General features: G+C 36.0%; 11 protein-coding genes across 17 annotated transcripts; 3 read left to right on the top strand and 8 right to left on the bottom strand.

Annotated features, from left to right (window-relative positions):
- The first annotated feature begins 1,626 nt into the window (after positions 1-1,626).
- LOC146137854 (allene oxide synthase-lipoxygenase protein-like) lies at positions 1,627-11,910 on the top strand. Its single transcript, XM_083394454.1, has 14 exons — positions 1,627-1,707; positions 3,710-3,893; positions 5,317-5,445; positions 5,846-6,100; positions 6,470-6,563; positions 6,700-6,856; positions 7,333-7,590; positions 8,036-8,228; positions 8,929-9,009; positions 9,096-9,214; positions 9,459-9,578; positions 10,019-10,153; positions 11,042-11,140; positions 11,731-11,910. Exons 1-14 carry the CDS (start codon positions 1,627-1,629, stop codon positions 11,908-11,910), a joined length of 2,085 nt encoding a protein of 694 aa, XP_083250580.1.
- A 734-nt stretch (positions 11,911-12,644) lies between these two features.
- On the bottom strand, positions 12,645-25,825 carry LOC146137853 (uncharacterized). Of its 2 annotated transcripts, none has more exons than XM_083393408.1 (18): positions 25,642-25,825; positions 24,985-25,179; positions 24,427-24,605; positions 23,118-23,230; positions 21,308-21,447; positions 20,993-21,082; positions 20,677-20,787; positions 20,020-20,100; positions 19,832-19,948; positions 18,534-19,294; positions 18,103-18,166; positions 17,828-17,954; positions 17,499-17,641; positions 17,042-17,101; positions 16,573-16,607; positions 15,745-15,854; positions 15,207-15,304; positions 12,645-14,034 (listed from the first exon to the last, which is right to left on the bottom strand). In XM_083393408.1, the coding sequence occupies exons 1-18, from the start codon at positions 25,807-25,809 to the stop codon at positions 13,978-13,980; spliced, it is 2,649 nt and encodes an 882-aa protein (XP_083249534.1). In that variant the 5' UTR covers positions 25,810-25,825; the 3' UTR covers positions 12,645-13,977. The 2 variants fall into 2 exon arrangements, with proteins under 2 accessions (XP_083249534.1, XP_083249533.1); XM_083393407.1 differs by having other exon boundaries at positions 17,042-17,120; positions 17,524-17,641.
- A 1,835-nt stretch (positions 25,826-27,660) lies between these two features.
- LOC146137852 (uncharacterized) lies at positions 27,661-33,268 on the top strand. Its single transcript, XM_083393403.1, has 5 exons — positions 27,661-28,079; positions 28,465-28,665; positions 29,449-29,567; positions 30,159-30,413; positions 31,993-33,268. The coding sequence occupies exons 1-5, from the start codon at positions 27,916-27,918 to the stop codon at positions 32,214-32,216; spliced, it is 963 nt and encodes a 320-aa protein (XP_083249529.1). The 5' UTR covers positions 27,661-27,915; the 3' UTR covers positions 32,217-33,268.
- A 201-nt stretch (positions 33,269-33,469) lies between these two features.
- LOC146137851 (uncharacterized) lies at positions 33,470-45,752 on the bottom strand. 5 transcript variants are annotated; one of them, XM_083393401.1, is made up of 13 exons: positions 45,566-45,752; positions 44,682-44,746; positions 43,422-43,523; positions 42,852-42,963; positions 42,324-42,386; positions 42,111-42,180; positions 41,105-41,258; positions 40,134-40,242; positions 39,671-39,819; positions 39,128-39,259; positions 37,869-38,006; positions 36,796-36,818; positions 33,470-34,133 (listed from the first exon to the last, which is right to left on the bottom strand). In XM_083393401.1, the coding sequence occupies exons 1-13, from the start codon at positions 45,711-45,713 to the stop codon at positions 34,040-34,042; spliced, it is 1,359 nt and encodes a 452-aa protein (XP_083249527.1). In that variant the 5' UTR covers positions 45,714-45,752; the 3' UTR covers positions 33,470-34,039. The 5 variants fall into 5 exon arrangements, with proteins under 5 accessions (XP_083249527.1, XP_083249524.1, XP_083249526.1 ...); XM_083393398.1 differs by lacking the exon at positions 36,796-36,818 and having other exon boundaries at positions 33,470-34,152; positions 37,856-38,006; XM_083393400.1 differs by lacking the exon at positions 36,796-36,818 and having other exon boundaries at positions 33,470-34,152; positions 37,856-38,006; positions 39,671-39,807.
- A 3,012-nt stretch (positions 45,753-48,764) lies between these two features.
- LOC146137850 (uncharacterized protein C6orf118-like) lies at positions 48,765-55,653 on the bottom strand. The gene is made up of 12 exons (XM_083394031.1): positions 55,418-55,653; positions 54,825-55,047; positions 54,475-54,657; positions 54,110-54,315; positions 53,683-53,815; positions 52,270-52,523; positions 51,159-51,254; positions 50,559-50,661; positions 50,105-50,166; positions 49,759-49,873; positions 49,064-49,125; positions 48,765-48,904 (listed from the first exon to the last, which is right to left on the bottom strand). The coding sequence occupies exons 1-12, from the start codon at positions 55,546-55,548 to the stop codon at positions 48,817-48,819; spliced, it is 1,656 nt and encodes a 551-aa protein (XP_083250157.1). The 5' UTR covers positions 55,549-55,653; the 3' UTR covers positions 48,765-48,816.
- A 16,984-nt stretch (positions 55,654-72,637) lies between these two features.
- On the bottom strand, positions 72,638-84,050 carry LOC146137849 (uncharacterized). The gene is made up of 13 exons (XM_083394809.1): positions 83,737-84,050; positions 83,315-83,449; positions 82,852-82,991; positions 80,234-80,392; positions 79,958-80,075; positions 78,747-78,906; positions 78,495-78,624; positions 78,294-78,404; positions 77,573-77,695; positions 74,905-75,085; positions 74,606-74,761; positions 74,428-74,531; positions 72,638-73,714 (listed from the first exon to the last, which is right to left on the bottom strand). The coding sequence occupies exons 1-13, from the start codon at positions 83,876-83,878 to the stop codon at positions 73,490-73,492; spliced, it is 1,884 nt and encodes a 627-aa protein (XP_083250935.1). The 5' UTR covers positions 83,879-84,050; the 3' UTR covers positions 72,638-73,489.
- LOC146137848 (AKT-interacting protein homolog A-like) lies at positions 83,925-86,568 on the bottom strand. Its single transcript, XM_083394810.1, has one exon. It carries the CDS (start codon positions 85,352-85,354, stop codon positions 84,659-84,661), a length of 696 nt encoding a protein of 231 aa, XP_083250936.1. The 5' UTR covers positions 85,355-86,568; the 3' UTR covers positions 83,925-84,658.
- A 227-nt stretch (positions 86,569-86,795) lies between these two features.
- LOC146137847 (integrator complex subunit 4-like) lies at positions 86,796-102,565 on the top strand. Its single transcript, XM_083393232.1, has 23 exons — positions 86,796-87,496; positions 87,609-87,748; positions 87,885-88,069; positions 88,297-88,427; positions 88,573-88,734; positions 89,243-89,382; positions 89,559-89,652; positions 89,771-89,869; positions 90,119-90,287; positions 90,669-90,739; positions 91,099-91,188; positions 91,965-92,068; positions 92,395-92,484; positions 92,708-92,823; positions 93,302-93,438; positions 93,846-93,965; positions 94,612-94,752; positions 95,687-95,788; positions 96,235-96,356; positions 97,900-98,110; positions 99,504-99,640; positions 101,391-101,490; positions 102,081-102,565. The coding sequence occupies exons 1-23, from the start codon at positions 87,425-87,427 to the stop codon at positions 102,246-102,248; spliced, it is 2,901 nt and encodes a 966-aa protein (XP_083249358.1). The 5' UTR covers positions 86,796-87,424; the 3' UTR covers positions 102,249-102,565.
- Positions 102,566-104,824: 2,259 nt separating this feature from the next.
- LOC146137846 (uncharacterized) lies at positions 104,825-112,903 on the bottom strand. Of its 2 annotated transcripts, XM_083393306.1 has the most exons (10): positions 112,648-112,903; positions 112,237-112,277; positions 111,234-111,361; positions 111,096-111,162; positions 110,613-110,865; positions 110,415-110,516; positions 109,475-110,360; positions 109,072-109,157; positions 108,674-108,859; positions 104,825-108,458 (listed from the first exon to the last, which is right to left on the bottom strand). In XM_083393306.1, the coding sequence occupies exons 1-10, from the start codon at positions 112,786-112,788 to the stop codon at positions 108,351-108,353; spliced, it is 1,998 nt and encodes a 665-aa protein (XP_083249432.1). In that variant the 5' UTR covers positions 112,789-112,903; the 3' UTR covers positions 104,825-108,350. The 2 variants fall into 2 exon arrangements, with proteins under 2 accessions (XP_083249432.1, XP_083249433.1); XM_083393307.1 differs by lacking the exon at positions 110,415-110,516.
- A 1,611-nt stretch (positions 112,904-114,514) lies between these two features.
- On the bottom strand, positions 114,515-123,855 carry LOC146137845 (uncharacterized). Its single transcript, XM_083394453.1, has 12 exons — positions 123,374-123,855; positions 123,138-123,307; positions 122,639-122,806; positions 122,107-122,499; positions 121,511-121,643; positions 120,625-120,801; positions 120,148-120,281; positions 118,636-118,746; positions 117,501-117,736; positions 116,158-116,337; positions 115,502-115,676; positions 114,515-114,671 (listed from the first exon to the last, which is right to left on the bottom strand). The coding sequence occupies exons 1-12, from the start codon at positions 123,522-123,524 to the stop codon at positions 114,531-114,533; spliced, it is 2,169 nt and encodes a 722-aa protein (XP_083250579.1). The 5' UTR covers positions 123,525-123,855; the 3' UTR covers positions 114,515-114,530.
- Positions 123,856-123,887: 32 nt separating this feature from the next.
- On the bottom strand, positions 123,888-129,737 carry LOC146137844 (putative RNA-binding protein 18). The gene is made up of 4 exons (XM_083393603.1): positions 129,540-129,737; positions 126,808-126,934; positions 126,186-126,352; positions 123,888-124,686 (listed from the first exon to the last, which is right to left on the bottom strand). Exons 1-4 carry the CDS (start codon positions 129,668-129,670, stop codon positions 124,485-124,487), a joined length of 627 nt encoding a protein of 208 aa, XP_083249729.1. The 5' UTR covers positions 129,671-129,737; the 3' UTR covers positions 123,888-124,484.
- Positions 129,738-142,589: the final 12,852 nt, after the last annotated feature.

Raw genomic sequence — 142,589 nt, 5'->3', positions numbered from 1 at the left:
TTTAGAATTTCGTACTGCGCAAATCAGACTTGGGACCTATAGTCTAACTCAAGTCCCTTATCAGACCTTAACAAAATAAACTGACTCCAGCGGGTCTCGAGTCCGACTCCGCAGCCCTGACTTGTATTAGGTTCTGTTCAGTACTCTACTAATCTCTAACAGACGAGTATCCTAACCCGAAGAGAGCGGTTTATCACTGGCAATCGCTGGAAAAGTCGCGAATATAACAACAAATGTTTAGAAAGGTGTAGTCGACTATATAAACATGCATTTTAATGTTTGTGGCTTTTTTAATACAACACATTTTTATTGGGCCAAAGCCGCTACCTCTTTGCATTTTGCTTAAGCATTGTTAACAACAGACCATGGTTTGTGGTGAGAAGCGGATAAATTAAAAGAGGAGCGATCATAGTGAAGTTTGTACCAGGGCCCTAAATCACAAAGTAACGACCCTGCTTTGATGTCGGATGTTTTAATATGGCAAACTTCTCCTGCTGAATACATGCAACAGCTGTCTTGTCTCGACATATGTTCACTTATATTGGGCATTAAATGCATGAAGAATAATATTTTTACCAAACTGGAGAGCGTTTACAATTTTAAAACTCAACTGATCCTCTCCAAAACTCCGTGTTGAGTTACCGTACAAACATTTAGAGTCTAAATGTTCTAAATTTTAGACTATTGCCTTGTTTAAAACGCGAAATATCCCTAAGTTTAAAAAAAAATGTAAACAGCAATATTTTTAAGCTGATTTGCTTGTCGTTAATTCTGTAATTGTTTTTACTTTATCCACATTTGCTGTGTAAAAGTTTTGTGCGGTTTTTGCGGTTTTTGCGGTTTTTCATGGTTCAGCACATACAGACTCGATTTGCTGTAGTGACAAACAGCAAGATCGTTGCGGCCAACAGAAATGTCGCACAAATATCCACGGTGTCTTTTAGACGTCACAATAAAAGAAGCGCGGTGCTCCAGCGCCACTCATATCCGTCAGATGAATCAGCGCTGTTGGGTATACATAGCGAGCATTTTTTTCGCAAAGCGAGCTTTACTGTCCTTCGTACGGTATGTCGAAGAATGGTATCATATATGAGCGACTTGCTCATAAGCGATCTGTACAGTTGTTTTGTTTTTAAGTTTGGAAATTTTCTGTAGCGCGAGATGTCAACTTTGTTTACCAGGGTTTCTTTCTTATTCAAAAGAAAATTTAACCAGAGTAAAATTCGATTGCTTATGGATCAATAGTTTCCAACTGTGTAAATATATGGTTTTAGGTTTTCGTGGATAAAGTGGTAGTGTAAATTTAACAAAATGAAAGAATATGTAGCTTGATAATAAATTGCAAAGGCAAAAAGGTTGAGTCGACGTCATCTTTACTAAGACGTTTCGATACGAGTTTGTATCCTCTTCAGTTAATCTATGTAGGCTAATGATACAAGCTCGTATTGAAACTTCCTAATCAAGATGATGTGAATCTACTCGACCTTTTTGCTTTGCAATGCATTGTCAAGCTGCATTACATTCGTGCATGTTGTACGCAAAAGAAAGAATATGTTTTTAGACAAATTTTTTCTTCTTATATATATTAATTTGTAAAGACGTTTTGTGGCCGCACAAAAATTAACTATGGGTTGCGCTGGAAGCAAAGGAAGTCGTGTGGAAATGCAAGAGGTGGAGAATGAGAAGCGCTATGGAATACTAATCAAGGTACTGCAGCAACAATAAATGTACTTCTTAGAGCAGACCTGGGTAAACTACGTCCCGCGGCCTGCCAAGCAATATAATTCGGGAAAATTGTTAGCCAAAAATAAGCCTTAACATTTTAATCTTAATATGTAAGTATTATATTAAATACATTACTCTAGTAAGGCATCCTCGCAGATTCCTACTCTTACCAGCTAAAGATTCTTTTAAAAGGAATCACATGTTGTATTATGTATATTCGAGTTCCCTTTTTTGACACGGCCCACTAAGATATTTTTTGTTCTGTGAAAGGCGGCCCGCTTTTAAAAATAATTGCCTACCCCTGTCTTAGAGGCTAAAAAATAGGGCGTTGGATTGAAGTATAAATATTATAAATATTTACTCATGTGATAGGAGTAAACCGCAATAATTACCAAGGCAGTTTTGGCCGTTTGTCAAATAAATAATTCAAACTTTAATTTTTAATAGTTTGTTTACAGTTTTACTCCAACGTCAGTAAATTATTCAGGTACAGTCTATATCAACGACTCGCCTCTCTGGTTTCCTATCCCGATCGTCCAGAGACAATTTTAAAAGCTAATTTTTACGGCAAAAAACCTGACGGGTCAACCTGGCAATATATCCTATTACCGATATTTATGTACATTACTGCGACGACTCTGTGTAAACGCAAGTGTTTCGTAATGCTGCACCAATTTTATCGTGTAGCAATATTTTTAAATTCGAATATGTTCTCCAAATTAATTCTTACGAATATTTCACTACATGCAGAATCAAAAAACTGAAATAAATCGTTAAAGCAATACCGTACAATAACTGTCCTGGTGGTTTTAAAATGTGACTCAAGACGCAAGTAAGATCCTCGTAAGACTATCCTAGTCCCGAGCCCGAGTCTGACGTGCGCGTGCGAAGTTTCAAAACCGAAACCGATAAGACCAATGTTAATTGTAAAGGTGAAATAGCATACGGTGAAATAATTTACAACTTGTGACACACATGCAGAATCAAAAAACTGAAATAAATCGTTAAAGCAATACCGTACAATAACTGTCCTGGTGGTTTTAAAATGTGACTCAAGACGCAAGTAAGATCCTCGTAAGACTATCCTAGTCCCGAGCCCGAGTCTGACGTGCGCGTGCGAAGTTTCAAAACCGAAACCGATAAGACCAATGTTAATTGTAAAGGTGAAATAGCATACGGTGAAATAATTTACAACTTGTGACACCCTTCTGAGTTGATTGCCGTATATCACCCTATTTTAGTTAAGTTAGCCATTGTAAAACTTTAGTTAAGTTAACCATTGTAAAAGGTTATTGAGTCGGACCTGGAGTTGGTACTGGATAAATTGCCAAAACATTGACCGAAGTCCGACTCGGGTTGTTTTTACCGAGTGGGGATCTATGAGGCAAAAAAAAAACATCTTCTGGCATGTATACCAGAAGTATAGACGTGATTTTTGTCACACATGTTTATTTTTACGTTCTATTTTGATTTTTGACCGGACCCAACTTAATTTTGGTTTACTCCAAAAAATATCGTTCTATAATTATATTTTTTTAATTTTATGACTTATATTTTTCAGGTTATTACCTTTTGTAGCATCGATGACGTTATAGTTAAATTATTATCATTTTATGTTTATTCTTCCCAATCTTAGCTTATTTTAATAACTCTTCGAGAATTTCCAGGATTTTTTTTTAATTTTCGGCGAGTTATGACGTTATAGTGACGTCAATGTTTTTCAGAAATTTTAAATTTGATCAAAATTACAGCGTGTCGGACGTAAAAACTTTTCTCGTTCCACGATTCAACAACTTAAATAAATTTGTCTGTAAAAGAGTTGTATTTAAATGTTGTACTCCCCCCTTAAAATGTGGGAAGTATACCGACTCCATGCCCAGAGTAAACCACCTTATGTAAAAAATAAACTCCCACACCAAAACGCGATTTAATATGTTACAATGAGGAACAAAAGGATAGATTAAGCAAACAACTCTTTTTTTAGACTTCAGATGCCTACAGCAAGGCTGGAACGGACTCGACCCTGTTCATCGAGATGATTGGACCGTCCGGGACAACTGGCCCACTCAAGTTGGACAAGTTTTTCAGGGACGACTTAGAACCGGGAGAGTGCGACCACTTTCGCGTCAAGGGAAAGGACGTCGGACTGCCTTTCCTCCTGAGATTAGGTCAGCCTGTCTGGTTTATTTTGTAAACAAATTGCTGAACCTTTTTGTGTCGTATTTCATTGTTTATGGTATTAAATACAGAAGTTCTTAACTGATTCCATCCATGGGTGTAATATAAATGGGGTGTGGCAGTCACCCAACGAATTTTACCGCGTCGATATATTTTCTCTGTGTAAGCACTTCCAAACGTATAACTCTTTTAAAAATATAGATATCCTTGTCTTGAATAATAATAATCTGATTTGTCTTATTTATATCAATCAAATGACACTACTGACAAATTGTACTCAAATTTTGACAAGCTTTCGTACAAACGTGCTTCATCATGTCAGAGGTTAGATTGAAACGGTGAAACAAGCTAAGTAAAGGCACATACTGTATACGCCACGTTCACCATTTTTGTTCGGCCTGACATGTTTGTCATTTACGCATGTCCATAGCAGAAACGTTTGCTATGAACAAAGTGCAATCGTGCATGGCCAAAGTTCTTGTTTTCATTATTGATGGAGACCCAGATACTTGGTGTTCACACGTTTGCTAAGATTCTAGTGGACCGTCGTAAAAGTCGGGTTAAAAATTTATGTTGTGACATTTGTGTTACGTTACGTTTTCAGTGACGTAGGCCCTTTGGTAATGTTGGTTAAATAATTCACATCCTCGTTTTCTTGGCGGTGCAAAACTTATCGAGTTTTAGCAATATGTTCTACGTTAATTTTAAAGTAAAGATTTTAGGCAAAAACTCATAAACGCCAGTGCTGGGCAACCGATATGTTGCGAGACTTTGCCTGGTGTGTCGCGACGTTCCCGTAGGTGTTTACTTGCATTTTTTAATGGTACTTTTTACAGTAGAATTAAACGAAAATCGTATAAGGCAGGCATTTACCCTATGCAATGATCAAGGTGTACCATATAAACTTTGCTTAATATTTAAAACTAAAGCCTATGTTACGTCAGTCGCTGGAAGTCGAATTGCAAAACATTTATTTTTACCTAACTCAATAATAGGAGTATAAATATACAGCAATCATGTTCTAACCATAATATAATAAGAGCTAAAATCGTTTAAAAAAATACCTAAACCTGTCGGAATAAGTCCCTATAGATCATGGAAAAAAGGCCTATAAATGGACATAATAATGCCTAAAAAAGTAGTGAGATGCTATGGGATGATCGGGGTCAGCAATCTGGCATCGAATGTGTTTGATTGTCAATTGCCATATTATGTGACGTTGGTGTGCTGCCGAATTTTTTAGTTCTGTTGTTGTGCCGCAAGTGAAAAAAGTTGCGGAACACTCCTTTATCCCTTAATTAAGAACGCGTTTGTATAATCAGACAATAACTTCGAAGAACATCTTTCAACAAAGCAAAACTCTTCATAAAACTCACATGTGTAAAACTGGCAATAACATTTTTAATCTGACAGAACTGAAAAACAAATTCTCCGAAGACGAGTGGCTGTGCGAATCGATCAGCGTCAGCGTCGACGGTGAAAAAGCTTACTTTCCCATTTTCGATTGGATCGAAAGCTCCTTGGAAGTTACCACCGGCAAAGGTTTGTCTCTGGTCAATATTCTCGTCCAATTTTTATACATAATTTAATACAAATTGGAAAAACTTTTATTTTAACCTTTGTTATTAACAGGAACGACAAAATAAATGAGCTAATTATATCATTAAAAATAAATTGTATAGTTCTTTACAGATACAAAGAAACCTAGGTCCATAAGAAAACAGATGACATTTAAATTCCAGTTAGAGTTATCATGAAACAACAAAAATTTCCCAGTCCAAGTCTCTGATATTTTATTTATTCTCTGAAATTTTATTTATTGTTATTTTATCCTAAGAAGGGCAAAATAAATGTAAACTCACTTAAAGTTGTTTAAAAAAAATTTTAGAAGAAAAAAGAGCCAAACAGTAAAATCTATCAATGACGCATCGCTGTTTTGCAGCTATGCTTCCACAGAAGGTGAACAACAAGCTTGTGGGCTCGCAACGTCGCTTTGAGATCGAGAAACGCAAGGCGACTTTCTTGTGGAACCCGCTGCCGGCCAAGGGGGCACCAGATTATGGCACACCCAGGCACCTGGACGCGAACACCCACGACCAGCTTCCGCTCTTTTTTCAGAGAGAAGAGGTCCGTCAGCGATATCAGCTTGGTCGGGGAATTCGGGCGGAGATCACGAAGATCTATAACAGGATAAGAGGTGAGAATGATTGCCGTGTTTGGATGTGACAACTATTTTGGTTATCCTTGGGCATAAGTTGTACACATAAATTAAATTTCAAGAAAAATATTGTGTACTTTCATTTTATCGGGCCTGAGTAAAAGCGGAATAAGAGTTAGACCAGCATGTAAAATATACTTTAGGTCACTTGCGAATTAATTATCTGTAAGAAAAATAAAAGGGTAATAAGAGTTAGGCCTACATGTAAAATGTATTTTCAGGCACTTGCGTATTAATAATTCCTCGGAAAATAACAAAGCGCATTAGGAGTTAGGCCTACATGCAAAATGTTTTTTCGGGCACTTGGGTATGAAAGACTTATGGTTTCTACAAGTGTGTTTTCTTTAGGCTATGTGCGACCGATAACTGACATCACGGATTATCATCAGCTCTACAGGAATCTTTCGCTTGGAAGAGGGGGAGTCCCAAACTATGTCGATGGGTGAGTGCAGAACAATATAAAAGTACATGGAAATAATAGCGTAAAAATACTCCCAGATACCACATTAATGATTTAAAAAAAGATTTAAGAGAACATAGGGCTGTCCGAAATAAGCTTATAATCGTGTTGTGGTTAGATGGCAAACTGACGTCGCTTTCGGAAGACAAGTTCTCACCGGGATTACCCCGCTGATGTTGGAGAGATGTAGTTCTTTACCAGACCACTTCAACGTCACCAACGAAGACGTGGCGTCGTGTTTTCCGCACGGAAAAACACTAGAATGTCAAATGGAGGTAAACATAAAATTTTGTTTTGATGAAGTCAGGTGGGGTGAGGTGATGTCTACTACTGCACAATCCAATTGATGCTTAAAGCTACAGTAATATAAATGAGCGTTTGTCGAGAAATACCTACTTTTTCTTGTTGAATAAAAATATTCGTTACGAAAATAGGTTAAAAGATTCTACTCACAATACACACCTAAAGAAAAGAAAAATTCGGTTCGATGAGTCTTGTCTGTCTTTCGTTGCCTTACCTTTACCTGTAAATAAAATAACCCAATTTATATTTCACTTTTTAAACGGCGTATTTTAATATTAGTCAGTGGCACTATTATAACAGTTTGCGTTTGATCAGTACGGATGTCCAATACTTTCCCGTTTTCAAAGGCAACAATAACGGCCGATCCTATCCTGTATGACTTAATTCCTGTATAGAAGAGTTTACTTTTCCGAACTCCAAAAACTTGTTACCTTTATCACAATTAAAGGCCGGCAAAGTGTTTATCAGCGACTACAGCCAAATGCTGAAGGGCCTTGAGCGAAATACGGGTGACGGTGGTCAGCAGCTTCGTTGCGCAAACGCCGCCGGACTTTTCTACGTGAACGACAACAAGGACTTCGTTCCCATTGCAATCCAGCTGGAGCCAAACGACCGAGACTACCTGTTTACCCCTGCTTGTGAGAACAAGCACGATTGGCTTCTGGCCAAGATGTATTTCAGGTGTTCGGCAGGAGCCGCGCAGGGGGTATGTGCGTGCTAAAGATGATATATATTTCGAGCTGACTGCACATGAATGGTTTTATTATTTTTTAATAAAGATGATTTACATCCACAAGAACAAAATTTTAACATAAATAAAATTAAATATAAAAAAACATCAATACTATGCTAGTATAAGTATTTGGTGACACGTTATATTTTTAGTTGCTTTTTAAATTAGCCTACGCATAGCACGTTAAAAAAATATATTTCTGCCATTAGTACTACCATATTAGATATAGGCCTACTCAAATTTCATTTGTGATTATCTTGCAAAAACTTAATTTCCTTTTTGGTGGAACAAAGCGTGCCTAAAATATAAAAATTACGTAGCTTTTTTAGCTCTTTCTGTCTTTACAGTTGTTGCCAGAGTTCAAATATCATAACCAGGTTTTTAAGATATTTATAGAAATTCCATTTTAATTTTGCAGTGGGTCTACCACCTCCTGTACACTCACAGCTGCATGGAAATCTTCTCAGTGGCGCTGTTTCGCTGTTTGGCCATGTCACATCCGGTTTACAAGCTGCTGTGTCCACACCTCAAAACCGTCCCGGCCATAAACGCAGACGCCAGGGAGTCCCTGTTACCCCCCGGATCCAGTGCTAACCAGACTATCGCCATTTGTAAGTGAGATTTAGCACTTTAGAGTGAGTGACATTTAGGACTTTGAATAGTAAATTCACCGACAGACCTATTAAACAAATTAACAAGATTGCAGTTGTAAAGCAGGAATTCGAACCGTTTGACTTTTTTTTCGGAATTTGGTTCAGTTCGGGTTTCGGTTCGGAGCAATTTAAAAGTTCCGGTTCAGCTCCGGTTTAACCATCGTTATTCCAAAGCCGTTTCATAAAGTTCTAGTTCGGATACAATATAAGTTGCGTTAAATCTAAAAATGTGGGTCAATAAATGTAGAGAGCATACTATTGAATAGAAACTCGTCTTTAATCTAAGTTTCGTGACGTCATAAAAAAAAGCAGTTCATGATTTAAAGTTTTAAACATCTAAAAAATAATAAATAAATAAAAAATCTCTGTAAAATACAAGTTTGTGACGTCAAACGCTTTCTTGGCAGGTTCGGGTTCGGTTAGGGTTCGGAAAAACTTGGACCAAAACCGAGTCATAAAGTTCAGGTTCGGTTTTGGTTCGACTCCCTGTTTTAAAGTTTAAAACTACAAGGGTGTGTTGTATATAAAGTTACCAGGGGCGGATCCAGGGCAAAAAATAAATATTAACCCCCATATTTGAAAAGTATTTAAAGCGGGAATACAATCTCTGTAAACTGCGTAATATATAGTTATTTCATTTTTCGCTTTATGTTTTAAGCGGCGTATTCGATGACGGTGTCGGTTTTTAAATCTTTTAAAATCGATGATCTCAACATTCCCAAGGTTCTGAAAAGTCATGGTACGTCATTAATTAAGTTATATTACATTTTGGTTGTTTAATAAAGCAATAAACAAATAGACACACAACATGACCGTTTTTTCAAGGAACTTTGGATAGAGACATATTACCGGGGTATTATTACCGCGACGATGCTTTGGAACTCTGGGGTATCATAAAGAAATACGTCACTTCAGTTCTAGAGCATTACTACAAGTCGGACAAAGTAAGTAGCAGAGCTTCGCTCAACTTGATATAGCTGCAAGCTTCAAACGTGTTTGTTACTTGTTTAGGCTATACGTTTAAGTTAAAGTATTGTTTTATACTCGTTTGGGTATACACTTGAGTGTAAATAAAAAAAAATATCATTCCATTTCAATGAAGTATCCCACTAAATTGCAATGATGAACAAGAACGACACATTACATGGCAATTATGTTTGTTTTCTATATTTATCATATTTTATTTAGGACGTAGAAGAAGACTTCGAATTGCAAGATTGGGTCAATGAGGTAGCGGTTGAAGGTTTTGGCTGGTTGGGCGGAGACACGAAAGGGATGCCGAAAAAGTTGACCTGCATTGAGCAATTGGTGGGTAGTTTAATCAATATATTAATAAACAAAGAATACTCCCTCAAATTAATTAATATGAATGACCGCAAACGAAGACGTAATACATGAGAATCGCTGAATCAATTTAGCCTCTTATAAAACCAGTTAATGTTTGCTCCTACTTTTGCATATTTTCGATTTCGTTGAATTTCACGTTGTCGTTAAAACACAGAGTAAGAAATAATTTCTATAAAATTGTGTAAAATTCTGCAAGAAATCTGTTCGATAGCAAAATTATCGCTGCCCACAAAAGGGTATTACCAGTTCTAAATTTACTATTTCATATACATTTATTTTTATATCATTTTAGCGAAAAAATATCACTTTTTCATTACCATGTATTACTACTAAAGATATTACAAGATCGCGCTTACGTCGTTTATATTTGACGGTTAAACTTTTCTTTTTACTCCAAACAGGTCGAAATGTGTGTGATCGTTGTGTTTGGCAGTTCGGTCCAACACGCCGCCGTCAACTTTGGTCAGTTCGACACCTACAAGTTCGCCCCAAACGCCCCGCTCTCGATGCGCTTGGACCCCCACAAGAGGGGCGAGGTGAAATAACACTTCGGTATTTTTTTTTGTACCAGGTTCTGAAAAAGTTGTGCGAATAACTAAGTTCTTCGAAAGTCTTAAAAACCCAGTGAAAGTTTCAAGTACAACAGCTCGTCAAGTAGCAACAGGGGACGTGGCGGTTTTTTGCACAATGTGCACAAAAATGTGCACGAGGAGATGTGCGCTCATTTTGAATGCCTTAAAAAATGCCACCCTTTTTTTCACAATGTGGCCATATATTAAAATGCCTTTAAAAATGTGCGCACTTGTTTCGGAATGTGCGCACATTTTTGAATCAGAGTTAGAGTGAGAGCGAGAGTAGGTTAGAATTAAAGTTAGAGTTAAAGTCCCAAAATGTGCGCATATTTTTTCTTTAAAAATGTGCGCACATACGGTACTGAAAAAAGTGCGCACATTTCTAAAGGCCCTTTTAAACATTCTGATAAAAACTGTGTACATTTTTGAAGGCATTTTAAAATCTGCGCACATTTTTTGCACATTTTGGCGCACATTGTGCAAAAATGCTCGCATCCCCCCCGTTTCTCAAGTAGCGTTAAATCGTACCGAAATCAGTTTGCCAATCAGGACTATTTTCTAAAAGGAGACAGTCGCCGTAATAAAAGCCAGTATAGTGTTAAATCATTTAAATTAGAACATCAGTTCCAAATCAATCGAAACTAATTTACACATGTGTAAAATATTTAGTCATATGCAGTCATTTCCGAAGTTACATGTATAACGAAAACAGCAGCTCCGCATAATAACTTAAGATCGCAAAACAAGCATAATTACAAGGTGTATTAAAACGAAGTGCCATTGTAACCATAGTGAATCCACTTTATTGCACTTTGTCTGATACTTTGTAATTTTAATTTGGAACAATTTCAGGGTTCTGAGAAGCGTATTATGGAATCGTTGCCGGACGTCAACACCGCCAGTTTGCAACTTGCGCTTGGTTACACTTTGTCTTCTTTCTCACCAAACGATGTAAGTGATTTTTTTGCGTTCGTCCTTCCAAGAATCTAATATTGATTTGATTTCACCCAATTGGAATTATTTGGCAGTACTGATACCTGGGGTGATTCTAATCTAGATGGAACGCGAGTGACTGCTGACCCCAATTATGTTTTTAGCCTATTTTATAGTGAATGAAAGATTATTTTACTTCATGGAAATCATATTTGTATTTTCACTATGTTTCGCCGTCTTATTGCGGATTATTTTCAGCCTGTGGTTTCGTACCTAACATACCACCTTTTTTCACAAAAACAAAACTTTGGGCGACAATTTGTCTTTTAAAATTAACACATTTTTAGCCCTTGGCGATCAGTTTGCCCCCCTTTTATGGCGAAACGTTATGACATACCTGTATGGCATAATACAAATGTTTCATGGCCACCCAAACCACAATTTCCGTCTTGAGCCATTTGCAATGCAACGTGAATATATCGTAAAACTTGTATATTATGCGAAAAAATCGGGAATTACAACGGCGTTGTATTGCCATAACTTCCATTTATTATTATTTTCTATCAAATATTCTACGCCATTTACGCGTGGCGCTTTTCTACTTACAGGTGTTCTTGGGCAACTACCCTAAAAAGTTGTTTTGCGAAGAAGCCATTCTTAGCAGCCAGGCAACCTACAAGAAAGAGTTGGAAGCGCTTGAGGAGAGGCAGGAGGCAAGGAACATGACGCTGGAACATCCCTACATGTTTCTTCTGCCTACCAGAATACCAAACTACATTGCTGTTTAACAAGCTTCAGGATACATCGCGTTTCTAACAAAAAACACGATCTGTTCAAATTTGTATTTAGGGAAAATGATTATATCGTGATGCATTTTTAATGAAAGGTTCACCCTATCGACAGTATAGATTAAAGAATAACAAAGTTTAAATTGAAAAGTTTTTTCGTGTTATGAATGATGCGTCTAATTGATAGTCGTTAAATTGGTATCTGTTTTGTTTCTGTGCTTGGTACTTTAATGTGGTGTTGGCAAGCGACTGATTAAACATTTGTAATTCTTCAACCTTGACTTTCAAGTAATATTTTAGCTTATTTTCTGTTAACTGATATTCTCACTCCATATAACTATTGGTGAAAAGCTTGCTGTAAGTCGGTTCAGAATGCTTCTACTTTCCAAAAAATCGAGTTTTACGTCTTTAAATAAACTTTAATAATACCCTGGTTTAGTAATTCGTAATAATTTTACGTGGCCATTTTATTACAGGTTGTTTCAAACAGGCTGTGCCCATGGCTTGCAACGGAGCTTTTTTACGATACTTCTAATTGCATTAGCGTCGTTTTATCTAAAAAATTACAACATAAAAATTGAAAAAATGACCTTGTTAATTTTGCCTCGGCAGACGACAAACTATAGACAAGCTCAGAATATATCTTGAATTATAGGTCAACCAATTATTACTGAAATGTATTTTGTACTTTTTTAAAGCCAAACTCGATGAAAAACACACAACCTTGTGGATGCAAGTATTTTTTTTATCTGTGAAATAACAAAACTTATACAATATATAATAAAGGAGTAACGGCTTCACAGTAAGGAACAAATGCGATATTCTATTTACAATCTGGAAAAAAATAAAGCTTTGGTAAAATCGTGCAAAAATGCGCAAGTAACGTCAATACAGTGTAATGTTGTTGTAACTGGACAAACGGAAGACTACAAGCACAAAGGTTATCGGATTTAGCAAGGATAGAACTTTTGTTAAAGAAAAGTTTGATAGACAAAGCATCTGTTCTCAGGTAATTTGTGGGCGCAGACAATCAGCCTACTTATTTTCGTTTTTTTATTGTATTGTATTCACCATTTCGAAAATAAGGCCACTTCATTGTTATGTTTAAAAGCTAGGTCGAAAGGAATCTAAAACGGTCAAATATAGTTGTAGTATATTTTTACCCGTCGGAATAAGAACTTAATGGACAGAATAAGGCTTATATAGCCTTTTACCTAACCCCAAACACCACCTCTAAGTACAGCATTAACTCCCCTAATTTCCTAACCCATGTTTTAACCCCACCACGAACCCCTAACAGGGGCAAAAAATCTGGTGCGTTTAAACCGGGGGCTCAAGGTCGACACCGAAAAGCCCTGCGCCAGACCGATGGCCCTCGATCGTCCAATAGCCTCTTCCCACAGTGTCAGGCGTTAATTAGGCTATATAGGCCTTATTCCGTTGAATTTAGGACATATTGCGACTGGTTTAGGTCTTATTTAGACGATCTGTATTTTATTCCGTCGTGGATATTACTGATTATGCATTTTAGGTCTTATTTTGTGTTCCCGTTTGTCGGATCGTCGGACAGAACGTGCTTCAAAACAATTGATTAACGACTCGAAAAAAGGTGTGCGATTTAAATGTGATACTATTTTCGGTAAATCGCCCATCCTTGCTATACCAGGTCGTATACGTAAAGGAACGAAGAATTCAGAAAAGTCGTCTCATGCGTTACACAAAAATACATTTAACATAGGTCAATTTACGTTGCTGTATGGCGGCTTAAGGTTGAACATGCTTATTTTGCTCGTGGTCATGGCGAGATATTCTAAAAGGAAAGACACCGGAGTCGAATTTCTTCGGGCAAGAATGTGTTCTATGCATGGCTTATGGAAGAGTCTCGCGCTAAACAAAAAACAAGAACGATGGAACACCAAAAAAATAAAACGCGCTGTACGCACTTTGAACTAAAAACGCGCAGCTCGTACTACTGTCGCTGCTTATGCGGTTGTTCGCTGTCGCCAGATAAGCAATTTCTAGAAAGGGCGTTTTGGTCGTTTGTGGCGTCCGCAAAACACGATGACGTCAGTTTTTGAAGTGGACTGAAGGAAAATTCGACTCGTTGTGCGTCGGGGAAGGGCTCTGCAAGAAAACAGAAAGCGTCTTCGAAAAGTGAAAGAAAAACAAAAAATCCATTATGTAATCATGGACTCCTGTTAGTTTAGATCAGTGCTCCACAATCGGTGTGCCGCGATACCAGGCCAGGTATGAGCCGCGGTATAACCGGATATTGTTACTTGCTAGTTTTTCAAGTCTACTTTTTGGGTATTATTAATAATAATACCAACATTTTAGCACTATTAATACCAGCTTACATCGGCAGGAATTTTGGCCGTACTTTTCTAAACATTAAAAACCGTTGTTGAATCTTTGTTTTATTTAATCGTTAAAGGTTATAAATTAACTAACTCATATTTTTTTTTGATTGATAGCTAAACCACCACGCCATTAGCGCGTCCAAACTATACAACAATGGCTGTTTTTCAGTCTTTATATCAAAATCCATACGCTAAAAACCCGTGGATTATGCAAGTAAAATAATAGTTTTCTCTTTAATATCTGTATCAGGTCGCATGGTAAATTCTGTGATGTCCAATGGTGAGGGGTAGGCGGGTTTAAACGCGCTTAAGACATATTCGGACGGTTATAAAACCACTAGAAGACAGGGAATATTATATGATTTTTTATCCTATTTGTTTATAAGCAAGAGACCCTATAACCTAGTCTGTACTGATATTAGCGTGGTTTAGCTATATTTTTGTAGGTGTGCTGCTGGAAATTTGAACCCGTGTTGGTTTGCCACAGGAAGGTTACGGGGCACAGGTTAAGAGCAGTTATTGTCAACACGTCACTATTCAAACACGAAAGCTTTCCAGAAAGTACATAAGCAGCTTTCAGATCTTGTGCAGATTTTAGGAAATATCTACAATCTTGGCTAATGCTAGATTTTGAATACATTTCACAGGTTTCATCAAACAGATATAAATTTACGTAAATTTGTAGCTTTAACCAGGATGTACGTAGTGACAGTATTACACGGCCATCAGCAAAAATTGTAAACCGCTGGTTTAAATATGGTTACCAAGAAGGATCTCAGTAAAATACTGTAGCCTGTTATTCCCATGGTTGACAAAATACACAACGGCATCAAAAAACTTTTTTCTGCAACGGGAAATTTCGGTAAGAAACCCCATATTTGATGAAAAAAATATTATGTCTTATTTTTAGCGACCTATTGCGACGCGTATACTCACCCTGCTGTTCTTGTGGTGCTTGCTGCTCGACTGCTCGTGGAGGTTCGGAATCGAGCTCAGAATCGACTTGGTCTTGGATTTTTTCGCTTTCAGGACGCCTGTGCATCGGGTTATAGGTATTTAATTTTTTTTCTTCCAAAAAAGTAAAAAACTGGAGTTTCGTTTACTTATTTGCGTTTACATAAAATCCTAGTTAACAAGCGCGTTAGGGTTAACAAGGGCGTTTATATCCCAAAACAAACATAACTCAAAATCACGTATTTGGTGAGTTTGTGAGGGATTCCGCGAAAAATACATTTTAAATGGCCTCCATTACGAGAATAGAATTAAGAACAGATTTTTTACACAAAGTAAAAAAAAACGTTATGCCTGTCGGCTGCCACATGCCTTGCCAAGCAGAGCTTACGGATTTAGCAGTTGCACAGTGTTTAACAAAAAGTCTACATGTGTAAAATACTAAGCAGAGTATCAAGCTAAACTGCCGTTTTACAAGTATGCAGAACAACAGCCGAGCAGCTGTGTATAGGGGGTGACTTACTGTCGGGGTTCAGCGGTTTGAGGTCCGAGTAGTGATCCCTTTCGATTCCCATCAGATTCCTATGCCCGAGATCCGGAAGTCGCGTTACGCTCTTTTCCGCCTTCATCTCTCTGAAATTTAAATCGCACTTGTTTTACAGCTTTATAGGAAATATTTTGACTAAACTTTTACGGAAATGGTTCTCTACTTGGGATGCACCGACGACTAGGCGGTAAGAAGGCTTTTCAGGTGATGGTGCCCTATACGCAAGTAGTTTGAAGTAAAACTAACGCAAGTGTAATACTATTTAAAGCTGCCCAGCGACAGTGAAACGACTTAGTTGGTAGCTGAAGCGAGTGATTTACTGGGTCACTAGCGGAATGTATGTTTCCTGATCACCGAGACGGTTAATGAACATTATTCGTCTTTGCTTGAAAAAGTTGGAAAACGTATTCTTGTGCAATTCCTATCCAAGATTGAAAGCATGTTGCAGTTTTGGACGGTTTTAATTGACATGCAACCTATTCTGGTCTATAAAATGTTGCATTTTTTACTTTGTGTTACGCGGATATGGGGAATCGTTAAAAATGTTAGTATTCCAACTAGAGAGTCATTCAACACAGATATTTTACCTTTTTAAATATTTTGTCTCGGAACAATTACGATTAGAAGAAAAAAAAACGCGTTACTTCGAAACAAATCAAAAACAATTTTGCGATGAACAGCAATGCTATGCTTATATTACTTGAAATTTAAGGGGCCATACATTTGGTGTTGAATCTTCAAGTCAACTAAAATATGTGGACACACGCACTGGGAAGTTAATATAACATGTAAAATCTTCTTTACCTTTGCGGCCTTTCTTCCATGCCGTGGTGATAGCTCTGTCGAAAAAAAAACAAGTGAGTTAAAGTTTGACAAAGTAGAGTATTTATTCGTTTTTGGTGTCGATTCTTTTGTTAGAAAATCTATAGAATACCACGCGACTTTGCTAAATATCCTACTATAAACAACAATAACTTATCGACGTGGTTAAATGTTATACTTTCGTTATAATACGATTGTTAAGCACAGTTATTTAAAAAAAAACTTAGCTTTAAAAACAATCAGAACCAAAGTGTGTCTTGTTCTCACAAACCAAAACAAAAAAGGGCAAGACATGTGACAATTTAAAAACAGCGGATTGGCTTTGTTAAAAAACCAGCTGTAAAGTGTAAACAGTTAAAAAGCATATTTTTCAATTTAGTACCTAGCATCACCAACCGGCCAACACTACAAGATATACTTTTATATATTTATGTAAACACACATCTCCTACTTTTGCTTCTTTCCTGGTGTGCTTTGGCGATTTCTCTCGTAGTCTTTTGTCGTCTGATTGCTTTAGTTTCAGGTCACTACTGAAAAACATACGAGATTCTTACGTGAACTACGATTTTATGTACTATACGTTTTAACTTTCGTCAAAATTATTGACTTGTCCCGAGCCGTAACAGACGAGTTGCAAAAAAAGAATTTTTTTGTTAAAAAGAATTTTTTTGTTTTTTTTTTTTGTTTTTTTTTAAGAATTTTTTTTTTTTTGTTTTTTTTGTCAAATAGCAATGACTTTATAGGTAGCCTATTTCAAGATAGTATTTATATAAATTACTCAACCAAAAGACTCGGTATAGTATATTCACAAGTGCCAGTCGCGGAACATTTTTTTTAAATTGTACACTGTACAGCCGTCAGCCGTATTATGATTAAAATTAGTTTATAAACATTTTTTTCCAAAGAACATTTTTATAAGTTACTGTCACGTACCCTCTGTTTGATTCTAGCGAGGAAGTGTGATGATAGGTGCTGTCGTTATTTCCAGAAGACCAAATGGGAAGACTGCTTGGTTTCTCGTCTCTGTTACTTTTGTATTGAAACTGCATTCCTGAGCCAACAAGTCAGGTTATCAGACATCAACCGTCAGAATAAATATCACAGTCCACGAATAGGTGATTCAACGCCTTATTTTGCGTGCATTTGTGCAATGTAAAATGTGTAATCAGTAATCAGTAATCTGGTAAAGGGTAAATACATAGCGTTATCCGAATATTAGGTCAGTATACTAACGAACCTTGTAGTGAACTTTGGTTCGATTTCTTGATCGCTGGATGGCTGATGGAGGTAGCACCCGACATCGACATCATCATTTTCTCGAAGTTGGACGTCTTGTCCGGGTACATACTTCTGTCGAATGAGCCCTGAACAAATGACAATGCTCGAAGTTTAGACACATTTAGTCGTGTAGTGTCCTTACATTATGAAAACTTGTAATTCTTGAGCAAGTGAAAATCGCACTATGTTAATTGGTGCGCAGTAAGCAACGTTTGTTCATAATAAACAACAAACCTGTGAGTTCGTGTCGCTCTTTCTTAAGGTTACAGTTGAACCCTTTTTCAGCTTTTCGCTTCCTCTGTAAATTTACATATTTACGAAAGGATTAATAAATTAGTACAAAAAATGACTAAAGGTTAGCATTTTTTTATTTAAATAAAACTTTTAGACTTATAGTTATTATTCATATTAAACAATTTGCTTAAAACGCTTTCGTTATTTAATTTTACTAGGTAACAGAAAAAAAATAACAAGTTAAAACTATAGGTTAAAAGTGTATCTTTCAAAAGACTTTTTTAATTGCATAACCCGGTCAAAATGCCTGTTCCGATTAGGAACAAAGTGCAGTGTTAAACAGCTGCACATTTATAAATATATGCGGATGTAAAACTACTGTATACAGAAAAGCTACAGCAAGTGGACAAGTGAGCCAAAACGCCGCTCACCTGAACGACGGCGGCCCGGCCAGAGTTGCAAGGGGCGGCTGCTTGCCCCCGTGAGGATGGGGCGACGAGGAGGCGGTCGAACTGACCAACAGGAAGGGGTCGGGTGTGGAAGTCTTAGACGCGGCTTGCTGAAGCGGCGGTATGGCTGTCGAGCGGCTCTCGGCCTCGGGCTGCTGCTGCTGCTTTGGCGACTTTTTGCCGTACAGTTTCTGTTCGTGCCTTTGCGGCGGCGTGAGCGGCAGAGGGCGGTCGGTGGATCGCGAGCGGTCCTTGGCGACAAGCGTGTCGGACGATGAGTTCTTGGCGTTGGGTGTCTTCAAGCCGCGCCGCTTCTGTTCTTTGGCGGCAACGGCGGCCTCGCGTTCACGCCGCTCTTCCTGCAGCGACGCTTCGATCTTGCCGGCGTGTTTCGTGCCTGAAGGCGTCTTCAGGATGCCGTTTGCTACACCGACGACGTGGTGCTCCTGAGTGTTCTCCGTCAGATCGATGGTAACGCGCTTCTTCTGTATGCTTGGCATTCGGTGTTCCGACGTCGGCGTGTTGGTGAGAGACTTGTGCAAGACGCCGCTGCTGTCCTTGGCCTCGTGGCTGCGCGGCGTTATCGGCGACTTATCCGAAAAGCGCAGCTCCTTCTTGGGAACGACGGCGACGCGATCGGACGAGGAGGCATCTCGCGCCGACTTGTCCGACACGTTGCTGGCCTGGCGCGTTTTATCGACGGCCGGAAGCTGCTTCGGCGTGTTCGCCTTACTTTTGTTCTCCTGTCAAGGAAAATGAATTGACAGAGGACGGATATTTACAACACTGGGAAAATATTAGGAGTTTTAACCTAAGCGGTGTGTTTAACTTCTCCCATGGTCACTTAACATGTACTGGTGCTTGGTTTAAGTTTGGGCAACTACACGGTCACTGCTACATATTTATATAGTTATTTTTGAAGCGAAACCTTAAAATGGTCTCTTTAGCTTATCAAAATTTAATAAATGTAGCCTTATCTTAATTCTACAATTTTTTTTTTTAAGTTTAAATTCCAACATGCTACCAAATAAGCTAAGATCCTTATTTTATTTTCACGATTTAAGAAAGATCAGATTTTATTAAGCCGCCTTTTTTAAAGTAGCCTAGTTAATTCGGTGTGACCAATTTTTATAGTGGGCCTACGACCCACTTGTAAACAGACGTCAATTTTGCAATTTCTTATTTCCTATTTTATGCACGTGTAACGTACTTGTATAACATAAAACGCCAGATGTACCAAAATGTCTTCAAGATGTCAATAAACATAATGTTGGACTTACATTTTCTGTATCTTTTCGGTTTCTTTTTTCCTCCCGTGAAAGTGACATTGTTGGTGTTTTGTTAACCGTTTTGTCCTTTTTAGGCGAACCAGTTTCGCTTTTTGACGGGGAACCAGTCTAAAAAATACAAGAGTAAGTTTAAGTGTTCGTCAACGTGTAAACATTTAAATAAATATGTTAAAACACACCGTATTTTTGCCTTCGGTTTTCTTGGGTGACGGAATATTGCTAGAGTCCTTTGATTCTGTTAGTGCATTTGCAGCCAATTCCTACAATATGAACATTAAGATCAGTGATTCTCAACCTTTTTTAGAGCAAGAGCCGCATTTCAAACCTAAGGTTTGCAAGGAGCCGCATAAAAAACAACAGTAGGCATATATTTAAAAAACATTAAGAGAGCAGAGAAAACCACAATTATACATTACGCTAGCCTAGGCTAACTAATTAACACTGTTTGCCATAGCCTGTCGATCAGGACTAAATATATTGTGACGTAACAAACCACAAAATTATTTTAAAGAGCCGGATGGAAGTACCCGGTAACATTAGTACTTCGTACTCGGGATCCTTGCTGATACAATTCATTAATTCTTGATTTCTCTTAATTACTTTGTTGCAATTCTGCCACTAATTAATTTTTTACTCGGTTAGAGAGCTACAAAATGTTCAGTTGAGAGCCGCATGCGGCTCTGAGAGCCGCGGTTGAGAATCACTGATTAAGATGGTCAATGAGCATATATTGAATTCGACAAGTATACATTTATTTATTGATTATTTGCAATTGAAATTCTTTGAGTTCTAAATAAAAACTAAATCCTTTTAAATACAATGTATAAATACTTCACCTTGTTTTTCTTCTTTCGCTTTTCCTGCTCTTTCTTCTCATTTGCTTCTTTTCTTGCCAGAGCGTTATTTGCATTGTCCTTGATGATTCGGTTACGGAGCTCAGGAATCACCTAAAGTAGTAAATAATTCACAATAGGTTACCTTAATGGAATATTAAAAAAATACCCTGAAAACTTCTTGAGGAGATGCGAACTGACAAACTTTTTTTTTACAAAATTAAAGATTGAACCGAAAATGTTTATAAAAAGTTGCTGTTATTCCTTAATTAAAGTTTTTTTCTTGATAAAAGAAAACTCATGGCTGTTTCTTTTATACCTTTTCTTCAAAATTATCCTTTTTGAAAAACTCGTGGCGAAGAAGCAGAGACGAAGATGGACGATCATTGGGGTCGAGACGCAAGCATTGCTAGGAAAAATATAAATACTTGTTAAAGTGAAACTCAATTTGTCAATGAGGCCTAAACAGAGGTGTGAAGCAAATGAAAGTAGCGGTATAAAAACACTTGTCATAGGCCTACTATGAATCTTTCAGCACACAGGTAACAAATAAATTCCGTATAATATACGTAATATATTATGTTATAACTATATATATTATAAATGTATGTAGGCCTACACATAAAATATTTACCTTCATTAAATCAAGAACTTCAGAGGAAAACTTAGGAAAACGTTTCTCGAGTGGCTCCACATCCCTCACATCAGGGAGTCTCATTCCAGCGAAAAGCGGATTACGCTGGAAAATCTCTCGGTGGCGTGGACATAGGTTGCCTGCACAAAAAACTCAGGATTAAAGTAACGACAATAGACAGCTCCCCAGTATGTCTGGCCTTTGTGGACCTGTGTAAACTTTGAACAGAGCGGAAATAACACATAAGACTTGTTACAACGTAAAAAGTTTATATCAATATGCTGGTTACGCTTTAGTCTCGGACAATATTGTGCATTTCATGCTGTTGTATTTGAGAAAAACAATCACCAAAGTATCTACGTGAAATAAAAGGATTGTGAATGTGTGTTTGATAAACCTAATGATCATGATAAAATTAAAATGATTGAAGGCAAATGTTAATGTTCAAACCACAGCAAAACCAATATAAAGTGCAACTTTTATAAAAAAACAACCAATAAAGTCATGCATTGTAAACCATGCACATTCAACTGAAGATAGGCGTAAATGGGTTTCAGACCATTCTTCCCCAAAACAATTCATGGACAAAATGTTTGAAGTGTCTTGCCAACTCTGGAATCCAGTCATCATTACCAATAAACTACAATTGTGGTAGGCATTGCAATTAATTGCGTGACAGTGAAAAGTATGCAGGGCTGAAGTGTAAATAGCAGCCTTACAGGCCACAATAGGGAAAATTTTGTTGCCACGCTGACGTAGTTGTAACAGCACACACCGGTGGGTGAGCGTTCGCCACAATAACAAACGAGACAAACAGCAAGACGGGCTCCGATTACAAAGAGGTCCCGCTGGAACAAAAGCCATTATTGGATGGCGGATTGTGAGGAAAGGAAGGCTTGTTGGGCGGAAAGAGGGAATGTTAATCACGAATTATATGGTCGACAGACGTTCTCCATTCGTTACAAAGCCTTAGTGACCTGGACATCATGAACAAACATATATGGGCCAAAACTGAATGAGCCGGTTAAGACTTCTACAAACAATGATCAATCAAACATGTTAATGCAAAACCTTTTTTTTAGATTCAGTACGATAGTGATAGCGTTCATAAATATTGTAAATTATATATTTTTAAAGGTTATTTTTTAAATATTTGAAGCTGTAAGATATTATACAGACTATTCCTCGTATTTGTATTTTCAAAATTTGGTAAAACATAAAAAGAAATAAGATATTCTCTATCTGAAACACTAGGATTGACGATTTTGTGTTGGTGCCAAACTGAAAGTGTTCCAATGTATCATCACATAATAAATTAAATAGTTCATTGACACGAAGATCAGTCTATATTTAAGATGATAAACCTTGTTTCAATAGAAACCAGGTCTTGTCAAACTCGTGTGATCACTGATCATATTTGTTCAATCAAGAAAGGGACAATTGGAATGATGTGGAACATATTACCTATGGTTACAATATTCAAAATGCAATAGTTTAATTACAGGCAATAATTAACTAACCAATTGGAATAAATTTCTATTAAAGTTATTAATTTTGATGTATTTTTTGTTGTTTTAGGTGATCAATTAATCTTTTTTTCATATTATGGTTACAGCTTTGCAGTGAATATCTGTCATAATTATACAAATGTGGTGTGTAAGGTAAAATAGTACATTAGAATTGTAAAAAACAAACCGTTGCAACTCAAGTGCAGTAAACAAAGCAACTAACCAATCCATGTTAGTGCCACAGCAAGTGAAAATTCTACCTTGTGTTCCACACCGGCAACCCTTTCAGGGCAAAAACTTACCAAAGCATTTAATAATGTGATAGAGCTGATCGATGTCAGAGTCACCGGGAAAAAGCGGGTCGCCTGTGAGCATCTCAGTAATAAGGCAGCCCACCGCCCAAATGTCCACAGGCCTAGTGAAATGGTTAGTATTTTTACAGTTCTAGGAAACATGCATGAAACGCGCACTGCATAGAATGACATGAAAATGCTTGTCTTGTCACCAACCTAGCTTCACATAAAATGCATCTACATATATTTGTGGTGCTCTCGTTTTCAGAATGTGAATAAGGGTTATACGTTCGGAGAAATTGTTTCAGCTCAGTAGCATGAAATCAAAGAAGAAGCAAAATGCAATTGAACTAAAACATGATATGTTAGTAAAATGTGGCCCAAGAAAGAAGCCTTAGGAAAAAAATATACAGAACAAATATAACTTTGCGAATAGTAAAATAATAAGAGTAAAAACTAGCATTCCATGTACCAATTTACTAAATTCCCTGCGTTAAAAAAATCTGTGTTAAAAATACCTTAAAATACCTCACTTTTATTTATGCATTTATTTTCACTATTAACATATTTGTGTATCACTATTTTGGAGGAAAAAAGCTTTTCGTTAGCCCTTAATAGTCTCATCTAGTAGTTCTATTGATGTCTATGAATTATTACTTGGACAGGAATAGCTATTCTCTCATGATTAAACCTGGCAAACACTCTGATATAAACGCTCCACTAAGGCCCAAGGCTGGAAGTCCTGATTTTAAACGTTTTAATAAACTGACATTATACTTACATAAGCTTAACTTTACAGATTTGCACCTTTAAGTGTGTCAATGTACAGTACAGTATTATATTTGCCTGTGGCTTTCATTATTATAAGACTATATATTTCTTGTGCTGCTACAGTTCTTATATGTTTGATACCTTTTTAAGCTCAGCCCTTACCAACACACTTTAGAATTCTGTTTAGCTGGTCAATGTCAGATTTTCCTGGGAATATTGGATCTCCTTGTAACATCTCACCAACCAGGCAACCCACAGCCCAAATATCAACTCCCCTGCTTAAAACAAAGTCTGATTGGTTTAAAGCTACAAAAGAGGAAGAATAAATATTTGCACTTTCTATTTAAGATTAAATCTAACTGAACTGACTTAACTAAAATTAGTTTTTATTTGCGAAAATTAAATATTGGATGTAAATATTTAAACTTAAACATGTCTTGCGATTTCACATATGCATACATATATTTTATAAACTGTCCCCAATGATGAAAATGTTTACTCTTAGATAAAACTTAATTAAACAGATAGACACAAAAAACAAAACTACCTTCCATATTTGGTGTCACCAACCAACAGTTCAGGAGCCCTGTACCAACGAGTGGCAACATAGTCAGTGTAGATTTCTCCGGGTGCTGCTAGGGTCCGTGCAAAGCCAAAGTCGCAAAGTTTAATCACACCAGATCGGGAGTTCAGTATGTTTTCCGGCTTTATGTCTCTGTGGATGATCTAACAAAACAAAAGTACACACACATATGAAAGGAAAAATAACTGATTTCAAAGTCTTAAGAAATATAAATATATAGCCAATTTAAGAGACAGTTTGTAAATTAAATAGTTGTTGAATAAAACAAGCTGTTAGTTATTGTAATAAATAAATATTGAAAGGTTAGATGGTCACCTACAATGGTATGCTTCATAATTATATACTCTGTTGAATATGCTTCAAGGCAATAGCAGAGAATTTATGCTTAAGTTCCATTGCCTGTTTAATAAGTTTTAAATTAATCAAATTTTAGGGTGTGCTATAAGATTAATGTAATACAGATGTGCCAAACAATAAAAAGAAATGCAAAAAAATATGTCTTAAACAAGTGAGGATACTTACATTGTGGCTATGACAGAACTCTACCCCACGTAGAACCTGCCAGAGAATCTTGCGTACTGTCATTTCGCTCAGACCATTGGGGTACTTTTCCAGGTCATCTAGAACGGTGTGGTCTACAAATTCGAACACCAGGTAGAGGCGCTTGCGTCTCCTGAAAACTTCAATTAAGTTTACCAGATTTTCATGGCGAAGTTTCTGAAAAGATAAATATAAAGACAGGGTAAGTATGAACATTATAAGAAACTGGTTTAAGGTTGGCCATTACTTAAAACAATCATTTTTTTAATATCATTCTTAAATGCCTATTATATAACAATGTTAGTAAATAAGACATCCTGTGTTTACTTTTTCTATATAAAATGCGACGGCTGCCCTTGCTTTTTGGCCACGAGTTGTTTAACGTCTGGTAAACTAGTAGATAATGCACATGAATAACAGATTCAATGAAGTTGGATTAGCGCTTTAGTTTTGATAATAAGAATTGCAGAAGAGTCGCATTCGCATAGGTAAGTTGAAGAAAACGGAGCCATAATATTTACAGCTTAAATACCTATCCTTGGACTTACCCCCTAAAACACCATGTTAAGAAAGGCTGCTCTATATAAATATTTTATTGGCACCATTTTTAAACTCCAGAAGGTTAACTTGTAAACCAACCCGGAGCATGCGAACTTCTCTCATTGCGATCTTTTTCACCATCTTGTCATCTTCGCTCTCCAAAAACTTCTTTATAGCCACAATTTGTCCGCTCTCCTTGTGTTTGCATTTCATCACCATGCCGTATGAACCCTCCCCAACCATTCCCAAGTTGTCATACTTTTCCATCTCCGCTGCGGAGTTGTTCTCACTGGATGTCTTGTTCTATTTCACCATGTTGCCTCAGTTAACTAATGACGCTTGATATAATCCGAGAAATCTGCCTATTTAATTTACAATAACACAGAATTTGGCACAAAACGCTTGCAACCTACACTGAAAAATGGCTAAAATATAGTCCAATATAAACACATTGCTTACTTTGAAAGACCACACTTAGAAAAAATAATATATAATAAAAGCTTTTGAATATTAAATCTAATGAAACCTACTCTGATACCTAGTCTACATTTCATTTCGTTTAATTTTAAACTGGTGCAGAGCCAAATTTAAGTGGAGGTGTGCAATTTTTATGCACACTAACCAAGGTCTGCAAACAAATTGCTTTGAAAAATCTTGGGTGTACACCAACTACAGAATGCTGACTGGCCTGAACAACCCCATCCAACTTTAATAATAATGTAAATGCTAACATTTGTGCAGTATGTTAACAATTTTATGAGCACAGAACAAGCATAAGTAATGTCCAAATTTTAAGGCTATGCACATGACATTCAATAAGGGGGCATCATTTAAAATGTTTGTCTAACTGTTGTTTTTAGAATAACATGACTATACAAACTAAATGCCAAGGTTAAGCGCTGTTCTAGAATCCTACCACAACGCACATTATTTTGGACTTGGTTAGGGTGCAGGTTAGCGTTTTTTAGGGTGGATCAAGAATTATTATTAAATAATGAATATAACAATAATTAACCCACCCATACCCAAACACTAACTAGCACCCTAAATATTGTGCGTTGATTTAATAATTGTGGTAGACCAGCGCCAGCATTAGTTCTATAGTCAAGTCATTTTCACGAAAATCTCTTTATTTCATTCAATGACTTATGCCACTACAACACGACATATTGACAAGTTATTACTTATGACAACAGATAAAACGGACTAAATCAATCTTTTAGAGAAAATAAACATAGGCAGGTAATGAAAATCAACTGATGGATTTCGATAGTTGTTATGTATGGATGGCGTCTCTGGTTTCCAGAGGTTTTACCTTTGACCCCTGTAGCTACATTGTCAAGAAAGTTGTAAAAATTAAATATATTGAACTCTACCCCTATTCAGCATACAAAAAATAATATCAATAGCAAAACTAGCTTTGCGAAACTAACATATATGTTTTTTTACCATTAGTTTGAGACAAAATATAGGAAAAGTGTAGTGAATATAGGCGCCAGGTATATATAGCTTTACTTAGAAAAATCATCAACGAAACTTTGTTCATTCAAAATATGATTCAAATGATTATTGCTTTGGCATGTTTGATTTTGCAATTATAAGTTTTAAATTTCCAGTTAGATCCTTAAAATATAAAATAGTTTCGAGATTTAGCGCCACCTTTGAGATATTATTTGGCTCTCGATAAACAATAGTAAAATGTCGGAATAACGTCGTAGCAATTTCGTTGCAGGTTTTTGTGCAATAATGTTTTAACATAAACAGCTTTGTAATCATTTAATGAAATTGTTTTGCATTGCCTCACAACCATATTTAAAGTATTTAACCTTTCCAATCACATTTATGGCAACACTTTTCGGCACATATTTTTATTTGTTGTGACGGCCATTTTTATAAGGTGCTGCATTGTGGACAATAGTTGATTATTAAAGTTGGGTTGCGGGGTAGTCTCAAGTCATTAATTGTTGTCAATTAAAAAAGTGATAGGCCCTGGTCTAGAATCCTACCACAGTTATAAAATCCGAGCACAATATTTGGGTTAGTGTGTGAATTTGAGTGTTGATGGGTCAAGTATTATTATGTTTTTTCTTTAATAATATTGCCTAACCCACCCTAACTCGAACGCTAACCTGTAACTTAAACCAAATAATGTACATTGTAGTAGGATTCTAGACCAGCACCATTGTTTTAACGCTGTGGTAGGATTCTAGACCAGCCAAGTGATATGCTGAACAAATAAAACAATATTCAAGTGATTCTAGGCCTATGGCTCTTGGCTAAAATATTCCCTAAATTAACACTTTTTGTTTACAACAGTGCACCATAAATACAAAGGGCAACACAGTTGTATAAAATCTTTCTGTGGGAAGCATAATGCCATACGAGTTAATTCAATTGCCACCCAATGGGGCATCTTTTCAAGAATCTGGTTCATTGCTTGTATTTGAAATCACCGAGGGCATGCAGGGAAATATAGGAAGACATTCTTCATCAGAGTTTCGTATTAGATCAGAGGAATTAAAATGCTTTGTTTCCAGGTTTGTTTGTTTGTTTTAGTTCGACTGTCAAATCTAGTTTATTGTAAGTCCAGGTTTAAAACTTAATTCTGCAAAGTTATACTGTTAGCGACGGCCTAAATTCTGTGCATTCTGTGAAAAATCGCAGTGAATGGGCTCAGATGCAAAAGTCACTCAAATGCGCAAAACCAATGCCGCCCTTCTAGGCTTTATTACAATCACACAATTTTAATCTGTGTTTTAACCTTTCCCCCGCAATATTCAAGTTCCTAATGTGGTGTTTAGCTTCCTACTCTTTTTTCCTTCAAAGGTAAATTTTAGGACAGCTGTTTCAATGTTCTAAGTTAATTCTAAAAAGTAATAACTAACTAATATTGATTTGCTATACCATGTTAATATGTTTCAGAAAACATGCACAGCTTTCTGTGAAAGGTGGAGTCCTACTTGTGCAAGATTTGTCAAGTGCCAATGGAACTTTCATTAACAGTGTGATGCTTAAGCCATACTGCGAAACGCCGCTTAAGGCAGGTGACTGTGTTGCTTTTGGGTGCCGTAAAGAGAAAATGGTCCCTGGATGCAAAATCAACGATGGTGAAATGCCCTTCAGGTAAACTTAAGTGTTTTAGTTTACAGCTCAGCTTGCATAGCAGTTAACCGTATTTTACGGACCGTAAAGCGCACCCGATTATAAGGCGCAGTGTCAATAAATGGCTTTGATTAGTTTTTTTTTCATACATAAGGCGCACCAGGCTATAAAACACAACGTATTTTAAGGAGTATGGGTTACCGTATAAAGCTCATTAACACGTTCGCTGCGCTTCCAAATTTTCATTGTTTTCTTGTGTTGCGATTACCTTCAACTTTCTGTACCGCTAGCGGCTGCCAGAGCATGCCCGCCAAATTTTGTCGACATGTTTTCTTCTGTCTCGTCACTGTCAGAGTCTGCCTCATCAATATTATCAGTATTTAATTGTTCAGTGATTATCCCAACTTTTCTAAATGATCGCATGATAGTGGATATTGATATTTTTGCCCACGCATCTACCATCCATTGACATATAATTGTGTAATTTGGCCGTCGTTGTCTCCCTGTCTTAGTAAACATGCGTTCGTCGTCTGTCATCCAATGCGCCCACGCAACTCGCAATTTAGCCTTAAATGGTCTGTTGATAGAAATATCTAGTGGCTGAAGTTCTTTGGTTAACCCACCCGGAATAACGGCAAGCTTTGAATTTGTTTTCTTAACTTTAGCTTTAACTGCATCAGGACATTAGGTGCACCGGCTATGATCCTTAAATACGGTATATGTTTTTGCTACTATTTTTTAAGAAATTACTTAAATCCTGATAAGAGATGTACTCGATTGTCATGTTGTTTTCTTCCATTGCAGATTTAAAGTAAATGAAGTAAAAATAAAAGCTGTGAGGCCAGTGCTGGTAGGAAAATCGAAGCGGAAATCTGAGACAAAACGAAAAAGCACATCTACTGCAGGAACTTCTAAAACAACAGGTACTAGGCCCTAGTAACAGTAGAAGATTTTTAAACGTCAAAACGATGGCCATGAAGGGGTTACTAAATGCTATTTGTCATAGAATTAGCTGTGTAGGTGGTGGCTTGGTGTAATACCAGAAAAACATTTACCCAAAAATGACTATATATCAGTAGTAACCTTTGGTAATCTATTATTGTGTTAATTTGGGTAATACATAACCAGGAAACAAATAACATTACATTCTTGTTTCATCAGTCATGCCAGGAAAAGCCATACCAGATTGGGCCACTTTAGTTTCACATGTAAAACCACCGAATGTCAAAAAGAGTTTTGTTAATTTCTTTACATTGACAAACTATTTTACTACAGCCAAAATAATACATATATCTAGAAGCAAAAAAAAAAAAAAAAAAAAAAAAAAAAAGTTTTTATGCGGTGATACATACCTGTGTAATTATCCTCAATAAAGCTAAGTAATAGATGTGGCATTTCTTGTGTAATAAAATAATAAATGTATACTGCTATACAAAAAATATGTAGGATTGTTTTTTATTATAAGGTAGGATTGTATTTAATTATAATCTTATGCATTCGCTTGTCAATGATAGGGAATTCACGCAATGGACAAGCAAAGAGGAGCGATGAGCGAGACAGTGGGTTTGATGATCAAGAAGTTCCGAAGAATAAAAAACAAATTGCAGATCAGAGAGAGGTCACTGTTGTTTCCACACTTAAAGGCAGAAAGAGAAACAGAAAAACATCGTCCGACGAAGAAGACAGTGAAGACAATAATGCTGTGTTGCCGAAAAACAAGACAGCTAAGAAAGCGGGAACTAGAAAAAACACAAAATTGTACACTGAAGGTAAGATATAAGTAACCTTTGAATATACTGTTGCTGCCAGGCATTGTATTAATTATAAAGAAGGTTCTTCCGACAAACGTCGGTACAGAATAAATAATTGTCGGAAGAACCTTCTTTATAATTAATAAGTAACCTTTGTATTTAAAATTTTGGTAAATATACCTAAACTTTTATGATTTGCCTGTTGCTATTGAGTTTAGCCTGAATTTATATTATTTTCATTGATTTTTGCCTCTCGTAAAGTGTTTACTGTCCTTGTGGTAAAGTGTGGGGGAGACAACCCTATAGGACTGTTAATGAACAACGGAAAGCAAATGTTAAATAAACATAATATACATTTGTTATTTAAAGCAACACAGCATGGGGATTAGGGTTGTTCAAATAAACACTTTTTTGTCAAATTTCAGTTGGGACCCCCTTGGCTGGAATTGTTAGGTTGCGTCTTAAAACCCCACAAGACAAATCTGAGCATGTTTGTTTCAGTATTGACCGTGCTACGTCAATTTGAAAATTCAGATTTGGGCTAAAATTTTGAAAAAAATTAATTGTCCTCCCCCTAAAAATTTTTTTTTTTTGCATTGCTTTGCAATTGAATAGCCATAAATAAACCTGTTTTGCGGTAAAAAAGTGAGTAGTCATGGTACAAATATCACATTTCAACAACATTTGTTAGGCTGTTTTGTACAAAAAATGGAAAAAAATTTAACTTTAGATAATTAATTGATATAATTGTGTGAATTACTAAATGCACTATTATATTAATTTGATGTCATGTTTGCTGCATCTACTTTTTTTTTTCATGTTTGCTGCATCTACCATTTTTCGTACAAAACAGCCTAACAAATATTGTTGAAATGTGACATTTGTACCATGACTACTCACTTTTTTACCGCAAAACAGGTTTATTTATGGCTATTCAATTGCAAAGCAATGCAAAAAAAAAAAATTTTTTTAGGGGGAGGACAATTAATTTTTTTCAAAATTTTAGCCCAAATCTGAATTTTCAAATTGACGTAGCACGGTCAATACTGAAACAAACGTGCTCATATTTGGTTTGTGGGGTTTTTAGACGCAACCTATCTGAAATTTGACAAAAATGTGTTTTTTTGAACAACCCTAATGGGGATACGTCTGAGAATATATTTTAATGCCTTGTGGAGAATATTTTCTATTTTATTAGTGTATAATTTAGTTTGTAGAAATGCTATGGTGGAATACCATAACCAATCACCGATTTTTTTTTATATAACTGGGAAATGTTAAGGACTTGAATTGATTGAAAAAAATTCTAAATAACGTTTTAGTTTATATACCTTTTTTAATTATTGAACTATTATTTTGCATATTAACTTGGCGTGATGCTAAAACTCGAATTATTTTCATTAAAAAATGGGTAATTGTTTGTTGTACAGGTAAAATTATATCATATTTTCGTACTAAAATATCGGCCAAAATATCGCCCTACATTTACCGATACCGATAAGCCAAATATCGGCCGATGTTATCGGTAAACCAATATATCGGAAGACATTACAAGTTGATTTGCTTATAACACTGTTTTCACCGTAACCGCTCGCAGACAGCGATGACCAAGACGATGAAGGGGATGAGGAAGACGACGATACGACCGAGCAGTGCTCCTCGTTCGAGTGCGCCTTCCGCGACAACAAGGACAAGAAAGGCAAGGTGGTGTCGTGGGTGCAGTGCGACTCGTGCGACCGCTGGTTCCACACGGTCTGCGTCGGCTGCGATTACGACAAGGTCAAGCTCTCGTCGCACCAGTTCCACTGCGGCCTCTGCTGAGGGCCGCTGTTTTTCGCTCATCACTTGTCGTCGACCCGCCCTTTTCACTGGCTGGGTGACGGCGAAACGCGGACTTTAGCGCAACCTGTCCGGCTCGGAAAGTTTGTTTTTCAAAGTCCGTGTTCGCGCCCAAATAGTTTCACGTCTCTGTATCTGCCTTGCTGAGCCACGCGCTCGGCGCCATAAAAAAAAGCGAACATGAAAACGAAGTAAATGCGTCTTTCGTCTGTTGGATAAGCGCAATGGCAAGGCAAAGCGGTCGCGGAAACCCATCTCCAGCATTTACCGGGACCCAATTAATTATTGCGGAAAGCGCTTCATTTTTTACGGCTGTTCAGGGAAAGCTTCGTTCGCGAGAATGTTGTGTACAGAGGAGGTTTCTTATTTTTCCGAGGTTAATTAGAACTGTTTCTAATGTTTACGTTGCCACGTTCAGTTGTTGTTTTATTTTCTCGCCGATTTTTATTCGTTGTTACAAAATTGCGTTTACGGTTTGTACTTTTACTTTTTCGCGTTGTTTTTGTTGCTGTTTTCTTTACACGCCGTCACCAAGCCGCCTTTTGTAATTTAGTGTACAAATGACAATTTCATCATCATCATTACTGTCACGGCATGTCGCCAGTAAATTACACAAACGTTTTACGAGACCAGAGTCTGCTTTTTCGCGAGAACGTCAAGATGCTGATAACGAAAGTCTGTTTTCTGTGAAAACCACTTTTAGTTCCCCAATATCCTTCAAACAAATGAATTGTTTAGATAGACATTTTATTGTGTATAGTGGTAGAATTGTAGAGACTAATTATTGTATTGTAACCTAATTTCTAAAAGAGTAAGTATAGATTTCCAACTGAACCTGTGTTTGCCTGTTTTACAATGTGATCGATAATTCCTTTTTTCGTTTACCACTAAATCAAGGATACCTCCATACAACCTACTTACTGCCTCTGTCTAGGAACTTTTTCGTCGCAGTTGCAAGCTTTTTACCATTTGGCATTGCTTCAGTTTTTTATTTCAAACGCCGCTCTTTGAATTAAAAACGCCGCAGGCAAGTTTCTGTCATAAACTGGCGCCAAACCTTAATAGTATTAGTATTCACTACCAACCAACAGGAGGTTGCTACTGCATAAAAAAGACCAGGCAGCATACAGGTTTTAAAAGTGTCAATAAATACAGTTGCTCATGTCGCCTTGACCTGGTGAAAACACTTGCTACCACGGCACCAGGATTTAACGACCTTTCCTAATGCAACAGCAAAAGGTGTTATTTTATTATTTTCAGACATATGTCTGCACCACAGCTTAAGAAAACTTTTCATTGAATATTGATAATTAAAGGTATGTTGAGTGTGTAGCCCAAATTCTGCGCAAGCACTTTTGTTTAAAAATGAAAGCCACCCGAGCATAAAACATATATTACTGTGAACATTTTTACAAAAAAAATTGTCTATTGGTAAAATATCAACTTGAACTAAATACCACACGGCGAACAATTTGGTTGTTCGTACAATAAGAGGCAGACAGTTATACAATATTACTGAACATAGTCAAACAATTTCTGTTCTTTTCGTTTGTCTCTGTGATCCAAGTTAACATAAATGTAAAATAAAAAAAATTAAATTCTATCGTACAATATATACAAAAAAGAGCTCAATTGCAATTTCGCCGTTCTGAAAAACAACAGATAAAAAAACATATGCAATACATAGACGAGTAACATTTTTGTTAAAATAAAGCGGAAAAGTTTTGCTAGCACAGTATTAGCACCCGTACGGAAGTCAATTGCGAACGTTAAAAAGAAAACAAGTGACAGGGAAAAGCGGTTCTCTACGAGCCGTTTTTGATCACTTCCCGTTTCAGTCGGTCGGCCAAGGCCCTTCTCGCTTGCAAGAGTTTTTCCTTTTCTTCAGCGTCGCTGGTGCTGGCCTCGCTTAATTGCACTGCAAGGTTCAAGTGAATATCGTTTCAATGTGTTTTGCAGTTATTAGGGCATTTGGTTTTGGCACGGCCCTATGCGGCAGTCTCGCGCCCTTCTTACCCTGGGGAGGGCATTTTACACGGCCACTTTAAAAATCAGTTTATGAACGAAAAACGGGGTGGAATTTGGGATGTTATATTTTGGATAATTTAAGTATTTTTATTGGACAAAATACATAGAATGGTATACAGAGAGCAAAAAATGGTTACAAAAATAAAAAATAACAGTTCTAAACTTTTTGCAGTTATTTATTGTTAAAAGTTCTCCACAAAATATAGTTTGGCAATGGCCTGATGCTCGACAGCTCAACAACTGAGCACAACCTATATTGCTATAATTGTACTAGATTGCCATTTTGCCAACATTTTGAAATATGGGATACCGAGAACTAATAAAAACTAGTAGCCCCAAAACTCGCAATCGCAAACTCGATAACTGTATTTTTGCAGTTACTTAACACTACACATGTGTAACTTTGATGTAAGGCATATAACAGCATGAAAGCACTAAAACACCACGCGTAAGCATAAAACTATTTAAATGACTTGAACAAAAATAATTGTAGTAAGAGCTTAGCCCGAAAAACCATTGGTATATTGATTTGTAGGAAAATGCTTCTGCCTTTTGCAAAATGTCCACTATTTAGCAAAACACTTTTTATATTCGTTTCGAAACAGCTTTGCGTCCAAATTCGTAAAGTAAAAAGTCAAAAATGTCATTAACAGTCTTGATAACCTGTCAATGGCACACTTGATTGGCACAACGGGCCTTACAGATGATACCATTCCCGTAAATGGAAAGTTAGCCAAATACGGCATCAGAATGCAATGAAAAAGCTCCCCGGAACCCATAAAATAACAGCCAAACTTCGCAGCGCGACACAATTTGCACTCGGGTTGAAAAACAAAAGAACAACAGAGTGTTTAAAAAGACGTAATTATACTAGTGGTTCTTCAAGCTTGCAATTAGCACAGCTATAGTCAAGCGCAGTTTAACAACAACTTCTTGGTTTGTAAACCAACTAGTAGCTAAAACGGTCTTTTAATGTTTAGTCTGAAAATTGACCCGGAATTGGAATTGTTAGCAACTGCCAACTTGCTCATACAATACCTTGTCTACTGCAATAAGTATATGAAATAAGTATAGATCAACGATAAAAAAATGATTATATTTTAGGTTGAACCTAAGGGGTAGGACAATAGAATGCGTTTAAAGCAGCAATGCTTATTTCGTTAGTTAATAGCAGGTATAAAAAAAAAAGTAATAACAGCCAGGTTGCGTTTAAGAAACGTTAAAAAGTATTCGCAATCTAATGCTCGGAGTTCTTTTTTATCAAACTTTGGCTTCGGTGCAAAGTTCAGTGCATGCATTTAAAACAGCTTATCTTGGAATAACACACCGGTTAAAACCACATCGGATTTAACAAATGCTAGGTATCAAGTAAACACTTAGCTTCGAGGTTCCCAGCCTTGTGAAGTTATCTCTCGTAAAACAAAATTACGGATCCAAAGATTTCTAAATAGACCCAAACAGTAATTTACAAAACTATGCCAACAAGTATAGTACTAGCGAACTTTTAATGGAATATTGTAGTTCAGGTAAACAAAAAAAGCAAAAACATTAACCATTACATTAAGGAAGTCATAATTTATATTTAGAAAAATAGAGCCTTTTTATTTCGGCCAACTCAGGGTTGGGCTTATGCACTCGCCCGCTCGCCAATGCGAGTGCAAATCTCTCCGGGCGAGTGCTGATTGACACCCACTCGCCCGACTGGCGAGTGGCTTCGGTGAGAAATTTTTAACTTGTGTTAAGAAGTGAAATGTTACTTAGCGCCAGTTATTTCCTTAAACACTAAGGCGCAAATACATTCAACACTACACAAATAATAAGGTTTTAATCGAAGTCACGTTCGAAGCTCGTAATAAAGACTCTTTGTCCGGTTTTAAAAAAATCGTTTACCGGCAAACAATCAAAGACGTCATTGCTGCAGTGGCAAATAGTTATGAGGTTTATTGTTTTACTTAAACGTTGTTCATTTTTAAATGTTTAACCCGGTTCTTGACGCATTTGGAAAAGTTTACTAAACTTGCGATGCACCCAGCGATAAGAATTTTACTTTTCTGTATTTATTGAATTGATTGCATAAGAAAATTATAAGCAATTGCTGCAGTTTTTGGTAACAATAAGTTCGAATGCAAATGTCTTATATTATTTGTAAGCAGTGTTTTTTAAGACGTTTTAATAGGCCGAAACAGCCCACTGAACACTACGGTATTTTTAAAACTACAGATGAGAATTAACAATTAGTCTACGTAAGTATGTTGTTGCGATCTCTAAAGTTCATAGCGCAGCACAGAACCTTTGGTGTATATGCTTCTGTGCGAAAAGAATGGTTTAGTTGTAAATTTACAATTATTTTGTGATTATTTGCTGTTCAACCAGCACTATAACCATAGTGTTTAAAAACGCGAGCATTAAAAAAAAGAAAAACAGACAGGCCGTGGCTACTAAATTGTCAGTGTTATCACCCCATCCGTCAGAAATCAGTGCAGTTCTAAGCAAAAAGGTCTACGACAATCAGTGCATTCAAAGGATCAAAAACGTCCGACTTTTAGACTTTGAGGTCTTGGACAATGCACCAATTTGCATTAACAAATGTGCATAAGAAGATTAAGTTTAACAATACTTGACCCAACCAAACCCAAACGCTAACCAGCGCCCTAACCCCAATAATGTGCGATAATTTAATAATTATAACGCTTCAGGCCCCAATACATCAATTTGTGACGTAATAATCTTAAATACAATGGACGAGAAACCATCCGAGTTTGGGCTTTTTTCCCCAGCATTTAAAGAATTATTAAAATAACGCACATTATTTGGGTTAGGATTCGGGTTAGCGTTAGGGTTTAGGTGGGTCAAGTGTTATTAACCCTATCTCATATTTTTTGTTATCTTTTCTGAACTTTTAATGAATATTTTTAATTTATCTTCGCCGGGAGTTTACCTAAAGGTCCAAATCAGTGCATTGCCAGGACCTCAAGGTCTAAAAGTCTACACTTTTCTGCCATTGGATGCCCTGATTGTCGTAGACCTTTTTGCTTAGAAATGCACTGATTTCTAATGGATCGGGTGGTGTTATTGTAAAAAGTATTTCGGCTAAAAAAAAAAAAAAAAAAAAATGTTTTAAGCGTAAACTGCTTTATGGGTCTTTAATTTGTTCATCCATGCATGAAAATAAACGACCAGACTTTTATAAAAACTAATGTTTGCGTATAGAAACCATAAGACAGGTTAACCATAACCCAAGAAATGACCGCGCTAGGACGGAAATTTGCAGACGGCGTGCCAACAAATTTGGCGAGTGTTATTTCGGCTGGGCGAGTGGTCATTGATAGCCTGGCGAGTGTAATTTTTTTCTTAGGAACTACCCTGCAACTCCTATTGCACTGTGCCACTGTAACATGTTTAAACAATTGACTATAGGCAATGTTTGATTTGAGTTTGCAAATGGAACAGTATAGTTCTTTCATCTTTAAAATCGCTTCAAACGCCTCCATACGATAGCGGAAACACAGGTGAAAGTTAGGTTTGCCATTGCTTATGAATTTTCCGGTTTTGTCGGGAAAAAAGGAGGTATCGTTATTTATAGGTTTTCTAACCTGATTCACCAACGGTTTGCTGCGATGCTCCGTCTTTTTGGAACTGCGCGAGTTCTTCGTCTCTCTTTTTTTTCTTTATCTCCATCAGCTTTTCCCTCTGACCTTGCAGGTAAGCCTTCCTTTTCGCCAGTTCTTCTGGGTCGACGCCAGGCTGAATTGAAAAAAAAACAAAATTAGATCAAAAATGCCAATTGGCACGTAACACTAACGCTTGTCCTAAAACATTGTTTTCCAACTCTGGGCTGTGGTTTAAAAGTTGTCACATTCAGATGGCGCAGAAAAGGATTGTTTTGATCTAATTTTATGTATCAACATAGCTTTTGGTTTTGCTGAAAGCATTGCTAACATTTTACATAATTTTACCCGAATAAGTTCTAAACAGTTTGGTTTTAAATTAACGTTCATCAGTTTGGTAGAATTTGTTAAGCAGAAAAATAAGTCCGATTTCTTTACATCCATACTTACTATATAATAAAACATGAAGAAAGGTTACAGTTGGCGAACCACTGTTATATAGCAAGCATCATTATATTGCTAATTTGTAAAATTTGAGTTCTAACTGCACGACGAATTTTTTAGGCAGTATTGAACCAAATACTATCTTCCTTGTTTCATGGGGCATGACATATGTTACGCTAAACTAGATTAAACGTCTCCAACGTTAAGCAACATGGGCTGAGACCTAGGTCGTAATTTTTTTTTTTTTTTAAAGTTCCCGAACCTATCCTGGGTAATGTTTCCTCGAAAGGAATTAGGGCAAAAATACGTAAATAAAAATGTGAAGGTAAAATAAGTATAAACGCGGGAAACAGGCATTTGCATATCACCAATACAAAACGCACCTAACGCGTAATTACCCTCTATTACAGTGCTTCTCAACTTTTTTTGGCTTAAGGAACACTAAAAAATCCTAAATATTTCGCGGAACACTTTTTGCAGAACAACAATATCGTATTTTTGTTAGTGCAATTGTATAGTTAACAAACGACAAAAGATATTAAAAAGTTTCAGTGTTATCAATTCTGTTGTAGATAGTGAATATTCAAGTCTCAAATGCTTGAGTGTATGCCTGTTTGAAATACAAATAACTTATTTTCCGAATTTACAAAAAGTTTAACGGCACACAATCTGTAGAGGCACACAGTTTACGAATCACTGCTATATTGAATTTGTTTAGGGCAAATTAAGTAAACGCGAGCCGGAAGCAAAGCGGTAAGATCACCACATCTAGTCCACCCGGTTGAAAATAACGTTCCACATTAGTGTACGTACTGGCGACGACGCAACATCTCCAGGGAAAACTTTCTTGCCGCTGCCAAGTCCGGGCTGCGACTGGGTTGAGGAGGAATCTTTCTGCGCACTCGCGATCCAGTCCAAGGCCGCATCAGCACTGCTCTGGTTGGCCTTTAAACAGGTAAAGTAGGGAAATTGGAAAGCCTGACTTTAATTTTAAATGAACGGCTGGGTCACAGTCATGAGCCTTGACCACGTGGTATTATTTATTTATTTAGATATGAGAATATGATTGGACCGATTAAAAAGAAAACTTTCGTCACTTTTGAAAATGGGTTACAACAAAAAAAAAAGGTATCATCAACTTCTCAATTATTTTTTACCGAAATAAGAAAAAAAATTGCCTTATATTTTAGAAAATGTGGCTTGTACACCAAAAGTCTGTAGTAAATGATTGATTTGAAATTTGAATCAGATTATGAAATCTACGCCTCGTCAAAGAGCGTGGCAGAGGTCAAGCGAATAAATTATTCAGAGCTTCTAAATAATCTACTTCATCAAATTGTTTGTCTTGAAATGTACCTTTTGTAGCGGTGGCAGAGAATGGGGCTGAGATGCCGACTCTGACGATTTGACTTTTTGGTCTTTTTTCTTGGACTTTGATGAAGTCTTATGATTAGCGGAGGAAGTAGATAATATGGCCGTGGCAGTCGGGGTTTCTGAAGCAGAGCCTTCTTAGATTTCAATGTATAAAAACACACAAACCAAAGACACCACCATCGGCTGTTTGCGCTAATGCCAAGTACAACCATGAGGTTAGCACTTGGTGCACTGATTTATTGGGGTAAACTAAGATATATGTGGGTCAATGGTCAGAAATCAATAAAGAGAACAACCTGTGTTATACTCAAAACTGAACCGAAGATGTTAAACCGGATTTTAACAAATCAGTAACCTTCAATGCTCAAATATTTTCCATAACAAAAAACGCAAATAAACAAAGTGAAACAACATAAATTTACAATAATATCAGGAAAATGTATACCTGGCAATGGAAGCGTACTGCTAACATGCGTGTGGTTTGAAATTCCGTTTCCAAAATTCACGTGTTCATCTTTTTCCTGATTACTAGCTTCGAGGGACAGTCGAATAGCCTTAAACCATCATTTAGTTGGTATAATCAAATAAAAACTTGTATCTTAAGATGTTACATAGACTAAAAATGCACAATTATTTAAACTATATTTTAACTTGACACAATCAAAGAAAAGACTTTCCTTACAACTATTTTGATTAGATTTGTATTGGAATATCAGTTAAGATTAAATACTTGTCATAACATATCAACACTATGGCAATTTAAAAGTTTATTAAGGTAATTAAAGCTGTCAATTTGTCATATATAACCTGGATATTTTCTATGAACAAATTGTATGGAATTTTGATATGAAGTTACAATTGGCGTGATTTTGTTGAAAGAGAAAGTTGCACAAATATCAACTTTAAAAGGTTTTAGGTCAGTGGTTCTCAACCTTTATAAGCATCGGAGCAAAATTTGAGGAGATTTTAAAAACGAGCCGCAGGAATATTAACAGTTTATTAAAAATAAATTTGAATTCTTAAGAACAAACCACATCAAAAAGGCAAAATATCTCTCTTCCTATTTTCTTTGAAACGCCCTATTTTCTTGCTTACTTGTAAACGTCCTATTTTTTTCCAGAAAGCAAGTTTCTTAGGAAGTTGTTCGCGGTATGTTATGTACAGGCGTGGATCCTGTATTTTTGCTATTAGGGGGGATAAAATTTTTCAGGTATGACGTCACAAAGTTTCGTAATCAGACAATTAATTTAAAAACACTTGCGGTTGTCAATCGAACTCGTGTGCAAATATGCTTCTGATAAATCGTTTTATTTTTTGATAATGGGAGCCGCTAAAAAGATGATTAGGAGCTGCATGCGACTCTCGGAGCCACGGTTGAGAGCCATTGTTTTAGGTGATAGTAAAAAGTCTATTAACCTCTTCTAGCATCTTCCGTTCATCTTCTGCCTGTGCCTCCAGCCTTTCCATCTCCTGCTGTGAGAAGTGAATGGCTCGCTGGAGGTCACTTTCCTCTTGTTCCTCAAGCTCTTGGACTTGCTGGAGGATCGTCAAGTACTCACTCTTTGACTGGCTGAAATGGTAAGATCAACAAGAACATTTTAAACATAACAATATACAGCCTTGGAACTATAGGAACCCTATACCTCGAAGTCCAACTAAAATCAGCTGACTTACAAGGTATTAAAAGGGCTGTCTGTTTAGTTTACAATCTACCGTAAAGATATAAAATTACAACATTAGCCTCAAGTAAAAAACTAGACAAGTAATTGTTGCTTGCCATAACCCAATCATAGTTTGAATGTGAACACTTGATGAAGGGCAACTAGCCAACAATATTTATAATTCAATCAAATTACACTATGTTTATTTAACAAAAATTAGCCACATGATTAAATGTATTAATGCATTGGTAGAAATTTGGAATGTATGATTTCCTTTCCAGCTGCATGTGCACACAACAATCTGGACTTTTTTTTCTACGTTCCTCTGACAAAAAAATATTAAAATGATAAATAGATATAAGCTCTAAAATGTCCAACTATACTATAGCCATTAGTAAGCCCCGTCCTAGTATTAAGCAACATTAAGTAATTTTACTATAACATTATTTCTTTGTAATATATAGTAAACATCAGGAATCACATTTTATGAAAATTTCGTGCTTAAAATGATATTGCATTTGAGTAGTTGATTTCACAAACACAGGGTATTGCACAAACACTAGTATTGCTGTTGTATTTTTAATGTATCAACAAACACTGTAAGGTGGCTAGTATTTATTTTAAAAACGAACATTTGTCAACAACATTCAATATAAGATTTTTAAACAGCCATTTTTTAAGGATCTTACAAAAGCATTCAACTTGATTTTTTTTTTTTAATTTACATAGTACAACCAGCAAAAAAATATTTATTCTTGCACCTCATAATGTTGTGCATTCTTTCTTTGGACGTTGATGAGTCTTTGGAAGAATCATCAGAGAAGAAATCTCCTAGAATGAGTAGTTGAATAATATTCAATTGGCAAAATGTATTATTGTCAAATGTTTGCTCTATCTAAAGTTAAATACATATTTCAACTACTTTTTAGGTTTAGCATTTTGGAAATAGGATCATAATATAATTTTGGGCCCACCTTTTTTATTTTCTTGAAATTTAGGGTTGAAAGGTGGAAAGTCGCCGTAAAAATCAGCATCTTCTAAAAATTTAACTTTCAGTTTTTTTAAAATTAGTTTTCCCTCCCCAAATAAACTTAAATTTAAAAATAATGCAAAATTTAAAAAAAGTATTTGATTTTTAGTGCACGGTTGCACTATGTTTTACAATAGACAGGCCAAATTGTAAAAGATATACTTGATGGAAATTAGTTAAACAGAAAAGAACCAACTAACAAAGACATCTGAAAAAGCTAGATAGCAGTTGTACAGACACCACATATGAATATTATAAAACACAACAGGTAGCAAATTAAAATTTAACAAATGTTTAAAACCTGTGTTAAAGCATTAAATAAAATGTAATTATATTTGGTAGGGACAAAGCCTATATAGAAATAGTTAAGATTTTGTACTGCTCTGTTGCCTTTGATGTTCCTTCTGGGTCTAACTAAAACCTTCAACCATAAGGCTTAAAACGAGTATTTTGTTTGAGGTTAATTTCTCACTTTTTCCTTGGCTGAAACTGACAGCTTGCATCTCCAGTTCTAGGTTATGATTGATCATGATGCGCTTAAAAAGCAAAAAATCATCGGCAGCCCAGATGTACTCAAACATCCCCTGATATAGAGATAATTATATTAAAATAACATAACAATATATGCATATATAGAAAATATAAATTAAACATAAAGTTATGTACAATTAAACCTTTGTGGTTTATAGTCACGCTGTTGATATAATTCTTATCTCAAAACTTTTTTGTATGAGATGCCAACCATGGAAAAAGTTAAAATAGTAATCAACAAGTCTTAGCAAGTTAAAACATTTTTTTAGGCCTTATAGTTGTAATATAAATTTAAACAAAATACTTGAACTTGGTTGTATTTTGGGCAACAAAACTATGCTTATGTTGCAACCATGCAATTAAGTAATGGAAATATTTTACAAAATGCACAGTTGTTTTTGGTTCAAAACATATTTCTCTAAATGCTGCAAAAGTTAAACTCAGGGACAAGGACAAAAGTATGATTTTTCGGCATAAAGCTTCCCAATAAAGAACTACTTCCTTTCCCTACCTCAAGTCTTTCAAAACCAGCATTTCCTTTGTTGCAAGCCTGAGAAAATTCGTCAATGGAGATACTTAACTCCTTCAAGTATTCACCAAGAAGATTTTCCACCTAAATCCAACAAAAATTATACACAAAGCAGACCAGAATTTTTTTTAGTATGAAACCACAAGCAATTTGTAAAAATAATTTTTCTATAAAGTACATGAAAGCATAAAATTTCTAGTTTGGTAACACTGAGATTGCCAGAGGCAAAATGAATAGTATAATTGACTTGATATTATTAGCTACTAGGGATGTTCAAAGTAGAATCCCAAGGTATTCTAGAATAATAGGTTTCAAATCTAGAATAACGAATCCAGAATAGCGAATCCTAGTATATTTTTATTAAATTATTTAGCCTCGATTTTGTTCGGGGAAGGGATTTATCTTAATCTACCCTAAATGGCCCACAATCACAGCAATAAATCGCCCAAACAATTTGCTAACATGTGTATTGTGTACATTATAATAATAAAAAATCTCCGATATGTTTAACATTCTAACAACTGTCATTTGAAGCATTTGTGTAAACTGTAATGTGTCCACTGTCCAGGTTGTTGTAAAACTTATATTTTTGTATAGTAAGTACAATGCAACACTGCGCACAGAACCCTTCAGCAATTCGGTCCTGTTTTTTAAAGCATTGTTGGGTCCTAGTGCTTTTATTTTGACTAACATAATCTGTTATGCAGTCAAATAATGTACTGCAAAGGATACAAAGTTATTATTGACATAACGAATACTTGACAATTGCGCTGTGCATAACTGCATAACCTCGCTGAATGTTGGCCTAAAGTTGACCTTAAGTAACCCTATAGCGCAATTTGTGGACGGCCAGCACGTTTTACAATGTAATGTTACTTTTGCAACTTAACGCATTTAGGAAAATTGCGAACTCCGCACCTGGCATTACACGTTAGTCGCTCGCCCAATAACACTTGATAGACACTTAATTATTAGAAGAACGTTATCGCGAGACGCGAAGTAATTGGTCGCCCGAAAAAACGCTGACACTGCACTACGAGGTTACATTTAAAGCAAGCACTACAAATGTGTCGCCGCAGCGACAGGCCAACTTACCACACACGTTTGCAACAATCGGCGGTAAATCATTAAATTATATCGGTTTCAATTACCCGAAATAAACGGCAGAATTGGATTCAAGGATTCGATATTCTACTTTAAACATCCCTATTAGCTGCCCTATCAATCAAGTTCAAATCTTACCACTGCTTTATACTTTAAGTGCATGTCGGTATGTTCAAGTCGATTTTCTTCTTTGTTCTCAAAGCCTATCAAAAAAATTTGTCATAATAATAAAAAAACAAATTTATAAAACTTAAAATAAACTATGTAGTTTTTACTTTTTAGTTATATAGGCAGTCAAATCTGGCCATATTTTTATAGTTTTACTCATCGCATTTTTTATCAACTAAAGTAGTGGTTCTCAAAGTATGGGTCGCTGAGGGTCAAAAAATGGGTCGCTATATAGTAATTCATCCTGCGCAAACGAACTTTTTTCATTATATTTTTCAAGTATTTTTAATTCATACATGACTAAATTATTACATCATAAACATTTCATGTGGCTTCTAGCTGTAACCTAGATTATTTCATTATAATAGTTTTCTGAACGTTTTAATGGCAGCCAGCTACAGTATAACCATTGCCAACTACAGTAGCTGCTAAGACTGGCGTAAGCGGGCGCTGCAAGGTAAATTTATTACTTTTTTTTAAAAGATTATTCTGCTTGCTCGTATCACACACATATACCTCAGAATTCTGTTTAACTAGCATTTTTGTAATTCTGTCTTATTCAGTGATAAACTTTTTTGGGATTAAAATTGAGAATATTGAGTAATAATATTCCCTACTAGTGGTCCTAAGCAGAAACTCGTCCGTTTCAGTTCGAGCGATAAGTTTGTTTTTTCCAATGCGAGCTATAGGTTTTTCCTTTAAAGTAGGTCATTAGTTGCGGTTAGTATTTGTTTGATGTTTAAGGGTTGGGTTGTGAGATGTTCGTAAAACTCATATTTGGGTCTCGCTCAAAAAAGTTTGAGAACCACTGAACTAAAGCAATCAGTCATATGCTTTTCTGCCAAATAGCTTACAAGCGCAGTGTTCCTCTATAAAGTTCATTACAGGAACAGTCCACGTTGGACTTCGCAAAAATCCCACAATTCCTTCCAGAATCCAGGACATATCTTCAGAATCTTTTTTCTTCGAAAAGGATTTCTTTGTTTTTAACAATTTGGACATATTTCAAGTTGTTCTGCTATTTCAAAACTTGGTGCTATTAAAACCTGATTTTGGACGAATAGAAAACATTAATTAGCCGCTTCAGTTTTAGTTATGGTCAACTAGATTTAAATGAAAAACCAACGACTTTAACATATGAAATCCTACCTATTATGCAAGTAATCGGTAGCTAAGGAAAACAAAATCTGTTTACTTAATTCGACTTTGCAAAGAAATCGACCAAAGCCGCCACACCATTTGTTGTTGACACTACTTTGAAACTCCCATGCAAATGCCGAATGACATAGAATACTTATTAAGCTCAGTGTACTGTAAATAATGTTCTTGCTTCATTCGGAATATAATATCTTATAATCATTTGTAAACTCTAGACCAGTGGTTCTCGACCCTAATAATGCCACGCAAGAGTGGGTTACGCAACCTTCTAAAATGGGTCGCGACTGCGCCTGACTATACAACCCTTAAAATTCATACTTGTATATCTGTTATATTCGATCCTAAACGCAAGCCTTTTCTGAAGCCTACCGTTTATAGACTATAGGAAAACTGTAGGCCTATTAAAATTATTTCAAAACGCATAGTTTCAACATTAGCCTTTTGCTGAGAAATGCTGCTCCGAATTGATAGCGTTTATTCGCGAAGTTTCATTGAGTGCTTATCGCTGTGGTAAAACATTTATAATGTTGCTTGAACGCTTGAATAAACTTTCACTCAGTAATAGTTTGACTTCACAAGTTAGGGTGTTTTTAGACACTAATTTACCTGACGATTGCTTAGAGAACCGGGGACCGCGTACGCCGGAAAACATCGAACAAGGCGTTTTTTGTACGGCAATGTGATATAATTTCAAAACTTTGTTGTCTTCTTCAAAGTTTTGTTACTATATTAGTTGAGCAGATTTGGTTCGTCAAGAAAATTATAGTTGAAAATGTAAGTGCAACAATCTTTAACTATCCGTGTATGTAAGGTAAGCGTATTATTTACTGATTGCCAAAATTAATTTTTGGTGGTGGAGCTGGTAGAGGTCTTTGGTACTTGGAGGAGCATAAGTGTTTTATGCAGTGAGTTATAAGCAGACATTATCTTATATTGAAAACACGTGGTCGGTGATATGGCTGGCACCACGGCCAATAGTTAAAACTTGATTAACCACAGGCTAATTCTTACAGTAGGCTATGTTTTAAACCATGCAAAATGTAATTCGCAAAATATTGCGTTTATTGCAGCGATTTAGCAATAAACGATTTTTATTTTTTTACCGATTTTTTTCAGTGTCTACATTGGACGCAGTTTTAAATGTGGGTTATGTGCTTTCTTGTATACCACGTAAGATGAACAATTGCTGCTACCACAAGAGCCCTATCAATCAGTTTTCAGGTTTGCAAAAACAAAACCTATGACGTGCTTAGTGTTTTGTTCTGTAACATGAGGCTAGCAAACTTACATGGACATGTTCCAACATAATAAAAAGGAATAGTAATGAATGTTTTCTTTATCCACGAAAAATTTGGGAAGTTTTTTTGCAAATTATAGCTCTTATTGTAACGGTAATTAATTTTCATGGCTGGGACTGCTAGCATTCCTTAACCAATTGCAATTAAAGTGGTAAATTCTATTTTACCTGGACAACGCCGGGTTAGGATAAAACTGCTAAATCAGTGGTTCTCAACCTTTTTTTCACCGCGTACCACCTCGAGGTTCTATGATCTTGTTGCGTACCAACAAATTATCGAAAAACTCAACTTTCCTCAAAATGTATATTGGATTATTAACAGGGGCGGATTAGCTAATTAGTTAGCCCGAAAAATTTCGAAACAACTTCGGCCCACTAATCTTGAAAAAGTGTCTCTTTTTTAACTTTGCAAGATACCGGTAGTCAAGTTTTGTGATTCTTTGTTGTTTTTTCCACCCCATCCGTCAGAAATCAGTGCAGTTCTAAGCAAAAAGGTCTACGACAAATGTGCATAAGAAGATTAAGTTTAACAATACTTGACCCAACCAAACCCAAACGCTAACCAGCGCCCTAACCCAAATAATGTGCGATAATTTAATACTTATAACGCTTCAGGCCCCAATACCTCAATTTGTGACGTAATAATCTTAAATACAATGGACGAGAAACCATCTTATGACCATCCGAGTTTGGGCCTTTTTCCCCAGCATTTAAAGAATTATTAAAATAACGCACATTATTTGGGTTAGGATTCGGGTTAGCGTTAGGGTTTAGGTGCGACAAGTGTTATTAATCCTATCTCATATTTTTTGTTATCTTTTCTGAACTTTTAATGAATATTTTTAATTTATCTACGCCGGGAGTTTACCTAAAGGTCCAAATCAGTGCATTGCCAGGACCTCAAGGTCTAAAAGTCTAGACTTTTCTGCCATTGGATGCCCTAATTGTCGTAGACCTTTTTGCTTAGAAATGCACTGATTTCTAACGGATCGGGTGTTTTTTCTATGATGTCATAAAATAAAATTGCATAAATGTTCCGGAAAGATAATAATTCCTATTATTGATGAAGCATAAAATATTTTACTATACAATCATAACAATAAATGTATAGTTTATTACAAATGGAAAAAATGCTAAAACTGTAATTTTATTTATAAACATACTGCGTACCACCCAAAATTACTTCGCGTACCACTAGTGGTACGCGTACCAAAGGTTGAGAACCACTGTGCTAAATACTCTATTTAACCTGGACAACGCAGGGCACTTCGTATAGTATTTAATACAATTTCAGGCGCAGTCAGTCGAAATTATCAACGGAATTCGTTATGCCGTTTTGTTCTCGGGATTGCGGCTTTGTTTCACATTAAAAGCTATTCCATTCTGTTACTTTGTGCTGGCAATAAGTTGAGCGGCAGGATTAGCCTACATGCAAACGACAATGCTACGATATCAATAGGTTGAAGTAGGTTACCTACAATGCACTTCTGAAAATAGTTTTCCAAGCAAAATAGTATAAATAAGGTAAAAAAATCATCTTTATTCAAAAATAAGGTAAAAAAATCATCTTTATTCAACAATGTAAAATGAAACGAAATGAACAGGTAAAAATGTCTATTCGGTGCTACAGTTCTACTTCGGTGGAGATCTCTATAGCGTCTTGAAAAGTTTGGCCACATCACTTTGCGACGTTGCTTCCACTTCTTCATCGTCCTTATTGATTTCGGAATAAATAAATCTTTATAAAAAATATAAATTTTAAAAAACATAAAGAAACAAACAAAAAACTCTGTGCTGTTAGCAGCTTGTTGGTGGTAACACGAACGTTTACCAAAACATTTTAAATTGAAAAACTATACAACAGGACATTGACTGACAATTGTTTTTATATACTCACTGCGACATTTCAGCGTCCACGCCGTTTTTCTTGAACAGCATTTCCAACGTCGCCTCGCCAGCCTAATTTAAAAAATAAACGTTAAATAAAGAGAAGTGATTCACGCAACTTGCAAAACAATTTCCACGTTTCGCACCTCACTGATTCGTCTTATAACGAATTAAGCATAAAAAACATATCAAGGTTAAATTAAAACACTTCTATTGCATGTTAGTAACCGACCACCCGTAAGGCATGGCTACAAATTTCTATTCGATACATATGACAAAATGTGTCTCATATAAAAGAATTAAAAAACATATGGTGGAATAACGCGTGAAAAATGTTTACGACACGTTCGCTGCCACACTTTCTAAAAAAATAACACTTTTATAATTTGGCAATGGCACTTAAACTTAGCTAGGTAATAGGTAAAAGCTTAAAAATCGTCATTTTTGTTGAGCGGAAAGTGTGCAACTGTGCATATAAGTGTTGCACGCTTGCTTGCTTAATACAAATAGGTTCTTTTCCGAAATAACAAAAAGCTACGCGACACACTTTAACCTCTGAAGGAACGACCCTCAGTTTGAGATTCACCGGTTTAAACCTTAAAACAGATGCTGCATCAACGTAAGCGTATCACTAGATTTCGGGAATATTAGTACCCGAGAAAATGTTTCATGAAAACGCTATGGGAAATGATAATTGTCACGTACAGTTATGGAGACGTCCAGGTAACCGTTCTGCTGTTGTAGCTTCTGCAGTTCCACTTCGATGTCCTTGACAGCGTGCTGCAAATTTCTCAGCACCGGCTTAGGTACGTAGCAGGTCCTACAGTACAGTACACAAACGTTTGTTGCGAATCACCAACGCAATAAAGCCGACATTCTAACTAAGCCCAAAATTACACATGGGGTATTGAAAATAAAGTCTGGTCACACGTTTGTGTATATACAAGTTGGTTCATCAATAGCAGCATATAGATAAGGCTGAATCGTTTTTTAGGATCGAGAAAGCGTCCGTCTTTTGATCACCAGAACGCTCCGAATAGCTACAACTCACCTCAGCATTGTCTTCTCTTCCTCGTAAAGATCAAGTCGTTGCCATATCTCAACTCGCAGCGCCTAAACAGAAACTTGACTTAAAACACAACGATATAAGGAGAGTTGTAAGATAACATTGGTGATGTTTTTGTTTCCTAATAAATGTTCAATTGTTACAATGCATCTATTTTAAGCGATTTCTTTGGATTTTGTGTTTTTGTTGCGCTTTTTTTATGATTTGTTGTCATCCGTCAAACACAGCCTTGTTATGCTCTTAAATCATTCTGTTGAACTGCAACCCCGTTGTTAGTGCCATTCAACCACTACTATCACCATGTAGCACTCAGTTTGTAGTTCCTGTGTAGCTTTCAGTGGAAATACCTATTGGAAATTAGTGCGTCTCTCAGCCACATAGGCTACACGGCGCAAGAATGTACTGGAGCGACTTATAGTGATAAAATTTGCACGCTTACTTTCAGACGCTCTTCAGTTCCTTGCTTAGCCTTGGTTAGTCCGTGTTCGGGCGGTTGCGCTTTGACCGGGGTCTTGTGTTGCGCGCGCCGAATTGGAAGCATTCTGAAAGCGAGGAAAACGTAACTTGTAAAAAAAATTCGACCGCCTGCTGATAAAAGTCGGCAGAATCGCATCCGGTAAACTGATTGCCGTACACTCCGTTGCTGGCAAAAAAAGCGGAAACAGCCGTTTCGCCGTGTCAACCTAATTTCCGTAATACCGAAAACACGTTTCTTAAAAGTAGCAAAAACAAGAGTAAGCTACTCATCGGGTAATTTAAACTTTAAGTAACTTCGGTACTACAGCACACATTCGTCTACATTTTGATGCTTTTTTTACTATTTACTCATCTAAATATTGATTTTATTTTTTGTTTATTTCCATTACTGTGCTAAAACCACCCCCTCATAAAATTATACATTGTTAGTTCGTTTATTTTACTAAAAAAATATTTTTTCTAAAATCAACATGTATCGTAACATACCCTTTTCGCAATAAATTTGGGCTAGTTGTGGCCAGCAAAACAAATTATTGTCGACAAATCCAGACCAAAAACTCACCTCCGTTGATTTTCCTCCTCCTCCTCTTGCTGGAGCCTCTTCCGCTCCTCCAATTTGTCCTCCTCGGTGGTGATCTCGCTGCGCAGCTCTTCGTTCCTGCGAAATAACACACATTTGCATGTTTTAATTTTATCTATTTTGCTTGTTTAAGCATAGCAAAGATGGTACTTACCATCGGGTCGGATCGCTATCCTTTCTGTACAATATATCGGGAATCGAAATCCAAACAAGTCATATTTTCACAAATGTTGTGTTCCAAAAAAAATCCAATGCAACTGTGAGTTCTTTTAGCCCAATCGGCTTTTCAGTGACTTTAACCCGTGATTCCAGTTAAGGAGATTTGTGAGGACGAGTTCGGTTTTACAGAGGTCGTTTTGCGATAGCTTTGCTCGAACGAGTAATCAGTTAGTATCGTTTGGAACAGCAGACGCAGTCTATGGTGGTCATGGCGCTACTTTTGCACAAAGCCAGTATTGCGCGTCTCTCTACTTGGAATAGTTTTTTTAGATAAAACTTGCAAATAGGCATTCTTATATTTCTCGTTTAGAAAAAGAGTGGAAAACTTTTCAGAAGTTCTATATACACTTGAATTTTTAAGAAAGGTGCGAAACCCATAAATGTTTGATTAGAACAGCAACACGGTAAAAACTATTTTTTATCTCATCTAAAAATTGCGATGCATTTGAGGGACTCGACTTGAGCGACTGATGACTTACACTGGATCTTGACTTAATAGGTTTTGTAAAATACTTGAGTTATTTTACTAAATAACTTGAATAGGAGATCAGTTATTTCAAAATGACTTATTTAAAACACTGGTTTAATCAAATAGTTATTGAACTAAAAACCCATGGCTGCTAAACATCATACTCCTTTGGCTTTCGCACACTAATAAAAAACACAAACTTACAAAACTTTAACAATTACTACTTATTGTCTTGCAGCTTTGTAATGTTTTGCCCTACATAAAAATATATCTGAAACCTCTGGATAACCGAAAATATAAATTCTCTCCCACCCGGACTTTCAACAAACAATCAAACTTTACTGGCAAAAACAGAAAACCATCGCCTGCCTATTTTTCAGATTTTAATATCATGAAAAAACCTACCTGCAAAGCGCACCCATGCAGCGGGACTCAAGAGCCTCGACTTCATCGCGCAAATCCGGGACCTTGCGAGGGTCGTCTTCCCGCGTAAGATCGTCGATGGCGCGAAAGCAGCGCGCCAGCTCGCCGCGCTCTGACGACTGGATGTAGTCGAGCAACTGCGTCAGGTAAAGGTCGTACTCTCCCTTGATCTCGGCCAGTAGGTCACCGAAGAAGGGCGAGTCCACCGTCAAGTCGCTCCAAATCTCGGCGTAGAGCTGCGGATACGAGAACGGCGTTTTTTACAAACGCACACGACGGGCAGCGTTTAAATGTGGGGCCTCAGACGCCACACCTATTATACAGGAGGTGCCCCTAAAAGAGTGTATTTTCACTTGGTGTCAAGGTAAACAATGGTATATTCATACAAAAATATTATCAATGTAATATGCTAGGCACGTCGACTTTAAAATTAACTTCGAATACGCTTTTTTACAAACGCACACGACGGGCAGCGTTTAAATGTGGGGCCTCAGACGCCTCACCTATTATACAGGAGGTGCCCCTAAAAGAGTGTATTTTCACTTGGTGTCAAGGTAAACAATGGTATATTCATACAAAAATATTATTAATGTAATATGCTAAGCACGTAGACTTTAAAATTAACTTCGAATTAAAATCTGATTTTTATTGACTTTTTTCAACTTAAATGAACATTTCCGGAAGGGGGATTTTGTTTTAAAGGTTACGTTTTGTTGATTCAATCAAACCAAAGTATTAAAGTCTTACTGTTTTTTTCAATTTTTGGAAATTAAGTGACCAACAAATTGGTATGTTAAATACTGTGAGATAACAGAGCCGAAACGTCAAAAAAATCTGCACAAAAGCTAATAAAATTTGCTTCTGACTCTTTTGGTAATTTTAACTGTTTATCGCTCAGAAAGATTTGTCCCCGTCCCGCAGATTTTGTGTAATACTTATAATAAGCCAATATAACATGTTTTTCTGCACAAAATGTAACGTAAAAGTAATTTTAGATATAAAGTCATTTACTTTTAAAAAACAATTTTCCTTTGGAAGTCGGTGTTTTGTACGAAACTTGTGAATATTACTCCTTGTTTTTTGTTAATGTTTCAAATGTATTCACCTACTTGCAATCGTTCAAAGCTAGGTCCAGTAAAATTTGCTTCTGACTCTTTTGGTCATTTTAACTGTTTATCGCTCAGAAAGATTTGTCCCCGTCCCGCAGATTTTGTGTAATACTTATAATAAGCCAATATAACATGTTTTTCTGCATAAAATGTAACGTAAAAGTAATTTTAGATATAAAGTCATTTACTTTTAAAAAACGATTTTCCTTTGGAAGTCGGTGTTTTGTACGAAACTTGTGAATATTACTCCTTGTTTTTTGTTAATGTTTCAAATGTATTCACCTACTTGCAATCGTTCAAAGCTAGGTCCAGTGGACATTGGCTTGGTTTGCAGCTGCATAAGGCGAGATACAAGCTTGTGCTCTAAATGCTGAACTGCCTTGCGACCTTCGCGGACATTCTGCTCTAGAGTTTCAGGGCTGAAAAAACAAACCAACTCAAATCTGGATGTTGTCTTTTGAATAATATAGAAAAAACTAGCAATAAATAAAATCAAAACAGTTTATAGCTGAAAATCATAGCGTGAATTCATTGGAAGTATATAAGAAAAAACAATTTTTTCTGAATTAAGTTTTTTAAAGCAGGAAACATACAATCAGGTTTCCAATCTAGGTATTGAGTCCCAAGAAACCAAAACATAGTTGGTTTTGTTCTAAACAACAACAACTTAGTTTCAGCTCAAGAGCCTAAAAACAACAAACAAAGTAACACACTGCCTGAGAATGTTGCGATTGAAGTCCATGAACTTTTGAAACTGGTCCCTTCTGGTGACTCCTGCATGGTGAGTGGTAATAAACTGCTTCCTCAGACAAGACTTCTGGCTAGTGCCAGGATCCAAGTGAGTGGAAGCAGGAAGCAGACGTGACTCAGGCATGCAGGGAAGCATCAACTCTGGCAGTTTTAATTCCTCGATTAGCACCTAAGCATGAAAATAAATAAAAAGCCGTGCATAGCTCTCAATAAAAGCCGTGCAAAGCTAGAAATTACGATAGTGTATTGTACTGTGATGTGGTTATATTTGATACAAATATTTAAAATTCAAATGTGTCATTAAAAAAAACTTTAACTGTTAACTTACACTACTTCTTGGCTTCTTGCTACCCTGAAATTGCTTTTTATGAAACTTCTTCCTAGAGTTTTGGGGTTGAGAAATCGGCTTATTTTTGTTGGCGACAAAATAAGGAGTCTCATCCTGACGTATCAACTTTTCCATTTCCATCAGTAAGCTTTTCTCCAGTTTTTCCTCTGCCGGTGTTCCTAGCTAAAAAGAAAGTACCGTATTTAAGGAAATTGTAAAATATATTAAAAGAAAGTTCATAAAATCTAATTTCAAAGAAAACATCTGACCTGATTCCCTAATCTCAAAGTGTTTTAATTTGCATAAAATAAACTTTACAAACAGTAAAACAGCATTTCAGATAAACAAACCTTTGTAGCAGAAGCTGAAGGTGATTTTAGAGGGCTTGAATCAAACATGGGCAGAGCCCCAGTTGTCCCAGAACTAAAGTTCAACAGAGCTTCGGTCATTGAGTCAAGTTGTTGTTCATTTGGTGAAGCATATCTTGTTAATTGGTTGTCCGACTGAGCTTGTTGTGAACTCCTCCAGTAGTTAACCTTGCCTGGTTTAAGGCGGGATACATCTTTCGGGAGCCTAAATACCAAAATGATTTTAAGGTGGACAAATGTACAAAACATGTCTAAAATTAGGTCATAGAATGATTCTTTGCCCAATACTTTTAACACACATCAACTTTAGGGTTATTGTATGGTGAGCGTTAATATATGACAGGCCGCAATAAAATCATTTAAAAGCATGATTTTAAAACATAGAGATGAATATTGTTCACTTTTAAAATTGTTCACATTTGTTTTGGTTAATGTGCTTTTTATGGTGTATAATATTACAATGTATTCAATTAAGTTTTAAGCAGTTTGAAGATTCGGCCCTTGATCCTTCAAAAAAACACGATTAACACAATACTTAAAATTATGAAATAACAATTGAAAACACAATTACTAACTTTCGCAGTTTTTCGGGATTTAGATGTCCAGATGCATAATCATAAATGTCACGTCGGTGAGCCTCATAGGTTGACTCTAAAAGACGATGCAAATCTCCTGGTTTCTTTGCAGCTCTCAGTGTTTTTGGCATGACTTTTTATTTAATTCCCAAGGCTAGATGAAACCGCTTTTTGTGGTTTACATTGTTACGTTTATTACAACTTTACATGTGAACTTGCAGTTTAGCCAAAATGCATGGTTAACTAAAAACTTTTTGTTCTTTTAAAATTCATTGTACTGCTGTTTATGTTATTAATCCACGCCATTGCAGCAGGTAATAAAGCTAAAATAGATAATAATGTATATAGATTTGTTTCAATTTACTATAATATATAAAATACCAAGGTATTAAATTGTTTTATAAATTAACTTTCTTTTATTCCATATTTATATTACAGAAAACAAATTCTAAATGTATTAAATAAAATTTAAAGACAAGGATAAAATGCTTTAGGCTTTACGTATCCAGGGCAACGACATGAAAGTATTGCAGTATAGAAATTTATTAAAAGGTTTTATTTTGTTATTGAGCAAATAACATATTAAATAGTTTTAATTGTTTTACATCTTCCGTTGCGATGATAAAACTTGAAAAATATTCTACAAAAATTTTGACTGACTTAACATAAACAGATAGGCTTTATTGCTTATGGCATAAAGGCTTTATTGCAAATAAGTTTGATCATTTTGCTCATTGGATTAAAACGAAGCGCGGGAATAAATTTAAACAGCTGACGCTAAACCAGTGGTACTCAAACTGGAATATGCGGTCCGTTTTGGGGTATAAATAGCCCTATTGTGCAGCACTAATTATAGATATGGTTTAATTTTTATGTAATTTTTTGACATCTATTTTTGATAAATTCTAATTAAGTGAACATCGTTTTCCCAAACTGAAACAATATACAGGGCACACTAAGGTTATACTTGACTTTATAGGCTGAAAATTTCATTTTGATTAATTTATTAGTTTATCTTTGCTTTGAGACCAATGTTCCAGCCAAGAGCATTTTTTCACTTATCACTTCGTGCACTGTTTTTAGACTCATGTACAAGATTTTGAGCACCTGTGCGTTTGGACAAACTTAGAGGAAACACTGTTTGATACACCAACATATTTACTTACCTCTTCCCTAAAGACTACAGGAATGACAATTTAGGTTAAAATCAGGTTTTGACAGAGCAGCCAATATCAACAATGATGGCAATTGAAGAAACTCCTCGACCACTAGTCCGGTGGCCTCAAGCAAACAAAAAAACTGTTGGAATGCAAAGCGCAAAAACTGGCGCAGGTATGAATGGAAAGCACAATAATAACACCTAAACCTGTTTGACAAAGTCTCATACAAATTTAAATCCTAGATTATCTAAAAAACATTATAAATCACAGTGTATGGTTCCCGGTGTTTATGACACATTACAGAACTGTAGTGACCCACTTGGCTTTCTAGGAATGGTGAAATTAGGGTTCCTCTTTTTCCCGGATTTTTCAATCCCGTTTCCCATGAAATTTCCTGGGAATCTGGACGAAAAAATTATACCTAATTACGTCATTCATTATATAATGTTAAAAATTACTTTATATTAGCTTGAAACAGTTAATTAAGCTTATTTATGTTATTTTGTATTTCTTCTGCAATCTTACAAGACCTTCTCGTTTTAAAAGCTGCACCCTAATTTTATTTATAATAAAGCGCATGCAGGGCGCATTCTTATTAGTAGAATAAATTTAATTAAGTTGTTCCGCTGGTAAGCGCAAATAAGGCAACTCAGGCAACGACTAATAGGTGTGCTATGTTTTCGTCTTTATATCAGTCAAAAACGACTAGTTTTTAAGTTTTGCTATGTTGCCAAATAAGCGGGATCATAAAATAATTTCCAGGGATTTGGGATCGTTAATTCGCTGGAAATCCCAGGAATTTTCCATCGAAACATTCCCGGAGAGGAACCCTAGCTGAAATATAATAAGGAAAGATTTTTTTAGGTATAAGCACTACTGAAAACCACGCCTTCCCAAATAGGAAATGTGGAGTTCTTAGTGTTAGGCATCGTTAACTTGGCTTAAACTAATGTGTGGAGAGAGGCAGACAACTGAAAGCATTTTTCTTTGTAGTAAAACGTAAAGGATGGTGAAAGTTTGGAAAACAAATGAGCTGGAAGACTCGAAATTTAGGAAGCCTAGTTAAAACCATGCTGAAAAGTTTATTTTAAATTCCTTTGATCCAACCATAATCTTGCTTTAGCTTTATGAAGCTTTTTGTTCTTTAAGTTAATGTGAATACTAATTTGGAAATTGTCTAAAAACAATATGGCTTACTAAGGACAGCAGCAAGTTTTAATTTTAGAAAAAATACATTTAATATATAATTTACTTCGAAGTAATTTTCAAGGATAGAAGTCTTGTTTGTGGCCTGCCAATAAATATAAGAGGTACTGCCATTTTGGAATGGCTGTTGAAAACTTATTGCACCATGGTTTGAATGCAGCCGTTTTTGATACTGTTGTTAGTCCTTTGTTAACATTAGGGATGATAAATGAATGGAGTTTGGAAGCTGGGTATAGGATTGAGTTATAGTTGAACTTGAAGGTGTGTTTTAGGGTTAGGTAAGAGGTAGTTCCAATGGTAATCTAGCGGTTTAGGTCGTATTCGGACAGCTAAGATTTAATTCAGATGCAAGCCTTATTTCGACTTAGTTGTCAGTCCAATTGTTGTCTTGTTCCAAAATGCATTGGAAAATAAATATTAAATTAAAAAACTTGTTGCTGGCCATATGCATATATATTTTACAAACATATTTTATAGTAAAAAATCATAATATTACCACTTTTTTAATTTGTTTTTTCAGGAAAGGAAATTTCACTTCCACCTGTGCGTGATTATAAGAAACTAGTTCTTGCTGGTATTATTTTACTTTTATGCTTGGGAATAATAGCTGGAGTTCTTCTTGCATTATGTGAGTAAGTTTGTGAAAAAATATATTGTCATTTTGTCTTCAGATTTACACCAACTAATGTTTTCAGTACTGCCAACTTCAGAAGCTGAAATAAATTACTGTGCCTTTGGAGGAACACCAACTGAATTTGAAATTCTAAACTGTGAAAGTAAGATTTTTATACATTCATTAAAAAGAGCACCCAGTCTGTTCTTTTTTTGAAAGACTAAGTATGTAGCTTATTATCTTTTAAAATTTGTAAAATCTGACAATTTATAAAGTGTGTTTAAAATCTAAAGACTTTTAGTAATATTTATTTATTTTATATGTTTTAGGGCAATTGGCTGGAGTGAAATGCGATTTTGATATCTCATCATGCCAATCAGGTTGTGTCCTTTCATATGAACAAGATGAATATGGATGTTTCAAATCATGCTCCTGTGCTTTGGGTGGTGTTTTGGAGTCTGATATTGCTTTTTCTCAACAAACTATAAAATCAATGATGACAGTAATTGTTTATTATTTCTTTAAATAATAAATTGTAGCTGTTTGTGGTATTTAATCCCAACAGCACTCTTTTAATGCAAAGTACTGTTCCTCAACCTTTTTTTGCAGCGATCCTACTACCAAGCGTAAGTACAATCTGTGACTAAAACATGAGACATTAGCCATAATAAGGGTGAATTTTAAAAGAATGAGCCTTATATTTGTCTTAGTGCAATTTTCTCTAGTATTTAACAAATCTTGTTAATACCCAATCTCAAAAAAACCAACAATATAAAACTACTGCAGTTGACTACCCAACACTCCCCCCTCCCCCCTCCCTAGGAAACCTCATGCATTTTGTTAGTGGTATAGGACAGTGTAGAAATGCAGTTCCTAAACAAATCAAGCAGGTTAAGTTCTGTGTAGTGCCACTTTTAATGTTTCACTTTGTTTCTTAAAGAGCTGTTTTTACACCAGCTGGCATGATACAGCATTTTTCTTTTACTTATGTTCATAGTTGAAATTTTGATATACATGTTAAATAAAATAATTAATTTACTTGCTATGATTTTAGTCTCGCATAACAGAAGAAGACAGCAGTTATGAGCATAGTTCAGTTTCAATTCATCAACCTATCTGGGATTGGATGGTTGTGAATGAGAGAGTTCGAGTCCCTTACGTTATTGCCCCATCTCTTAGTAAGAACAGCATTAGGTGTTTGTCAGACAATTTATATTATTTTGGAATGATAGAATGGCAAATTATTTTATCTCAGTGTTACTTTATCGATTGAAATACACTTAGCCTAGCCTAAAGATAACCTGAAAACATTTAAATGTAACTACAGCTTTGGTTTAACACCACAGAATAAATTTAACAAGGGAGTTTTTTACCAGGTTTACCACAAATAATTTGTAAATTGATTGGTAAATAATAACGACATGTAAAACAACTTTGTTTTCTAAAATTCAAGTTATTTGTTTAGAAAGTGTCATCTTTGAGCGTATTGTTTTCATTAAAGGCAACCGTTTACAATTATTTAATGTTTGGGTATATGCCAAACACAAACATGGTATTATACAACTGTAAAATGTCATATTGTTATGGAGTAGTTTTTCTGTGAATTACAAATATGTACTAATTACAGAGGGTAAAATGGAGAGAATTGATGCCATAAAAGAAGCAATTGAGTTGTTCTCTGCTTCAACCTGTGTTGATTTTGTTCCTCATACTGGCCAGGACGATACAGAACAAAGACATTTTGTTGAATTTATTGCAGAGCTCAATGGCTGCAGGTAACTTTACAAGAAAACCAACATCAAAAAACATTTTTTAAGCTTTTCATCCGCCAACTAGCTTACCTGAGTTAACATATTTACTATTAAAAAAGAAAATCACTACTAAGACTTTGCAAGATTTAACTGTTTTCCCTTTCGTCACTTTTATTATTATTGTAAGTTTATTACAGGTCCAATGTAGGTCGGATCGGTGGACGTCAATATATTAATCTTAGCGAGAAATGCATCTATGCAGGGATCGTTGTTCATTTGATGATGCACACATTGGGTTTTTGGCATGAACAGTCAAATCCTATGAGAGACGATTTTGTCACTGTTAACTACGAGAACATATCACCAGGTATATCTTGTATGTTGTAAAGGTGTGACATAAGGTTACAATATAATATTTAATTACAATTACATTACTGTAACCTTTAGGGCCAAATTTGTGTACAATTTTAATCTATATTTTCTTAAGTATGGAATGAAAGTTACATCTACAGGAACTTATACTTTGAGTAAACCTATTGATACGATTAATGCATATTTTTTATATAAATGAACTCACTGTAAAATATTAAAATATGTTGGTTTACCAGATTATGAATTAATAGCATTGATTTGGGTTTAGTGTGACATCCTTATATTTTATGGTTGCTGCAGGCCACAAATTCAACTTTAAGCCTCTTGGAAGTGGCGCAGTGCGGGATATCAACTCAACTTACAGTTTAACATCTCTAATGCATTTCGATGGCCTGAGTTTTTCTCATAACCACAATCCAACTATAGTTGATAAAACTGGTGCAACAGTAAAGGCTCAAAGAAACGGTTTCACCAAACAAAACATAGATGATATAAACACATTGTACATTTGCCTAATTAACCCCTTTTTCAAACGTAAGTTTATGGCGTATTGCGTTTAACTAAGGGTAACATATATAGAAATAGGTAAAACACACATATTCCTTGTTTATCTATTTTATATTGTAAGTGCTTTCAAATATCTTATTCTTTAAAGCTTAGTCGTTCTAATAGACTGTCTAACATTTAAATTGTGTTAAACAAGGAATGAATATACCAGGGGTGGGCAAACTGCAGCTCGCGAGCCACATGCGGCTCGCCGTCATGTTTTTTGTGGCTCTTCGTAAAATTTCAAAAAAATTGTAAAGGCTACCAAGAGTACAGTTTATGGACGTTTCTCTCTTTTTCTTTTCTTTATTTAGGCCAGCATTTCGTTTATGATGTAACACTAGACATAGAATCCGAAGAAATCCAAAGAGTTTCAGAATCCGAAGAGTTAGTTAACAGCAAGTCAACGCAATTTCATTGCTATGATAGTAACCTTTAGCTCACAATTTTGAGGCTCTCTGGTACTTGTATTTTCTGCAAATGGCTTTTCCATTGAATAGAATTGCCTACCCCTGGAATATACCATTTAAATATTACATTTAAATGGTATATTCATTTGAAACTGTATTACATTTGAATTGTGCTAAACTAGTATTACTATGTGTATACAAATATAGTAACATTTGTTTTACTGTAATAGCAGTAAACTTACCAAAGCCATAAGTAAGCAATGTTGTAAGTATCTATCTTTTGATCTTTACTAACGCTTTGGCCAAATCGCACGCTTCGCCAGTGTAAAAATTCAAGTGAAGATAAAACCGTTACAACTTTATTGAAATTGCTACTAAAACCTGTGTACAGTATTGTGCTTTATAGTGTTACCTTATTTTCATAGAGAATCAAGCCGGCGACTATTGGAGTGAGTGGGGAAGCTTTGGAATATGTTCGGCAACTTGTGGCGTTGGCCAGAAAGCGAGAATGAGGGAATGCTTGAGCAAAAACGACACAATCGTTTACAAATCACGTTGCCCAGGAGCTAACTTTGTACTAGAGGAATGCGAGAGCGAAGTGGAGTGCGAAGAAGGAATTTGGGGCCCGTGGTCACCCTGTTCCACAACTTGTAATAAAGGCACGAGATTCAGGTAAAAACACTTAAATAAGCGAATTTTTGTGTTATAATCATAATTATTTATGAGCACCAGTTTCGATAAATAATCTCAGGAGTTTGCGGCCTATTAGTTTTAAATTACCTGCAAATCCAATAAATGATGTGTACCTTGTTCCCTCGGCATATTTTTTTTATCGCTTAATTTAACTTTAACATACTAGATAAAAACAGGGTATAGTCGCAAACTTTATATTACAAATACATCTCATTTAATATTTTCTGCAGAAAAACTTGCTGCTTGCCAAACATCAAATACGAAGCGATGGATTGTGTCGAGAAAAAATGCGATGAAACTGGTAAATAAATATATATATATATATATCAGATGCCTTCGCTAATTAGAAGCAGTAAGCCTAACCAGGATTGTACTGCTAGCAAGACAATTCTGGAAAAATTTTGCCTGCGGTAAGATTCCAACTCACGACCTCCGGACATACGGGGCCGTCGTTCTGCCAAATAAGCGACGCAGGGTTAGTAGGGACTGATGGAGAAACGACCGTAATATGTTGCCTGGTGCATCGTGTTCGAACATCTAACTTCACGTAACGGTGTCATCCACCCATTTAACCAAGTCTATCTTTATCATTTTTGTCTCCACTATTTGTTCAGACAACTTATTCGCAAAAGCAGTTGTAGTTCATATTAACAGTAACAAGTCTAAGGTATTGTTCAACCAGGGAAGAAATGTCGCGTTTAGGAGTGTTCGGCAATTGGTTGGAATGGACAGCGTGGGGCCCATGTTCGCGCAGTTGCGGATCTGGCTGGCGTCGGCGAACACGTGGATGCAAAAATCACTTCTGGGAAGATACCTATGTCCGACAGTGTCCTTGGCAACTACCCAGTAGCCAGGATCTTGAACAGTGTCAAACCATGTCTTGCGATTCTATAGGTTAGTTGTTATGAGCAGTGTTTATTTTGGGTAATATTTATTTTACTATACTTACGTTTCAATGTGTCTAAAAATTCGGTTACATTGTTTGACTTTACATATCAATTCAAAGAAAATTAATGTGTTTGATCATAGTCACTAAATTTAAAATACCTATATCCTTTGGTGCATCTTATATATACAGGATCGCATGGATCGCGAGAAAAAATAGGATCAATTAGAAAATCACTAAAATCAAACGTAAGAAGGTAGATCCAAACTCATGCATTTGCAAAGAGCGATTTTGCGATCCTGTATATTTTAGATGCACGGGTATCCTTCGGTGAACAAAAATACAAGCAGGACATGTCCAACATATTTAGATGACCAATGCCTTTGTTTATTCCAGTGCTTTTGTTTGACACATTCGGTTGGTCGGAATGGGGAGAATGGCAGACTTGTTCGAAAACATGCGGAAAAGGCATAAAAATGAGGTATAAACCATTTAGTGTACCGTTAATTGGAGACGTTTGATTGATTGGGAAAGTGTTTCTTAACCGTTTTTAGCTCAGGGTGCACTTGTAGAATCCCAAAATGCGTAGCCAGACCCGGCGAGCAAGGTGAGCGCGGTTTGTTAGGATATCCAGACATTCTATTCAAATTAATTAAAACTAAGTTGAACTGTATCAGTTTCGTAGTTATATTGAACCGAAAGAGAAAAAAATGAATTAGTAAAACGTGAACTTTTAATACCGCAATAACTTTAAATTATTAAAATACACACATTTACTTGGAAGAAGTTTGGAAATGAATTTAAGAATATATCACCCTTTTCATTAAACTGAATCATCCAGTAACCAAACACATTGAAAGCATTCTCAAAATGTACATATGCTGAAAATTGAGGGTGTTTCTTTTTTGTCAAAGGGCTAAGCACTGTTGTGTCAGACAGCTCTATCTAAACTAAGAAATGAATTACATAGAATCCCGAAGACTGTCACTGTCGATTTGTCTATATAAGTTAAAAATAGCTTTAACGCTTATAACAGTAAAATGCCATAAAAAAACATTCACCAGGTACAGAACATGTCCAACTGATGCCATCTGCGAAGGTTTCAACGACGATATGGATGTTTGCCATTTAGGAAATTGTCCCTCTACCAATACAACAAAGAATATAACTCGTAAGTGGCACCATATCTCTAACTAGGCCATGAGTTTTTACTATTATCTTGTATCATGTGGGTGGAGAAACAATTACCGAATTGTTTCTTTTGTGCACAGGCTAAAAAGCTTTGTAGATTTTTTACGTCATAGAATTATGCCGGGCAGTTTTAGTGGTACCATGGTGCCGGTATAATCATGTTTTAAAAGAAGCACGGTATTGTTTTATTTTAAAGTAGATAACAAAGACTTGAAATGGCTCAAAATAATGGTAAATGTCCACCACTTTGATTCTGCCATTTATCATTTGCGTTTCTTTTAAATACAAGCAAAATTTTAGTTTGATTAGCAGAATCTGCCTGAATCCGAATGGTAAAAAACAAACGATTCTGCTTGCATATCATCTTCGTTTGGATGTTATATGATAAATATATTTCATTTCTAAAAACATCATCAGTATCTTAATTCAAATGAATTCATTCGGTTTACTGAATTCTGTAAGTTCTGTACTTAGTTTAATCTTTATCTTTTGAATGCATTGAAAACGATTAATTTAGAAGTAAACTTGGCGCCTCAATATTCGTAGATTACTCACAACAAATGCTATTTTTAATAATGATTTAGATTTAACGGGACTAAGTTTATACAACTTTATATTTCAAATGCAATATTAATAAATAGATAAAATTTAAACAAACTACATAAGCAGTGTTTTTTTATAGTTATTTTTCTCAAACTTTTGCTTATTGTACGAATTTAATTATTTGCAGTGTTTTAGGAAGCATTTGGGGCAAATGGTCGACATGGTCAGTTTGCACTGATGATTGCGGCCAAACTCAACGGTCGCGGGTGTGTTATAAGAACGGTTACGAGATATCTGACCAGTGCGTGGGAATGGAAAGCCAAAGCAGCAAAGAAACAGAAACTAGAATTTGTGGCAGGGAGGTAAACAAAGCACAAGCGCCGTGTAAATTTCAATTTTTTTTGTTTTGGCTTTTATTATGCTTGTCAATCGTGGTTAGAATTTGCCGAAAATATAACCAGTCATCAAGCAAAACATATTGTATAATGGCCATTCTTTACCTGACTTAAAAACGTTATCTTCCTGAAAATAACCTACTCGTATTGGACTGCTCCTAACATAGAGTTGTACAATTTGGCTTTTTATGTCTTTTGTCAACTAATTTTACAAAGCCGTGTTGTTTCTTTGCAGAATTGTAAAACTCCTGCTAGTCCAGTGGGCGGTACAGCAACGTGGACAGAATGGACTGCCTGGTCGTTGTGCAAAGAAGAATGTGAAATCAAAGAAAGGTGAAAAATTGAGAAAAGGGGATTTGCGTTCGTTCGTGTAGCATGAACATTTCTAGAGATAACTGAACAGAGGTACATCACGACGTGACGTCATGATAAACGTAAACCTTAGAAACTGCCTGTTTTGCAAGTGTAACTGTAACTTGGTCGAAACACATTTAGGCGTTCGCGCGAATCGCTAAAAATGCAATCATTTGATTGAAATGGACAAAACGGTTCATTTTTCGGTTTAAGAAACACTGCTCTCGTATACAGTGCACGTTTAAAATTCCATTTTGTCAACGTAAGTGTTACTCCATAATGAAACGCGAACTAAAAACATACTTCAAGTCATACTTCATTCGGTAAACGAACAGCTTGTCATTCAGGACTCGCAATTGCTTGAAAGGTATGGTTCTATCGACGGCCTGTGATGGATTTAAGGAGGAGAAACAAGCGTGCAACACAAATCTTTGTTTCCCGCAATCAGGTAAAACGGAATTTGTCATGGATACAGTCACCAAATTGACGAAATATTGGTTTGCAATACGCCAACCTATTTTAGGCTATTATTCGACTACTGCCTTTAATGCTTTATTTTACTTGAGAAAATCTTTACTTGGCAACTTCAAAATAACGGATAAAATTGCGATTTATGCAGAAAAATGGCTTGCCATGAAAGTGGAATTTATTTATAATTTGGTTTAAGTATAGCCTAATCATAATTTTTTTTAACTTGGTTACCTTTTTAGTACCCTTAAACTAATTTGTATAAACAGAATCCGTCATTCTGGAAGTTCAAGGGAAGGACTTCGATGACGTACCAATTGACGATGACGCGAATCAAGTTCCTACCGAATACCAAGATCTGGTTCCAGGTTTTACTTGTTTTGAACTGCGTATTTACATGTGCATAAGTATTAACTATTTCCATCATATCATGAGGAAGTGCATAAACGCTACCCTAGAAGTGCATAATTCACTAGCGAAGCCTATCAACGATTTGAGTTCAAGCTAGGTGTGGGCCACATCCTATTTGTTGATCGTTGTAAAATTAAAACGAAATTTTCGTTTTCCTATTGATGTTTATTATATTATTTTTTAATATTTGAGACCCGCCAAAAAAGTATAGAAGCACCGCTTTACTTTATTCAAGCGAAAAGCGATTTACCTTGTTTGAATGTACACCTTGTGTGGAAAACAATCGGTTAACTGGCACTAAGAACTAAGTTAAAAATAAAGGCGAATTAAGATTTTGTTGCAAAATACTTTAAGTATGAAAAAAAAGCTTCATTTCTAAAGCCGCCATAGTTGCTAGTGAGTCGAAATATATATAAAGAGAGGTCTGTTAAAAAACTGTTAAAAATATTTTGTTAATTAGACTTGGATTTTATTCAACGATTTTAACTGCGTCACAGAGATCAGAGGCGATTGGACGGTTGCTTCGAGTGCAATTTGCCAAGAAGGGTGGAAACGGACATTAGATGCGAATGGTGATGGGGCGACCGATGTTATCTGTATTGCGGAGTTGAAGAAAGTGTAGGTAGCCCAACTGTAATTGATTGAAAGCTTATCGCCATTTTAATAGTACAATAAAATCACACGCTTTCTTCTATGCTTATTCGCCTGATTGTTTTGTGTTTAATGGAGGACAACATTTACAACCCTTTTTTGAATTAATATAAAATAAATATAAATCCCGTAATGTACTTGCTTGGCTTTACCATGTATACTACGCATTATATGGTTCTCAAATTGTAATTGGTGTACGCGTATTTTCTAAGTTAGAATTAACATACATTTGTGTTAACAACTATAGCATTTATTTTTATGAGGCTAAATACATATTTTAACACAAAACTGTGTTGTTCAGCGTGTTGCAAATCAACAATAGAGACGGTACGTTCGGGACGCTACCCATAGTTTACGCGTCTTTCTGCAAATTCGGCGTCGGAAATTTAGTGCTTGGAGATTTCGATGGCGATTTTTCGGAAGACGTCTTGTGCTTCGATCGAGATAAGAAGTACGTTCCATTTGAAATATTTTAAAGACCACATGCCGTGTATTTCACGTATGGTTTGCCAGTCATTCATATGTTATTTACGCTAGTTTTTATTGCAGATTGAGAGACGTGCTCCGATTGTTTGTTTTACGTCAGGTCATCTAAAATGAAAGTCAATTTTTTTTATTGAGTGTGATCTGTATTGTTAGAGCTGTGGACAATTTAAAGGAAATCTCAATGTATTTTAGTTAAAATTAATCATTTTAATTCATAAAGTAAGGTTGGCTAAATATGTGCTTTTAAAACACCTATTTTTGTTACGTTCAGCAGAGAAGTTCTCCGAGCTCTTAATAAGTCCATCAATTCGCAAATTAATATAACCACAATTTCAGGGTTGCTCGGGTAACTTGGCGGACGAACGATTCTTACCTGCACGCAACCGCTCACGATATATCCACCGGCGATTTCTGCGTCGATCCTAACGCAGAGTTGCAAGTGCACCATATGAACGACGACCTTAAAAGCGACCTTCTTTGTGTCTTTTCCGACGGCAGAGTTGTTATGTTGTTAAACCAATGGCCAAGGGGCGTTTAAAGTTTAGCAGACGGAGCAACTGCTAGGCCCAGTCAGTCGTGGTTTACTGTCATATAGTAGACTTTTGTTAGTGTGAACAAGTCGTTGGAAATTAGGACGTGTGGTAATAGCATCTTACTGGTGTTGATGCTCAACAAATATATAATTATGTCAGTGGACTTAAACCAATGTAATAATACTCTTATAATATCTTTGCTTTATTAACTTAGCCAAGTTTGGTTTTGAGATTACTCAATGAAACATGTTTTAAGCTTACTTGGCTTAAACAACTTTCTCTAAAATTGTTCTACTTCAACAAGTTAAGTTTATTTTATTAATAATTTTTCTAACGAAATAGCTAGGGCTGTCAAATAATATCGGATCGGGGCTTATTGGGAGAGTATTAGTACTCGTTGCTAGGGTGGAATCTGTGCCGATTAAATTAATCTAAGGATTTCAGCTTTGATTATGATTCAACGTAGTGATTTAAAAAGGTAGAAAAAAAAACGCACAAAGAACATGAACAAAATATCCTTGAGCGTGTCAATCTTGTTTCTTGTGCTTAATCGAGCATACCAATGAATGACGTCATTTGGTATCAGATCGCTAACTTTACGTCCAATATATTGGACTTAGGTATAAAACGGTAAAATACACTATATTCACAAACGAAATAAAATATTGCTTACATTTGTAACACCCTATTAGAGTGTTGAGTTTTAAGTTGTAAATTGTTTAGGGGTAACGATACTAAATAAATAAATCCTACATTCTTTTATTTTAAGTAGAACGATAGTGATTTGAATAATGTTTTCCGACGGTATTAACATTATATTGTCGAATTAAGAAGTTCCTCTACATATTTGAAGTGATTCGGCAGAGCCACTGGTTCCTGCGAAACAAAATATCTTTGTGGTTAAAGTAGACGCACTTTATTTTTCAGGGACTTAAAATAGTTATTGAAATGGCTGCCTGTGTGACAAATTTAGAGCACCGCAATGACAAGAAGCCTATTTAACAGAACGTTAATGTGAACTAACGGGCATTGCGTGTAAATTACCATGAATTAATAGGTAATTTAACAACCAAGAGATTCCGAAACAGACATTTTGGTTTAAATATAATTGGGTCAACAAAAATAAATCTTTTTTAACTCAGATTTTTAATCAATGAAGTAAAGAAGTCTGGTGGATAAACAGTACGGTATGTTTGCGATATTCAACCAGCTTACAGATCAAATCCTGACAATTTAAACTTCCTTTTGGTCACTGTAGTTCTAAAAATTTTCACAGCCGTTCGAAGATCAGTCTGTTCTTCCATCTCTGCCGAATCACCTAAAATATGATCATGATTTTCATCCACAAATTTTTACCAGTGTTCAAAGAGTCAGATGTAGCCTACCGAGAAGCCCTTATAGCTATTTAATTAAAATAAAGTCAAAAATTTGTCCAACAATTTTTCGCTAAACTACACAAAATACTTCTTTTTATAGGCGAGAATTTTTCTAAACGCTTTGTTTCTGCAGAACTTTGAAATGTCGCACACATTAAGAACTACTAAGCTACAAGATCTGAAGTACAATAATCAATATTACCATAGTATTAAGACCAGCGACATAAACCCGAATAGGCCTGCACAGTAGGCAGAATAACATCTAAATCGTATGAATAAGACCTAATGGCCAAATAACACTTGATCTTGTAGGGAGGGATCTGGGGCGCTCGGCAGTTTTGTCGTCGACGTTTGTGCGCCTTAGTTTGAACAGCGCCGTTGCGGCGGCTTGCCCAAGTTTGGGGTTAGTGGGTTAGGGTTGAAATTATTCGGGTAATTGGTGATGGTGTTCAGAGCTATAGCTAATAGTTTGTTTTAAGCCTGAATCTGGCCATTAAGGTGCTATTTCGACGGGTTTCGCTATTATTCCGATTCAGACGTTGACAACCACGCTGTTGGTCTTATTCCGACGTATAGTATTGTCTTATGGGTTGAGTACTTAGGAATAGGCCGCTGATTAAAAGTAGGCTAGGTAGGGTACAACAACTGGTATTTAGTTTTTCTCAAATACAATTTGTTAGGACACTAAAAAACACAGGAACGCCATTAGGCCCATAAAATAATGCTAGTTTTATTGATCCAAAATGTACGACAATAAAAGTTTGTCAACACTGCATTTATGATTTAAATACCTGGTACGCCGAGAATAGTGACGAACACGACGAAGTGCTTCTTGCCAACGCCGTTAATCAGTTTTGTAGCCATCTCGTATGAAATGTCGGGTTCGATCCGGTACGGCCCACGTTAGCGGCTTTGCAGACGGCAGCAGTAAGCGCCTCTGCCGTGGAAAAAACAATAAGCTAACGCACCAGCATAACCACGTGAAGCAAAACGAGCATGCCGTTCTTACACTTATTCGTGTATAATTTTGTTTTTTAAAATAGCGCCAATTTTATAGAATTAACCAACGAATACTCACACCTACTCATGGATAATGATCCAATAAAATCAGATAATTGTTGACAACTGTTATAAACGCTGCACGCAGCCTTAGGCTATAATAAAGACGTTATAACAAGAAAAGAGTATTTTGTTAACGCTACAATTATGTGCGAATTAAAACAAAATGTTTGATGACTGAAACAAGTTTCATTAGTTTTGCGATTAAAAATTTTCGCAACTAAGTCTGATTTTCCCGGGCCAGAATTTTTTTTTAATTTTTAGTATGGTCTTCCATATCGCGGGATGTGGACAAAGGACTGTCCTTTTCAGCGAGTGTCTATATCAGGGGTGGCCAACACGCGGCTCGTTTACATTCCAATTTATCTCAGCAAGTTTTAAAAATCCTAGAAGCATTTTTCTGAACCCATTGCTTTCCAAGCGAGACATATTTTATGGCGTCACGTTTTTACCACATCCCCTAAACAAAATTACAGGATCTATCCCTTCTTATAGAACCTTTTCTATTTTTGTAAAATCAAGTCAGATTTAGAAAACTTTAACTGAGTGGTGGAATTTATTCAAGATGTCCTGCAGTGTGAATGAAAAATTGCTAAATGTAGCTAATACACAATATTGTTAGTGTGCAACATCTATAATAAATCTAGCTTAGCAAAATTTGTGTACCGGTAAGTATAGGAAAAATGCAGGGTGATATTTACCTCTGAAGTGGCTCTTTGCGCTTTGGCCACCCCTCACCTAATTTTTTTAACAAATATTTTACAAAACTACTTTATGCATTTTTAGAACCATTTATAATCTGGTATAAACTGCATAACACCCCAGAGTATAACAAAAACATTACAAAATTCAAAAGTAGGCTACGTTTTTTTATAAATTTGCTTAAAATTACGTTTTTTTATAATTTTTTTAAAATTTTTGGTTTATATTAAGATCAACCAGCTACCGCCACGAAAGATACAAAACATGTTTCGTATTACAATAAAACCCAACACGATACACAAATAGTTCTTAACACCTTGTTTGCGACCCAAGAAGCATGAGTAATAAAGCCTTTTAAATTCGGTTGCGATTGGGTCCTAGCTTAGGGCTGCCATACATCAAGATTTCCTAGTAGGCTATGTCAGGGAATTTAGTGTTGAAATCGGCGTCTGGGAGAAATGGCATAATCTGATTGAAAGTCCTATTTTTATGCTTCTTCCGCTAAAAAGTCTTCCAGGATATCGACTATTTGATAAATCTATGCCGTGCTACCCTGAAGAATAATATTTTATCTTGACGATTTTTTATGTAATTACTCTAGCACAGGGTTTCCCAAAGTTTTTTGGACCACGGACCACTATTTGTAAATCTGTTTTTTCGCGGACCGCAATACAAAGCAAAAACTAAATAAAGCCAAATTTTATATATTTACTAAACTGACAACATCAATGGGAGTCCACACGTCGTTGTTTATATTGAAAAGTGTAATAAAACCACTTTGAGAAAACGCGATAACCTTAATGGTTAATCTAGTTCAGTGTTTGTTAACTTATGAAAGTGGGGGCGCACCTGGCGAGCGAAGCGAGCGCGATTTTTTTGGGGGGGTATTCCGGCATTTCTTTCAAATTTCTTGCAAGTTTGTATTACAGTTCAAAAATAAAAATTAAAAATGTATGCCCAATATGTTTTAATACGTTTTCCGTTTGTACGCGACGCCATTTGGCACTTGGCAGTTAGCCAGTCTTACACAGCGCAAGAAGCGCTAATCTAGTTCAAATGACAGCATCATAATGTAAACAAACCTGACGTATAAAGATCGTTAACTCAAAGCGCGAAAAATTTTCGCACTTAATTAGTTAAAATAGTCAAAAAGTATGAGAAATGGACTCGTGTCTATAGTTTGTCACAGAGGCTGCAGGTCGGATAAATTACATTCGCAGGCCGGATCCTAGGTTGTCGACCCCTGCTGTACAACGTATATGCGTAACTGTTTAATTTCTTGTCATATCGCCACGGACCACCTGTGCAGTCGTCGCGGACCACAGTTTGGGAAACCCTGCTAGCAGTCTAGCACACTGCATATCTAAGTTACAGTATAATAGAAAAGTTGTTATCTTATATAAAAAACAAAACGTATGATTGCATGTTGTTTATTGTCAAGCAAAGCAGAAGCGGGTATGAAAAAGATAAGCCAAAAGCTCTGTCAAAAAGTAAATCAGAGATAAAAGAGGGTTACATTTTAAACAAAGAAAATTTAAGCTTCCCTAAATGCTCGGTTTATCAAGTTCAAATTACAACACAGTTTAGTTTACGCAAGGTTGGCAACAGGCTTTCAGACACAGTATACAATACATAATAAATCGCAGTTTGTACAATGCAGAAATATGTACAGATTGTTATAGGCACGTCAATTTATTAGGTTTCTGTTGTGTTAACGAGTAAAACAAGACACATTTTAACTATTATAGAAAATGAACTAGAACTTGTGCAAAAAGTTATCTTTAACATTAACTACGAAACATCAAAAAGTCCATGCTACATTAGCACAGATGCAAAGCTTGTTTTTAATTGAAAGTTTATCAGTCAAATTAACTCTTCAAATAATTTATGCTGAACAAAAATGAATTAAGTTTAAAAAATGAATTAAGTTTAAAACCTAGCAAAGGTGAGTGAGTATGACTATTATATAAAATTACAACATTACTCATGACGTAAGTGATACTTCACAAAGATTGCACAAACCTATACTGTAGGTTAGTTTTACGAATTAGTTTTTTAAATATGAGTATTTTACAAAAAACGGATGGAACTTAATTCAAAAATAAACTTAAAAATGGAACAATGGATAGAAACAAAAATATTTTTTTCTCAAAAACAAAGGATTTTGTCAGTTAAATAACGGTATATTGAAATTTGAAAATGATGCTACATGTGATTTTATCAAGTTGCTATTTAATCAAATGCTGAACTTCCCGATTCAAGTTTTCTAATCCTGCATTGTGTAGGCGTACTGTGAACCAGCACGACGGTTTCTGTACACCATCACCAAACAGCCAAGTAGAATTCCAGCCACTAGCATAGCAACAGCGACCCCGCCGACTACCCCCGCAGTAAAACCGGTTTGGGGAGCTGGGGTTGGCTGTGGAGGGGCTTCTTTGGGGGTAAGAAGTTCGGGAACAGATTTGAAGTAACTGGGCAGAGCCACTGGTTCCTGTAAAGTTTAAATTTGGAAATGAAATAAACCAAGAAATTAATTAGGACTGGGGAAGCTAACAGCAGGAGGTCTAACTAACTCGAACCTAGTTTTTACAAAATGGAATCGTTTTAACTCGGAACTATAAACCGAATCTGTGAAGTAACTTAAACCTCGACCTGTCTAAAAAGCGGTTCATGCTACATGTTGTCAAAACAAATATTTCGACGAGTCCAGTTATAACATGTAAAAATCTGGCGCAGGTTGGTTATTAATTATCATTGTTTGATAAAAATGCAATAGTCTGTGACCCTTTTAATTTAGTAGAATTTACCGTGATCCTTGGGTTTAAGAGTTAAGAACATAACATTTCTTGTTGTCTGCCTTGGCACGCATTTGTTGAAAAGTACATGGGTATTTTGCTATAAAAATATCAAACAAATAAATAACAATTCTATAAATGTGATACTTGTATAAAAATCTTGCGACTCATTAAACTCTTTGCGCGACCCCCAGTTTGGGAAGCTCGGATCTAGATTATTATAATTACGAGTTACACTATTTCTGAGACTATTCAAACCGCTTTCAGTCAACTTTAGTCGAATTAGAGCAGAACCTGATTTTTTTATTTGTTTTAGCTAAAAGAAGAACTGACCTGGATTCCAACAACAAATTAACTCAAAAACTCTTTGGCTAATAACTGTTTTACGTTATGATGATGTTACCCTTACATTATTGAATCCAGTCACTTTAAAGGCATTGTCAGTCACCACAGATTTAAGCAACTTCACCGCATTAGCAAGACTTGTCTGGGGCTCCATCTCAACAGAATCACCTGTTATGTAAAATGATTATTTAATCAGCATCTTGGCTTTAATTATATTGGTTAATTAATTCAACCATTCAAACCTTGAACGTCAGGTACACCCAGAAGGGTGATAAAGACATAGAAGTAGGTTTTGTTTTTGCCATTTTCCAACTCGGTTGCTACTTCATATAAAACATTGGGTACAACCCGATACAAAGACACATTACCAGCGGTTGCAGTAGCGGCAACAATAGCACCTGAAATAGAAAAGTAGGATTATGACAGGATGGGAATTGCTAAGTTAGGGGGTTAAAAATATATTAAGCCAACACAAAGTAATATTGGAAAAACTCAGTCACCGTTCACAATTTATGTACAAAATGTATTAAGCCAGAAATACTTTTAAAAGCTGCTGGGCTCTTCCAAAACTGTGTGTAGACGTCATATTCAAACTTAAAAGTCACAGTTTCCTGTTGGGACAGATTAAAGCAAAGTGTAGTGTCAAAATCAGATGCAGAAACATTTTCACTGTTCTCAAAAACTGTAGACTTGAAGTAGTAAGTTTGGTTGGTCCCATTTATCTAGAAGAGAAAGAAAGGGTGTGTAGTGAAAGATTGGCGATATAGTTTTGGAAATACACTGTATATGCATTGTGTTTGTTTTCTGGTAGAGTTAAAACTGTCTGTTGTAGCAAAAAGCTTCAGTATTAAGTAAAAAATAAAAATAATTATAAGAATAAACCAGCGAATCGAACTGAACCTGAACAGGAGTTCATGAACCACTTTTAGGCAAATTTAATCTGAACTGTAACTGAACCTGAAACGTTTTATTAATTAAAAAGTTAAATCAGAAGATACTTAGTGTCAAATACTTCAAATACAGAATCGGTGAATATGAGCTAGTACATTTGCCTCTATTTTACAATAAATATATTATATAGCTTTTTCTTAAAAAACAATCAAATTTTCTATTTAAAAAAATTCAAATTTGTTGTTTGCTTTCATTATGGTTGAATGGCTTAACACAGAGTTTGGTTTACTGTGTAAAGCAGCGGTTCCCAAACTGGGGTCCGTGGACCAACAGGGGTCCGCACAGCAGTTTCAGAAGGTCCGCAAGGAGAATTATTTATTAAGTTTATAAACATTAGGCTTAAGCGAATGTTTTTAAGCATTGTCTGTCATAACTCTTACTCATCAGTTATGCTTTATTATTCGATAATAAAGCGCGTTGTATGAGGTCTCTTGTAACATCATAAAGCATGTATTATGCTGTACTATGCTATACCTGCTAATCGTTCATGTTAGTTGAGTTTGGTACACTATGCACAGATTTGTAATCTAGCTTGATAATGATCTGCAAAGCCAAAAAGGTCGAGTAGATCGACATCATCTTGATCAGAAGGTTTCGATACGAGCTTGTATCATCTTCAGTTAATGTCATTTATCGATCTACACAGCCTTTTTTGCTTTGCAATTCATTATCAAAACAAGAGTTGTATAATTTATTAGGTAGAAAAACTATTGGTATTTTTATTTTATTTTAAACTAGACGAAATACCCGGCGTTGCCCAGGTGAAATAGAATATTTACCGGTTATTCGTAAGATCTTAGTAAAAGACATAAATAATGGAAACATATTTTTTAAATGCCATGTCGGTTAACTATAGCGCACAACACACTATCTTTTCAGTAACGAAAACCCGTTACGTTTGTCAATTGAGAATAACTCCCAAACGTAAAACTTTAGGTTGCAGCAGCAATTGCTTAGACTTGCATGATAGCGTCATGTTTAAGCAAATACGTAATCCCGGTGCTAAACTGCGTCAAACGTGAGAAAAATCCTCATTGAAAAAAAATGCTTACTGTTAACTGCTGCAATAAAGCTTTTTTCCCGCACTCTGCTAAGTATTGCGTGGGTAAACACATTGTATAAGAAGTCATTAGGCTTTGGCCTCAATCACTATCGCTAACAAACGGCTTAAAAATAAAAATTCAATTCTTCGTAAATTTGCGAACTCTACCTAAATTTTACGCGGTAACCGGCATCAATAAGTTCTTCCCGGCAGGTAATTGCGCTTGAAAAAAAGTGTTGCGCGGATACGTTAAACTTGGACTATCTTTTACTTAAACTCTACTTCTAAATATACCTTTATTAAATTAACTAACGCTGGGGCCTGGGATACGTGCTTAAACACAATCTTGGTAAGTGACAAATCACATTGTAACATTTTGTAAAAACATCTTGTAAATCGCAAACTCTACCTAAATTTTAGGCGGTAACAGGCATCAATAAGTTCCTAAACATAATAGTCTTAGTTGGAGCTAAACTGCGTCAAACGTGAAAAAAATCCTCATTGAAAAAACGAAATGCTTACTGTTAACTCCTGCAATAAACGCAATATTTCGCGAACTCTGCTAAGTCTTGCGTGGGTAAACACATTGTAAGAAGTCATTAGGCTTTGGCCTCAATCACTATCGCTAACAAACGGCTTAAAAATAAAAATAAAATTCTCATTAGTTGAAAACATTAAAATTTTACTTTACTAAGGAAATATACTTACTTTTATTTTTTTATTTCCTGGCAGGTAATTGCGGTTGAAAAAAAGTGTTGCGCGGATACCTTAAACTTGGACTATCTTTTACTTAAACTCTACCTAACACAAAAACTTCTAAATATACCTATATTAAATTAACTAAAGCTTGGGCTTGGGATACATGCTTAAACACAATCTTGGTAACATTGTACCATGTTGAAATTTGCATTGTAACATTTTGTGAATCGCATCGAGTGTAACGTAACACATTGTAAACAGAAAGTGAACATTTCAACAGTTTTCCACCAGTGAGGTTTGAACACACGACCTTTGGTTCACGAAACCAGTTCTCTACCACTGAGCTAAAGCGGGGCAACGTCAAACTGCTCCAATGCGACTGGGCGAACATCTTGCCACACACTTACATCTCACAAACTTTCTCTTTTATTATGTAGATTATTACCATATCCCATGTATATAAAAATCGGTATCTGTTGGCAAAAAACGGGATGCTTATTGGTATTAAATTACTTACTGTAGAGATGTATTTCTGGTCCATACCAACAAAACTGGTTGAGTAACGTGTTGATAAGGTAGATAAATAGTAAGTAAAATAAATGTAGACCTTTGATCCACCAAAGTACAGGTCTGGAACTTCCTGTAATAAAGACAAAATTATAATTCTTAGAGTTGTTTGTTGTAATTTGTAAAATAAGTATGTGCTATCAAAAGAAAATTAAACACTATTAAACATCATTATCATAAACTTATCGTGTTTTAAATCACATTCAGTTGCAAATATTATTGTTGGATGCAATCATAAAATGAAGACCTAAGTTTACAAACTACTTGTCACATTTTGTGAAAATTGAGATTTCGCCAAAAAAAGGTGTATTGCTAAAAAAGAGTGATTTGGTAAATCGCAAAACCGAATCCGTTTTATCCAATAAAAGCGCTAAAATTGTTGCAAAAAAACAGCTAAATAAAATGCTGTGAGCAAGGTATTTTGACGCTTCACTGGTGTTGTGTATTGCCAAAACGTTGCTTCGTTTGTTTACGAATCCTTTCTTTAGATTAAAAGTAAAAACAAAAAATTTGCCCCCCAAAAAAGGCAACACTTACATATACCAAATTATCACTAAATATAAACACAAAAAAGTTTTCACTAGTAAAACATTTCTTAATTTTTTTATATATATATCTTTATTTACAACTCGCGTCCCCCAAAAGCACAAACTATGCTGAACAATATTTACCACAGGTTTTTGAGAAATCCAGGCATTGGATAACACATGGTTGACCTCAATCTGGCCTCCGTAAGCAGGTTCTAGATTCTTCCAGAAAATTGCAGGGTTGACCATGTGAACCTTACAAGACAATAAGCAATCTTTAGTGGGTGTTTTTTAACTTTAAATGCAAAAAAGGATTTACAGTATGGCGTATTTTGAAGTTCATACCATTGACTTGTTATCTACAGTTTCCGGAGCAACATCAAGGAATGGTGAGTCTTTAGGGATGGCAGTCACTTTGCAAGTTTGATTTTGAGGGTAAATGATGTATGCTAGCCCTTCCTTGAAGTTATGAATTCTGGTAGAAAATAGTTCAACTTTTAACCAAATTTCAACAAGGAAAATTACTTCTAAAGTAGTCTAATTTTCTTCAACTATATATATTAATACTGTTTGCAGAGACACCAATACAATGCTCACGTGTTAACGTTTCCATCATCCATGCGGAAAAGCTTGTTTGCATAGTCATAGTATTCCATAAAGGAGCCAGTGTAGCTTATATGGTCAAGGTGGTAGTGCACGCCAAGTGTAAAACCCATGGTGTCATTAAAAGGTGGAAGCATGGGAACATCTTTTCTACCTAAAAATAGTTTACATTACACAATAAGCAAAAAACCCAAAAATCGCAAAAAAAGGGAATTTCATTAATTCACTGCAAGTGTTGGAATTAAACTGAACTACGAAAGCAGAGTCAAAATCTTTACTAGGTGTGGTGAATACAAACTTATAATAGTATTTTAATAATACTTGATGAAAAAGGACCAATACAACAGAAAGATTCAATTATTTTGTAATGAATCAAGTTTGTTCCAAACAATGTAATGCAAGTAAATTACCTGGAAATTTGGATTTCTGAACAAACATTTAGGTTCTGTTGGGGATTATTGCTAGCCCATGTAAATCGATAAAAAAATGTCTAGGCTAGTGATCGTGTCAAATAATACAACTGACATTAGAAAGGAAATAAATACATCATTTATTTGGAAAACACTGTTTAATAAATAGCAAAATAGACAAAATAGCTCTTAACTTTTTACTTCAATCAAATTAAATTTAAAAATATCATTTTAGAACGCTTCTCTTGACTTTTACATTAAAGGAAAAAAAACAGAACTGATTTGTTTCAAATTAATGCATGGTTTAAAAACAGGCCAACATCAATACTGGACTGTTACGCAAGCAAAAACATTTAAAGATGTATGAATAATCTTCAGTGCCTTTGATAAAAATAGCACAACAACTTCCTTAAAGGAGAAATTTCCCCAGGAAACTCGTTAATGGGTTTACCAGGGTAGAAAGTTTCCTCAGTTGTACCATCCACCAATAAATATAGTTACAATTGCCCTAATTTTTTGGTTAAAAGTGTAATAGGGAAAAAGCTGTATTTTCAACTCAACCATTTTGTTAAGTACAAGATTATTTGTAATAAGAAAGAACCTGTACTGCAGTTTCAGAAACTCTGGGATAAAGAAAACAATAGCAATTGTTGAATGTTGTTTAAAAAAGTCAAAATTGTTTGCAAGTTTTATGCAATACCTGTTGAGCAAATCTATAGGCAACACAATTAAACCATAAATGTAGCACAACGGATTCAAACAATGTTATTACTGGATTGTCTTACAAAAACAAACCTTTGCAAATGATGCCAGCTGGCAACATTACATTAGGCAATTTGGAGGTGTGATAGTCGGAAAATTTGTAGGTGTACAGGTGGGAAGTGGTTGTGTTGTCAGCATTCAACTCAGTAGCCTGTAAAGGCAATGGAACATTTAAATTTTACAACCAAAATACAAATATATTTGCACAGTAAAAAGCATACTAACATGTTAATATCAGAACAGTAGGTGCTGTAGTATGTTTAACATTGTACGTAATCATAACATTTTTATTGACAATGATTAACTTACATTTAATTTTAAAACTACTGGTGCATTTTGCGCGGCTGGCATTTTCCAATTGCTTTGACTGAAATAGACATCCACAAAATAAGTAAGGTTGCCATCCATAAAAGACAAGCATGTTTGAAAGTGGTCGGTTGCTATTCCATCAATGTATTCAGTTTCATTCTAAGACACACAAAATATTTTACAATCGCAAAAACAGCCAAATTATGTTCACTTGCCAAAAAACGATGCCACCTGACACCCTACAAAATGTAAATACAATAAAAATTGGCAAACAGTTTGAAACAAGGTCTACTATTACCAAGTATTGCAATAAATCTTTTTTTATGTGACAACAGGGTGGAGCCAGAGGCTTTTGTCGATTGAATAAATCCATAATGTTTGTCTTTTACTTTGTGTGTTAGACCTTCGAAAACAAGCTTAATGTGAATTCTATGCAGCCCTACAGTTATGGTGTGACCCTCTTAATATGATTGTAAAATTATCTTTATAAACACTAATGTATAGCAGGCTGGCAGAATCTTGCCAGCCTTCTGGTGACAAACATTTTTGGGGTAAATTCCCCCTAAACTTAAATGATGTGTTCGTCTAAGGAATGTATCAACCTTGCCATGTTTGGTGATCAACAAGGCTACTACTAACAAGTAAATGAATTAGCACATGTTTGTGTGACATAAAGAAATGCATGAGGGGTATGCTGAAGTACAGCCTGGGGGGACTGGGGTGCACAAGTCTGCTTTTTTAACACTGCATAGATAAGCTGTTTTGGGGCGAACTCATGTGCACACATGCAGCTCAAAATCATCAGCTCAAAATCATATTGTAAAGCAAGAAAAAAATTCTTAAAATTAAAAAAAAAATTTTTTTGTTAAACTGGGAGAAATTTTTAATAAAAAAATAATGGTGTGTCCAAGTTAATAGAAATTGTTTGGTCAATTAGAGTTACACAGTGAAATGCAACAGGCCATAGTATGAATATTCGTTAAAATATCATAATTTACTTATAAATAATACGGAATAGCTAAAAGTGGCAGAAGTTTTTTTTTAGTTTTTCATTTTTTTTTTTCTTTTACGTAATTAAAATAGCTAACAATATAGGCATGGCCTAGTACAGGGTTGGTCCAAACCCAAATTAAGTGTTTCGTCAAATAAGAAAATTTTACGCGTTATGCACGCACAATTTTTCCCGGTCTCATGAAACTCGATTTTATTTGCGCACAAGTTCGACGATACCAGCAATTTTCTGAAGCTTATAAGTGTTTGACGATGCTTTGAGACATCATTTTTAACCATTTTATGCCCCGTAAAATCAAACAAAAATCGTCGACCGGCTTCCCGTACGCATGTAACCTACTTTATGTGGACCGCAAAGAATATGCAAGAAATATTGTGGCCCACGATGCTGTCAACCTTGGACCACTCTGGCCTAGTACATCCTTGTTATGCCCATGCGAATGTCATACCTGTCTATTTAGCAGGAATAGCGACTATCATGATTGTTTTTTTAACTCAATAAAGAAGTACTTGCCAAATCAAGTTAAACTGCAAAGTGCAAATACACAACAGTTCTATCGAAATTTAGTACTTTTTAAACTAATAAACAATCTATATGCGCAACACTGCCTTTTCCCTGCTACCCACAACTTTTTTCAAAATGACACAAAAAAATTTATTCCTGCCATTTTAGTGCATAATGTTCCTACATTTTTAGGATTTTAAAAATATGTTGGATTGAAAATGTGTAGAACTAGCATACGTTTTTTTGAAAAATTGATCTATCCAAAAAAAATGTAAAAGAAATAATTCACAGTTTTTTTTACAAATTTTTTTTGGACCAATTTCTTCGGTTTTCTGTCTGATTGGTTTTCTGTCTGATTCGTCGCCAAGTCACCAGCTTTCTGCCATACTGATGTATAGAGCACAAGCAAAGAGCAATTTTTTGTGTGCAAAAATCGTTATGTCTTCTAAGTTAAAATTTAGCAGACCTATGCCAAATAAACAGGAATATTTTAGTGATTAAAAACCAGCACTAGTATTTTCTTATTATTATTACCCGAAAGGGACGCAAGGCAAAGGAAAATACGGTTGAGAACCACTGCTGTAGAGGCTTTATTAACCGTTTTCAATCATTTTTTTTAATTTACTAAACTTTTTTCTGTTGTAAAAACAGTGTGCTCATAATATGTTACAATTTTGTTGCTTGCTAATCAAAATATTGTTCAGAATCGAAATAGTTTACCAATTCACTTTAGTATATTTCAGCTTTTTTATTCTTGATTCAAAGTCTACTATTTTAGAATACCTAGTTATTCTATTTTGAAAATCTCAAAAGAAAACCCAGGCAAAGAGTTCTCATGCTCTATTACAATATTATGAATATATAATTTTGACAATTACACCTATAATTTGATTTTCAAATTACATGATAAAACCTATAATTATATAATATAGGATTTTTTCGAGGTCATGTGATCACCCATGTTAAAAACAAATAGTTTTTATAATGTAAGTTGGGAGTACAGGAGGATGATTTAAAGTATTTTAACAGGGTCAATAATGTGGGAATCACTGTGCAGTGTGCACAATACAAATGTTCACAATGGCGTTAAACAACATTTTACCATTTTAATGGCTGTGTAGTTTCCACCCCAAACAAAGGCATATTTAACATGTTGTGGTCCATTTTCAACACCCATGCCAAAAAGACTGAGTTTATCCTGAGTCTCGTTCATAGGCTTAACAGTGCAGTTGTTGTTGGTTTCTATAAAAGACAATGGAAATTACAAGGCTTGCACAAACAAAACAAACTCTCTGCACCAACCTTACCACAAAGAGTGACAAAACCTGGTAACACATATTATGGGTAGGTAAATTATATACTGTATGTTTGTTTCTCAATACCAGGGTGATTAGAATTTGATTGTTTTAAAAACTAGTGTAATTTCTTCTTAATAACATACACATATGTAACAAAAAATTACAATACAAGACAATTTTGTTTGCAGCTTCATAAAGAACAATGTTGTAAAAGGCAAACAGACTGTGAACAGTTGTAACACATGCTTTGCATTGGTTTATATTTACCATCTACACTGAACACTTGGTTGTTGTTGTAATCAAACACCAACTTGACACTTCCACCTGGTTGGTCAATTTGCAAATGAGTCTGATTTGTAATATGGTCGTAATATTCAAATCCATCCAAAGTTTCATTGAGATCTAGATACATACATAAATACATTAATGAAAAGTCAGTTAACTTAGCTTTTAGCAGTTGAGAAGTTGTTGCAGTCCCTCAAAATATTTAGGCTATTCAAAAAGATAAAGCTATATATTTTTATCTGAAACACTAAAACACATGACTTTAGTATTAAAACATCCAATCTCACAAGCTATGAGTAGTTAAATAAATTCAATCAAATTACACTAAAAGAAAACCATTTTTACTAGGCCTACTAAAAAGGTTTTTACATTTTTTTTCAATGATTCAGTGTAAAAAGACAAACCTGAAATGGTAATTTGAATTTTGTAATGATAAAGGCTTGCATTCATCGGTGGCAGTTCAATTGGCACAGATATGCTTGGGCATGTAAGGGCAAGAGCACTTGCCACATACACACATAAAACCAAAGGTATCTTGAGAAACATAATGCTTTGCACTTTTTACCAGGGGAATAATTGGAATGTTGGTTGATCTAAAAGTGAGGTGAAAACATAAATATTAGGCAAAGAGCACAACTTGTTAGATGATTAAAACTATAAAAAATCTACAGAGACTCATAATACAAATGAATCAATCGCAAAACCATGATACGTAACTCACAAATTGTTGCAATTCTTGTGAATTGGCTAAACAATAATTTGATATCCTAATTGGTAAATTTTAGTTATTAAGTACTTTTGGAGCTAAAACACACAATCTTAGCAATAAACATATTATTTTCAATACATTTATGTAAGTTGAATCATCTGCAAAGTGTTAAAAAACTCCAAACAAATTTAAAATACAATAAAAATATAGCAGTTTTAAATATATATATTTAAATATTTTAAAGGCACATTATATATGTCACAATGTGTAAAAGTACAGGCAAGACAATACTGTTAAAACTATACTTAATAAGTTGTGTAGATTTAACTGGTGTCAGCCCAATGAAAAATCACAATATATTTAAATGTACAGAAAAGTTATTAGGTACCGTCTGAACAAATATCATTAAATCACACCAAGGCAAAGTGGTGATTACAGATTTATATAAATCGTATTAAAAAATGTGCTTTTGATTTAAAATATTTAAATCAAACTAGATCCTTAAGGCCAAGTCTACAAATATTAGTATAACTATTGCAATAAAAATGTCATGATGAGCTTTCACACTAAGACTTATTGGCAATGAAAACCCTGAAGAAAAATCAGGTATAATCATTCTACATAGTTTGGGGTGGTGAAGGCAATGTTTTACTAAATGGGGTACCGGAGGCGACCCATGACATGCCAAAATTGCTGGCAGGTATGTTCTTTTGCATTGATGCCAGCATATTCTTTTTATGTTGTTCGTGCAAATTGTCATCTGTTTTAGTAAAAATGAATTCATGCGGGTCGTCGGTCTTCGGTGGGTCGAACAAATGACTTCGGCTTGTTTCAATGCTTTGCAAAACTCGACTTTTAAACGTGGTCAGTTTGTTTTGATATAAAACTGCCGCCTCTGGATTTAGCGGAGCGTGAATGTCGATTTTGTAAAATATCCGACGACAGTAGAGTAAAACATTCCAGATGTGGTTGACGTTTCGTTTCCAATTAGGAAATGCCCTGTCTACATCCAGTTTTCCACTTGATCTGTCTATAACTGGATGAAAAGGAGGGTGATCAAATATAACTTGTGGGCAGCCTGCATCAGGGTAGTTGGCTGGTATTGAAATACAAAACTTAAACACGCCAGACTGGTAAAGACCTTGCCTCACAAATATCACACCAAACCATAGCAAAGGTGATTTAGCAGAAGGAATGATATAAACCCCTGGGAGACTTTGTCTTCGAAGTAAATTATATTCTGCCATTAAGGAATACTCAAGGAAGAAAGGCCCATACGCCTTTGGTGTAGAGGCTGAAACATCATTTGACATAACTATAATTAGTTTATTATATCTGAAACAAATTTAAAAAAACACAAAACAATGTAATAATTATATATAGATTTGGTGATAAAAGTAGGCAATATTTATAATACCTATTCAAGCCGAAATTAGGCAGAAAAATTTAGGGGCAGCATTTACACCAACAAGGCACAGCACAAATATCATGAAATAAATACTTATACGTACCTACCCAATAAGTCATTTAATTACCCAATACATCAGGGGCCAGTTAATATAAAAACCAGTAACATCCAAAAAACAATCTATTTATAAACGTAGCACAACGACTTGACAATCTAGTAACAGATAACTTCTCAAGACAACCGAATTGTGCTTTATAAATGGAAAAATTGCACTTCTGAACCATTTAGATAAAAAGATTGTGCAAGTTTTTTTGCTATTTCAAATTAATTCGCCATTGTGTAGTTATTTATTTATGAAGAAAAGTTGATTTGTTCTGTCTGATAGTAAAAATTAGAGATATAAATGATATTGGATCTAAGCCAGTAGCCGATGCCAAGTAGATAGTACCAGCCAGGCCAGCATTTACGTTTACAGTGCGAAGTATGCAATACAGAGTGCATCAAAAAATCATAAAGTGCATCTAGAAATTCGAAAGTCTACCCAAGTGCACTTTTTTATCTGTGTCACAGCCCCTTTTTCGGCCTTGCATCGCAAGATCTGCCATACATTCCAGACTGGAGTATCGGTACTCGTCCATTTGTAGGGTTGTATTGGTGTGCATTAAAGTAATGCTTTTTTATTCAACTTTGAGTTTATGCCTTTAAAGGTAAATAAATGCGTTGTCTGCAAGTAAACTGGTCTTGGTATAAAAATTAAACTAAATATTCATATTTTACCTTGAAAGTATTCAATTAAAACCCAAAGGATTTTGGCACATTTGCCTAAATAGCTGCAGCCCAACTCATGTCAGTTGGAAAATTCTTAACTTAAATCTTCAAAAAACGGTGGCCTTAGTAACTTGAAACACGTTTATTTGCTCAGTTTGGTGTTTTTAGGAAATTATAAGACTCCTGCATTTCACCAAACTATCGTAGGCTACTCTCGTTGAAATGCATTACGCCGAAGTTTCGTTGCCTAATTTAAACCAGGTGTCCCACACTTTTAAAATAATACTTAGCACCACAACCTTATTCGACCATTAGGGTGAAACCGAATGTCTGCAACCACGTAAACAGGGAGATGTAGGCAGCTTCTCTACTGCAGAACTGCAAATAAGAAAAAACTAAGCAAGTGAGGCAATTCCCAACCAGCAGACCATGACCAATAAGGAAGCGAAACTTGCTTACTTTGCGACGACTAACACGAAATGCGGAACGGTTTACGCAGCGAAACTTTGGTATCACCCCTTAATTCAGTCATGTGTTTTTTAACTGGTTCCACGCTTATCACGTGAAGTTGTTGTTGGTCGAGTCCCAGTAGTTCGCGGATCACGAGATCGTTCCACATGATAAATGCCGCAGTCGACGCGCCTTCACGGCCATATTAGCAATAACACAGTTTGCCCTGTTGTTTCGTTTGCTGTTTGCTATGAAGGCCCATTGTTTAACGGAGCTGTTCATCACATTTTTTTCAATTCAAATTCCTCAAACACAACAATCAGTAATTTCGTGACAGGAAATTATGTGCCTCAATCACTGATCAATTTATCAAACCATTAATCTGGATATTCAACCATGTCGCTATGATCTTTAAAACGTGTCTTTTTCTGTACACTCTTAAGAAATCCTGGCTTGGCAAACCAAACCATATAATTTTCATGTTAAATGTATTTTCAAGTTTATCAACATGGTCGGGTAACTTGCAATTCGTCATGTGTTTTTATGTATTACAAACTTAGCTATCACTCCTGGCTATTGGATTTTTAGACATAAACATGTCATCCACACCACCTAAACACAAATAAAAAAAAAAGTAATTTGTTTTTTTGTTTTTCATCTCTGGCAATATATTTATATTTATGCTATTATTGCTGTCTAAAATAAAGCAATGAATGTAAATAGTTTTACATTTTTTTAACAGAGCTGTTAATATAGTATGGCTGTACATTTAAAGAAAAGAGCTTATGAAGAATTTAGCCATGTAATTCAGGAACCTCCAAGACCCCAGGTTATTTGTTATGTTGGTTTGAAGTTCTGTTTCTGTAGGAGACTTGTTTTTAATGTTGCTGAAAACCGATATTTCATAACACTAAATATAAATATTTATGTTTCTGTTTCAGTTGAAAAAATTGCGTCTTTCAAAACAATCAACAAGCACTGATGCAGGCTTTACTACTAGTACAAAGTATGAAGATTATATTTTGAACCTCAATGGAAAATCTTCAAAACAAATTCTGCGGATCCTAGTGCAACTGTCAAAGTACGAAAATGAATATGTTTGCTATTTTTAACTGCCGTAATACATTTTCTATCTAGCTGTTTAAAAACACATTTTTGATCTGGCAATATTTTTTAATTTTATGGTTTCAACTGAATGGTATATATTGTTATTTTAGGAGGTTTCCTGTGCCTGCTGAATACGTTCAACAGTGTATTGAAACCTTGTTAAAACAGTTCAGTGCTGAGAATGACTCAACTGTGCGCACAAAGATTGCTTGGATGTTAGGCCGTTTGTCATGTACCATTGGATTTCACCCCTCCAATACTCTCGAAAGCATCATTGGCTTAATTGATGTGGAAGGTAAATAAATATATTGATAAAAAAACAGCTCCTCTAGTAATTGTAATTCTTTACCAACATTTTGACAACCTATGCAAATAAATAAATAAATAGGTTTGTGAACAAAGTTAGTACTTAATATAAATCTTTTTTATTTTATGTTTTTTAAATCAAAAAGCCAAATTGACATTGCAGCAATATTGCTTTCTATTTCGTAGTTAAAATCTCACTACAATTATTTGTTTCAGTTTCTGGTAAAGTTTTGGCCCAATTATGGTCATCTGCTTTAGCAGTGGCACTGAAGCTATCTCAAAACAAGAATTTTCACAGTAGACTAGTAGAAATGGCCAGTAGTGCATTGCAAGATCACCATCAAGAGGTAAAGAAAAAAACTAACAGCAAGTGTTTAATTATTTCTGCTGCAAAAACTATTTAAAGCATCTTTGTTTTATAAAAATTAATTTTCAACATTGCAAAAGGGACAAAGCACCATGCTTCATATTTAGATGATGCTTTATATTTAGGTCAGATGTCAATGCCTTAAATTGATTGGCAATTTGGCGACTAGCAAAACTGTTGGCAAGCCAACTGACAAAAAGTGGGATCAAGCAAATGTGCACACCCTAGTGGCTGAATATTTTGATGACCCTGAACCAAGAGTTCGGAGCAGTTCACTTCAAGCATTAGTAAATTAAAAACCAGGATTTTTGTTGTTGTGCGACAATCTCTTTAAATATTTATTGAAACTATTAAATGTTTTAAACTTTTGTATTGTTACATTGAAAAGTCCTTGAAAAACCCTATGTTTTTTTAGTCTTTCAATAGCTTTTGAATTTCTCTAGCTTGATATATGTATTTAGAGAGTGCACTTGTAAAACAAACTTTTAAACTATTTAGTATTGTGTTGACCGTAGGATTATACTGTTTTGCTTTCAATTATATTCAAATCATGTCAAGTGTTTCACTGTTGGGTCTTAAAAACTATGGATTTTCCTTAAAATGTCTTATATTTTATTAAAATGTGTGGCAACCATTTGTTATAGTTTTGCACTTCTAATGTGTGCTATTTTGCATTACATATTCAACTAATTGTTGTCCACTATGTATAAAATAGGATAAGTACACATTTACACTAACTCAGACTTAAAAATATTTTTATTCAGTAAAAGTAAAAGACACACTTTGTTGCAACAGATATTAATGCACCAGAGAGGCCAGCAACTTGAGTTTTCTGTTTATGACCAAGCTTGCTCTTCATTGAATGACGATTGTGAGCAGGTGCGCTTCACCGCAGCACAACTAGTTTGGATACTCAGTCATATTTACCCTGAGAAGTATGCTCCTGTAAAATTTGTGGCCTTTTGTTTGTAAATCCGAAATTAAACTGGATATTTTATGTTGAATATGTCTAACAGCACAAAACATACCTAGAAACGTTTAATATAAAAAAGAAAACGTTTAATATAAAATTAAAACATGTAAATATTTACAGTTAAGTTGTTATTAACAGTTATATAAAAGCACCCTTTTCTGATGACAAAATGAGGCTAATAGATGATGCTTTTGCCAAAATCTGCAACCTTCTTAACGACAGCTCATATAAGGTAAATTTCAATCAGTATTTAAATAGGAAGCTGCTGCCTCAGTGGTTTTTGTCGTTTTTTAAAGTACTTGACAGCAAAACCCTGTTTTGTTTTACAACTCATTATTTTGTATAACTAGGTGCGAGCTGAATCAGCTAGGCTCCTCGGATCAATGCATTTGGTCAGCGATAATTTCTTATTTCAGACACTGGACAAGAAACTTATGTCTGACTTAAGGGTAAGTGCAAAATGCAAAAGTACACCCCTTTTGCTTTGTTTTTGCTTCAGATTTTTGAGAGATGTTCATACTTAATGTTAAAACAGCTTACTTTTTAGGGTTAAAATTATATACATTTTGCGATTTTTAAACATGTCTTACCATTTTGTACCTAACAAAAAAATATTAATCTCATATACTTGGTTTTAAAAGTAATTTTTTAAATTGTTTTTTTGTTGCATTAAAGTACACCAAAAATTTGGTTTTCAGAAAAAGAAATCGCTTAATGAGCAAGCAAAAGAGGGATTCGTGGAGGAGTTTTCAACTGGGGCGAGATGGGGTGAGGATGCCCCTCGCGAAGCAAATCCAGATGCCAATAACCTGATGAACAGTGGGGCTTGTGGTGCTTTTGTGCATGGCCTGGAAGATGAAATGATGGGTTAGTAGTGGCTAAACATTTTTTGCAAACCTTATGGTTTAGTTGTTGTATCAACATGAATGACACTTTACCTATTTATTAGAGAAAAGAGTCAATTGCTGTGTTACATAAAAGACACTAAATAACAGTTATTGCAATGTTAAATATTGTTAGTATATTTGCTGCTTATCATATATGACAGTTTGAAGAGAGACACTCCTAATTAGTCCTATTTTTGATATACTTCGATCAATAACATAAGTTTTGATACTTACCTTATTTTAATAAATGTTCACTGCCCAGCAATCTATATTTGCCTTTACATTTTTCTGTTTTGTGTTAAGTGGATAATGATCGGTCATCCATTCTCCAACCCTGAATAGTATGCTTAATTATTTTCAGAGGTCAGAAGTGCAGCAGTCGACTCTCTTACCGAGCTTGCTGCCCAGAGAAGCAACCCAAGCTTTGCTCAGGTAAAAAGACATAAAAGTTCTGATTTTACTTTTAAAACATACTTTTAATTACAGAAACAAATTAAGAAATACAATGTCAAATAATTTTTCTTCTGTGTTTACAACCAGCAAGTGTTTCCTTTTTTGCACTGGGTATTTAAACAAAGCATCTCAAATTATTTAGCGTTTAACATAAAGGTTAGCCCGTTTTAGCCATGAATGCAAATGTCGGTCGACGAGTTTTTGTTAAGAGTATTGTTAGTGACTCTGGCGTTGTCCAGGTCAAAATACAATTATAGTTTCATCGCGCCATCCGCCTTCCTTGAAGTACATTACGAGTTTGAGGTTCTAAAGTTCATAGCTTCTACACAAACTCACAGGCCGCTCTCGATTTTCTGGTCGATTGTCTGAATGATGAGATTGAAGCCGTGCGACTGAATGCTGTCAACTCACTACACAAGATAGTTGCGGTATTGCAGAATTGCTCTGATTATTGTTTTTTCTTACGCACTGTCAGTGGCGGCAAATTTTACCTCCTGACAGGAATCATCGCCTTTCACTTCGCTGCTTGACAGGCTGTTAAAGTGAAATTTGTGTTAAATTTCTATATATATTACCATACATGTCGGCGAAAAAGGTTTCGGCAGATCACAACTTGCATTGAATCATAAGCCCGAGTGTTGTAAAAACAAATCATTTTGAAATGAACTACCAGTCAAGTCAAAGTTGAGCCTTTTAAAAAAACTAACAAGTCAAGCTCGTCATCAGTTGCCCGAGTCAAATCCCAGTCAAGTCATTATTAAAGGAAGTCATCTAAAAGTCAACTTCCTGATATAAAAATAAATAGTTAAACTGGGTAAACTCGTCCGACTTATCAGCAAAAATTGAACTGAAAAAGAAAAAAGAACATGCAGCAATCTAAATGATTTACGTACAAAACTTAAGATAAGTAGAAAAATTTAATAATAAAATGTTAAATGTAAACACATAAATTCAACCAGTCGTTTGACTTAATGAGTTGAGTCCAATTTAAATAATTTGTCCAATATACTTAAGTCAAGTCAAATCATTTTGCCAAAGCGACTTTAGTCAAGTCATGTAAAAACAGTGACTCAAATTATTACAACACAGCAAAGCTCTAGACAAATATTTAAAGTTGCAAACAAATGCTTAGTGAAAATCCTGTTGCATATCATTGTACACACGTTTTGTGGCATCCAACAGAAAGTCGAATCTTATTCCACAGCACGTCACCCTCTTGGAAGACCAGCTCGACAATGTTCACGCGGCAATGGAGGACGCCGCCAAGGAAATTAGGGAGGGAATTCACCACTTGCTCAGCAGCTGCAGGTTAGTGCAGTATTAAAATGCAACGTAAATGTTTTGACTTCTTATACATTATGTTGTTAATTAATGGATTTACAATTCATCTTATTTCTTTGTTGACAGTTGCTGTATGTTGAATGTGTCACCTTGTTTCGCGTTTCAAATATGGGCCATATAACATAAAACCTATAATAGCAATTTGATTTAGACCATTTTTTTGTTGCTTTTAGCGATATTAGGTCAATAATACCTGTTAAAATTCCCTAATTTTTTTAATTATTTTAGTTTGTCTGTTACCATCAATTAAAAATTGTTTTCTCAGAAAAGAAAACAAAACAATTTTGTTGCAGCCTGATGTCGAAAGCGTGCCTATTTGATACAGTTTTAATGCTTCTCAAAAATCTCAACAAATATCCGCAAGACAGAAGATCAGTTTGGAGGTTTGTTTTAGCAACCCTCGTTTTAGTGAAACTGTTTTACCAGTCATTATGGCTGGACATATTTCGGCCTTTTAGAACAGGTAACACATACAATTTAAACAACGCCTTTAATTCTTCAAACCAGGAGTGCAAATTTTTCGGCTGATTTTATGAATGTTTAGCGTTATTTTGCCTTTGGTCATCTTGTTTTCAGCAGTAAAGCTCTCTTTGTCTTGCGTTACAGCACCCAACAAAAGTTGGGAGAGCACCACAGCCAGTTGGTTTACCTCCTGGTACCTCAACTACTCTCGTGTCACCCCTACTTCGACACTGCTGAGCCGCAGATGGACGACCCGAGCTGTATCCTTTATTCTTCGCTTTGATTTTGCCATAGCCCACTGCCCTATCTTATGTTAACACAGATTTTTGAGCTGCTTAGTCGAATTGTTGGCCCTGTAACAATTAATATCCTCAATTTTGGTACAGGGCCAACAATTAATAAACTTTATTGGAATATTGATTTTTCTGACCAAAGTTCTGTGGTACACAACGTGTAGACCAGGTGCATAAAGTGTGGCAGGTGAAAATTGTCTTTTTGGGTGACACGGATTTACAGGATTAGAATTTTTCACTGAAAGCCATCCCGAAAATGTATTTTAAAATCAAGAACGGTTAAATACGTTACGCACTAGTACTTCGGATGTCTTACCTGATTCTAGATCTAAATTTTGCCCAAACCCCAAAAGTAGTGCACATCTGCGCGAGATGTTTCGGAAAGAATATAGCTTGGCGGCTTTTATACGTTTTGGATTCCCTTCCTTAACCGAGACTCCACCAGACATTGCAATTCTAATCTTGGTGTTCAACGCAGCTAAGCACTGCCCGGCCATGACTCAGCTCTTTCCCGAGCATGTGATTCGGCATTATCAGTACTTGCGTGACAGCATTCCGGACCTGGTTCCACAGCAGCTCAAGGTTCGCTTTAGTTTTTCGAAACACCATGCAATTTAATATGCTCGACTTTTTATAAAACGGCCTAACTGGGACTTTTTTCTAACAATTAGATATACATTTTCGTTGTTTAAATTGAACCATTAAAACGCCATGGCGGAATATTTTTTCTAACCTAATTTGTGAACAGCTGATCTACATTTAAGTTACATCTAAATTTAGGCAAACCACAAATGCCCTCTTGTCCATTGGACAAGTTTTTAGCCAAAAAGAGCATTGTACAACGTGTGACGTGTCAACAGATGACACAAGCAACCTTACGATAACAATGAATTGCGAATTGAACTTCGAATTCAATGTATTCTCTTTGCGAGAGTTATGTGTTGAATTTTTGCTTCTGGCTAATTCAGTAATGTATTGTTCACATGCAGTTGACCACCTTTACCGCCGGAGTGGATCTCTGCCTTCAGTCGCCGCCCAGAAGCACAGACAGAGGCTCGGATCCCGTCACATTTCTAGAAAGGGCGATGGCCAGGGTCAAAAACCTTGCTGTGAGTTGATGATAGGGATGTTCGATACTTGACATTTTAATCTAAAACCGATACTCGATTTTTTGAGCAAAAAGTATTGCGATCCGACTCAATACCATATTACGTGGTTACTGTGCTTAGAGAAACAAAATAGTTGAAATTGATACGTTTAAAGTATTTTTTCCATATTAGGCAAACATTGGCTTTGGTGGAGCTTATTTTGCGATATTTTGATAAATTTACCTTTGAAGGTAGAAATCGCGGCCTTTAATATCGGACATATACCTATCTGATGTTGAATCTACTTTATTTACATTTTCAGCCATGTTTTATCCCTGCGTTTATTCGCAAATCATGGCTGAAACTCCTGGCATCGGGTATCGGCTCCGAACCGATTTAATTGGAAACCGTTATAACTTATCATTAATCTAATTTATTTTCATTTTTAGCCATACTTATTAAGCAAATAGTCATTTTGGCAACATTTGCGCAGTTTTTGTGTCTGCTGAGACACTTTTCCACGCTTCTTTACACCAAATCACTTCCGAGCGCGTTTTTGGACTCTTTTTACGCAACATAATGTCATACTATTTAATTATAGTACAATCGGCGGCACCATGACGCCACCCTGTGTGCCAATCAATCACATTTTCATTTCCATTGGCAGAGTCTCGACCAGGTCACGCAAAAGTCTCTCCTGGAATGCACTATACGTGATCTGAGGCACACCGCGCAAATGTCTCCCAGCCTTGCTTCAACCGCCCAATGCTCGGCCGACTTCCTGCAAGCTCAACTACTCTTGTCAAAGGTTTGGAACATTTCGCAAGGCGTTTTTTACCTCGGTCAAATGTGACGCTCAGTTTAAATCGCTATTTTGAAGTGACTGTTTCAGCGTTTAGTGCTGCTAATTTAACTACACGCTGCCCGCTTTTTGAGGTAAAAATTGATAGCTTCGCAGTGCCCACGTCTTAGACGCGTTCTCCGAATAAATCTGACTTTACTGAAGCAGGCCCCTAATAAACATACCCTTGAACGATTTCTTAACCTCCGAAAAGAGTCCCATCACTTAGTTGACATTGCTCGTCGCATTTATTTACAATTACAAAAGTAGCCAGTACGTCTTGGCGCGTACAAAAGCTTAAACGTCGAAACGAAAAAAATGGAATGGCGAGTAGCAGAGACCTCGCTGCGCTGAGTGCGTTTGTCACACGAAAGTGGGGTAGTGACGTATAGAAAGAACGTCTAGGCAGGTTAGTAGAATTCATCTGGGTATGTATGCGAATGTCCTGACCTAACTTAAAAATAAACTTCTAAGTACACTTTTATACTTACATATAAGCCCCAGGGGGTAAATTTCCTCGTTATAGGGTGTAAATCCAAGGATAGGTATTCGATCTCTGAATATTCTGGCTTTCATTATAAAATCCAAAGCAAGAAACCGACTTGAATCTGATATTCGTTGTGCATTGCCTTCTACTTTACCAGACATCGAACAACTGGCTGCCAAAAAGCAAGGGCAGCCGTCGCACTGAATATAACTGATGTAATTTGTTACTTTTTTTTGTTAAATGAGCACCACTTTTTTATGTATTGGGGGTAAATCTGATATTCATCTTTGGTAAAAGGGTAAAACATACAAAAAATATTAAGAACTGGTTTACGGGGTTTACGCATTAACAGCCACGAAAGCAAACCAGGCGACAGTGTTTTATCAAACCAGCCTATAAATTCTTCTTCTACAGGCTGTAGATTCGAAGCGATGGGTGGGATCAAGTCAGATGAGCGCCCAGCACCTCGCCTTTGCCCGTCCAGCTGCCACACAAATCATCCAACTTACGCACGAGGTAGGTTTCGAACAAACCAAGAAAGCGGTTTTAAGGAATAGAGGCGCTTTGCTCGAAAAATCAAGCAAGCTTAAGAAACGCATTGAAATAATTTGTTCTGCATTTTGTGTTAAACACAAACTCGTCTCACCAACTACCGTTTGTTAAAAGCAATACATTGCGAGGTGACTTCGGACGTTGGCAGATTTTATACTGAATCGTGTAACGAACCGTTTGATGCTCAACATAAAAAATAAAATGTTTTAAATAAAACTTTATTTTAATTGAAATTGCCTATTATGGTTGGCTGACAGACAACCCATTTAACGCTTAACATTGAAGAAAATTGATAGCAACCCTTTTAACGCTTCACATTGAAGAAAATTGATAGCAACCCTTTTAACGCTTCACATTGAAGAAAATTAATAGAAATCGTTTGTTTTTGTACTTAAACTGACACATTTTAGCTGGAACACCTGTACGTGGGCCTGAGCACCGCCGAGATTTCGCTTGTGAAGCAGGTTCAGCTCAAAGCACAAGCGCTTCTATTTCTTATCAATATCCAGGAATCGTCGCAAACCAGAAAAAGGTATTTGTTGAATTAATTTTGATGGCAAAAGGTTTTCCAACAATTTTAGCTTACGGCACACTTCCAAAAAACAACAGTATTAGGTACACTATGCACGGATCTGTAATGTAGCTTAATAATAAATTTCAAAGCCAAAAAGGTTGATTTTTGCAAACCCGAAGTGCTCGGAAGGGCTTCAGACGTCTTCAGATTGCGGCTACTCGAGTCGCTATCTATTCAAGACTGCAGCCCTGAACTAAACGTCGACACCTTATCTACACCGCTCTACCTATTCAACACCTAAAGGCTCCAACTGTAAAAACTCTGATGATAACAATTGCGTCCTGCCTTTTATAAGTGAAGCTTTGATTTGCTTTTCAGTCACACTAACTGAAGATGATACAAGTTCGTATCGAAACGTCTTAATCAAGATGCTGTCGATCTACACGACCTTTTTGGCTTTGAAATTTATTATTAAACAACAATATTATATATGGACAATCGTCCTTAATTCACCGAAAGGCATCGTAAGACATCTTGATATTAGTTTTTATAATGTATCTTGTGCTCTCGCATGCTTTTGCGCATTCAAATTGTCTCGTATGCTTTTGCGCATTCAATTGTAATGCTAACAGGCTATCTTCAAATATTACTATAAGTTTCGTGGCGTACTTAAAAAATCTCACGAGGCACACTAGTCTTTGAAAATTACTGTTTAATGGCCTTAAAACTGAGGTTTTATAGTAAAAAATGTTATGGCTAATATGCTGAAATTTATACTCCATAACATTTTGACAAAGACACTTCCAAAACTCGGATTGTTTTACTTGCTTTAATCCATCAGGTTTTTATTTCATAACTTTTTTGTAAAGTACTGGGCGCCTTTTAAATAGCTATTACTAAAATCAGTTGGCCTCATTATGTTTGGAGTACTACTTCTGATGCAATTTGTAACAAATATTTACGTTCTAAAAATAATTGTAATTTTCACCAATATGTTTTTTAAATAATGAATAAAAAAACTTGCTATTTAATGTTGTACTACGAAGGGCTAGATTAAACTTTATACCCATGTGTATTACATAGCTTAAGTCGTATTCTGTGTTATTTGGTGATCTAAAAATATCTAAAAAGCGTGAGCCTGTTTTTTGTGCTTGTCCTAGGTGAAAATAGTGTTTAAAACAGTGCTCTTCAACCTTTTTTTTTCCGAGCGCAGCTGCCGAAGTTTTACAAACTGTCGGTGATAGTTTGATAATGGTTGCAGGCTTCTTGCAAGTACTATTGCGTGTCATAAAACAGCATTTAAATAAACATGACAAAACAGAAAAGAAAGTATTTAATGACTGTTTTCTCTTTAGAAATGTCAAATATTAATCGTTCATAAAAAGTTTGTGATGTACCCTTGAATACCTTTTCGTACTGGTGCACCCCATGCATATTTTGGTGCACCGTGCCTACCGGTTAAAGAGCACTGGTCTAATGCCATAATAAAAATACTCTCTCTTTTATTTAGCAAGTGGCAAGGTGGGACCAGCGGTTGGTCGGGCGCGGAGAAGCTCGCGAGCGCCACGAAGCTTCTGGAAGATTTCCTGGCCGTTGTCCAATCGACCCAAGCCTTCCTGGCCGAGCGCAACGCGACGCCCGACTCCTTTTCCAAGACCTGCTTTAACGAGCTCATGAAAATCGGCTCAGCAAAGAAGCTTGGTCTGGCCGTCAAGCTGCTGCAACCTCTGCTCGCCAACTACAGCGTGTCGACCGTCGACTTGAACAGCAAGGTGAGGGCGTTGGTTTTGGCGCGCCATTTCTTGGATTTAAACTGCCTCGTATTTTTTTGAGCTTTTAGTTTGGCAAATCGTTTTTTAAACCCTTGTATTGCGTTTTATCACTTAGCAAAACACTTTAACAACTTTTTTGTCTAAATTTACCTATTCGTTAGTATTGACTAGCCGCTCTTTGTCCGCATAATTTACGAGCTAACTTCAAAGGGTAAACGTAGCGTATTTAAATCATCCAACACAAAACAACGCTGAAACTATGAAAAACGTTTCAACTATAACTTTTTTCTTTATTGAAATTGCGCATTTATTAAAGTTGGTTTAAAGTGCTCCATTTTAAAGCTTTATATTTAAACAATTTAAAAGCATAAAGTTTTTCAACAATCACATTGGCCCGTCTTTACGCTCTTAATGTTTTGTTAAAGGTCACTTAGCAAAACAGTTTACCTTTTTTTGGTCTAAACAAAGTAAACGAACCTATTCGCGAGGAGTTACTTGGCAAGCTTATAATCCACTTATTTTCTTGAATTATTTTAATAACTGCTGTTTAGGCGGAAATGATAGGCAAATTAAGGGTTTGGCCAAACTGGTCCGACTTTAAAACGGGCCGGCAAAAATGTCACGTATCGCAGCGACGTATGCCGCGCACGACTTACGGTTCGGTAACAACTCGTGAAGATTTGTTTCCTATCACATCGGGTTGCGACACTTTTAGTCAAATATATCATGTGTGTCGGACTGTTTGAACATTGATACTTGAAATACTGCACGTTTAAACAAACAGTTTGACTTTAAACGAATGCGACCGACGTTAAAAACAAGTCGACAAACGAACTTTAAAAAACAAAACCGTCCTTTTTGTTGTTGCTACCGATATATTTTGGACCCCGAAAATATGTGTTTGTTAAGGTGGTATGGATAAAGCGGCGTAACATTGTTTGTGCTTTATGTCAGCAAAATAACTTGCGAGACTGTACGGCTATCCACCGAGACCAATGTTCTATGTAAAAATTGTTTTACATCAAGTAAATATTTAATGTTTAAGTATGAAAGAATATATTTAAGGCTAAATTACACAGTCCTAATATATATATTAAAAACTTTAGTAGAAATTATAAGTTAGTAGAATTACTTAAACACATATGTTTATGGACATGTCAGAAATTTTAATGTATGAGAGCTTTGTATCGGTGCCGCGTTTAATCTTAAAACCGACAAAATTGTATTTCTGCTTGCCGCCACGCTCAGTAAATCTCCACCACTCGAGGGCACACTTGTACAGTAAAATATCCGCTGTGTGTCGCACGAGACCAATCGGAGAACCGCCGCTTCGATACAAATAATCAAGCAAGTTTGATTGCCGACAGCGTCCTAAACTATTTATTTTGTCCAGGTGGTCAGATGCCAGATCACGATCCACGAACCCCGTCCTGGCCTCGACACCCCGATTGTTATAACGGCCGGTCTTGCCGCCAGCCTGTACGTCGATGTCACTATGCAGTACATTTCCGATCCGCTAAGGGATGTCAGGTGAGTGGTCTTTGCGTTTATTTTCTCGTTTTCTCGTTTATTTTGCGTGTTGGAACGTGTGTGAATTAAAATAATTTCGTAAAAAATTATAAATTGACGTTCTCGTGTATCTGTTCAACAATTTTCGGAAAACGTTTTGGTAGAAAAAATTTAGATTCGTAAAAAAATATTTTTTAAAAACGTCAAACTACTTAACTTTAAAATTATACTATAAATATATTTCACTCATGTTACCAGTGTTTTAAACAAGTCAATTTGAAATGACTTTAGTTCAAGTCATTCGTAAAACAACTAAAACAACAAGTTCGAGTACAGTCTTTTCGAATAAATAACACATAAACTCCCAGTCCAAGTCATCGGTTGCCCAAGTCAAGTCCTAGTCAAATCATAATTAGAGAAAGTTAACAAGAAATAACTGAAGTAAAACATAGCATTTACACAACATATAGAAATCAAATTGTTTCATGTGCCCAAATTAAAAAAAATGCTTAATAAATCACTTCATTTCAAACAAGTCATTTATCATAAGCCTTAAGTCAAGTCATTTGTCCGCAAAAGGCTTTATTCAAATCAGGTCATTTGAAAGCAGTGACTTAAGTCATTACAAGACTACCTATTATCCCATCATCAGTTTCTAAAAACACAAGAAAATATAAAGCAAAAAGTACGCAAATAACGTATAACATCTAAACCAGTGGTTCCCAACTTTTTGATCCCGTTGTTTAGTTTTCATCAACTTGAGCGACCCCCTAATTTTAGTGTATTTCACATAAATCAATTAGAACCTTGCTAACATATTTAGCGGACTTGGCAAATATGTCCGAATTAAGGTAACAAATGTTATTGTAATGACGTCAGAAATAACAATAAAAAATAATCAGAGACAGCCAGTTAATGTCCAGCAAAAGCGAACTTTTAGACGCAAAGCGAACACGTGCGTCAAAACTCCTGCCAGCTGCGAATCCGCTAAGTGTGCAATCGTTAACTTCAAGCGAACAACTAAACCAAGAACGTGAAATGCATGTGATTGATAAGTTTAGCAGTATAGAAGGAGCAACATTCGCTAGTCTAACGTTTAGGTTTGTATGGCTTTTGCTGCAGTGAACCAGTCGTGTTTATGACGTCACCATTATAGTTTTCAATTAATGAATCAAGCATAGCTTCAGTCAAACAATGTCTAATTAAAATGAATGGACGCTCGGACTGTAACTTTAGCTTGTTGTGCATACTTTAATCCGTGTGGGGTCGCGCAAGTCATCGAAAACTTAAACGGTGTCGCGAGAACAAAAAAGTTGGGAATCACCACTGTTCTAGGGTCAGTCATTTCGCGAATATAATGTTTTATTGTTTAACGATTTGGGCTCTTATTTGATACCAATAAGCCAATGTTTAACTAGCACAGACGCTTGCTGTAACAATATAGATGGGTACTGGGTTTACTTAAGAATTTATCAAACAAATTTGCTATGTTTTTGTCGAGGTAAGACGGGCTACTTTTGCAATTGGCCAAAGTTTTAGTTTATTCCCCCATGTTTGTGACTGCTGAATGTTATGTACAAAGGCCGCATGGTATGCACAAAGGCAAATGGCAAAAATCCATCTGTTCATCAGTAAAATGAGCAAGTTTCGTGAGTCCAATGGACAACTGAAATTAGTTCGGTTCGTAATGAGGCGAAATGTCTATTAGAATCGACTAGTTTTAAAACAAAGGACGCGTTTTTTTAAACCTTGTTTTTATGTTTATTTGCAGAATTAAAGTCGTCTACCCAGATTTGACCGAACAACACTTTGCCTTGCTAGCCACGGATGTGAAACAACTTAAGCCGTTCACGCACAGCATACAATCAAAAGTGAGCTTCCATTTCCGGCGCTTCGCGTAGCTCAAATCGATGTCAACTGGTTGTAGAGCATTATGTCACCTTGCTTTAGAATAATCATACCACGATGATATTACTCATGTCCGGTGTTGTGTTTTTTACTTTACGCTGTTAATTTGTTGAACATGTTTCTACAACAACAACCGCAAATAGCATTTAGACCAGGGGGCAACATACGACCTGTCAACGCAAATCTCGACCTATATTACAAATTGGGCACGAGGCCACTCAAATCTTGTTCCTGCCTCGAATGTAGCATGTAGTTTAGACCCCTTTGAACTGCAAAATAGCATACCTTGCTGTGGTATCCCTGATTGTCAGTCTTTGCGGTTGTTATTATAAAATGCGTCGTACACAAGTGTACATAGTTTAAATTTACCGGCCCGCAGAAACATTTCTGTTTGGTTTGGGCTCGCGAATAGAAAAGGGTTGCCTCACCCCTGTTTCAGACGATACTTTTTTAGAGAATTTTGCCACCAAAATCAACGTAAAAAGCGATCTTGATTTTAAGTTTTGTTCCGTAAAGTCATTTAACATGGCCTTGTATTTTTTTCTCATCGCAGGTATTTCTCAGCCATTCGCAATGGACCGATTCGTGCGTCGTCAAGTTGTCCTTCGTGAAGGTTTTTACAGAAGATTCCCTACCTGGCGATAACGCCAACGTTGGCGAAGTGGCGCTTTGTAAGCCGATCGACGTTCCTTTTCATCCGAAACCGCCTTCGCGAGTTTAACTTCGCCCGCTTTTAGCTTTTAATTAATAAAACAGGCGCACCCTTAATAAAAGCACAGTGTCGGTTTCGACAATGTTCTGCGTCGAAAGCGTTATTTTAGCAAGTTGTGCGATGTGCATGCTTTCGGCTTGCAAAAAACAATCCGTTTAGAAATGTGAACATTTTGTAAATTTGAATGTGGTTCTTTTGATTACCGCAAGACACCACATTTTTGTTTGGCGCAAAGTCTTTTCGAGGCTTTGGAGTCCCAAAATGCCTTTTCGTTATTCGAATTGACTCCAGTTTTTAAGCTATTGGACATTAAAATATTTTTGATATTGTCGTCGAAAGAACCAAATTAAAAAAGGTTGAACCAGTCCATCACAAAAAGAGAGAGCTTAAAAGTCATGACGATGTGCATGCAGCTTTGTGTTGCAAATATTGCAAAAACGTTAATTGTAAAACTGTACATTTTGCTGATCACTTTACATTTACATGATTCCTAAATAATCTCACCAAGCTTAATTTGGCATAAAGCTGCGAGATCCAGACAAGTTTTGGGCTTCTCATAAGGTTTGTAAATGATGCACTGAAACCCTTCGTTTCTGAACTCAAGGTAAATCGAAAGGGGCACACAATAAGACCTAAAAAAAGCAATAATTATTACTTAAACCAGAAAAAGCTATACCATAGTATTAAAACCAACGTCATAACCAAGCTAAAAATATCCTCGGCATATTAAGGACGTAATCGTCTGAATTATACAAAAACTTATCGGAAAAAGGCCTAAATAGCCCAAATAACTGCAACTGTAGGGAGAGGGTATCAGAATATCGGGGGCAATTGCGTCTGACATAGGCCGTTTTAGTGTCGACGTTTAGGCGCCGCTGTTTTGGCACCGAATTTTTGTCCCTGTTTGGGGTTATTGTTGTAGTAGGTGGGGTTAGAAAATGGATTAGGGTTGAAATTAATCAGGGGTATTAGTGCAGTACTTAGGTTGTGGTTGGGTAAAATGTTGCATAGGCCTGATTCTAGCCATTAGGTTTTATTCCCACGGGTTTAGGACTTGTTTCGATCAATCGTTATTACGACAATTTGGCGTTAGTCCTTTGGTTTATGGCTGGAGTCTATCAAAGGCAATGAGGTTTGGAGTAAGTATAGTATGAAGGAAGCCTTAGAATGAACTTAACGATTGCTATGTACTTCTGTATGGCGAACAAGTCCGCATGGAATCGAAACAATGTTAAGTTTTTAGGAAACTAAAAAGGGTTTTGCAAGAATAAAAGGTTCGGAACCACTGGTTTAGTATACCTTCAACCAGGGCTGCGAAGTATAGGTTAAACATAACCCGAGTCCGACTCAATAAAATAAACCATAGTCCAACTCCGGCCAAGTGTGTGACTACAGCCTGTGTTTCACCCGTAGAAAAACGACGCATGTCTGTTTGTGCTTGTAATTATAGCGTGTTCGCCTGGTATAGAGTGTTAAATATTTCACCACGATACTCTTTTCCTTTTGGCCTGCCTGGCAAATCCAGTCGGCATTTTGATTTAGCTAATCCCCAACGCAGTCGCTCTTGTGCTATTTATTGTCACGCGGCTTCTGTATAAAAAACTGTTTACAACAAACGCATGGCTTACTTGCGAGACGCGTTTACTACGCTAGCTGCTTTATTGAAAGAGGAGTTATGCTGAATTTTTCGAATAAACAATAAATTTATAAGCGACCTGACAGTATACACTTTGAAATGCAATGGCAGTTTGTTTTGTCTTAATTTAGTGGAGTTCGGATAGCACGGTGGTCATGTCCCCTTGTTGTATTGTAATATACACATTAACAATGGTTGGCAAATATCGACCATATCCTATTCCGCCTTTACAAGTTGCAGTTTGCGGCAATTTGAGTTTTAAAACTTGGCATTGCGCACGTCGGACTTACGTAGTTTTGCATAGTCTGACTCCATCAAATAAAGCGACTCCGCAGGCTGCAGCCCTGCCTACAACTCGACAAGTTAACAGGTATCGGTTTCTTGCCTCTAGTTTTTCGGTTAATGTAAATATGTTTATGTGGATGACGATGGTGAAATATATGTGTTGTTTTTGTGTTTATAAAATATCTCTTCTGTGTTTGTGCAACGATAAGGCAAACATACTTTGTAAACAAATATATATACGTAGCAGTTTGAATCGCTTCCAACTACTTGTTGATAACATGGTTTGCAATATATTAAATAAATTATTAAATAGCAGCTTATTAAATAAATTTATAAAATAATTTGCTAATAAGCGAGGAATGCTAATGTAGCCTATCGACTAAAATTATAAAAACAGATCGGCGACACCATAAAGGCATTGCATATGGATAGAAAATCAGAATTGCTTAATTAAAAAAATACGAATAGTTTTAGAAAACCTAGATCGACTAAACAGAAAATACGAAAGACTGGTATCCATTCTGTATTTAATTTGTAAAAAAAGATTAAATACTTTTGTTCATTACCAAAATGTTATAAAAAGTATATATCCAAACTTTTCTTATTTAGTCAAAAACAGGCTAAACTTGTATTGCAAACAAAAACAGCATACAATCCAATCAAACTTGTTAAATTTATTTTATTTGCGACCAAACATCAAAACAATTTTAAGTTTTAGAAAGATTTAGTACAGGGGTTCTTAAACTGGGGTCCATGGACCCCTTGGGCGTCCGTAAACTACTTTTAGGGGGTCCATGAAGGTCTAATTGAAATATTAGTGTTTATTTAAGAAGTAATCAATTTATTAAAGAAATTAATTTAATTAAAAATAAAACGGTTTTGCACTGAATGTATTTAGACTCCATTTCAATTTCACAATTTTGGACCAAAATCAGCAAATTTATGAAGTATATTTGTACTGTGACGTCAATTTATGACGTCATTTTCTAATTTTTTTTGCCTACAGTGGTCCACGCGAGATGAAAGAAAATTTTAGGGGTCCATGGTAAAAAAAGTTTAAGAACCCCTGATTTAGTATAACATTGCAAATAAATTTGGCCTTATTCAATAGCTGACACGATAATCAATTTCAAAAAAGAATAAACAAAACAGATTAAAAGTGAAAACATAACATAACATTTTTTGAAGTTTCAAAATATTTGTATGGTGGTGGTAAAAGGAAGTTAAGTATGTTAAACTAAAATTTTAAATTGTTCATAGTAGAAAGGATCTATTTGGAGTACACTTTTTAAACTTAAAAGATAATGTGCAATATAAAGTCGCTTATTAGGTTTGTCATTGATTTTGTTGTTTTTAGTATTGCAATCCAAAACAAAACTATTTTTTACTTCATTATACTAGAATATAATAAAACAACAATAGAAACTCAAAAAATGTTAGGCAGAAATTCTTTTGTGAACTGCACTGATGTAAGACAAGGAAATATTTTTTACAGCACATTTCTATTGTAAAGACTTAAAGCACATTTCTATTGTAAAAAGTTACAGCACATTTCTATTGTAGCTTTGCCCAATTGAAATATTGACTGAGGTAAAACCCTTATTTATTGTTTTTGTAACAATTTTCATCACCATCATAATATAAACAAATAAACATTTTAAATGCAACAAGAAAATGAAAAATTACCTCATTTCGGAACAAGGTTATTACTTTATTATCTTGTTAGCCACTACAAACTAATTGCAATCGAAATGAGAAGCATTTAATGTTTAATGTCACTTTTAGATACACAACACATACAAGAATAGACTGAACAATGCGTTTCACACGCTACTTGCAATATCCAGTGTATATATCTAAGTAAAACGCTTACCGTGTTTTCATAGGTTAACACACTCATAGTTATTTAGGAAATTCTAAAAAAGTTAAACATATTTGTATGGACACTAAGACTTAAAAAAAAAGTATAAAGTTGAATTTAACAGCGTTTGCAGTTTCCTAATAGAAAGCAATTGCTTATTTATTTCACCCTGATCATTCAACAACAACAGAAATCATTCATATCGTAACATTTTGAAATAAAAGCATTCTTTTCTAAACTAAAACTATATGTTATGCCAACTTTAAAGGACCACTGCCTGCCAGAAAAAAAGCCCTAGCTAACCATTTCATCCTTTAAAACAACTTTCTTTATAAACTATGGTCTCAATTTTAGACAAACTGGAACACTGGGAGTTGATTATCACATTGGTAAAACAACACATGTGCATACAAATAGTGCACCTTGGGTTAAAATCACTCCTGAATATACAAGGTTTCATAGCACAGCACAGTGAAATTTAAAGACACTTTTCCCGATTGCAGTTGTATAAAACAAAAAAGAGTTAAAGAGATAACTGTTGCAGAGACTTTTAAACAAGCATTTAACGTTATATAGTGAGAACATAAAATACCGATTAATATAGGTATTTCATATCGCCATACTAAGCGATCAAATTTATTTCATATGATTGATAGCAAATTATTTTACTTATAAATACTTCTGACCTGATGCAAAAAAATCAGTTAAATTTTAAGGAAACTGTAACATTTTCAATTAGCTTAAAAGTTACTTTAAAACCCCTTGAAATATTCTCTTAATGCATCCATGATAACCATAAGTTTAACAAAGGACATTTTTGCAAAAGTGCAGTTCAATGAAACAATTGAAAAAGACCAGACAAAATGTCAAGGCAATGAAAAACTTTGAAGACTAATTAAAGTGCGTTTATGCAGAAAATGAAAACGTCGCTGATGCTGGACAATTTCTGCTTGTTATTAAAACTTTCACTCTTAATGCTATTCACAATAGCAATAATTTGTTTTTGTTGTAAAAAATATTTACAACTTTAAACACAAAGATAGTGTTAACTACTTTAGTGTATGCAAAATTTTTATCAAAATGGGATAATAGAAATAATTTTTAACATCTAATTAGGCAGTCTCCATTCCGGACAGGTGAGAAACGCAATCAAAACTAAGATATATGTACCAGGGTATAAACTCAATCACCTTTTTCAATATTTAAAAAATGTAAAGCAATTACCTCAAATTATAAAGTAAAAAATTATTTTAAAAAACAACAGCATTACCAAACAACAAATTAATGGCTCAGCCAAACACTGTATGACAATCAAATTATTGGCAGGCCCATAAAATGGTTAGAAAACAATTAATTGTGTACCACAGATACAATGCCAGCTAATAACACTTTTAATGTAACAATGTTTTGGAAGAAGAATATTTTTAGTAAAATTACTCTTGTCTTATTTATATTACTAGCAGTTACCATACCTGACCAATCAAGTAACCTCAAATGACCCTTAAAATGCAAAGTTGAGCTGACTGCACCTTTTGCAGGTGCAATACATACAGAAAATAAGCAAGCAAATATATACAACAATAAACACGGCATTCAAAGAGACATTCAAACAACCACCAGGGCCTAATGTCTGAACAGAAATTTTGAATTAAACTAATATTAACAAAAGTTGTTATAAAAAAAGTGTTTACCCAGGTTAAAAATGGTTGTATTATTAAAGAAGCAAATAATCAGGAAAATAAACTTCATTGGATTTATACCATTATACCATGTATATGCTTTTGAATCTACACATCTAGAACTTAAAACAAAATGGGCACAAGCCAGAAGTGTAGAAACTAGACAACAAACAAAAATATATAGGCACATTTGGCAAAGTCAATGAAAAAACAAACATATCAGAACTGAACATAACAGACTTTGCGAGAGACAGAGTTAGTAGCGTGACAACAAAATGTTCATGAACTTACATAAAAAGTTTAGAAATACAAAACTGTAAAGCTTACTTACCACAAAGTTTATATCAGAACTAGCAAGATGCATCACATTGTGTTTATTTACATAAAAAAGGGGTTGGATAGAAATTAAAACCTATGATTGGTGAACTTTAACTGTACCAATGAAGATTGTGCTATGTTAACAAATCAAAGCTGTTGTAAAAAAAGTTGAACTAAGGTTACACCAGCAAACCCACTCTCCTCACCAACACCACACAAAAGTAATAGATACCAAAAGGATCCCCACAGTTTACTCTTGCTTTAAGCAGAGCTACAGCATAAGGGCTAAATTCCACGCCCTTTGAAGGCATTTGGTGCTGTTTTAGTTTGGGTCACTTCCACACCGCTGCCAGCGGATTGTTTGTTGTGTTGCCATGGTTATTTGGTGACAATCCAGAAACATAAGCAGCATGAATTTTGGCAACAAATGATTGATCGGTCTGGAAGAGGTAAAAGTATGACTTAAGTATAAATAAAGGACTACATCTACAACATAGCTGTAAAAAATGCTGGTAGCTGTATTAGTTTGTTCCATGATTTGTAACTTTAGTCCAGATGAGCCCCGAAGAGTAGAATTTAGTTTTTTTTTTTAGCTTTTGTTATTAGGAACTTAGAGTCCTGGCAAATCTTCAGATATGTTTTGTTTCAGCATTACCTGTAAAAGTTGAACAAGGGTATCTGCAAGCTGCTGTTTGGTGAGTTGCATGTTTTTAATCTCTGCAGCCGCTACATCGGGCAGCAGACGCTGACGTAATTCATTGGCCTTGTGGGGAGTATTAGTGTATTGCTCAAAATCCTCAGGTGAGATAAGGGTCACCAGTTTTGACGGTTCACCTGTGCCCTGCAATAATTTTCAAAAAATAGTTGTCTGACTTTCAATCAGAAATAAACTGGGTTCCACCTGTAGTCCTGTACTCATTTGAGATTTAGTATTGTTTTTTTATTCCACGACTAATTTTACTAATATTTTTAGCATTTGTGTGGACAGTTCATAGCAATGTTTTGGCTGAGCTATAATCAATTAAAAAAATAACATAGCAAAACATGTCGTACCAGCGCAGCTGCTGTAATTGGTTGGCTTTCTTTGGTTGGAACTGACTGTCCGTCAGTTTTCTTGAGAATTTTTGGAACAATTGTTGCTGAAATAACGGGAAGGAATTTACACTTGTTACTTGTTAGTACTGCATTTTTCTATTAAAAATCTTGACATTTGACATGATTGTTTAGAACTAAAAAATACTGAACACATTCTTAGTAGATTGCACATATACCATTTACTAGCAGTATAGTTTTAACATTTTTTAATTTGTCGGTTTATTTGGCTAAGATACAAGAAATCACCTGCAAGCAGTTTTCATTTTTGATAGTTATTTGTTGAGTTTCTACCCCAAAATAAAGGAACAAGCTTCAACCCAAAGAATAACATAATATACGTCCTACAAAATGAAAAACTTACGAAATCCCAATGACGAGGCAACGTCACTGTCATCAGCAATGCTTGAACGCAGAACGTCAGGTGACAGCAGATTCACCTCTGTGCTAGCTGTGGTGCCATGTAGTCCAGACACTCGAAGGGGAGATGGAGCATTTGTACTTTTTATGTTTGCTAGGCCAGTGGCAACAGACATACTTTTTGCCCCCATTGAACGACTATAAGGCGCACTTTGCTCTAGGACAGGTGGAAGGTTGGAGGAAGCTACAAATGATGTAGATGGCGAAGTAGAATAAAGCTTTAGGTTTGCAAAATCCCTTTTGTCATTAGTTTCTGAACTGTCGCCAATAGGAAGTGAAGACTGACGTTGAAGAAAGTTGACACCTGAAAGAGCTTGCTGTTGAAAAACAGGTTCTTGTGAAGCAGTGCCCTTAAAAAAACTGGCAACTGACATTGGTTTTGTGACGGATGTTGGCACTGGGGCACTGCTGCTTGTTGAAACTGCCATTTTGCTCAAAAGTTTATTAAAGGCAGACTCGTTTTCTGTTGTCAGCTTTGGGGAGGGGTTATTCCTAGAGTTGTAGCCCTCACTCACAGAGTGAAAGCGGCCCCTTCCACTTGAAGCTGTACCCAGCACTGGGCTTTCCAGTTCTTCAACAGATATAGCTCCATTTACAATGGCAGCGCTTGCCATTTCAGGATTTGGAGGAGTGTTTCCCAAACACAGTGAAAGAGATCGGGCAGTACGGCGCTGTTGATGTTGCTGCTGTTGCTGATGATAATTGCCATTGTTTACAGTGCCATTGCTTGGCAAAATTTTCGCAAATATTTCGGCAGAGGAAGCACGTGCTATAGAATTGGAGGTTGACTTTGATGCCTCAGTTGACTCAAACAAGGAGGCTACATTTACCTGAAAAAACACCAATGAAACCAAAATATATGACTTTGAATTTTTATGCTTTACCTTTCTAGCCTTTTCTGACTTTATTGGTTTAAACAGCTGGGACAATGGGTCAGGATTTCCTTTATCTTGGGGTGCTTTTAATTGGCTTGTTATTCCATGTGTCTAAAACCAAATATATTATTACATACCAACATTTAACCCTGAATTTATTGATAGGTCAACTTATTTTCAAACAGTTTTTCTCGAATTATATATAACCTTATTGTAATCCTCCTTAGCTTTAAACAGCATTCCCATAAGGTTGGCAGGCTGCTTGACAGTTCCTCTTGGCGAACTGGTAATAACTTCCTCAGCTTTATCATGACTGTAGACACCGTCATCCTCCAGTAAAACATTATCCGACAATGATGAAGTTGAGCTGCTGCCAAGCGAGTTGGGTGAGGGAATTCGATGTAAAATGTCGGAGTTTGATGATTCATTTTTTGTTCCCTTTTTAGCTTGAGCGCATTGGCTGAAACAAACAACTGGTTAAGTGCCATATTGAAATCATGTAAAGTAGGGACTGAAATTAAAGCTGTTAAATCAACTTTACATATACTTACAATTATCAGAAAAGCTGCTTTTGATTAATTTTATATATACCAGAGGAGCTGCTTTTGACCAATTTTATATATATTGTTTGATGGTATAAACTAGGTGTGTATAAGCATATTTTAACTCTTTCTTTGCTATAAAACTTACTCTGCAAGCAGTTTTCCAATGCGGGTACAATCATATAAATCATAGAACCAAATGCCAAAAATGTTCACTGCAAGTAATAACAATTTGATGAGTAGATAATAAAATATCTGGCCTATTCAAAAACCAAAGCAGGCATACATTTTGCATTGCGATACAGGAGAAAAGGATGCTGATTTTGAAATTCAACATCACTGGTCAAAGGTTCTGTGAGATTTTCCATGCTAAGACGATTCATGATTGTAAAGCCAGCATAGGGTGGAGCAATCCTGTAAAGAAATAAACAGTTATGGGTATACCATACTTTCTTCTCAATCTGTATTAGAAAATTGCAAAAAATTGCTCGGTACATAGACGGTAGATCCAATGTGTGTCCGCAAACATGTATGTATCTTACGACTAATGAAAAAAATATCAAATTAACTAGTAGATAAATTATCAGAAAAACCCAGTCAAAGTTATCAAAGGTATATTATGTTCATGACTAGTTAGCATACAGTGTTGTATTAATTGCCACTGTGAAAAGTATAGGAAGTGTACATGTGAGCCCCTCTGGAAAGTATAGCAGATTGCGATGAGATCTCACTGATGCATGGCAAAAAAGTACATCCGCTTGTGTAACATATAGGTAATTGAGGTGCATATTATATTTGTGCAGGTTGGGTCTGTTAAAATAACTTGCAGGTGCACTTGCCACACTTTGCACAGTGACAAACGAGTGTTTCAAACAGGCAAGACCTACACCAGAAAAAATCACATATGCACCACCATTTTTTCGTATGTAAAACATGCTGGGTGCACATTTTATACATGAATACACCCAGCCAGTCATTATTACTTTTCGGTAGTACATCCCTAAGATCTATGAGCTTTTTCATATGGGTCATTTGCCATATCAAGTCATTTTGCCATTAATCAAATGAAAATAGCTAGTGCTAGATTGGCGGACTGCTTCCAACATTAGGTAATCAAAATAGGGATAAACACATGCCAATCATTATATATATATTAATATATATATAATATAAAGTAGAGTACCCAAACAAACCAGGTTATTGCAATAAAACTTTCCAATTACTTTCAAACATTGAAATTAGTTTGCACTGCAAGTATAGGACTACTATAGTGTTGGTAAATGGATTACCTTGAATACACAAAAAGGGTTCCTTCCACTTCAGTCTTTTCCTAGAATAAAAATATAAATAATACTTATAAGATTGTTAAAGACGAATTATATGACAAAGAACAAAAAATGGGCACTGGTTTATAATCCTACCACAACGCACATTATTTGGGTTATGGTGCAGTTTAGCTTTTAGGTTTGGGTAGGTTAAGCAATATTATTAAATAAGAAATATAATAATATTCACCATAACCTCACCCAAACACTAACCGACATCCTAATCCAAATATTGTGCGTTGTTTTAATAATTGTTTCAAAGCTGAGGTATAGGATTCTAAATCAGCGCCAAAAAATATAGTATATTCCAAAGTTTGCCACTTAATTGGTTTAAATATGTTTCCTTTATTGTTTTAACGCTCAAAGAGTACCGACCCATTCGCTGGTCTTGTGGTTGAAGGTATATACAGCAACTTGCGTTGCCGAATCCAAAATATTCGAAATGTAAGGGTCCCGACGTTGCAAGGAAGTTAAATTAATGCGGTTTTCAGCGTCCGAAGCCATCTTTGCCACCATTACAATTACAAAAGGTAAATGGTTACAAAGCTGTTGATATATTTTTAGTAAGCGAAACACAATCTTTCAACTAATTGCTATTAGCACAAGCAACAAAATCAGAATGACGACAAATTCAGCGATCTATAAAGGTTTCCATTTTAGATAGAAATACGTCCAGTGAGCAAAGAGGTTTAATAAATTTAACGAGGGAGAACTTGTTACGGTTCAGTATTTTGGAGCAAAAAATACCAAACATTGATATACAATTTGCCTGACATAAAATAGGTCAACTGAAGTATATTGTTTTTATTGTAACGGTAATTCACGTCCAAGTATCATTTCTAAATCCGCAAAAATGAGAAAGTTAGCAAAATTAATGTTGTTCCTTACGACACGCCTATCAGAAATAATATTTTTTATTGACAACTGTTATTTTCAATGACTTTGAAAAGGGGGTATATCCTAACCAAACCAGTGACATTTGGTAGCCAAACAATTGAGGAGACAACTCAATTGTCAAATAAGTTCCCTAAAGCGACAGACAAAATTTTGTGAAGAAACCGCAAAGGCAACAAACCTACCGATACCGACTACCCTTGGCTACTAACGCGCCAAACCACCACAAATAACTAGCTGTTTAAGTAGGGCTACAGTAGCCTATGTAACATTTTAGGAGTCTGCATGTCATAGAATTTTCGCCGAGATTTTGGTTGTACAGCGCCTAATTTTTAGGTGGGTAGATGAGATGTGTTATCACAGTTATGCACACCTAAGTTCAGAATCCTATCACAAATTAACCTTTTTCGGCTTTTTAATAAAAAGTCGGGAACCACAGATTTAGCATAATAATTGGGCGGGCAACATACGGCCCGTGGGCCGCAATTACGTCCTTCTCTACCTTCTACAGCCTTAGGCCTACCCTTAATCGGGCCCTAAGCATCTATATGACATTCTGTATTTTAATAACTGTGATAAGTTACTTGGTTTGTTCGCAAAAATGATTTGATTTATTCGAGGCATTTCACCTCCTACCTTACTTCCAAATAAAAGCTGATGCTTTTTATTGTTTCGCACAAAAACTGAGAGAAAAGAGACATTGTTAAAATTGACCGAAACCAATTAAAAAAAGTAAAAAATTATAATGTTTACTTTGAAACCGTATAGTTTTACATGCGGCGACGGCTGCAGGAAAGTTGAGAACCGAAATCATTTCAGACAAGGAGTAACTCTGAACTATTCAGGTTAACTTCCAAGATTAGCAATCAGCATACACTCAATAAAACGTACAAGTGTTTTTATTTAGATTCGATAAAATGCTGGGTAAAAACACAAAACAGCAAGTTATTTCAAAAGCCATATGAGCGTAACCCGAACTTAATGTTGGAAACAGTACATTTTACAATGTAGTTTGACATTAGTTTTCCAATTTGTAAAAAATAAAAAATGTTTGTCGTTGGAGTATAAAAACAGCGCTTTAGGAATCGCGGTTAAAATCTTTCAAGTAGTGTTTTGCTGCGATCATAATTGTTGTTCCAGGTCGAGGGATAACGCTTTTTACATTTTTAATAAAGCTAAGTGAAGTGAATATATAATCGGTATAACAAAAATAAAAGCAAAACGGATGATTGTAAAATTGTACGGAAACAGCGCTACAAGTTGAAAGTAAAACTGCTTTCGCATATCGGAAGCTGCTCCACAAATCCCACGACGTGTGCGTTTTTCCTTAGGTTTTGCCCGACGCGACGTCACCGTTGCGCACGTCAGATGCCGTACACGGTGGTGACGTTTTCACGCACTTGCGTCAGCACGTCGTTGACGGAACAGTTCTTGAGTGAGGCGATCTCCTTGGCAACGCACAGGCCCATGCCGGAGTGTGACCACTTGACGGCGTTGTTGCTCGCCTAAGTAAAAACACGCAAGATTACCACGGACTCTTTTTCTTCTGCCGTGTAACTCATTCGACAAACGAAAGTCGACAAGATGTTTAGCTGCATAGAGGCGTTCAATGCTTCGCCAAAAGCCTGCAACAGCGAATCCGAGATTCCTGAAAGCGGTTTCGGCTCTTCGATTGACTTTTTATTTTTAGCGTTAAGTTTTTGTTTTGATTTAACATTGGCTTGATATTTTTTTTTCGCGTTCTAATTGTTCTATGTTTAATACAATTAAAAACATTAAAAAAAAGGTTACCATTGACTCCCAAGGCAGACTTGCACAACTAGATTTATTTTGGCTTTTAAAAAATATATTAGGATTAAAATTGCTAGTATTTAGAGATGTGTGAAATAATATGGCATCGGGGCCAACTGGTAGTTTCGGGTCTCGTCCGATGTTAAGAGGGGTATCGGTAATGATCGAATATCAAATTAAACACAGATATTTTCGGCATCGTTTGCGATTGTAAATAATATTTTTTTAAATACTAAATAACGTTTAAACGTAACAAAGCTTCTGAACGCTAATTTTATCTTAAACCTGCAAACATTACCTTTGCACATTAAAGTTTCATTAATTTTGCTCATATGATCACGGTATTGGCGTCGTTTGGTGCTACGGCCGTACTTTTTGCTTAAAACTCGAGTATCGGTATATAGTACGAAAATAAGACATCCCTGCTAGTTGAAACTGAATAATGTTAAACAGAAGATATATCCTCGCCGTAATACACGTTAATGACGACAATTACTTCAAATGATATCAATTTACTTTAGATATCCCTGCTATTTATGCGAACCTCTGACACGCAGCGGGGAATGAAGTAGGGCGAGTCAGTCTCGAGAAGGATCCTATCGAGTGGAATGCTCTTGGCGGCTTGACGTGCACCTGAGGCGCTCTTGTTGGACAGCAGGTTGGTGAAGCCCACGTGGCAGTTGGGGAAGTGATCCAAGAGAGGCCTGACAGTCTTCTCGCTGAAAGTGGACACATTTAGATATCTTGCAATTTAACAGTATACAATTTACGCCCTTTTGTTCGAAGGTGGAATCTCACAAAATCCCGCTTTGACATTTTTAAATATTTCACGTAATAATTATTATCGTGGGAAAATCTGTAGGAAGAGGATACAGAACGTAGCACAAGTAAGACATAATATTATCAGTGAACAGACATCGTACGACGATTTTAGTATCGCGTGTATCACATGTAACATGTTTTTGTCAACAAATGTAATATAATGAAGAATATAGACCAGTCGTTTCTAAAACCTAATTTAAATGGAATAGTCTGCCAAACTGATAATTTAGGTGAAAGGTGGGTATCTCGTCTAAGTACACATATGTCTTTATTCGATCTCGTCCGGAGTAAGAAATATGACATATCGCGATATTTTGAAATGGTTGTTTTCCAGCAATGTTTAAAATGCGACAAATATGCTGCGACGCAAGCACTCACCCAACAGTGAGGCAGTGTCTGTGAATCTTGGTGTCATGAGGCACGTGTATCTTCATGATGTCAAGCAGGTCGGGGTCGGCGTCTCTACAGTGGATCACAATTGGGACGCTCAGTCGAGTGGCCAGCTTCAGTTGCTTGATGAAGACCTTCTTTTGTAATTGGTGATCGGTGGGACCGAACCTAAAGAAGCCAAGGGTAGCAAAACTTTATTTACGATAGGTCTTTTTGCAACGATAACGGACAAGTTTTGTTACGCGGATAGTCATGTCAATGAATCTGATGTTTCGAAGTATGAAGACCGACTTTTTCCTTTGACATTTTCATGTTAAATTTTAAGGTAAAAACACGTTTGCTGATATTTATACGGGGAGCCTTCTGGTGCAGCCTACATCAGTCAATCTTTAAGGCAGTGATTTTCAATCGGTGTTCTGTGAAAGGTCGTCTAAAAATTGTCAGTTTGACCAATTTTTCGTAAAACACCGGTCGAAAATCACTGATTTAACACAATTGCAGTAAGTAAGTTTTGTCTTATGCAAGGTATCACCACTTTGAATGTTAAGTCATGATTTGATCCATTTATCATTGTGTAATGATAAGACTCCTATGTTTTAGGATTATAATAGCATGGGCCTTTTTTATTTTTGTCTATTTTAATACTTTATTATAAACTTTCGTTTGGCTTTTCACAAAACCATTTTAATGCATAAGAGTTTTGTGGCTTAAAGAAGGTTGAAATACACTGATTTAAGAAAGTGTACAAGTACAACCTAAACTAGGCATAGAAAATCCAGCTTGTGGTGAGGAGATTCGTACTTACGGCCTTGACCATTCAGAGGCCGTCGCTATAAAAACTAACTACGCATTCCCATGTATGTGTTGAAGTTAAACAAACTTTAAATCCTTATATAACTTTTTTTTGTTTACTATTGACCAAAGCCGTGAGTAAGAGAAATATATTTAAATGAATGAGATTCACTTTAGGAAAGTATATTTTATGGCTAAGTAATTTACGTTCGCCAAACAATGTCGAGTTAAATCTCAAAATGTCCAAGCTAATACCTAAACCTCGCAACGTCTCGAATAAAAGTCCAGTTTTCCGCAAACTTAATATTGATCTAAACTGCATCGGCAAACATAATTTTACTCACAAGTTTAAAATCAGCAATGTAACAAGTACCCGACAAGACTAGAAAGGTTTGGAAACATAAAAAATACCTACCACTGAGTTACAGTTTATTTGTTGCTACAATGCGAACACAGTAGCAAAGGACTAACGAAGAACCACAAAATGGTTATCGAGTAAGTTGACCCTACCACCCATACAAAACAATCAGGGCACCGACCTGTCCGAATAGTCGAGTCCCATCTCGCCGATCGCAATCACATTTTCGGTGCCGGTGATGCGATCCCGGATCTCGCTCTCCACCTGGATGTTGTACTGGGGCGAGAAGTGCGGGTGGCATCCAAAGGCGCCCCAAATCTCGCAGCTGTCATAGTGACGATTAAGGACGGCTGAAGATCGCCGGTAGAGGTCGGGCTGGCACCAGTCGGCGATGCAGCCCTCGAAATTCTTCGGAAACTGAACAGACACAGGTAAAAAGATTTGCAATAGTTAAAACACAGGTAAAAAAGACACAGGTAAAAATATTTGCAATAGAAGTTAAAGTATAGAAACTCGTCGGATATTACAGTGGTATCGGTGCCGATATCACTAAATTCAGTAAAGCAGTTTAGTCAAGGTTTGATTTAACTGAGCGTTTTCTATTTGAAAAGGTTTCAGAACAAAAATCATATTAATCATATTAAGGTAGCCAAATGTCCTAAAGTGAGAGACGACCCTCCGGCAATTTCTCCTACTTAATTGCCAAACCGTGTTTTCCGGTAAATATGCTGGTGCTGCCAGGCGTAGTGTAATAGCAAGACGCTCTTCCGGCACTTTTAATAAAATGAAGACACCCTGTATAGCTTGTCGAAATGTCAAGAATTAAAAAGAAAGTCCTGGAAGAGCGTCTTGTTACTAAACTATACCACCTTATCGAAAAACATTAGGTTTGTCAGCGAAAATTCTAACAAGAAAATGGCAAAAAACAAAAATATTTCGAATGAATTCAAACGTATGGTACAGAAAGTTAAAAATAATACATCAATGGACAATAATGTGAATAGATTAAGGAAATAAGTCAAAGGAGTGATGAAAAGCATAAAAGTGTGGCAGAACAAAAAACATTACCACTTAAACTGCAAATATTTTATTGGGCAAAAAGTCCAGTCATGGTACACATCAATAAGATATCCAATGCATAATAAATTAAGAAGGTCATGTGTTTAAAAACGAGTCTGAAATATTTTATAAGATACAGAAAAAAAAGTTGCAGCCAGGGCAGAAGTCATACTAAACCAATTAACTATTTATCAGTGGGATTTACTGCTTACTGCATAAATCAGCTACAAAGTTAACTATCATCGAGCTTTGGATACCTTAACGAATGCTTCGTTTATGTAGTCGTCGTAGGTCTTGGAGTAAGGCAGGCGCTTAAACAAGAAGTCGATGTGACAGTGAGTGTCGATAAAAGGGACACCTGATTGAGCCTAAATGAAAGAAAAGCATTTAGCACACTGTCAAGTACATGTGAGCGACGTACGCTTAAAAAAATCTTGGCGTCTCTTCTGAATCAATTAAGCAAACAAGAACAAAGAACAACGGACAGGTTTAATTTTCTGATTGCTATTGGCAACCTTAATTTCCTTTGATTCGCTTCTGTAAGGGATAAGTTTTTCAGAATCAAATTAACTAAGATATATTTTTGTACGTGTGCTGCCTATTTTTTTTTGTTCATTTAATTTACATAATAATGTAGTTGACCTAACAAATGGTGTTAGCTACCACTTCGCCGTGGTAGTAGTTTGTCTTATTTGTTGTCGGTAGGACCATTTTTATTTTAACATTAAAAATGTTTTTTTGACTTTATTTTTATCAAATTTTGACTTCATTTTAACCTAACGAAATTGCTTGTTTGTAGAGGCCACAGTTCTTCCTTGAATTGATGCCAGTTACCCAAACATAATATTTTGTCGCAAAGTCAAGGTGTTTTATAGATTAGATTATAAAAAGTGCGTCGGGTTTATTGGGATAAATTTAGCTTGCTTAGGCATTTTTGTATTACAGAATGTCAGTAGACTATTCCTAAAATCCAAACTGTTGATCTTCGAAAAGACCACGTTTATGAAGATGTTTCATAAAGAATTATTTGAATACGTTAAAATAAAAAATAAAAAAAATGGAATTTGAGATAAAGTTATTGCTGATCCAAGTGGGCATTGCGGCATTTTCCCTGCTAGGTTAATATGGTTTAATTGCGTCGCAGTTCCTGATTTACAATGCTTCCACGACGATTTTTACAAAAAATTACTCTCAAGAAACACAAAAACAAAAAAATTTTAACTTTACTTTGACCAATAAACTTCTTAAAAAGTCCCCTATAGGTGCTGAAAACAACTTTTTTTTTATTCGTGGACAAACGAGGTCCTTAAAAAAATTTAACTTTATTGACTTTGCGGGCCCTAGTTTTTTGGTATTTGAATTGGTAAAGGAATTTTTTTAACGTTTTTATTGGCCAGACGTTTCGAGTGATTTAGACAGGTTTTCGGCTGCATATTTAGACAGTTGACTCAAGAACAAACGGCCTACCTTACGTAATCATGCACCTATACTTTGCCACTATGCTGATTGATAACAGCGCCCTGTTACGCTATATACGACCACTACGTTTCACGTGAGCAGGTTGAATATTTAGGCTAAAACGTTGAGACCACCAAGAAAAAAGGCGCAGATAATGCCGGACGACGGGACTACTTCTAAAATTGGCCAGATCCCAACTTATGCCCCTTTTAACTCCCTTTCGTGGTTAAAAGTACCAGCTTTATAAGAAACCGGCCATTGTTTGCCACACCGGTTCCTTTTCAAAGCGGAAATGCGAAGCAAAGACTTGCCAAGTCACAGACTGTGTTTCTGGCTTCTTCGAGCCGTTCGTCTGCCCACTGCTCGTGGATGGGGTACTTGAGTTCGCGGTTGAACAGACTGGTGCTTTTGCTCGAGGTGTAGGTGTTGAACGACAACGACAAATCTGAGAAAATGCAACACTTAGACTGTTGCACAAAATCGTTTACACATTTGCATGGAAAGTCGAATTCAATTTTAATTTGAATCGACTTGGCCCATGCAAACTAATGACCAAAACCAAACTTTATCTGACCGTAATGTCTAGCTTTTATAGTTTTTTGTTTGCACGTAATACATAATATACCCATTCCTCCCCTCGACAGGACTAAAACAACTAAGATTGTTTCAAGTGTACATTTATTTGCGCCTGATTAACTAATCAACAATTAACCATCTTTTCTTGTGAGTTTTTACACATCATTATTGTGACAGGACACAACTAAACACGAAATCAAAAGTGCATTAACCAGTCTTTGTTTTCTTATGGTCCCTCTTTCGCTTCTCTAAATCTAGCCGATGTATCACGGGAGTGCCGAGCGAATGACGTCGATCATAAGATCGAGGTGGTGACGTCTTGATTCGATCTGTGGAGCTTTGCACAGACAACTTCGCCTGCTTTCGTCTGGGAAGCGCAATTCGCCGGTCTGTCAAACACAATTTCTGTTAGTTAGACATCTGTGCAACGAGTTAGTTCAGTAGGGTTTTATCAATAAACAAGAGTTTTAATTTTATGGTTTTATTATATTAAGATAGACACGCGCTTTTCACGAACACTGAAACAAGGGAATTAAATATGCCTGAAAAAAATAAATTAGGTCCTCCATTCGACGATTGATTTGAATGTGTTACTTCTAAATGTGTTCTTTTAAAGGATATTTTGCAACAAAACAAGAAGCGAATTTGGCAAAAATTGAGTTTACCCTTTTAAAATTGTTACTTTGGTTGCTTGACAACAATATGTACGTGCCTTGTTGCATTTTTTGAAAAACAAAACGTATACGTTTTCGTTTTCAGTAACAAACCAATTCGTTGGCCAAGTCTTCTTCAGCAGGGATAAACCACATTATTTACCCACTTGGATTTAAAAGATTAACTGATTGATCCGGGCTATTAAACTACTAACATAAAGTGTATAGACAGGATGCAGCAGGCAAAAGTAGCTCAGTCGGTAGAGCGACGCACCCGCTATCGCTGGAGTTAGTGAATTGAAACGTTAGCGAGGCTAGATTTTTCCAGTCTTGCCTCGCTTGTAAAATAATCCCATTAAGGAAAAATTAGCATATTTTAGTAATTGCCGTCTTGAAGGCACGCTGTAGATTTTGAGTAAAAATTAAAAAAAAATGTGATATTTACCAATTGGTGGAGTGCAACAATCACTATATAGCTGGCTCTTAGATCCCGCTTCAACGGAATCACTTGATGATGTGGAGTCGCTGCCACTGCTGCTTTCACTCTCGCTTTCGCTTTCACTTTTTGCCGCATTATTCTGAAATGTGAGTAAGGTTTATATTTACCTTAAACTACAATACAAAAAATCAAAAAAAAGTCTTTAAATTATTCACGAATTAATATAATATGGGCATAGTCATTATAGACCTGGAACATACCACTTTAGAAGTAGTACAACTCGATTTTACCAATTGTACTGCGTTGTTTTTTTCATTTACAAGAATTTCTCATTACGAGCATAAAAATAAAAAAAAACATAATGAATAGGTAAATTAAACAAACGCATGCATTCAAAAGTTGATTAACTGCAAAAAAAAATTAGATATTTAATTTAAATCGAGGATAGCCAGGGTAACATCTATGCTACAGAAATAAAACAACATATTGTATTGAAAAAAACAAAAAACAATGGAATTTAAATTGTTGATGGTTCTAAGTAGTAAAACTGTGTTGTCATTTCTATAAATGCCATATAAGTTTATTTAAATTTCATAGTCCACCTTTGCTTTTTGCCTTGCGGGAACTTTCATCTTAACCTCTGACTTCTGTGTGGGTCCTTCAGAGTCAGAACTATCCGACGTGGAAGATTGAGAAACATCCTTTGGAGCCAGTCTGCGAACTATTGGAGTTTTGGAAGTAACTTTCCGTTTCAGGTGTGTCGGTCGAGAAGCTGACTGAAGTGAGGTTTTTTTGGCAATAGGATGCTCCTCTTCAGACTGGCTCTCACTTTCTGAACCACTTGAAGACGATGATGTGGTTCTAACGATACGTCGAGAAAGCAATACAGAAGCACCTTTTTCCGCTTTTGATTTGAGGAACTTCTGATTGTTCCTGTGCCCATCCATGTCTATAATTTCTTTCAGCCGCTTGGAAAAAATGGCAGAGCCACCTTTCTAAAAACATTTAAAAGCAACCTAAATGTAAGTTTAAAGCAATACCATCCGTGGGTCCCGATAAAAAATATTCAAATATTTAGCTAATCTTTAATTCCTAGGAAATGTCACCATATAAATATAACATTATAACCAGTACCTCGCTTCTTAAAGAAGATTTGGCAGATATTGTCCTTCTAAATTTTTTAAGGTCTTTGTAACTAGAGTCCTCAGATATGGAATGGCCTGAAGATTGATACCTAGGCTTCTTTTTATGCTCATGAGAAAAAACTCTTTGTACTTTGGTGTCAGGATTGCCTATGCGTTGCTGCAGCAAAAATATATACATTTTTTATTATTTGTTGGCTAGTTTGTAATAGATCGTTATAAATACAGTAAAATTTAGAGCTATGTAAATAATAACTTGGGTAGAAACTCAAATACATGTTTGTTTTTTTAGTTATTTTAATCAGTTCTATCTAGGTCAAAACTTATTTAGTATACCACTATGCACTACTGTTTATTATGCAGATTTTTTAATTCTAAAGCCAGTATATATTTACTCTTTGAATAAACTTTTCTGGTGTATACAAATGCTGAATGAACTATTTTTCGGTAAATCAACAAACATTTTGACTGCTGTGAACATATTTACCTACCTTTATTGTTCTTTTAAAATTTGTCTCATTTCTTGATTTTGGTTGTAGGTGTGTAAGAATTTTACTTTTCATATTGGTTACCACTTTGTCTTCATTTTGCAATCTTGGAAGTGTGCTTTTCTGAGCCCTAGCTTCTTTCGAAACTAAAGCAATATAATTGTTTTGTGACACTATATTACAACAAAAAAGAAATCGATGAACATAACATTACATTAAACTAAATTTGGTCTTTAAACCTGAAGTGGATGGCAGTTTTCTTCGCAAGTCGGGTATTTTTGCCTCTACCTCTGCCTCTTTATCCATATAGAGAGAATGGGCTTTTGCTTTGGATGATGTTGTAAAAAGTTCCAATTTTTTTCTTTTTTCATAAATGTAATTACTCATCATGGTGATTTTTTATTATTATTTTACCTTAATTTATAAAAAAGAGAGCCTACAACTAAAAAAAGTTGAAATATAGTAATTTGAACGAGAAACAGACTGTAAACATATTAGGTTGCTACTAATAATGGTATTCAATTGTTCTTGCATACACAATGTTAAATCATGTTGTCTTACATACAGCAAATTATTAGGCATTGCAATATAAAAGAACAAATAATTATATTGCTTGGTTCTATATAAGATTTTTATTTAGTTTTTTCAACACTTTGCTATACAATTTATCTATGAATCAGTTTTGTAATATACAACATCAATATATATATATATATATATACATCAAATTTAGTAAAAGAGTGTCATAGTGTTTCCAACACCAGTAAAATTAGTTATAACAACATTTCTCACATATTTGGCTAGACAACATTTGTCCTTGGCCTTTGCAAGGTCACGATTTTCACATTTAATTTATACAATTATCACTATACAATGTACAAGTAGGTAAATGTGCTTCATTTTTATAATGATATAGTAGCTGATATAAAAAAAACTTTACTTGGACTGTTGTAAAACATATATATAATTTGTGTCAGGAATTCTCATAAAAATGACAAGTATGATTCCGTCTCAGTTTCAACAATGCTGTTTTGATGACCTATTTAGCTAGTCAACTTTTTTCCTTATCTTTTTTTACAAGGTCATACTACAACATTAAATAACACAGAAAAACAGTGAGTCAAAATTGAACCCTTGCTGTGAGAACACTGTTAATATGCTATAGATTTTTTTGACATTTTTAGCTTGTGTGTACAGATAAGTAAATGTGCTTATAATCATTATAATATTGAAATTGGTATAATAACATTACTTTGACCGTTATAAAACATATCATTTGTGACAGGTAATTCTCACAATGAAGGCAAGTATGACTCTATCTGAAAAAGTGGTTAGAAGTATTAGGTGGTGTTATCTCTTCTTTTTGTGGTAAGTTTTGCGGTAAGGGTGATTTCTTCTAGAAAGTTCTTGAGCAGCCAGGTTGGCCTTCGCTTGGCGCAGGGCTGGGTGCAAATATGGTTGGGGTTCGACAGAAGTTGAAGCAAAATTGCTACCCTCTTCGCTTGATTGCATTTTGCTCAGTTTTGCTTCTATTGATTTTATCATAGACAACCTGCGCAAAACCAGCCTTATAAATACACATTGTTGCTAGGGATGTTCAAAGTAGAATCCCAAGGTATTATAGAATAATAGGTTTCGAATCTAGAATAACGAATCCAGAATATCGAATCCTAGTATATTTTTATTAAATTATCTAACCTTGGTTTTGTTTGGGGAAGGGACTTAATCTACCCCACAGGGCCCACAATCACAGCAATAAAACGCCAAACAATTTGCTAACATGTGTACATTATAATAAAAAAATCTCCCATATGTTTAACATTCTTAACAACTGTCATTTGAAGCAGTTTTCTATAAACTGTATTATATCAACTGTCCAGGTTGTTGCCAAAACTTATATTTTTGCCAATAGTGAGTACAATGAAACACTGCACACAGAAGTCTTAAGCAATTCAGTCCTGTTTTTTAAAGCATTGTTGGGTTTTAGTGCTTCTGTTTTAACTAACATGATATGTTATGCAGTCAAATAATGTACTGCAAAGAATACAAAGTTGCTATTGACATAACGAATTCTTGACAATTACGCTGTTCATAACTGCATAACCTCGCTGAATATTAGCCTAAAGTTGACCTTAAGTAACCCTATGGCGCATTTTGTAGACAGCCAGCACGTTTTACAACGTAATATTACTTTTCCAACTTAACGCATTTAGGGCAATTGCAAACTCCACACCAGACATTACACGTTAGTCGCTTGCCCAATAATGCTTGATTGACACTTAATTATTAGACGAACGGAAGCGAGCGCGATTTTTGGTATAACGGCATTTCTTTTTTATTACATTGCCGAAAATAAAAAATATATGTCAAATATTTTTGAATACGTTTTTGGTTTCACACTTGGCAGCTTTCCACGGCGCAACGGTAAGCGCTGATCTAGTTTAAAATACAGCATCAAAACATTAACAAACCGGACATAGGTAGATGATTCGCGCAAAGGCCGAAAATTTTTCGCACTTAAGTAGTTAAAATAGTCAAAAAGTATTTGAAATGAAGTCATATGTAGTTTGTAAAAGAGGCGACGGGCCCGATGAATTACAGTTGGTTGCCGACCCCAGTCTTACACCAATCTGATATTAACGCAGACAACAAACAGCGAGAAACATCAGCACCGTCTAACTCGGCGTTTTCAGAGAGAGAAAAGCGGAAATCGCTTGATTTAAATTATTAATTGTCGAACACACACTTGCTGATTAGCCAACCCGAACGAATAACAAAAGGCGAAAGAGAAAAACTATCTAGCGTTTACGGTGGACCTAACAAAAGACGAAAAATGGCGTTTTGCGTTTGATTTTGGTTTCGCATTAGTTTAAGATGCGTGACCCAATTACATTTAAAAACACGCAGCTTCAGGCGTTGAGTAAAACTGACAAAAACCAACAAAAAACGATAATGTCACGTACAAAAAGAGGGGTTCCAAACCCCCAAACCCCCCCTCCCCCTGGATACGCCACTGCTTGACCAGTGATCAACTAAATATTTACTACTAACCGGGCATTTGGTTTTGACTCCTGGGTGTCCTGTTTAACCAGATCAGATTTCAGATTCAGGTTAACATGATTGGAATTGTCATAGCGAGGCTCATGTGCCCATTTTACATAAATTCTCTTTGTTAGGACTTGCTTGCCATCCAGATATTTTATAGCATTTTTGGCATCCTGTCAGTAAAAGTATAAAGATTGGAAAAAAATTATTATTTTTTGTTGAATATAAGGTTCCATTTTTCTTTATTTATATATATATATATAAATATATATAAGTGTGAGTGTATTGTGATTCCCTAATACATCTGATCTACATGATGAATAAATTGCAAAGAATCTTGAAGATTGCAATTATATGCATTTTTTATTGGATTGTGGACTGTGGTATAAATATTTTAATTCAAACTAAGCTTCTAAGTAATGCAAATTATAATATTACTATTATTTAAAATATGGTTAAGTAAACATTGTAGACTTAAAAAAACAACATAAAACTGTTTTGAAAAGTAGGAAAAATTTTCAATTTTTAGTCAATAATTAAAATATAATCACATATGTATGATATTGTCTATGTCTATTTGAGTTAATTCATGTCCAATTTCAAACTATGTACAAACATGAATACATACTTTTTCAGAGTAGTAGCTTACAAAGCTGTAACCCCTGTTTAAGCCCTGTGAAGGTCCAGTCTTATGGAATAAAAAATCAAATTCTTTTATTTTGCCAAACTTCCTTAAAAGTTCCAGAATAGTGTATCTATAATAAAGTGGTTGCATTTAAGCATTTTATAATAATATGCCTCCGTCTATAACAGGGATGTCCAACATTTTATTATAGTGGGCCGCATTGACACTTGAAATGATTTAATGGGCCGCAGAACCTATTAAGTTTCAAGATTGAGTATTGCTCTTTAGAGTTATAACGGGCCTTTAGACTTACATATATATTTTTTTGCCCATGCTATACTATTAGTGTGCCCCTAAAAGCTGACTGGCACATTTTAATTAGGCTAATATTGAACGTTTAAAATACTAGCAGGGAGTGAAAATGACTAGCGGACCGCACAAAAATTTCAGATGGGCCGCAACGTGGCCCGCGGGCCGCAGGTTGGACATCCCTGATCTATAACAAAGAAAAATATATTTCTATGTGGAAAGGCAATAGTTTAATTCCTACAACAGCAATAAGAGTGGAAGACTTCCACATTGATGTAAGTCAAACTCAGGAGCGTATTCAGAAAATTAAAAAGGGGTCCAGAATTTTCAACCTAGGTATTTCCCTATTTTTTGTCTATCGTTAATGAATAATGACGTCATAAAATAGTGATTTGTGATGACATCATAATCAGACACAACCAATTAATGTCCAAGAAAAACGATAATATCATTAATGAAAAAGGGGGCGTAGCGCGGGGGGTGTCTAGGAGTCTTGACACCACCCTTTGAAATCTCAGTAAACAATTATCACAAAACTAAAAACGTGATTGCGGCAATGTTACATCGAAAACACTACACTTGGCATTGAAAACAGGTCGGTGCTTATTGCCGCCACCATCTAATCACCACTCGTTATCGTTGTTTCATTTAGCAGTTCGCCTGTCACCAACTCAAGTACAGTCCTTATAGGCCTGATAAGGAAAATATATTTTATTGTTGAAACAAACAATAACAGGCTTGTAAGCTTCAGCAAACGTTTTCACCGCAGGTCGCTCTATTGAATGTTTTTATTAGCTTCAATCTCGAGAAGGAGCGCTTGACTGTGGAATTTTGAAACATAGATTAAAACGTCGGCGAACTAAAGTTTCCCGCTAAACTGATAATAAATGGCCGTCTTACCGAACTTCAGTAATAAGCCATGTTTGTATTTTTCTTGCACAGTTTCAGCTGAATAATTTACTAATTATACAGAGTTGAAAAAGGGCGACTTTGAATCCACGCTTCATACCATCGGCAAAATTAAACTATAAATAACCCCAAATTTGTCGATAAGCATCATTAATTTTGCTGAACAATAGTTGTGATTTATACGTCAGAGACGCTGTTCCGACACCACAATTCCATAGCGTTTTGAGCGCAAGACGCTAATAAGTTGACGAGGTGTTGCAATTTTTTTTAACGTCAAACAGACAATTTTAAACGGCCGTAAGCTCCTAACAATCGCCATTTTTAGCGTGTAGAATACATAAAACGTAGCATTTTTGGGGCTCCGCTGTTACTCGCTGTAAGTTGTTTGTACCACACTCCAGGCTCCCTAGGTGATTTGGGTTACCGATTATGTAACACAGTGACGTATCGGGGCTGGGGTTTGTGACCCCCATTTTTTGATATGTTCGTTTTGGCCATTTAGCAAACTGTCGGAAGCGGAAATGTTTTTAATGTAATTGGGTCATGTGTCCTAAGCTAATGCGTAACCAAAACCTAACGCAATACTCCGTTTTTGTCTTTTTTTGACCGTAAAACGCAGTATATTTCTTCTCTTTCAGTATTTGTTGAGGTTGACTGATTTATCAAGTGTGAATTCGACAATTAGCAATGTTAAGTCAAACCGTCTTTTTTTTTTCACGCTAAAACACGTCGAAGTTGGGCAGCGCCGCTAATGTTCCTCGCTGTTCGCTGTCTGCTCTAATATTGGATATTGGTTAACAACAAATTTTTTTTAACTGAAACAGATTCTTAATAGGAGGTATAATGATGACTGTCATTCGCGTTTCAAAGTCGCCATTTTTAAGTTATGATAGTTAGCGCAAAATTATTCTCTATTAGCATATTCTAAGACAACGTGTTTAGTGTGCAGTTGGCCAATTTATTTTCCCTCAACCTCAGCTTGTATTTTAGCTGACTTGGCACACAGCTCAGGGCAGATGTTGCGCTAATCGTGGCATAATAATACCTGGGGAAAATGATCTATGTTTAGTATTGCAGGTGGTGAAAGGCGTGCCTGTAATTTAACGCTAGTCCCGTACATGGAAAAAGGGAACTGCACTGCTGCAGTTTATGATTCTTCCAAACTCAATCACACATATTTTACGGTCTTGGTTTAGTTTTTCGCCTGGCAGCAGTGTCGACGACACACTTGTGCGCTTTTGCTGGACGTTTGTTGTTTCTGATTAGAATGTTTTATGACGTCATTACAATCACTATTTTATGACATCATACATGTCACTGTTTATGATGTCAATATTCATTAACGTCACAAGGAAAAGAGGGGAATTCCCTAAGTTGAAAACTCGGGACACCCCCCTTTGAAACTGTCACGCTACATGCGGGGTCCAGACACCTAATCCCCCCTGGATACGGCACGGCCTCTGATCATAACATAAATAAAAAATGTTTTATAAAGCAAAAAGGTAAATATATGTTACTCTGTAAGTTTTGGATCCATATTTCCAATCCATATTCTGTAGTCATTTTGAACCTTGACCTGGGTTTCCTTTTCCAAAGGCAAAGGGTCGCTTACTTTATCTTGCTGTGCAGGTGTAAACTGTGTTGTCATTACCAGTCACTCAAATTATTTTTTGATCAAATACTAACAAAACAATAATGAAATCTGCAGGAAAACCTAAACCTCTGTAAATTAAAATGGCAAAGACACAACTTACAAATTTTGTAATATTATTAGAAAATCAAGAATACTACCTGGCCAAAAAAGAGAGCAATGTTGAACTAATTGCATTAGAACAGGATAAAAATCTATTTAATAGTGCTTGAAAACAATTGCACATCCATAATGGCATATTAATTTTGAAACTTTTCAATATTTAAATTTTATACTACCGAGCTGATTTTTCAAACTACAGGTTCAGGCAAAAAAAAATCAATTTCATGAAGCGTTTACTCCATAAATAATTTAAAAATTTATTCATACTTTTTTAATTGTTAGCATGTTAGGCATTTCCTATATATGATGATTTAAAATAATTAACTACTAGGACAAATTTTTGTTCTACTTAAGTGCTTTATCCCTGTAGAGTACAGGCTTTATTTTATGGCAAAACTGTGTGATGAAATGCTCCTTCACCATTTTAAGAGGTACTGTCTTCAAAAATGATGCTAACACACAAAATAATGATTACCTTAAAATGTAAATTGATCTGAATATTATGATTTTCAAAATATTTTTTGGAGCTCTATGCATTTTTTTTTGTGGCAAAATAATCTAGAGGCAGTATACTATTTGGACTTAGTGGTTCTTGGTATTTGCAATTAGTATATATTGACAATTAAACTTTCATATAAAAGTATTGGAGCATTATGGTCCACTTTAAAAATCTACATACAACCACTTTATAGACATATACCAAATTGGCTGAAATATTTGTATTTAATATACTGTGATGCTTCACATCCACTAATCATTGTTATTATTCAATAATATATATATCAGGGGTGGCCAACCAATGCGATACCAAGAGCCGCATATGTTACTTGCTTAACCGGTAAGAGCCACACCTTATACACATGGATTGAAATGAATGGCCTATCATTACATTTCTTACTAACTCCACAAAGCGCTCGCGCGAAAAAGTGCCTTTATTTCGTTAAATAGACACAATTTTAATTTAGAAGGAGACGCGACGCATTGAATAAAAAAATACACATTTCTCGATATAATGTCGTATAATATTATTTGGGCATATTTTACGTTTATCTTGTTTCACAACTGTTCCTAAAATACAATAACCTTAAGGCTTTTAGGCGAACAGTCTAAAACCGATAATAATCCATAACTTAACCAAAGGAAATCGAAACCAAATGATAAGTGCAACTGATGCATGCACATGCCGTACGCGGCGGTAAATACTTGGTAAAACTTAAAGACTTGGTAAATGTAAAAGGCATATCAACGGCATTCAGTATTACCAATTGGGCAATTGCAATTGCATTGCAGGGTACTTACATTTAAGCGTAATCCTTTTGGACAAAACAGGGGACGACACACGTTGTGAGATACGACTAGAGAATTGATCGCCATATTGGTTCTGCGTTTCGGATTACTAAACTAAGGTCCGCGAGTCAGATGCTCGTGGCATCAACGATAGGCGTTGGTGGCATGTTTCCCTAATAAACATAAAATACAGTTGAAATTTTCGTTCCGTGCGACCATACGATTTCTCCGTAGCTACGTAATAAGATATTTTTCGTTTCTAATAAAGTGAAAAGTAGATACGGGTTTCTTAACATCACGGATCCCGGCAACAAAGAAGCAATGTTAATACAAAAAACCAGTGTTGTAAAAACAAGTCTATTTGAAATAACTCAAGTCCAAGTCAAGTCTTTTGTAAAAATAACAAGTCAAGTCCTTGACATAAAAATTAAACTGTTACCATTAAAGTTATTAAACTCGCCCGAATATGAGCAACAATTTAACTAAAAAAATAACACAAACGCAATATACAGCAATAAAAGTGTTTAATGTGCAAAACTTGAGATAAATTTTAATTAAAAACATTTAATTTAGTTGCAAGTTATTTAACCAAATGACTTAAGTCCAAGTTAAGTCATTTGTCCAAAAGACTTAAGTCAAGTCAAGTAATTTTGGTCATACGACTTAAGTTAATTCAAGTCATTTGAAAACAGTGACTTAAGTCAAGTCAATAACTTAAGTTATTACAACACTGGAAAAAAACACAATATTTACACTGAGGTGTTTAAGCTCATTTAGAATAAAAACAGACTCGTATAACAAGGGGGTCAAATCTGATTTATTTCATGCAATTATAATAGCGTTATAATATATACAGTACTCACTTTGATTGACAGAACTTCGCCCCAACAAGACTCCGGTACAACAGATAAAAAATAACACGTCTAACTTAAGACTCAGAAAAATGTGAAGTGAAAGAGGGAGAGAAGTTGGGATTGCGAGCAGATAAACGCGAGAAAAAGGTCGATGAAAAAACACGTGGTCACGAAGCGCGTGGAGAGGCTGGTCCGGAAAATGGCTTAGGAAGCCATAGGAGCACGCGCGCAGAACTTAAAAACTAGGGCAGGCTTGTCAGATTACAGGAAGCTTTGCTTAAAACCGCTAATAACTCAAAACAGTGCACAAAACGATTCAACCATATGCATTTTCAAATACTTAACAAATAATTATAAACTTAACAAATAAATTCGCCAGCTAAACACTACAAATCATCCCCCTTGTCCAAAAGAAAGTCCGGCTGATGTTCGTCTGCTTCTTCTTTTGCCTTTTCCTCCTGTCTTTGAAAGCATTGTTCAAAATGATGAATTCCTCCAGTTTAGATTCCAGGTTGAAAAAAGAATGGTGAGGTGAGCTCTTTCCAGTGATGGATTCCATGATGAGAAAAGCTCGGTGATGATGAACACTCCGATGAGGATATAGATGCAGGATCAGAGATGTGATGACCAGTTGACACGAAAATCCATGTTCCAGATGTCGAGATGTCGAGATGTCGAGATGATAAATCTCCTCCGAACAGAAGAGTTGAGGTCTCCGATCAATCAACTATCGTACATGAAGAGTCGAACACCTCCGAGAGTTGATTGCCAAATGAGTCTGTAATTTAAAACTTGAGCGCAGTTATCGGATTCTAATAAGGTTGTTAAGTTAAGTCTAAGCTACTGTTAACTGTAAAATCTGTAAAATCTGTGACACAACAAAACATAAATTCATGCAAACAAAATTAAACGAAAAGGTAACAGAACAGAAAAAGTCGGTAACAAGTAGTGAGAGCTGAGGAGCAAAAGGAAAGGATTACTAAATCAATCACGGAAACGGGAAGGCAAGTGAATAGGACGACCTCGTCTGGTATGACGCAAAGGTTCATCGTTAGAAACTGTTTCATTAGTTTCAAAGGATGTTGGAAAGTTATCAACATCGGTTGCATCAGGACGAAAGTTGGCAGAGTCAGGAAGAGCCATGAAATCTGAAATATCTGGAAGATAAGCAACCTTAATCCTGTCTATGGAGACGTTGTTACTGCGTCCGCGCATAGCAAGAGTGAAATATTTTGGATGCTTATTTAAAATCTTATAAGGACCGTCAAAATGAGGATAAAGACTGCCTTTGTTAGCATTCACCCTGACGAAAGCATGAGTGCAGGACGACAGCGATGGGTCGAGATACACCTTAGTATCTTTTTGTTCTCTACGAGGAATAAAAGATTGAAGCGACATAAATCTTGTCAGTTGCTGCGAATATTCATGTTGAGGCACATTCGGAACGTAAGTTTCGAAAAATTCGCCTGGCAAACGAAGGGTTGAGCCATAAAGTAACTCAGCAGAACAACAATCAATATCCGGTTTGTAAACAGAACGTAGGCCTAAAAGAACTAAACCTAAGTTTGAATGCCAGTTAAGTGGATCGTCATAAGCCTTCAGAGCGGATTTGAGTGATTTGTGTGTAATTTCGATCGCTCCGTTTGAGGCTGGGTGGTAAGCGGTTGTAGTCTGCAATTTAATGCCTAGATTGTTGCAAAAGTTTGCAAACAGAGCTGAGCAAAACTGCGTGCCGCGATCGGTAGTTAAGCGTGTTGGACAGCCGAAACGCGCAATCCAGTGAAGCAAAAATGCGTCGGTGCATGTAGACGCTGAAATGTCACGCAACGGTATGGCTTCTAGCCAACGCGTGTATCGATCAGTGCATGTTAAAAGATAAGAATATCCGTTTGAAAGAGGAAGAGGACCAACGATGTCCAGGTGACAATCGCTAAAGCGAGAAGAAGGTTCGACAAATTTAGCTAAAGGAGCCTTATTATGTCGAATGACCTTGCAACGTTGACAAGCAATGCAAGTTTGACACCACCTTTGAATGTCTGCTTTCATGCCGTGCCACACAAAACGATCGCCGATAAGACGCTGCGTCGCTTTATTACCAGGGTGTGACAACGAGTGAAAGGTGTCAAACACACGTTTTCGCAACTGGTGGGGAACAACAGGACGAAAGTTTCCTGTTGAAACATCTCCGATAATTGATACGTCGGTATCTGGAATTAAATCTGTTTGTAGGCGCAAAGAAGCATAATCATCTGAAAGAGTGTTAAGAAACATTTCGCCTTTTTGTTTGTCTGCAATTTCCGTTAAAGGAAGTAGCTCGTCAGCTAAAGAGACAGCGTTAATTTCAATGCGCGAAAGAGCATCACTGGCGGTGTTCAGAAAACCACTCATAAATTCAACATTGTTGGTGTGCTGCGCAATGAAATCCATATAACGCGTTTGGCGAGGAGTGAAATTTTCGCTGTTTGAGCGGAATCCTTTCACTAAAGGTAGATGATCAGATATGCAATTAAAGGATCGACCTTGAAGTATGTCCTTAAAATGTTTAAGAGACAAATAAATTGCGAGAAGTTCGCGATCAAAAGTCGAAAATTTCCTTTGAGGTGCGGTTAGAGCTTTTGAAAAGAAACCTATGGGTTTCCACTCCCCATTATCAAATTGATTCAAAGCAGAACCAACTGCAAATTGGCTGGCATCGCAAATGAGAGAAAATCTCGCATTATGCTTAGGAAATTGCAACAAAGTTTGGTCGCTAAGTTGACTTTTGACTTTATCAAAAGCATCAACAGCGTCAGACGACCATTCTAAGGCTTTTGTGCAACCTTTCTTTTCCTTCGAAATCATGCCGTTCAGGTGCCGTAGCGACTCTGATATATTTGGGAGAAACCGTTTGTAATAGTTGATTAACCCGAGGAATGATCTAAGGTGGGTAACAGTCCGAGGGCGAGGAAAATTCCTGACAGATTCGACTCGACATTTTAAAGGACGGAGTCCTTCGCGAGTAACTCGGTGGCCCAAGAAATCAAGCTCGGTTTGGCCTATCTTACTTTTCTTGCGATTAATCACTATGCCATAGTCTGTTAATCGTTGAAAAATCAAGTTAAGATGGCGCTTGTGCTCATCCTCGTCAGCACTAGCTACGAGTAAATCATCGACATTAGCAAAACAAAAGCTTTCATAACCGCGTAATACTTTATTGATGAATCTTTGAAACGTTTGTGAAGCGTTGCATAAACCAAAGTTCATCCTACGGTATTGAAAAGCGCCAATAGGAGTAGTGATAGTGGTTTTACCAATCGAGTCTGCATGCATTGGTACTTGATGGTACGCAGATAGCAAATCGATTGAGCTAAAAAACTTCATTCCGTAAAGATTGTAAGTAAAATCGCGCAAGAAAGGCATTGGGTAAGAATCTTTTACAGTGGCTAAATTAAGGCGACGATAATCGCCAACGCATCTGTAAGAACCATCCTTCTTTTTTACCATGTGAAGCGGTGAAGCCCAAGGCGAATTGCTTGGCTCAACAATACCCTTTTCAAGTAAATCGCCAAACTGTTTTTTTACGACTTCTAACAATTCGGGCGCGAGGCGACGCGGGCGACAAGAAACTGGTAAACCCTTTGTTTCAATCACATGTGTGACATCATGCTTTACCGGCCGATTGACTGACATCGGTTGGGTAAGCGTTGGAAAATTATCGAGGAGTTTCTCGAATTGATTGAGAGGCACGTCCGGTTCGTTAGGCGCAGATAAGGAAACAGCGGCCGTTTTCAAAGTAACGCAACAATTACTGAATTGTTTCGCGATCGGCGCTGGGGCAGAAAGAATTATCGGAACGAGTCGCGATATATTTGTAAACAAGCGGGCACTTCTGCCTATCAAAGAATGAATTGACAAGCTGGCAATGTTTAACAAGTAAAGCAGGCATGTCACGAATGCCGTGCATACAGGCTGAATGGAGCATTTCCGCGACTGGCTGCCGGAAAGATTAACAGCTGCTGTGCGTTTTACAGATTTCTTCTGTTTAGCAGACTTGCTAATACGTTTGCCACGTTTTGTCAGCGGCTTGACAGGCGACGTGACAGGAAAGGCGGAACAATCAACATCTGTGCGGCTTACATATTTTCTCTGTTTGACAGATTTGCAAATACTCTTGCCACGAATTGTCGGAGGTTTAGCAGGCGACGGCTGTGACGTGTTAGTAACGGCGGAAGAATTAACACGTGGCGCGTTTGCACTGGAATTAGATTTAATTAGTCGCTTGTGCCTTACGTCGACCAAAAGATTGTGTCTGCCTAAAAAGTCTGCTCCCAAAATGCATTCGTGAACATCACAAACTAAAAATTTCCATTTGTAAGAACCAACATACAAATTTAGATTTAGAACAACTTCGCCATAAGATTTGAAATTGTTGCCGATCGCGCATTTCATATTGACTGCCTTAGAACGGCGAAATTCTGTTACCATAGATTTCGGAATTAAACTTAAAACACTTCCCGAATCCACGAGGAAAGATAATTGATTTGAGCAGTCGAAAACGGTGAACGTGTCATTGTTAATATTTGATTTGTCCTTCATACGTTTCACCGACGCGAAGGACTTGGCTCGTTTTTTGAAAAGTGCCGGTAGTTCGGTTGTTCAAAACGCGTTGAACTTGCGCCGTATGTCTGAGAGTTATAGCGCTTAGGTGGGTCATTGTAATCCCAAGATCTTTCATTACGATTTCGAAAAGGCGGTCGAGAATGCCAAGGTTGCCGTTGATTGTTTGGCGGCGAAAAAGAGTTGCCATTTCGGTAAGAATTAGTATTATGATACGAGCGGTTGTTGTAACCTTCTCGCCTTTGATTAGAGAAATTGTTTTGTTGTTTTTCGTTAGATTGAGTGGTGTGTAATGTGCGTAAGGCACCTAAGTCTTCAGCAATCTTACTTAATTGTAATTGAAAATTATTGTTTATTAAGGTTTGAGAATTCACCAAACCTGATGTGTCGGTTTTTGTTTGAGTTAGCGCTGGGTTAACAGCGGGGGCCATAGGTAAACCATTAGGATTTCCGATCATCATGATTTTGTCAGCTTTATCTGCTAAGGCGTCTAAATCAAGATCGTAATCAGCAGCGAGAACCAAACGAAAGTTTTCTGGCATTCGCTCAAGAAAAAGCTTTTTTAAAACCTTTTCTGTTGTTGAATTTTGTTCACCACCATTAATTAGTAATTGTTTCATTTTGTTCATTAATTCGGAAGGGCGGGAGCTTCCGAGTTGTGTCTCGTGTAAAAGTTTGTCAAGACGACGAATGTCATTGTCTTGATATTGTTTTAAGAGAGCTATTTTGAGAGAAATGTAAGGTGTCTCTGTTGAGCGATTTAGGATCGCATGTCCAATTTTAGTAATTTGGGGCTGTTTTAAGGCCGAAATTGTTAGGTTGAAACGTTCATGTTCCCCAAAAATGAAATGATTTTCGAAGATTGCTTCGATTGCGGCAAGCCAAAGTTTAACATCCTGAGGCCAAAAATCAGGTAAGGCTACTTTGCGCAAGGCATGCGCCGTGGAACCCAAATTAGTTTGAATTAGATTTGGAGTTGATTGAAAACTCGGCTGAACGTTAGGTGTAGGTTGAGTTTGGATTGGCCAGTTACCGTATCCTACAGGGGTCGTTTGTTGGTAATATTTTGATGTATTTAATTTGACCAAACGTGTCTGTTGTGTTAAATTAGGTGTCATGTTAGTAAAAGTTGAGCTAACTGTACCCTGCGATGACGTGCAACTAGTTATCTCGAAAGGGTTAAACGCGCTAGCTGAACCTGATTGCGAGTAAATCGAAGGTGCAACAGCCGAAATACTACCATTAGAAGACGAAACACTTACTTGGTATGTTGAGTAGATAGATGAAACTGTAGGAAAGTCATTAGGATTAAGAAAAGAGCCTGTTAATGCATGCGATTCACTAACCCCAGGAGACATAGCAGCTTCAGTACTAACATTACCTTCAAAACCTGGCAATTCGATTTGTCCCAAATTAGCCATCATATCGGAAGATTTAGCACTGCTTTTAGAACTTCGAAACTTATCAGAAAATTTAGTGAAAATAGGTAGGAATTTTCCCGAAGATTTATCAGTGCTCATTACTCGTAAAGCTAATCATGCAACAACAAAAACATGCAAATCAAGCAAGGCGTAGACTTAAATTTAACTGTGCGTTAACTTGGTTATTTCTGAGAATTTACAAATATTTCAAAGAACGTTAGTTAGGTTTAGAATTATTTTGACTCTTATCAAGAAGGTTTTATTGCGTGTTCAAATCACACTAGGGCGTCGCCAAAAATGAGGTGTTTAAGCTCATTTAGAATAAAAACAGACTCGTATAACAAGGGGGTCAAATCTGATTTATTTCATGCAATTATAATAGCGTTATAATATATACAGTACTCACTTTGATTGACAGAACTTCGCCCCAACAAGACTCCGGTACAACAGATAAAAAATAACACGTCTAACTTAAGACTCAGAAAAATGTGAAGTGAAAGAGGGAGAGAAGTTGGGATTGCGAGCAGATAAACGCGAGAAAAAGGTCGATGAAAAAACACGTGGTCACGAAGCGCGTGGAGAGGCTGGTCCGGAAAATGGCTTAGGAAGCCATAGGAGCACGCGCGCAGAACTTAAAAACTAGGGCAGGCTTGTCAGATTACAGGAAGCTTTGCTTAAAACCGCTAATAACTCAAAACAGTGCACAAAACGATTCAACCATATGCATTTTCAAATACTTAACAAATAATTATAAACTTAACAAATAAATTCGCCAGCTAAACACTACAACACCTAAAAACACTTTCAACACGTTTAACGCATGTCTGTTTGTGCTTGTGGATATATAGCGTGTTCGCCTGGAAAAGTGCTAAATATTTCTCCTCAACACTCTTTTCCTTGCTCTGGCAAATCCAGTCGGCATTTACCGCAGCTAGTTCACAACGCAGTCGCTTTTGTGCTATATAGTTGGACGAGACTGCTGGAAAAAGGTGAACAAGACACAACGATATTAACCAGGGAGTCGAACCGGAACCGAACCGGAACTTTATGAACCGGTTTTGGGTAAATTTTTTCCGAACCGTAACCGATACTGAACCGGTTTTTATAAGATTTTGAGGAGCCGAACCGGAACTGAACCGAATAATTTGAAAGTACCTGAACCTTAACCAAACCCGAACCTGTAAATAAAAGCGGTTCGCTTCTGCATGACGTCACAACTTCTATTTTACAGAGTCAAGTTACGCCATGTTCGAAATTTTATGAAAAAATATGAATTTTAAATGAAAAAATCGTTAATTTTTATTTTTTTAGATATTTCAATATTGAGTTTCTGTTTTTTTAATCAGTCACGTAACTTAGATTAAATGACTTACAATTCAAACATTATTCTCTACATTTAAATTATATTGTATCTGAACCGGAACTTTTAAATTCCTCCAAACCGAAACTGAACCGGATTCCGAAAAAATCCTTGAACCCGAACCGAACATGAAAAGTCAAACGGTTCGACTCCCTGATATTAACGTCATACTTACGAGACGTGTTTTACTGCGCTTTAAGTTTGTCATTGCAAGCAGGTTTATGCTGATTGCTGAGATTTTCGAATTCTCAACAAATCGATAAGCGACCTGACAATATGCACTAGAAAATACAATGGTAGTTTGTTTAGTTTCGATTTAGTAGAAGCAAATAGCACGGTGGTCATGTCCCCTGTTAGATATACAAATCTTAAGTTTTCAATTCGACAAAACAAAAACACTGTGACTCTTTTCAAAATGTAATTTCCAATAAATTTTAGGGAGTCGAACCGAACCTGATCGACAACTATTTCGTTAGCATTAGATCTATTCCGACCCTTTGTTGAAAAAGTTCGGGCATACCTGCACTAGAATAAGCCTCAGAATTTTAGCAAAATAATTGACCAGAGCTTACACTTTCTGTCAAACTCGTTTTAATTTGGTCAGTGCAACAAAATAATTTATTTGCATTATACTGTAATCTGTAACAAATAAATTCACATTAAATTCAACACCTGCAGGACAATAAAGAAAAAAAGATTCAAGACAACACCTTTAATTACTTTAAGCGCAGCCCTTCATATATTTCTTTCTGCCAGCAAGGTAAAACATAAAATGAATTTAACCTGGCAAGTGTAAGGTAAATAAAAAACAACCACTGGAAATACTTTAAAAGAGGTGGACCAATAATATTGACCATTATTCCGCTCTTACTGGATGGTATATTGATTGTGATATTTTTTGGTTGATATTTTAATATAAAAACATTATGTAGTTTATCCTTTGAAACAAACAAATTTCTTGTTTTTTGAAACTGCAAATTGGTTGTTTGTTTTCATTTTTATTGCTGTCTGATTTTACATTTGGGTATCTGTTTTGGTCTAAAAAAGTGACATCCGTCTATCTCCACTTTAAAACAATAAATTTGCGAAAGCTATATGCAACATTTAATAGGAAACATATTTGTATATAGGCTTCCAAGCTCTCCGATAAGGTGCAACAAAAGTTTGAAAAACAAGCTACCACACATGATATACTAGATATTACACCATGTTATTGTATTTATTTGCAGGACCCTTTATTTTCTAGTGTTCAATGATGGATAAACAGGTTCTTAGTTTGAACAAAATGATATGCTATTTTTCATAGAAAAACAATGATATCCTGGTATATATAAAATCAATTAGCTTCAAGGAACACGTGTTCCTGAAAAATTAATATATCATCGGAAAACTAAATCTTGCCAGGATTTTTGATGTTTTAAAATCTACTGAAGAGCTGCATCAATGGCTGCAATGATCTTTTTGAACTTGGTATCCGTGTCAACATATCCATTTCCGTTTTTCTTTGAATGAATAGGCTTGCCATTGACCGAAACCTCAAAGTAGCCAGTCACCCCTTTGGTTCCTTGTAAATCAAAACAAAGCTCATCATTGCTATATTCTGACATCAGGTCCCTCTGAAGTGCCTTGGCCTTTGGTAGGTACCCTCAGGCACCACAATAGACAACCTCAACTGTCACTATTTTACTCATTGTTGTGTGGGTTGATGTGTATTATATGTTAAAAAAAAAATTCGCAGAATCTAAACAAAATAAAAACAGGTGGCAATTATAATATGGCTTACTTTTAGGCCATGGGTTTTTAAATAACATTTAGGTGAATTCAAATGTGCAAAACTAATAGTAGATTTTAAGATTTAATTTGTTTTAGTAACAAACAAACAGATGCAACAAGTTCTTGTTTAGCAATGATGGGTGCACAAAGTGTTCGATGGATGATGAAATGCGACATTAGACTCGATTATAGTCTCAGAAAAAAATATAAGCTTAGGCCTATATCAAATGATGCGCGTTCTATACGTTTTGTTGATAGTCAAAACAATTTTTTTAATAAAGGCTACTAAAAGTGAGAATAAGTAGTGGGCCGTACGTAAATATCAGGCGGGCCCAATGCGGCCCGCAGGCAGGACATCCCTGGCTTAGGCCATACCTTTTAATAACTGTTTAGATATAACCTCTGTGTTTACTTTGAAGTCATAAAAATTTACTTAACTGGAGAATACTTAAAATATCCCAGACATAAAATATAACTCTGAAAAAACAAATAAAAGGTACAAAGAGGAATTCAGATGAACAAACCTAAATCAAATTATATTCATTAAGGATGTCGGACGCTTTTATGCTGTTTTTCGACAGGATCATTACTTGTTTGTTTTTTTCTATTCGGGCACATGTTTATTTGTATACATAGCTTGAAAAAAACAATTTTGGACACTTTTTGTAGTATACATAGCTCAAAAAAATAGTTTGGCCCTTTATCGTTTGTATTTATCTCAAAAAATACTAATTTGGGCACTTTTTGTTCCATAATATCACCAAAAATACCAAGTGGGCATGTTTTTGTTTGTACGTAGCTCAATAATAAACATTTTAGCACTTTTTTGTTTGTATGTATATGGCTTAGAAATACGAATTTGGTCTTTTGTTCTATGTAGTTTGAGAAAAAAAACAATTTGGGCAGTTTTTGGTTTGTTTGTAGCTCGAAAAAAATATTATAATGTACACTTTTCTTGGTTATGTTTGAAAAATACCAATTTGGCCACTTTTTGTTTGTACCTTACTCGGAAAAACTAATTTGGGCACACTTTTGTTTGGAAAACGTTTAAATGTAAAAAGAATGCCCTGGCAACCCTGATTTACACTTGACATGATATTTGCCTTTCTTTAACGTCATAAGTAGGGCAATTATTTAGAAAGTTTTTGTTTAAATTTTATTTTAAAATCACATTTAGTTTTGAATTAGACTTACATCCAACAACATTTTAACTGTATTTTATACCTTTATGAAAGCAATATACGGTATATGCGAGCAGGCATATAATATCTTTATTTTGCTTCCGGCAGTTATGTGTCTTTAATTTGGACAAATGAAATTTATTAAACAGTGATGCTGTGCCCTTTTTTGATGGTGATTTACACACATTTTTTTTACACAATCTTAAGGCCCGTTTACACTACAACTGCACTGAGCGGAGCTGAGCTGCACTGGGCGTGAAATTGTTTTCACTACAGCTGCAGTAAGCTGCGCTGGGCGGAAAAATCGAGAGGGGTTGGTAGCCGAGGTCGCATATACGGGCG

This window comes from Ascidiella aspersa, chromosome 7 (assembly GCF_963924565.1).
Source record: "Ascidiella aspersa chromosome 7, kaAscAspe10.2, whole genome shotgun sequence".
NCBI lineage: Eukaryota > Metazoa > Chordata > Ascidiacea > Phlebobranchia > Ascidiidae > Ascidiella > Ascidiella aspersa.
The sequence above is the reverse complement of the archived record's forward strand: the minus strand, read 5'-3'. Positions and strand labels throughout refer to the sequence as shown.

Bases quoted from the DNA above. Each gene is read 5' to 3' on its own strand.
- LOC146137848 (XM_083394810.1), bottom strand. From the start codon at position 85,354: ATGTCAAATGATGTTTCAGCCTCTACACCAAAGGCGTATGGGCCTTTC.
- LOC146137851 (XM_083393398.1), bottom strand. From the start codon at position 45,713: ATGTCCAAATTGTTAAAAACAAAGAAATCCTTTTCGAAGAAAAAAGAT. The intron at 42,387-42,851 runs GTGAGAAATTAA...TTAAATTTTTAG, and splicing joins CAGTTTCAGCCAAGGAAAAA to AAGATGCTGATTTTTACGGC. The intron at 38,007-39,127 runs GTACGTACACTA...TTTTCAATTCAG, and splicing joins GAGATGTTGCGTCGTCGCCA to CCTGGCGTCGACCCAGAAGA.
- LOC146137844 (XM_083393603.1), bottom strand. From the start codon at position 129,670: ATGACAACACAGTTTACACCTGCACAGCAAGATAAAGTAAGCGACCCT. The intron at 126,935-129,539 runs GTAACATATATT...ACTTTATTATAG, and splicing joins ATGGATCCAAAACTTACAGA to ATACACTATTCTGGAACTTT. The intron at 126,353-126,807 runs GTATGTATTCAT...TTTTACTGACAG, and splicing joins TAAGCTACTACTCTGAAAAA to GATGCCAAAAATGCTATAAA.
- LOC146137852 (XM_083393403.1), top strand. From the start codon at position 27,916: ATGCCATACGAGTTAATTCAATTGCCACCCAATGGGGCATCTTTTCAA. The intron at 29,568-30,158 runs GTACTAGGCCCT...TGTCAATGATAG, and splicing joins AGGAACTTCTAAAACAACAG to GGAATTCACGCAATGGACAA. The intron at 30,414-31,992 runs GTAAGATATAAG...AACCGCTCGCAG, and splicing joins CACAAAATTGTACACTGAAG to ACAGCGATGACCAAGACGAT.
- LOC146137853 (XM_083393408.1), bottom strand. From the start codon at position 25,809: ATGGAAAAGTATGACAACTTGGGAATGGTTGGGGAGGGTTCATACGGC. The intron at 20,788-20,992 runs GTATAAAAGAAA...TTACTACTTTAG, and splicing joins AGGATAATTTTGAAGAAAAG to GTGATTCCTGAGCTCCGTAA. The intron at 15,855-16,572 runs GTAAAGAAGATT...TTTAAATTTCAG, and splicing joins ATGGAAGAAAGGCCGCAAAG to AGAGATGAAGGCGGAAAAGA.
- LOC146137850 (XM_083394031.1), bottom strand. From the start codon at position 55,548: ATGCCAAAAACACTGAGAGCTGCAAAGAAACCAGGAGATTTGCATCGT. The intron at 55,048-55,417 runs GTTAGTAATTGT...TTTGGTATTTAG, and splicing joins AATCCCGAAAAACTGCGAAA to GCTCCCGAAAGATGTATCCC. The intron at 52,524-53,682 runs GTAGGTGAATAC...TCGTATCCGCAG, and splicing joins CTAGCTTTGAACGATTGCAA to CTCTACGCCGAGATTTGGAG.
- LOC146137849 (XM_083394809.1), bottom strand. From the start codon at position 83,878: ATGTTTCTCAAGATACCTTTGGTTTTATGTGTGTATGTGGCAAGTGCT. The intron at 78,405-78,494 runs GTATGAACTTCA...TTGTCTTGTAAG, and splicing joins CTGTAGATAACAAGTCAATG to GTTCACATGGTCAACCCTGC. The intron at 74,532-74,605 runs GTTTGAATGGTT...TTTACATAACAG, and splicing joins GGGTGTACCTGACGTTCAAG to GTGATTCTGTTGAGATGGAG.
- LOC146137854 (XM_083394454.1), top strand. From the start codon at position 1,627: ATGGGTTGCGCTGGAAGCAAAGGAAGTCGTGTGGAAATGCAAGAGGTG. The intron at 6,564-6,699 runs GTGAGTGCAGAA...TGTTGTGGTTAG, and splicing joins GTCCCAAACTATGTCGATGG to ATGGCAAACTGACGTCGCTT. The intron at 7,591-8,035 runs GTATGTGCGTGC...TTAATTTTGCAG, and splicing joins CGGCAGGAGCCGCGCAGGGG to TGGGTCTACCACCTCCTGTA.
- LOC146137847 (XM_083393232.1), top strand. From the start codon at position 87,425: ATGGCTGTACATTTAAAGAAAAGAGCTTATGAAGAATTTAGCCATGTA. The intron at 93,439-93,845 runs GTTCGCTTTAGT...GTTCACATGCAG, and splicing joins TGGTTCCACAGCAGCTCAAG to TTGACCACCTTTACCGCCGG. The intron at 98,111-99,503 runs GTGAGGGCGTTG...TATTTTGTCCAG, and splicing joins CCGTCGACTTGAACAGCAAG to GTGGTCAGATGCCAGATCAC.
- LOC146137845 (XM_083394453.1), bottom strand. From the start codon at position 123,524: ATGATGAGTAATTACATTTATGAAAAAAGAAAAAAATTGGAACTTTTT. The intron at 122,500-122,638 runs GTACTGGTTATA...AAATGTTTTTAG, and splicing joins AATCTTCTTTAAGAAGCGAG to AAAGGTGGCTCTGCCATTTT. The intron at 121,644-122,106 runs GTGGACTATGAA...CTCACATTTCAG, and splicing joins CCGCAAGGCAAAAAGCAAAG to AATAATGCGGCAAAAAGTGA.
- LOC146137846 (XM_083393306.1), bottom strand. From the start codon at position 112,788: ATGGTGGCAAAGATGGCTTCGGACGCTGAAAACCGCATTAATTTAACT. The intron at 110,361-110,414 runs GTAAAGCATAAA...GTGTTTTTTCAG, and splicing joins AGTCAGAAAAGGCTAGAAAG to GTAAATGTAGCCTCCTTGTT. The intron at 108,459-108,673 runs GTAATGCTGAAA...TACCTCTTCCAG, and splicing joins CCCTTGTTCAACTTTTACAG to ACCGATCAATCATTTGTTGC.